Source organism: Erpetoichthys calabaricus, chromosome 3, assembly GCF_900747795.2.
Source record: "Erpetoichthys calabaricus chromosome 3, fErpCal1.3, whole genome shotgun sequence".
Taxonomy (NCBI): domain Eukaryota; kingdom Metazoa; phylum Chordata; class Cladistia; order Polypteriformes; family Polypteridae; genus Erpetoichthys; species Erpetoichthys calabaricus.
Window position 1 is genome coordinate 34606187 of NC_041396.2, and position 144179 is coordinate 34750365.

At 37.9% G+C, this 144179-nt stretch overlaps 1 long non-coding RNA gene across 1 annotated transcript; it reads right to left on the bottom strand.

Annotated features, from left to right (window-relative positions):
• Nucleotides 1-3753: 3753 nt before the first annotated feature.
• LOC127527158 (uncharacterized) lies at nucleotides 3754-112224 on the bottom strand. Its single transcript, XR_007934456.1, has 3 exons — nucleotides 111913-112224; nucleotides 100678-100827; nucleotides 3754-4516 (listed from the first exon to the last, which is right to left on the bottom strand). It is a non-coding gene; the product is annotated as an uncharacterized LOC127527158 (long non-coding RNA).
• Nucleotides 112225-144179: the final 31955 nt, after the last annotated feature.

Below are 144179 nucleotides of genomic sequence, written 5' to 3' on the forward strand. Positions count from 1 at the left end.
CATTATAAACATACTTCATTTGCTAACATACCCTTTTCTTCCTTTTTGTGAGATTATACTATGTACTTTATATTTTGGCTTTGTTTGGTATTTTATTGTTTGTTTATTAGCCTTTTTAGATGATTCACTGTATATAATTTCTCAATTTTCCTCTTTGTGGTTTGTTAAAAATATTCCTGATTTTTAGATGATACCTTCAAAACAAAGACGTTTTCTACTAGGCTAACTGCCAAGCTCATGTACTACAGTAGTAACAAGCACTATTCACACATCCAAGTGTGATTTCTTAAGTTTACAGTAGAGAGATCAAGAAACCGACCGATAGCCACCAACATGGCTAAAAAAAAAAGATGAGCAGTGACATCTGCTGAGTGTCAAGCATCACACAAGGCAGTTAAGTGATGAAGAATGACAAAGAATAAGAAGACAAGATACTGACACACACAGACAAGCAAGAAGTAGTCCCGAATATACATTTTTAGATAGTGCCAACCTGGTGGCCATCAAGGATATCAAACTGACCTGTGGTCATGTGTTTATGGCAAAGTGATAGAGGAACCAAGAGATAACCATTACAATAGCAGAAAGAAAAATAAGAAAAGGAACATCTGCTGAGCATCAAGCACACTGCACAAGATAATTAAATAATGAAGAATGAGAAAGATTAAGCAGACAAGATGCCAAATCACATAGACAAGCAAGGATTAATCCTAAATATAGCCTGATATGTTAGGGAAATTAAAGAAATGTTAGGCCACGGCAACCTGGTGACCAGAAAAGTTTATTGTAATAAAAATACTGTCCCCATAAGCCCATCTATTGATAATCCCCCAGGACACGGAACCTACATATTCAGGGTTCATGGGTGTAAGTATTGTGTTTATTGATCATCAAACTTGATTCAGCGTAAATAAAGGACAGCAAACTGACAATGAGAAACAATAAGACAAGCCACTGAACCATATAAAAAAGCAAATAATAATGCTGAATATACAGCAACTGAGTAGCAGACATATGTGATAGGCATGCAAAGTCCAGGATACAGAATGCAAGAGACAGAAATGCATGTTGCCAATTGAGAAAATTGACAAATAGGTCTAGAACTTACAACCTTATGAAAACACTGCTTTTACCTTCTTTCAATGGTGTATCTTTGAAGAAACCTACATAACAAAGTTATATCAGGTATGCGATCAATCTCAAGTTGTATTTTGTTCATGTTGAAAACAAAAGAATATGTTGAAACATTACACTTATTCTAGATGAGACATGTACTGAAGTAATAAAATACATCATCACTTCTAGGGGAACTGAAAGAAATAACTATTTTGAAAATAGAAGAAGTAACCAGATCCTTTTCTTTAACTTGGTTTTAGTTTGCATTTTATTTAAAGACCATAGGTGCATGTGTTTCACTAGTCCTGTATAAAAGACTGGGCTTATAATTAAGAAATATAAATTACAATAATAAATGGAATTTAATTGAAAAATACAGGGATGTTTTAGACAGATAGGTAGATACCAACTTTATTAATCCTGAATTAAATTTCAGGATTACAGCAGCACACATAAATAAACAAGACATATATACACATATTACAAAAATTATCTACAGTATAAGCCTGTTAATAAAGTGTGGGTATTTACTAAGGTTAAGTGATTAGAATTGCATTCACTTATCAGATACAGTTTCACAGTTAAGGATGTCAGTCATTGGTGTCCTTGTCTGTTAAGATGCCTGCCAGACCAGCTCAGAACCACTCAACACACAGAGGGCACACTACCTCCTTGGCCCTGGGGTGACCTATTATAGAGCCTTATGGCCGAGGGAAGGAATGACTTCACGTGGCACTCCTTGGTACAATGCAATTTTCTTAGTCTCCGTTTTATAATCTTTAAGTAGGTTTAAAATTAAAAAAGATATATTTTTGTTAATCTTGCTATTAAACAAATTAACATCAAAAGTCATTAAAATTGCATAATAATTTAAACATGTAGGAAATTTAGAAATATGATCAAAACTATGTTTTACATAGGTGATTTTTTTATAATGTTGGTAACATTTTATAGTGGAGAGGAATTTTCCATATTTCTCAAAGTGGCTTCTGTCAAGGTTATTTAAGGTAATGGCATAAACTACAAAAGTATATTTTAATTTGTGTGTAGACAATTTAGTGAAAATATACTTTAAGATTCTAGACAAGAAAAAGGTTCAAAGCACTGTGCAGATGTGTACACTGAAAACTTGGTAGACACTTTTAAGGAATGTCTAGCTCAACAAAAAGAAATGGTCTGATAGAAATGCAGTGCAGTAGTTAAAATTCAGTACTTTGGACAGCCCTACTTCATGTTAGAATGTCCTCAACTGATTTTTGAACTGTTTTGTCTGAACACTCTTTTGGCAGGGTTGCGCAGTGGTAGCGCTGCTGCCTTGCAGTTAGGAGACCTGGGTTCGCTTCCCGGGCCCTCCCTGCATGGAGTTTGCATGTTCTCCCCGTGTCTGCGTGGGTTTCCTCCCACGGTCCAAAGACATGCAGATTAGGTGCATTGGGGATCCTAAATTGTCCCTAGTGTGGGTGTGTGCCCTGTGGTGGGCTGGCGCCCTGCCCAGGATTTGTTCCTGCCTTGTACCCTGTGTTGGCTAGGATTGGCTCCAGCAGACCCCCGTTACCCTGTGTTAGGATATAGTGGGTTGGACAATGACTGACTGACTCTTTTGGCAAAGAAGGTCAGTTTACATGATCAAAAGGTTACATCAAAGACCCTTTAGAAGTCCGAAGGAGGAATACGTTGCTGTTTTTATAACTTAGTGGTTGTTCAATTCAACTTTTTTGTTGAAATCATTGCATTGTCATTTGGAGAAATGAAAAGTTTTAACATACAGATTTAGAAAAAAATGAAAGACGTATTTAACCATCATTTATAAAGTTTAAAATGAACACAGTTGAGGTGAGTTTCATAGTCCAGGAGATTCAGAAGAGCAAATCAAATGTAAAGAAGTAATTCGGGTACACCTGAGAGTGGCAGTGAAATAGAAATAACAAGAAAATTAGTTATCTCTGTTCAGCTTATACACAATGCAATTGAAATATAAACATTTATGAAAAATATCTACTACAAAATAAAAACTTTTTGATTAACTAAGACTACATCAAATAAATTTTAAAAAAAAAAGTAATTAAAATACTATCAACAAAATGACAAAGAGCAACAGAAACAGAAGAAAACAAATGCATTAATTATATAAAAACACACAAACAAAAATGGCAGGAATCGTATCCATAAATGCACCCCCTGACCAATACATACAGTAAACAAATAACATGTAAGGAAAAATACTATTTCTGTCACTTCTTAAATTAAACTACCCTTTTTTCTTTTTTTACAGTGTCCCCAAAACGTGCTATCCTACAAAAGACTGCTGTCAGCTCACCCAATCTAATCCCTGTTTACTGTCCCATCAGCTTCTGTCCTACAGCGTGTCAGCCTATGAAGTCTTTGTGTTGGCAACCTTCAAATTGAAAAAGGTTTTGACCTTTAAGTAAGGCAATCTCCTGTCTGTCAGTGGAGAGACTACGACTGTATTCTCCACCAAAAACATTGTCCTCAAGTTTCATTTGCTCTCTTGCCCTTTTGTGTGCTTTTTTAAATGTAAATTAGCGTCCATTTACCATGGCAACCTCCTGGAAATTACTGCAACAGAACATACCCCACAAAGGTCCTCCTTATGACCATGTACCCAATGTACCTGTATTTTTCCTTTACTTTATTATAGGTGCTTGGTTGGTGACAGGGTTCACAATGAGGGTGACACAGAGAGACAAAAGACAAACCAGAAAATACATTATGTGTCAGTGCTACAGTGTTAGTATAATATTACTTTACTTGGGTTTAGAAGTAATCTGCATTGAGGTATGCTGTGCTTCCTCCTACATTGTAACCGATTTCAAATGGTGCTAGAAACTAATAGTGACTCTGAACACCAAAAGAAATCAGTCAACCTTGGTAAGAGGGTTGTCCAACATTAGGTCTGTTAGTACTTGTTTACTGAATTGTGATCCTGGGGTTGGATATTAAATCTATCTGCATATATATGCTCTACTAAGATAATGGGGTATGTGTGTGTGTATATATACTGTATATATGAGCCTGACATTTTAGATGTGGTGTTCTTTTAGAGAGATTTATTAAAAAAGAGCATTCATTAATGGCATTCATTGAAAGATGAAAGAGCATTCATTAATCATTGCACTGACTGTAGCTGAAGAATTTATTGTCTTCTTGTTATTGCTAAAGTCCAATAGTGATCCTATGCCAGCGAGATGATTTCTCTCTCACTCCAAGAACACTGATTTCAAATGGTGCTAGATACATTTCATGAAGTAACTCTAAGCCACCATCTGAAACCAGCTTCCTGAAGGAGAATGAGCACTTGGAATCTTCTGTCTTTTGCATTCCAGGAGTCGTTTAGTGAATGACTGAATGTCAGTGAAGGAGTTTCACAGCTGGTCCCTTCCTAAAACACAAAATTAATAATCAGCTCTGGAATGAGGCAGATGTAATAAATAGCTTTAATAACCACATTAATGCAATTTTGTGGAAAACAAAGCTGCAAAAACAAAACACTTGAATTAGTCATCAGAAAATTTTTGTGATAACCGTAGTTATTGATTAACAAAATGGACTTATCCTGAGATATGAAAACAGAATGAAATGCCCAGAATCCAAAAAATAGACACAAATCTCTAAATCGGAACAATTCACAAGCCAGTAATTGACTTCGGCAGATGGTTTTCATTGTAACTTTATGTTTAATCAGAGACAAGATCATAATCAGGGCTGGTGCTTCAAATATGGCCACCTGAGGCAAGGTGCGATATTAATGGATACCCACTTTGCATATATCCAACCTAGGCATGAGACATTACAATTTATATACATAAAATATGTATACAATTAATATACATACCATAGAGTAATCGTACACTGCATAGGAATATCTGACAAAAAAATAATAAATTAATTCGTTAAAAATATTACTTTTGGAAAAAATGTAAAACAATGAGAAAAACTAGCTCTAAAACAATAAAATGGAAAATAGGCATAAAAAAACAATACAAATGTTTATTATGAAACTGAGCGTGAAACTAATCTTGGCAGTATTGCTACTCCTGCTTGCTTCTCTATTTACCTTGGCAGTTTGAAACTCCTTGCGCATCCTCCTCATGTCCAGGTACTAAAGTTTAAAAAAATGTGCAGAGGGATTTCAAAATGATGCAGTTTTGGTAAATGTGCCCCATGATGGACTGACCTCCCATCTTAATTTTATTTCTGCTATGTGCCTGACAATTCAATGATGGGCTACAGCTCCTTGTGAGTTCACAATGTAAAGCATGGGTCCTGCAAGCTAAAAGGCAGCTGCCCTTTTTAACTAAACGCATTGTGCAAATGTAAGAGACTTTTAATAGACATTGCACATGTGACTGTTAACATTAAAAAATTTTTTTACAAAATGACATAAGCAGTGTACTGTATATACAAGGCGATATGTAAATATGAGGAGAGTGCCGGTATCTCATACTGACCTGTAGCTTCTAAATGAATGTCATTTTGAATCTTGGACACATGCACTGTAAGTATCATTGATGTTTCTGTACAGTGTGCTGAGCTGGTGCGAACTACATTATGAGAAAATTGAAACTTTTAAAATGAAAATATTGCTCAGTTTTTACAGGTGATATACACAAGAAACAGTCACTAGATGTGTATGTTTCTTAGGGGTCACACTTTTTTTTACATTAATAAAATGAATACATAAAAAAGAAAGGTACAGTATATTAAAATTACCAAAATGCCACCCGAAGTAATCACATTATCACCTCTCCTAACCTGTCGGCCCTGCTTATTATTGTGTATGTATTCGGGTGAAGTGGATGCCCTGTCCTGGGTTTGTTTCTGCCTTGCACCCCGTGCTAGTTGAGATTGGCTCCAGCATACCCCAGAGAACAAAGTGGGTTAGAGAATGACCGACTGAGTGACTCCAGTGTTAGTCTAACGTCTTAGGAACATATTTCTATGCTTGATTTATGAATTTAGAACTAATCAACGCTGTGCAATCAGGGAAAACTGATATGAGCAATTGTTCACGTGGTTGAATTTACATAAGAAAGTTTTTTTAATAGGGCGGCACGGTGGCGCAGTGGGTAGCACTGCTGCCTCGCAGTTGGGAGACCTGGGGACCCGGGTTCACTTCCCGGGTCCTCCCTGCGTGGAGTTTGCATGTTCTCCCCGTGTCTGCGTGGGTTTCCTCCGGGCACTCCGGTTTCCTCCCACAGTCCAAAGACATACAGGTTAGGTGGATTGGCGATTCTAAATTGGCCCTAGTGTGTGCTTGGTGTGTGGGTGTGTTTGTGTGTGTCCTGCGGTGGGTTGGCACCCTGCCCAGGATTGGTTCCCTGCCTTGTGCCCTGTGTTGGCTGGGATTGGCTCCAGCAGACCCCCGTGGCCCTGTGTTCGGATTCAGCGGGTTGGAAAATGGATGGATGGATGAAGTTTTTTTAATATTAGTTATTCTTTAAACTGAATGCCCTTGCATCGAATAGACTCGGATCAGACTGACAGTACATTTGCTACTCCTTTGCAGACTCATGATATACTCTTACCATATAGTGTTACTGGAATTATACCGGCTTATTGTAAAATTGTTTAGACATATTAGACACAGAGTATACTGTATACATCAAAGCAGTTAAATACAGTTTCATGACTTTGAGTTTGTAGATAAACTCAGGTTTATTAAATTTCATGGAAAAACAAATCTCAAATAGTGAACTCAAAAATTAGGAAGCAAAAAGTCTAATTTTAATTAAGTATTTATTAAGTTGAATAAATCAGTTAGTTGTTCCCTAAGAGACAAACTTAGATGTTTTATTTATTTTTGACTTGTCAAATATGTTAAGAGTATAGATATCACGGGATTCATTTATTTACCTAAAGTCACTGGGCCCCTTCAAGGAAGATTAGAACTGGTCTTCGAGGGTATGAACAAACAGTTCTGCTCCATTGTATTTTTTTTTGTTTGAGCCCTGTTCAGTGTTTTGTACAGTACATCATTCATCTATCTGTTTTGTGAACCTTCCTTTTCCATTGTATAATTACAGGGGCATGGAACCTATATTCATAGCATCAACTTTGGATACAACCTTGAATTGAAAGCCAGTCTGTTACAGTGCATTGCACTGAGACAGTTTAGAGTTACCAGTTAATGTCACATGCTTGTCTTTAGGATGTGAGAGGAAATTGGAGCACCCTGAGAAACCCACATATACATGGACAGAATGTTATAACTGCTAGACATTGACCAACCTGAGAGCTGAATCTATGTTCCTGGAACTACTGTATGAGTCAGCAGTATTAATCATTGTACCACTTGATTGCCCTTTATAAACATAAATAACATGCAAGTTTATACAGTTATACAGATGATTCACTGGTAATTCTTCTGCAAACTGGATAATAAAGAACATGTGTAAAAGATGTATATTCCACACTCATTAAAGTAAAAACATATTGATTGTTTCTGAACATTCTGATATTTTGCATGTTTTTTTTATTCTTTGTATTTGTTAAACTGCAGGTCACTGTTTTGTTGTTGGTTGTAAGGGTTGGCTGCATCTCCTTGCCAAACTAGAACAAGCAGTCATTTTCACAGTGCTAAGCCATCCAAATACCAACATGGTTTATCTCGGCAAACCGCACACTGCTGCAGGCCTCACACTGCCTGATGCCAATCCTTTTATAATCAAGCCAAGAGTTGCATTTCCTGACATGGTATTTGGACATGTGAGTATAGTGTCAGAGATGTTTCTTTTAATAGCTCCTTGCAGGCAGCATAATGCTCCATCTTTGTAGTTTACCAAGATACATGACAGGATTGAGATTGTTACCTGTAAATTTTGTTACTTATACTTGTGGTTTGGATGGAGATGTACTAATAACATATTTCATAGCTTACTTTGTTTGATTGACGACCCCCACTCCTGGGTGTTGAACCATCTCATACCATGTGTTAGCATCACATGGTGCCAGAAGTCAACAAGTATATTGCCAGCTTCTGTTAATCACGCTGTCAAATATAACATAGTGTCTATTCTCACTTTTAGCTTGCAACATGGCATCTCTACACACACCAGGACAGTCTGTGATTGCTTTTTAACAAATGATCACATAAACAAATGTATTGACTATATAATCAGCATGGACCATAGTACACCCTACACATTATAACCACAGTGGAGTTTTTCTTCACACAGTATACTATACAGCACAACATAACTGTGTACATTGTCTAGATATGTATCATGACAAGTGTACTAGGAATATCAAGTCTTTCTTTCAAGTCATTCTTTCTAATCCTATGCTTAAACTTTGTTTATTTGCACTAACTCCCATTTGCCACTTATCTGTCCCATATTATTGTATTTTTTCACACACTTTGAGCTGTGAATTTGGTGACTTTGCAGTAGATTCAAGACAGGATGAAAACACTGCAGCATATGACATTGCTGAGCACGATCCATACTTGCTGATGTGATGCTTGTTAACCTAATGCTTCCATTTTTAAAATATTGATGGAAAGTCAGAATATTTGGAGAAAAAAAAAACACACACACAGACAGGATAAAAATTTCAGACTCAACACACAAATGCCCTAATGCTGGCACTCGAACACAAAATTCTACAGCTATGAGGCAACAGGCGAACCACTATGTCAGTATGCCGGCCTAAATATGTATAGCCAAAAGGTAGATGTTACGGTTTTAACTGTTTAACTGGGAGGCAGTGTGTGCTTGCTGCTGAGAAGTTGGAATGGGAAGCATAAACTTGCAAGCATAAACTTCCTAATTTACATTTGAAAAATATTTTTGTTTTAAAAATGAATTCAAATGCACTGGCCTGTTTAATCTGTTATGTCTTTTTATATTTACACTCAGCTTTTCATTGTCAACATCATCACCAAAGTTACTGACTTAATGTTGGTGAGTCCTTTGCTTGAACACCAAGCTCTCTTCCTGTCTCTTTTTGGGACACAACATGACAAACAGCAATGCTACAGTCATTTGGCTGCATCTTTCAGTGTTGATGTCTTGATTTGCTGCTTGTTAGGTTTCATTTTGATTCCATTCTCACCGTAAAAACCTTTGAAGACTGAATGTCACCAAGCCTAGAGGAGGTATTATACTAAAGAAAAAAGTTGATTGTCTTTTGCACTAATCAATATTTTAATGGATATATTTGCAATCTCCAGTTTCTGTAGGCCTTTGTTACATTACTGTTTTAATCACACAGGTTGCAGTTGTTTTTCAAGTGCTAACATGCTATGAAGACATTTATGATCCTTCCATCTTGTTGCCAAGTGTAAATTCCAAGCACTCTGACAGTAGGTTTATGGTCACTATACTGACAGGATCAAGGTGAATAAAATGTTCTTTTGTCTAAATTTGTAACTTGCACTCACTACCTTTTTTCATTTTAAGGAGCTCACCCCTTGCTATGAAATGAAACAGTTGTACTATGTGTTAGTAATTTTCATGTCGTAATGGGTAATCAAGTTTTATGTGAACTTGATTCATGTAATGCTTCTGTAGTTGATGTTAATGTTCCCTGCTGCTGGGTAAATGAGGTCTTGTATAGTGAGTGGATAAATGAGAGCCCAGAGGTGCAAAATTTGTCAGGTTGTCTCTGCAGAGGAATTTGTTGTTGGTGCTCACCCTTCCCATGCTGATTTGTGGTGGGCTTTGTGCATTGAACATAACGTCCATTTTCACTTCGCTTTGTGCACAACTGCCACTTGTACAGGTCATGTGTTCAACACTTTACAGCACATTTTGTAACTTTGTTACAACGTGTATAGTGAATGTTATTTTTAATCAAGTTATTCATGTTGCCTGGAGGTTTCATCAAAGGCCACTGGCCTTGTCCTTGTACAAGCTATTCACTGCTTTATCATTTGAAAAACATCATGCTGTACAAGTATGCCCTAAAGAGAATTAGCTCATTCATTGTCATGCACACTGGAGTCTTTTCGTTGTACACGGCGTGTTTTACAGGAAGACCTCAGTTTTAAACATTAAAACACCAGCTTAAAAACAAAAGCACTCCTTTGCAGTAAGTCACGATGACACACATTCATGGTAAATTTCAAGTGGTGGATTCTTTTTGAACAAAGGTAGAATATGCCAGAAAACAACTATCAGAATTAGAATACACAATTCAAGAATTAGTATCTAAGTGAGTGTTCGACTACAATAAAAATTTAAAGTCATAGTTCCCCTCCAGGGGTAAATGATGCTAGTACAGCTGAATAGGATTCAGCAAATGTTTTACATTTGTTTCTCAAATACTATACTTTGTCATGATTTATCGTGAAACTGCATGGGACTAATTGATCACAGTAGTCATGAGAAGTGGCGTCTCATACAGGAGAAGATGCGAGTCTATAACAGTGTAATCAGTTGTGACAAATTTGTGTTACAAATTAGCCTTGATAGGGAAATGTCGGACAATAACGGGATGATATGAAGATTTATGCCCACCTACATTATTTTCTATATAAATAGAATTATTAATCCCAAGGGGAAATTCACATACTCCAGCAGCAGCATACTGATAAAAAAACCAATATTAAATTAAAGAGTGATAAAAATGCAGGTATAACAGATAGTAACTTTGTATAATGTTAACGTTTACTCCCCCCAGGTGGAATTGAAGAGTCGCTTAGTGTGGGGGAGGAACGATCTCCTCAGTCTGTCAGTGGAGCAGGACAGTGACAGCAGTCTGTCACTGAAGCTGCTCCTCTGTCTGGAGATGATACTGTTCAGTGGATTCTCCATGATTGACAGGAACCTGCTCAGCGCCTGTCACTCTGCCACGGATGTCAAACTGTCCAGCTCCGTGCCTACAATACAGCCTGCTTTCCTTACCAGTTTGTCCAGGCGTGAGGCGTCCTTCTTCTTTATGCTGCCTCCCCAGCACACCACTGCGTAGAAGAGGGCACTCACCACAACCGTCTGATAGAACATCTGCAGTATCTTATTGCAGATGTTGAAGGACGCCAGCCTTCTAAGGAAGTATAATCGGCTCTGTCCTCTCTTGCACAGAGCATCAGTATTGTCCTTAACATCTAAAATGTTGGCTGCAATAAACAAAAGAAATTATATTGAGGATAATGGTTTTGCCCGTTTATTAGATTGCTTGAAAAATTAATCTGTGTCATGATGAGAAAAGATTTGAGGTGGTCTACGGTGGCACAGTGGTTACAACTTCTTTCTTGCAGCTACAGGGACCTATATTTGATTTATGGGCACTCTATGTAAGTAGTTTGCATATACTCCATATATTTTCTTGGGTTATTATTCCACATTTCTCTAATTTCTCAAAGAAGTGAACATTAGGCTTACTGGTGATTTTACATTAATGCCACTCTGAGTCTATGGACTGACATGAATTCCAGTCTTATTTATGGTATGGGTAACATTTTGTTCCTGATGCTGCAAGAATTGACACCCCCAGTGACCCTTATTGGATAAAGGTAGGCTAAGATAATTTCCAATTATTAATTCTTGCATATTTATAAACTTTTGGAAAACATAGTATATAATGAAATTACTAACAACCTGATTAGAAATTATCAATCAACCCTAGAAAATCTGTATTAGTACATGGCACTGGTTGTAGACCCAGAGGGGTTTGGGTGGGGGTTTTGGTGCTGACAAATAATCTTAGCAAATAATGCAAAAAAAAAAAAAATCTTTTTACCTCAAAAAAGGAATACATACACAGTTTAAATTGAATTACAAATAAAAACTTGGCCACAAAAAACCATACATTCAAATTTAAAATTAAATTACATTCAGTATTTCAGTAAAAATTGGAGGTAAGAATACTTATTTAATTTTCTTTATAAGTTGAAAGAAGGGGATTTATTACTGAAAGGCAGTGTCAGATTTACATCTTGAAACAACTTACAAGTTTTACACTGAAGGCACACTGCATTTATGGAGTTGCTTAAATTGAATCCTTCATCAGTCGCTGGAGCTATCACCACTGCGTCTTGTGTATAGTGCAATGTGAAAGTAATTTTGATGGCCATTTGATGTAACAAACTCAGAAATATGAATAGAAACATTTTACAAAAATAAACAAAACACAGTTGACAACTCGGCATTCAATATGTCCCCTTTGAATTTCACAACAATTTAATAATCCACAGTGGATGAGTCTATGGGTTACTGGGCGGTTGCCCAGTAATTATTATTGTAGGGATAACACTGCCTTATTTATAAAGCAAACAGAGCCCTCTCATAGTAGGAGCAGAACACTCGTTTCAGTTGCTCAGGTGGATTCTTGTGGAAGAGCTTTTTACGTTTTTAGCTTTTGCATCTTTGTTATAACTGGCTGTGGCCACTTTCCCATCAATTGTTAATATTTTATGTTAACTAGATAGCAATAACTGGAAGGTGGGAAAATGACTGCTTATGTTTTACTACTCTTTTGGCATATTGCATCTTTCATGTCCCTGTACTCTCTTCACGTCTATGATAGAAAAGTTTAAGATAACTTAAAATTAGGAAACATATATTATTGTCTATAAACTTTTCTCTGTAGTGGCTGGTGCACCTGAAAATAGCCCATAACTCTGTAATAAATTATTAATTCGCAGTTATAGGAGTTACTGATAGTCCACTTCAACACAATGCAAATGTATATAAAACAGGTTTATCTGTTAAGGTCTCTTGAGTAGCTGCCTAACACATTCATCTGTCACAAGGCCTGTTTCTCTATACTTTTTGCGACTGTGTTTACTTAGCCCACATGAGAGCCATCTTTGTATTTCATAGCTTTCAGTAAGTACACTATATGCTTTATGCTTATAGTGTCTTGACGTGGCCTGCAACCACATTTATTAGTGAGTGATGTAGCCTTCTTTTAGAGTTTATCAGTAAATTATGAATGTTCATTTTGTGTAGAAACATAAAAATTTGGAACACCAGCATTAAAATGTAGACTGCTGTTCTAAATTCTTCTTTGGTTTTGCCCTCTTGTGTGTGTGTATATATATACACTGGTCATAAAATTAGAATATCATGACAAAGTTGATTTATTTCAGTAATTCCATTCAAAAAGTGAAACTTGTATATTAGATTCATTCATTACACACAGACTGATGTATTTCAAATGTTTATTTCTTTTAATGTTGATGATTATAACTGACAACTAATGAAAGTCCCAAATTCAGTATCTCGGAAAATTAGAATATTGTGAAAAGGTTCAATATTGAAGACACCTGGTGCCACACTCTAATCAGCTAATTAACTCAAAACACCTGCAAAAGCCTTTAAATGGTCTCTCAGTCTAGTTCTGTAGGCTACACAATCATGGGGAAGACTGCTGACTTGACAGTTGTCCAAAAGACGACCATTGACACCTTGTACAGGGAGGGCAAGACACAAAAGGTAAAGAGGCTGGCTGTTTACAGAGCTCTGTGTCCAAGCACATTAATAGAGAGGCGAAGGGAAGGACAAGATGTGGTAGAAAAAAGTGTACAAGCAATAGGGATAACTGCACCCTGGAGAAGATTGTGAAACAAAACCCTTCAAAAATGTGGGGGAGATTCACAAAGAGTGGACTGCAGCTGAAGTCAGTGCTTCAAGAACCACCACGCACAGACGTATGCAAGACATGGGTTTCAGCTGTCGCATTCCTTGTGTCAAGCCACTCTTAAACAAGAGACAGCGTCAGAAGCGTCTCGCCTGGGCTAAAGACAAAAAGGACTGGACTGCTGCTGAGTGGTCCAAAGTTATGTTCTCTGATGAAAGTAAATTTTGCATTTCCTTTGGAAATCAAGGTCCCAGAGTCTGGAGAAAGAGAGGAGAGGCACAGAATCGTGAGGTCCAGCGTAAAGTTTCCACAGTCAGTGATGGTTTGGGGTGCCATTTCATCTGCTGGTGTTGGTCCATTGTGTTTTCTGAGGTCCAAGGTCAACGCAGCCATCTACCAGGAAGTTTTAGAGCACTTCATGCTTCCTGCAGCTGACGAACTTTATGGAGATGCAGATTTCATTTTCCAACAGGACCTGGCACCTGCACACAGTGCCAAAGCTACCAGTACCTGGTTTAACACTACAATTACCAGAGCCTACGAAAAAACTCGTATATCCGGCCCACCTTAAATCGCTTCTTAAAACCTTTCTCACCTCTCCGCCAGTGTCTTTTGTCATCTAAATGTACTGATAAAGACAAGCTGCCAGCAGCCGGCTATTCCATCCCCCCAACGACTTAGAACGTAAACAGGCTTTTCCCAGCTCATGCCTTGATTGATTACCTGGGAGTGACGTGGAGTTTTAGAGTAGAAATAATAAGATTGTTATTTGAAACACACGCATTTCATATGTGTTGCATTTCTACAGTAATCTGTGTAAACACATTGTTAAAACAGAAACGTGTTATATATTCTAGTAGCAATTGACAAAATGTAGGCATAAACTATATAATGTATGAAGCCTGAAGTCCAAATATCAAAGAAACACTTTCACAAAAGGTACAAAAAAAGCCACCGCCAAAAAAACCCGCCTTAGTGTGAGACATTGATATAACTTAACTATCACTGCTTCCGTGGCGTAACAGTATCAGTCGCTGACTGGGAATCAGAAGGTCATGAGTTCGATCCTGCACAACTCCCATTTGAGAAGTGTTCTTATTTTCACTATTTTAAAATAAAAAGATACATTTGATTTCAGTCTGTAACAGCTGGTGTAATTTATGATATTTGTAAAGGTTAGCTTTACTTTTTTAAAATTCACTTTTCATTGTCTCAGTCGCGTTCAGGATCCATCCCTACCGCCCCCCACCTGACACTGCTGTTTTTACATAAAGACGCGCTATAGTTCTGCAGTGTATCACGATACATACGACCGCGTGTTTTTTTCCCCCAATATTGCCAGTCCCCCACATGTTGCTGTATGCTGTTTCTTTTGTACTCCAGGACATGCAGAGGAAAGCATAGTAAAGAGCAGTAACTTCAGCGTTATATGCAATCATCAGACACTCCCCATCTGATGCTGTTTTCACATAAAGACGCGCTAAAGCCCTGCAGTGTACTTGTGACTGCATTGTTGTACCAATGCTTGCGAACTGAAGTGTCTGCATGCACTTTTCGTGGCATTATACGTGTATTTTTTGAGCATGCCCATGTAGCTCAAACACAGGAACATATGTTGATGTAAAAGTATAACAAAACAAGTGCACTTTTATTCAAGACTATAACCGAAGAAAAAAGAAAGCAAGTTACAGTAGGCGGTTGATATGACAGCTTGCATGGTGGAATGCTAAGAACTGCTGATTTCCATTCTGTGCTATATAACTTAACATTTGAATCTGATGATTGCATATAGCGCCGTCTTGTTTAGTGTGCGCAAGAACATGCAGGTGGCCAGTTGCTGAGTGCTACAACACACATTTTAAAAAAAGAAAGAGACAAATATATGTGACGTTTTGAAGAAATCATTTTATGACGCGAATAGTACCAATCAGAAAACATCGTCGAAGTAATGCAATATTATTTGAAAACGAACAGCGTCAGGTTGGGTGTGAAGTTATACTGGCGCTGTTTGAGTCAGATCAGAAGCTGAATAAGCTGAAAAAGCTCCTGTTCTGACTCTAAGTAAAAAAGTGTTTCTTTGATATTTGGACTTCAGGCTTCATACATTATATAGTTTATGCCTACATTTTGTCAATTGCTACTGGAATATATAACACGTTTCTGTTTTAACAATGTGTTTACACAGATTACTGTAGAAATGCAACACATATGAAATGCGTGTGTTTCAAATAACAATCTTATTATTTCTACTCTAAAACTCCACTTCACTCCCAGGTAATCAATCAAGGCAAGAGCTGGGAAAAGCCTGTTTACGTTCTAAGTCGTTGGGGGGATGGAATAGCCGGCTGCTGGCAGCTTGTCTTTATCAGTACATTTAGATGACAAAAGACGCTGGCGGAGAGGTGAGAAAGGTTTTAAGAAGCGATTTAAGGTGGGCCGGATATACGAGTTTTTTCGTAGGCTCTGGTAATTCTAGTGTTAAGGACCATGGTATCCCTGTTCTTGATTGGCCAGCAAACTCGCCTGACCTTAACCCCATAGAAAATCTATGGGGTATTGTGAAGAGGAAGATGCAATACGCCAGACCCAACAATTCAGAAGAGCTGAAGGCCACTATCAGAGCAACATGGGCTGTCATAACACCTGAGCAGTGCCACAGACTGATCGACTCCATGCCACGCCGCATTGCTGCAGTAATCCAGGCCAAAGGAGCCCCAACTAAATATTGAGTGCTGTACATGCTCATACTTTTCATGTTCATACCTTGCAGTTGGCCAACATTTCTAAAAATCCTTTTTTTGCATTGGTCTTAATTGATATTCTAATTTTCCGAGATACTGAATTTGGGACTTTCATTAGTTGTCAGTTATAATCATCAACATTAAAAGAAATAAACACTTGAAATACATCAGTCTGTGTGTAATGAATGAATCTAATATACAAGTTTCACTTTTTGAATGGAATTACTGAAATAAATCAACTTTGTCATGATATTCTAATTTTATGACCAGCACCTATATATGTCGAGAATAAAGTTGAAGACAGAAGTCAGTTTAAGAAGCATTTACTGAGTAACATGGGTCAGGGAACACTTAACACAAATTTAATGTGCTACATTACTTAGGGTTTGAGAAAATCCAGTAAATTAAACATTGATTTTAAAATGACGTTTACGACATTCTACTTTAATGACAAAATAAACTACGAACGAGAATAAAGTCAACATGTTGACTTTATTCTCGACATGCTTTTTTTTTTTTCTTCGCTGTGTCCGTATTTATTTTTTTCTTCTCCATGGCCCTAATACGCTTCCGTACTCAGGTAGGTTTAGGGTAGGGGATATTAGACAAAAAGTCCATATCGAACGCATTGGTACACACATCCCACACATTAAATTTTAATTTTTAAGGGTACGCCCATCCTATTAATTAAATTTCCATTGTTTTGTTTAATCCTTTTAATTAATTGATACTAGTAATTATTCTTTAGTTTTTTTCTCATTCTGTGATCATCTGTTTTCAAAAACTATCTTCAGCTGACTTAAGTATTTTCCCCTGCTGCATATAGAAGTCTTGCTTATCAAACAAAACTTCTGTGCCCCAGCTTATACTTGTGCTCCTTCTTGCAGTGAACATTCTGACATAGATAGAAGGTCAATGGACTTTTAGATTAAGCAGAATCTGAAGTGTAATGTTTACATATACAGTATGTGTAAAATTTATAGTTGATATGACAGACAAGTTGTTTATGGGGTGAAGTTTAAATATGCCTATCTATTAATAGTATTTTAGAACATTAGAACAATTGTGTCCAACAAATCCATCCTGTTAAATTAGACTCTCCAAAATAACAATTAAGATCTGATTGTCCCAATGGCTCTCCTCTCCACCACAATACTAGAAGATTTACATTATCTGTCTATGGTTATTTGGGAGAAAAATTACTTTTTAACATTTGTGCCAAATCTGCCCTTAATAGCTACCAATCAGGTCATGTGTCCTGTTGAAGAATTTTAAGTAACCACTGGCATCCACCGTACCAATTCCTTTGATAATTTAAACACTTTAATCACTGTCAACTGTTAATTTCCATTTGCTTAAACTGAAAAGTTTCAACTCCTTCAATTTTTCTCATATCTCTTACTTCTTAGTCTTGGACTCAACCTAGTCACTGGACTTGCTGTAGCATCACTACGTCTTTTATGTGATATGGGGACCAAAACTGAACACATTACTCTTGGTGAGGATTTGCTTGTGCATTAAATATATATATATATATATATACAGTATATAGCATATGCATAACCTCCTTTGACTTGTACTCCACACATCATGATATATAACCTAACATTTTATTATCCTTCCTGCTCACTTCTCTACACTGTCTTGGTGTACAGAATGATAAGTCCACTATGACTCCTAGGTCTTTTTCATAAGGAGTAATTTCAAGTTTCAGATCTCCTTTTCTGTATTCAAATCTAACATTTCTTCTTCCTACTGTATATGTAACACTTTACAATTACTTACATTAAATTTAATCTGCCAAAAATTTGCCCAAGCCTGTATGTTGTCAATCTGTAATAATTTAGCAGATTTTACATCATCTTCCCTTCCACCTAGTTTCATGGCATGTGCAAACTTAACGAGGTAATTGATTATATTCTTTTCCATATTGTTTACATATATTAAAAACAGTAGCTGCCCCAGCACTACCCATAAAAGACTTTGCTTTCAATACTACCTAATTCGAAAAAAGTTCCCCTCACCATAGCCTTTTGCTTCCTGTCTTTGAGTCAATTCTATACCCACCTGCAAACTGTGTCTTGAATTCCCTGTTGTTTTAGTTTGACCACTAACATTTCATGTGGCACCTTATCAGAAGACTTCTGAAAATCAAGATAAATAATATCTTATGCACCCTCTTACATAGAGTTCCAGCACATTATTGAAACCTTCTGCATCTGAACTCATACTGTTTCAAGTTCAGGTTGAAGTACTTTATTGTCATCGTATAACACAACAAAATAACTTTTATGACAACCCCAAACGTGCATTTAAAGAATAGGCCAGGAGTAACAATTTAAAAAAAACAGAATTCAAGTAAAAAAAGAGGAGAAAAAATGTGTTTATATATAGTGTTAAGTTGATCAAGTACCCACAGCCAATTATTGTTGCCCAATGTACAGCAGCATAAGTTATTATACTATTCATTAATAGGTGCATTGCATATTAAATATTGTTTTATATTAGAATATTGCACTTACCAATATAGCTTATTGCACATATTCAATTAAAAATTATCTCAGACTGAGGGGATATTTGCTAATTTACCTGCTCTAGAATGTTCTGCTCAATCTTTTCCTTAATCATGGCTCCCATTAACTTGCATGTGATGCATGTTAAGCTTACGGGGTATATGGTTATCTTGGATCAGCCCAATCACACTTTTTATACAATAGAATAATATTTGCTTGTCTCCATGCTCTAAGAATTTCAGACATTACAGAGATTTTTAAGCACACAAAAATAAATGACATCTGACAATCTGATTTCAACCTATTTGACAAAGACAGTACATCTCCCACTACAATTTCCAAATCACTAATTACGTCTTCAGTAGTCCCATTTACTTTTGGGAAGTTATCCATTTCTTCACATATATAAACTTCAATAAAATGCAAGTTTAAAGCATTTGCTATTTCACTGTCTGTATATTGTAGCTCACTGTTTAACATTCCTGATATTTTTCTCCTCCTTGATTGTTCTTTTACTATTAAAATATTGAGCTAATCTGTTTGGCTCCTCTTTTGCCTTTTCTGCAATATTTCTCTCCAGCTGCCTTTTAGATTTCTGAATATCCTTTTCACCTTTGCTCTCATATGCGTTACAGTTTGCCTTGGAGATTAGTCTTACAGTATACACCTTATACATTTTTTCGATTGTAACTTCTGTTCTAGATTTAGTTTTTGCACATCTTGAGTAGAAAGAATCAGAGCCTTTTGTGTGATTTTTGCTGTATGCTTATTTATGAGTGATATTATGACTTGCCCATTTTTCTTTTAAAGTGTAGAAGTAAAGTGTTTGGATTAAAAAAAACATATTAATTTCAGAAGCTGACTCCAAATATTATTATTATAACATTACATTGGGAAATATAATTCTTTGCATTTATATAGTGCTTTTCTCACTATTCAAAGTGCTTAGCAGTTGCAGGTAAGGGCCTTGCTCAAGGGCCCAACAGAGCAGAGTCTCTTTTGGCATTTACGGGATTTGAACTGGCAACCTTCCGATTGCCCGTGCAGATGCCTAGCCTCAGAGCTACCACTCCACCTATGCCATTGTGTTACAGAAGACTTCTGTATAGATTCTAGATGATGACTCCCTGTGTCACATTCAGTGACATCACCCCCCTTTTGGTCTCAGAATAGATTGTGACAATAGCAGTTTCCTAATCTAGATGAGACATCAGTTAACCATTAAATAATCATTTCCTTGTCCTTCGTCTGAAAGATGTGACATGTTAGATGAGATTCTGCAGCTTGATGAATTTTACCTTATAAAAATACTTGAAATGAGAGAAATACTGATTGATGTTGGTATAACTTTGGACTTACCAGCTGCTTGACAATAAACATAATTTTCCTGGAAATGCTTTTGAAACTGATAATACATTTTATTTATAAGTACCTTTCATGACACCCAAGAACACTGTATGTACATAGGTGTTTAAACAATAGAGAAAAATAAAATAGATAAACGAAAGTCAAAATTCCAATAAAATACAATCGGCACATAAAAGCTTGGTTAAAAAGATTGATCTTTCAATGACTTTTAACAGAAACAATTGTACAAGCTGAATGTAAAGAAGTAGGGAATTCCAGAAACTGGGAACTGCAGCACTAAAAGCTTGATCACCCAGTGACATACATTCAGTGTACGATACAAGTATTTTTTTTTTTTTTTGGATGACCCAAAATTTCAACAGGGTGTGTAATATTGTAACATGCTAGAAAGACCGATAGGACTGTTGCCATAAACTGCTTTGTATGTTAACAAAAGAAGCTTATAAGGTATACAGCAAAGAAATAAGTGACACAGTTACTGTATATGTTCTCAGGGTTTAGCATTTGGTAAACTTCTGGCAGCACAATTCTGTACATGCTGTAATCTGTTTTGTAGTTTGCCTGAAGCATCAAAGAGTATAGCTTTACAATAGTCAAGCCAATATATAACAAAAACAGTACTAAGCGTTTGGGTGACATTATCAGTGATAGGACATCTAATTTGAGAAATGTTCCTCAGCTGAAAGAAAGCAGACATGGTAACATTTAAACATGAGGCTCAAATGCCAAATTGCATTCTAAAATGATGCCCAAGTCCTTGGTCTTTTACAAGATCAAAGTATTGCAATAAATGCTTTGTATTATATTAAGTCTTCTAAAACTGTCTAGGAGCACGTTAGATGGCTGAACTTGAAATCTGTGATCATTAAATAAACCCTGTGATTGTAATGGCAAGATATGGATGGTTTATTAGATTAGACAAACTTTATTACTCCCATGGGGAAATTCAGCTGCATACAGTAGCAGAAACATAAAAAACAATAATGCCGAACTCACAAAACAGATAATACAGCCAATCAATCAATTGATAAGTAAATAAAAATAAATAAATGCATATTGTGCAAATATTTCAAAAAGGTATTTCAAAATTAACTTAACGAGTGCCCTGGGAGGAAGCACTGAATTTCCTGATAGCAGTGGGCAGAAAAGACCCCCAGAGGTGCTTCCTAGCACACAATGGTAGAATGAGCCTGTGTCTAAAAGTGCTCTAAGACAGCTGCTCCTTTGGGGGTTGATAGGATTTTTCATTATGACATCCAATTTTGCCACCATCCTCTTTTCTAGCACAACTTCCTCTGTGTCCAGGGTTCATTTGGTGGTGGAGCAGGACTTCCTGATAAGTTTGTTTATCTATACAATCTATATCTAAGTTGACAAGTAGACTGATAAGTGTTTTTGTGTTAAAGGTGATTCATGCAGTATTACTGACAAAAGGCATTCCTTATAACATCTAGAGAGGGGTATACTTTGACACATTTGCAGGAAATAATACTTAGTAGGGATATTGCATCATTTGCAATACAACTTTGAGCTTCAACACAGAACTCTCTCTTATGGACCCTTCCAGTTTCACAACATAAGTGAATTCTTAACATGCAAAAAAAGGAAAGCAAAAACAAAACAAATAAGATTAATAATTGCTAACTTTCATGTGAAAAATTCTTTGGTCCAGTGTACAATGTATAATTTTCTCCCAATTCTTTCATCATTTTGAATTAACATGCTTTGTGTTTGCTAGTATAGAATTCAGATGCTTTTATTTGGTTATTGACATTGTAAAACATAATTTGTGAGGTTGGAACAATATCTCTTACATCTTGACTTATGCTAATTTTTGTGTACATGTTAGGCAATGAAATGGTTCCAGCCTCACAAGGTAAGGTCACTCCATCCCTGATGCAAAAATCAAAAACCTGTACCAGAATGATGTCCGAGAAGACGGAAGTAAACTAAAACCATTTTGCTACTAAAGCACAAAGGGACCTCAGACACCACTAACCCATCCAAGCCTTATCTGGATATTTCAAAGAAATATGCTATCAACCTTGCCCATTTTGCTCACAGAATTTCCAAGCTGACAGTCTAACACTTTATTTTATATAGCACCATTCTATAGTAAACAAATTGAAAGGCATTGCAGAAATGCAGAGCACTTGACCAAGCATTTACTACTGTAAGCCAAGACAATTTGGTGTTCCAGAACAGTTTGACGATTAGTAAGCAGAGAGAAATGTATTTGATATTTATGCAAGTCATAAATTGCTACAGTTGCATTGTTTCATTTACAAAAAACAACAGCATTTATTCTTAACATATTTTTATACAAAGAATTTTGTGCTTTATAAGATATCAAACAAGATTCAAGAAAAGAAAAAACAATTAAAAATAAATAATAAGAATGAATAAATGACATACCAAAATTAGTAAATAAGAATAAATTAATATACACAAAATACAGATATACAAGACACAGAGTCCTTATTTATAGATTCACTTTCATCTGACAAGTCCAATGCTAAGGTGAAAAAAAAAAATCCAGGGGTGTGATGCCAATTAAAAAAATAATTACAATTTACATTTCTGACAATGCAATATATGAAATAAAAATGGCCATTATAGACCCATAACGAAGATCTGCTTGCACTACAGAATAATCTTGTTTTATTTAACAAAGTGACGCCTTGAAGACACCCACAGCATTTCTGAAATGCAATGTTCTGTATATGTTTGCGATGTGTAATGAAGGAAGAAGCAAGCTTAGTAATGCTGTCAGTAACACTGGGATACACATGGTCTTTCAAGAACTGCGGACTGCACAATTACATTTGGGTCTTTCTTAAAATTGTCTGTCTAGACCAAGGTAAGCAAAAAGTCTAATATCTATTAAGGTCTCTGCAACAGCTGTTTTTATAACAAGTGTCTTTTAGGAAACACTTTGGTCTCCAGATCATGACTACGTACTTAGAAAAACCCACAGAATAACGTTAATCTCCGTTTAATTTTTTTCAAAGTGAGGGTATAGGCAATTTGTGAGATGGGCCAGTAGATTAGTGCACGATAGCTAAGCACAATAAACACCTGGAGAGTATCCAGTATAGGCATCTTTAGGTTGCATCTTTGTTCTTTGGTATCTGCTTGGCTTTTTGTGATAGTGATTTCTAACATCAGATGGAGCAGTTTGCTCTAGTTCATGACCAGATGTGTTTGGAATGGATTGGCTTCCTTTTTGCCAACAAAGGTGGAATGCTGCCTCAAATGGAGAAGCTCAAGTACACCTAGCGATTTTGTTCACAAACAAGGGTAATGGTGGGACTGACCAAGAGGTCAGTGCATCAGGCACAGTTTTTTTAGCAGTCAAGAAGGAGGTTATTTCTAAAAATAAAACTTCCAATTTAGCCTTTAGTCTATGTCTAAATGAAAAGAATTTTGGATTAAAGTCGCTACCACTCCAAATCGACAAAAAAACAGTTTAAGTAATTTGGGAGTGCAGGACTGATGCTCTTGGACAGCTTGCCCTGGTAGATATTCCAGGCACCACTGACTGGGAAAAGGTTTGACCTAGATCCAAGACAAGGTGGAAATGAAGACTATTGCTGGGTATACAGAAGTCTTCTCTGACTATGTTTGTCTGACGCCATTATGATCTTCATCAAAAAAATAAATCACATAAAAATGGATAACTGGAAGTCCATTTGTGAATATCAAAATAATTGGGCAATGTGGTTAGAAAGTGGTAAGTACTACTGCCTTGTAGCATCAAAATATATTGTCTTTGTTGGGTTTGTATGTTCTTTTCACGTTTCTGTGGGTTTTGCTCCAGATGGTATACTGTACACGTCTCATTTTAAAGAGAAGCATCTGACCTATACCTACCATAAAACAGCACCTGTATAGTGTCCTAGAAATAAATGTTGATTACCCAACCCAAACCAACCAGCCCGAATCAACATGTTTATAATTAATATTAGTATTATGAAGTTTAGTATCAAAACAACCATTTTTAAAACAGTAATTAATTTACTAGTAAAATTACTATAATTTTAAGGTTAAGAGAATGCAGTGAAGTTAAAGATCATTCGTTATCCTTAAAATAGGAAGCTACAAAAATGTTGCACCTCTCTGTCTTTGCAACAGAATGGGAACAGAGGTGGCATACCAAGTATCATGAATCTTATACTTAACTGATGTATATAATATTATACATTATAATTTTTATCTTTTAGTAGTATTATATTACTATTACTACTAGTCCATGGGAGAAATGCAAGTTAAGATTTTCACTGAACAATGCACACATGGCAATGAGCTTGACATCAGATACACCTAAAAATGTTTACATGAACTACTCATACAAATACAGTACCATAAACATTTGCTTTGAAACTGAAATTTATATAATAATCTGTTATATTCTAATAATTTTAGCTCTTTAATAAAAATATTGCTATACGATTTAAACTTTTTGCTGTTGATAACCGAGTTATCAATACCTCAATAAATGTCCCCTTTCCCTCAGGTTTTGTTAAAACAAGCATCTTTTGACACACACTTAGAACCTATTATATCTCTGGGATTTATAACTTGGTTTCCTCAACTCTTTCGCAGCCCATGTTACTTTAACTCTAACTGGATAGTGTTGATATCCCTGCATGGCGTGGACACATTGTATGCTTTCCCATCTACTTTTTCTCTGAATTTTCCACATCCTTAGAACTCTCAGCATAGGTAATCAGTTTGCTCAAAATGACCAACCTCATTAATTTCCCTATGTTCCTATGTACCTGGTCTCTCTTCCTATCCTGAAATAGACGTTGCCCCTATATATTTAAGATTTCTTTATTTTCCTTGGTTTGAAATTTAAGTAAACATTGTAGACCTCTGCATTGATTTTTGCAGTGCAGTGTGTCCACCCAGTTAAAATGTCCTGTTACATACCATTTGGTACTAGAACTACAAAAATCGTGCTAATGTTTGTGATGCGCCATCTGTTGAATAGCAGAGACATAGCAAATGGATGGACACACAGACACTTGCTCTTTTTTTTAAGGAGGATAATGTGCAGAGATAATTGTGTTCTGTAATTTATTCTTCATGTTTTTATTGTGCATTTGCCTCAATGCTCCTATTTTAGATATGTTTTACTATTATTATTATTATATTAAATATAACTATATTGCATAGAATTTGCACATTTAGTTTGATGTTACTTTGGTCTATTGTATTAAATGAAGGCATCTGTGCTTTTAATTCTGTTTGTGCATTTAGTTTGGCATACTTTTGGGGTGTGGGGAGGTGATGCCAGGTGTGAACCATGCCTAGTGCATCACATGGGCCTCAACAGGCACTGGTTGGATGAGTCATGATAACACCACCTACTAATCTTCCACTGTTGGTGAGGAATTCATTGATCGAAAGGGTCAGAAAGCCAAGTAAACCATTGCAACCATGCTGCAGTGTGCGAAGTATTTCTCACTGATTTTCAGCTCTACACCTGACCTACCTCATGTAGATCAACTAACTTTAATTTTCTAGTTTGTGAATGAAGAAGGCAAGGTAGATGAACGTTTTTTGGGATTCAGACCTATATTTTGCCACACAGGATAATGTTTGGCCTATTCTGTGATAAAAAATAACTGCTGATCTCTGGCCTTGACCTCAGTAATTGCCATGGCAGGTCTTATGATAATACTTTAAATATTGTATTATGGCTTGCAAGCATACCTCTAGGCAAAGAATCCTTTCATTCATTTTATCCCTGGTGCAGTGCACTCGCTCAACTACTGGTGGGTGTAAATACCGTTGAAGACAGCTGTGAGGAGGTGATCCAAACCTTTTGATTTACTGTAGGCGATTTGGGTATTCTGTTTATTCTTTCACTCACCGAAGTAACAAAATATTAAAAAATGGTGCTGTCTGTCCGACCCTTAAATCTCTCTTAGGTATATGATGATGGGCATGTTGAGGCAAATCAACAAAAGTCCTGCGTGATAACTTTTGTGAAATAAATACTTTGGAGACAATGGTTTCAGACAATAAGGAGAAGCAAGATACCTGATGCGAGGCAGCTGCATGTTGTGCCCATATTCAAAAACTCAAGACTGCAGTGATGCAGCAATGACTGACTGTATGGTGGAATGCTGTGCTACTGTGGTTCAAGATGACTAGCTATGTCCTGCAGGGTACGAACATGAATCTGGTGTGTGTTCACTTGAATCGCTACAATCACACATTGTATCATTGTGAGAACAGATTTCAGAGTTTCAGTTGTTGGCCCTTGCTATGCCTGGAGTGAATTGGAACTATCAGCTCGAGTTTCAGTAGGCACAAAAAGGGAGAAAAGCTGTTGAGTGTTCTGAAAATGAAGTTGTGCTCACTGCTAGAGAGGGATTCAAGGTTGAGATGTTGACTGCTATTATAGATAACTTGCTCTTTGATCTTAGCAAATGTCTAAATATATTCAGTGACATAAATGATCACTTTGGTGTTGCTTATTTTTATGGGCTGTAATGAAACAATTGATCAACGTAAACAGGTACTCTCCTCTTCACATTCACAGAACCTGGATAAGGCCTTTGCAGATGAGCAACTCCAATGTAGGGCCTTTGTCACAATGAACAAGGAAAAGGCAAGTTATACCAAGAAATGGACTACAGACAACATTTCTTAATGTCTTTGTGGCTTTTTCTAATGTTATTGCTCTTCAGCTATGAAGAAAAAAAGTCATTTTTCTCACAACAAATGCATGAACAATGAACTGTGAATGACCATGGGTCACAAGCATCTTCCGAGCTAGTCAGAGCCGTTGACATTGAGGATCTGATATCCCAGTTTGCAAAAACAAAGTCAAAAAAGAAAAACTTCTAAAGGTAAGGAAAAAAAAACATGTTGTTTGACTAATAAATTACTAGTTGTTTAACATTAAGAAAAACATGAAATGTTCAATCAGCTAGGCCTAAATGTGTCTTTAAAATAGTTATGACAGTTAACAATTGCTAGCTAATGTTGTTTCTGTCACTTAGATGCTTGTTCTAGTTGAAATGTCTTCTGTACTAGTGCTTATCTGCTTTTACATCCTCTATGTTCTTAATTTCTCTCATGGACTTGCCTCTGACCTTTGACTTGCTGCAAATACGTAAACCTAAAAATGTTCTTTCTTGCCACACAATGCTGTAGACTTTTTAAAAATGTTTAATGTTTATGTTATCAAAAGAAAGCTGATTTCCTGCTGTTTGTTGAATTATCTGTAATACAAAAATAAAAATCAAGTTGACCCAAATAAAAGTTGTAAATTTTTTTCCTCAAAATTAATCTCTCTCCCTAATGTGTTATTGACAAGCATGATGTTCATGTGTATGCGTATTATATTATTTATATGCATGTGCTTAAGGAAGGTGCCTCTGGGGCATGTGTATGCACCGGGGGTTTGGGGTGTGTGGAGGGTTAGGCTTAATCTGGCCTTACATGCATTGCATTTTCTTTTATGCCATGTATTTTAAGGGAATTTTATTTATTTATAGTATTTTTATGATCGTTGAACAATAAGCCTGCAGAATTTAAGTTTGCTAATAAAAATAAACGGATAACGCTTGTGGTCTGTAGTTTAACTGTTAAAATGGTAAAACTAAGGTTAAGAAATACAATCTCTGTATCATACACTTACCTGAAACAAGGTAAAAATAAATTGGTGTGACACCATCTGGTTATATTTGCTTCACAGGGTCTTGATGCTCATCTTGGGTCTAGGCAGCAGTCTGGCTGTTGTTGTTAGATCTGAACTGAAAATTAAAAGAATACTCACTGAGTGTTTGCAGCTAAAACTGATAAACTAAATCTGGTCATTTACTATTCACCATTCCTTATAATCCTCCAAAATACATTCTTTAAAGTGATGGTTAACTCAGTTATGTTCTCTTTCTGCTACTGGTAATTTGGGTGATTTCATATCTGCATTAATATTCCTAAATATTAGTCTATACAGATTAGTTTATTTGTGTATGGCCGCTTTCTAGCATTTTATATTTTTATATTTTCCTGTGAATTGTTTCTTATTCTAATTCAGAAATCTGTCTTTCAGGTATTTAACTATTTTGGTGTTTAATTTTTGATATTACCTAGTAACTAATGGTATTTATTTGATCCTTTTTCTGTGCTTTTATTCCTTTTGTACCCTTTTGGATATTGGTGTAGCAATTTGCATTTTAAACATGGGAAAGGCATTATATAAATAAAATGCATTATTGTTATTATTCAAAGTTTTTTGTGGGATAGTCTCATTGTTGCCATCAACATTGCGCCTAGGCCAAGACATACAGTACAATAAGTCAGTCTTTGTGTGGTGTGTGTATATGTTTCAGGGGATTGTGTTTGTGTTAGGGAATTTCCTCACTATATGATATCTATTTAAAAATGCCGTTTTCTCTAGTTTAATGTCTGTGTAATATTTTATACAGAATGCTTATAGGACTTTGTGTAGCGTATGTGGGATGACACTAGTGGTGGATACAACAATTGGCACAATGATCACTTTGTCCATTCTTTACAAGTGGCGTATTTCTTCAGTCAGTTCTGTGTACTTCTGCAGTTTGTGTGTATATTTTGTAAGTTGTGTATGTTTGGTACTTTATGTAGTTGTATTTTGTCTGTCTACCAGGTTTATGTCGAGTTTATTATAGAGGATAGTTTCATCTGTCAGTGTAGTTCGGTTCCAGTAGAGTTTCTGTATGGTATTTTCTAGTACTGTGGTGGGGATGTACTTATGATCTGGTTTGTATGTGTCTACTAGTTTGTATTGTAGTGCCAATTCTTGATGTAGAATGTTTTCCATCTGATTGTGTCTGTGCATGTTGTCTGTCTGTGTCAGTCGTTTACACCCTGATGTGATGTGTTGGATTGTTTCTTGTTCCTTGTGGCAGTATTTGCATGTACTGCCTGTAATGTTAGCATCCTTAAGAATATACAGTATCTTCTGTTGCTTCTAGTGTTTATAGCCTGATCTTATATGGCAAGCATCTCCTCTGTCTCATCAAACATATCACCACAGCTTAGCCAGGTATTTGACAAAGTCTTATCCACACATAGCTGACTTGGTTGTAGATTGCCTCTTTCAGCCTAAATACAACAATGTCTATAACTAAATAGCTGATAAATTCTGACATACAATACACTATAGAAGTTATGTCTTGAAGTCTATCGCTGGTGGTAGTGTGTCTGATCAGGAATACTTGGAATCATTACAGAAGGGCTTTACATCCATATATTTTAATTAAGTAACTGCGTAGTCAAATTTGAATTACTGCTCATCTTTTAATATTTACTTATGCAAATCTAAAAAGAAGCCCTTTTCTAATTGTTGCTATGATCAATGGCACCACTCTTTGATACAAAGACATGTTACATTGTCATTTCATGTTTTTAGAGGTTAGAGAATGCTTCTAAAAGCAAATGTCTTCTACAGTTGTTTGTATAAAAAAGTATTCATTTTTATTTTCATAGTTAATGAACATTAACCAATTGTCATTTTTGGTCAAAGATGTGAAATTTTTTATTCATTATAAGTATCTATCTATCTATCTATCTATCTATCTATCTATCTATCTATCTATCTATCTATCTATCTATCTATCTATCTATCTATCTATCTATCTATCTATTTTTGCTAACTTGCAGTAAGTATTACTAAAATCATTTTACTCATGAAAAATAGCAATTGTAATTAACAGAACTTAATTCAGAAGCAAAGAGAAAACTGTGCAAGAAGACCAAAGCAGGAATAACAGTGTTCTCTGCCCTCCTCCAAGGCTGTTATGTAAAGACACCTACGCAAAGGAGTTCAATTTAGTTGGTTCACTTGCCTATTTATTTTTTTCTTTTACCGTTTTTTTCAAGAAGATGTAGACTATCAAAGGTGATATACATAACTGAAAACGAATTATGTTCATTTAGATGAACCTTCATTTTTTACTGTTGCTGCAGTTCTGGTTCCACAAACACAAAAAGTAAAAGACTGCATTATGATGATACAGCAGGCATAACTGGGGTGTGTTTCAGGTACTGGCCAATTCTGATTCAAAATTGTGCACAAAAACAAAAAAAACTGGCACAAATACTTTTTCATTACCCACAATGCTGTTCAGGGCCAAACTTGGCAGGTAAAAACCATTTTGCTACCTATGTTGCCCTCCAACCCATGAAAACAACATTGTTTGTTGTGTGAGAGATTAAACTATTTGTGAGAAAAGCACCATCTCTTGCCAAAATAAATTATTTTTCCTTTCATTTCTTAGACTAGACTGGTGGTGTAGGGGGAGTTGTTACAAAAAAACAAAACAAGTCAGTTGTCTTGTATAATTCTGTTGGCAACTATAAAGGTAGCTAGGCACGTTAGTTTTTAATTTTTTTTATTATTATGTAGTGACTTTTTTCCCGCCCGTTTTTCAGCATGGTTTATTTATGAAATGTTTATAAGTAGTTTAAAGGCAATATTTTTATGATTGTTAGCAGCATGTTGTCTAACTTTCTTTTGTAGAAGAACCAGGAAACGTATACTGTACCTATAAAAATTTAATAATCCCAATGGGTTTTATATTTTATTGTTATACCACACTGAATCAAAATGTATTTTAGTTGTTTTCTTTATAAGGATCAATAAAATGACTCTTTAACATAAAAGTGAAAGCAGATCCCTGCAAAGTGGTTTAAATCAATTACAAATATAAAACAAAATAGTTGACTGCATAAGTATTCACTTCCTTTAATATGAGACACTGCTAAATCATTACGTGTGCAGTCTATTGGTTTTAGAAGTCACAGAATTTATTCAGTGGAGGTCATCTATATGGGGTATCAATTGATTTTACTATAAATGCACCTGTAGGCATCTGTAAGGTCCAACTTGTAGCTAATCATTATTGCGGCCTAATCTACACAATAAAGACAAAACAACACTCTAAGCAAATTAATGAAAATGTAATTGAAAAGCACAAGTCAGGGGATGGAGACAACAAAATATTCAAGTCACCGCACATTCCTTGGATTTTAGGTAAATACATTTTTAAGAAATGTAAAGTATGGCACAACAGTAAATCTGCCTACAGCAGGCCATTCACAAAAACTGAGTGATGCTGTGCAAGACAAAGATGAGTGAGGGAGGCTACCAAGAGACCTTTGATAACTTCAGAGTTACAAGTACAGTGACTGAGATTGAAAAGGCAAACAACTGTTAACTGGGTGCTTCACTAACTTTATGGGACAACGGCAAACAGAAAAAATGTATAGGACATCTTAGCTGGAGTTTACAATGAGGATCCTGGGAGACTCTGAAGTCACCTGGAAGAAGGTTCTATGGACTGAAGAGACCAAAATTGAGTTTTCTGGTCAATTGGCTAAACACATGGCGGTGGCAGCATCTAGGTCAGGTCAGATTGGGGAGCACTGGTACAATGCGTTGCCGCACTCAACACACGATGAAACAGTTCAGAATCCTGGTTGGCAACCCCCTGGCAAATACGCTGTTCAGTCCTGCCCCCTGGAAATGACCCTCCATCTGCCTCACCCAAGTGTTATGTAGCCGTCCCATTGGCCTGGTCCAGCCGCTCAGGTCCTCAACATTGAGGATATCGGGAGAGCCACACTCCCTTTTCCAGCGACCTCATGACCCCCATGCTCTCCCAATCCGTCTGCTGACTTGATAGGAAGAGTCACCAGAGACATGAATATCGCTGCAAACATATGTAAACGTCTTGACAAAGTCGACACTCTCTCTGAAGACAGACACACTGCTGATGGCTGTGCCCAAGAGGTCATTAAAGGCCTGGATCTTGGTTTTTACCCAAGACACTTGCAAGCCCAGACACTGAGACTCCTCGCTAAGTCTCTCGGGAGCCATAATCAGAGCCTCCATTGAGTCTGTGAAGATCACGGCATCATTAGCAAATGCCCCACAGCCGCTGGGACCCACGACACTGTACAGCACCCAGTTCATGCAAGCACTGAACAGTCTGTCAAATTATATAAAAATTAGGGTTCAAATATATAAATATATATTAAAAAAGTAAATATTCAAATATATTTAAATGCAAGTTAAAAGTTCTAAGTGCTACTACATATACATTTGTAATTAACATTCCTTAGTATGCTTTACTATTATTAATATTTTAGCTTGTTGCTCGTTGGTGCATCTGTAAAACATTCAGTGTTTATGACTTGTGCACTGACACAGACATCAGTTGGAAACCATTGCCTTTCTCTAGAATAAATTTTTTTGTGCATAGAAAGAGACACAATCAAAAAAGAAATGTGTAACCAGGACACCTCACATGCCTGTCATGCATATATGAACCCCATACAAAATCGCTCATGTTTACTTAAACATATTAAATACACTTGTTACTTTAGTCCCCCACATCCCACCCCCTACTCCAGCCCTCCGCTCCTCCATTTGCCATTCTGGTCCTTGGATGGAAAAGACATGAAGTCAGTCCCCATCTATATTTTATACAACACTGAGGCACAATGACTATATATGTCTTACAAATGGAATTACAGTGGAACCTTGGTTTACGAGTGTTTTGCAAGACGAGCAAAAATTTGTAATAATTTTTGACTTGATAAACGAGCAAGGTCTTGCAGTACGAGTAGTATGTATATGCTTTGTCTGCTGAGCGTCATGTGATCACAACTGAGCTGATGGTGGTTCTCTCTCTCTCGCTGCAGGATTGTGGGCAATTGTCTCCTATTCTCCGTCTGAGTCGGCATGCCTCACTCATATAGTCAACATCCATACGAGCGTATACTGTTTACTGCAGCATTAGCATTGTGACTGTGTGTGCTGTGACGTGCAAGTCCCCGTCTTGCACCCTAAAACACGAAGCTGAGTCTCAGTACTTTAGCAACACCAGATTTATTCAGCTTGAAACAGCAACAGTGCGGTTATTTATTGTAGCAGGATCTGCTGCTCTCCTATACACAGACACAGCAGTCAGGCAAGGTCCTGCGCATTTATAATGTTCCTTGTTCCTTGTATCACCCATCGACGGCAGGCGCTTATAGCATGTCCACGATCTTTTCGGATTCGGTTTTACGGCGAACTGCTACAGCGCTGGGAGACTGCGATTGCTTTGGGACGCTCTTCTGCGTGTCGTCCCATTGGGTGCAATCCCACAAGAGTTTAGAAACTCACTCACACCAGCCATGATTCTTTTCAAAGGTAAAGTGCAGGTTAATTTGTTTTATGTATTTTTACTTTATATTTTGTATTAATCATTTTTATATGAATAGTTTTGGGTTGTGGAACAAATCATCTGAGTTTCCATTATTTCTTATGGGGAAATTCACTTTGATATACGAGTGCTTTGGACTACGAGCACGTTTCCGGAACGAATTATGCTTGCAAACCGAGGTTCCACTATACTGAATGTACTAAATGTTGCATTATAATGATATTTTAAAACTTTGTCCTTGTTATATATTTATTTGGCAAAGTTTAATTAAAAGCAACTTAAATATTGTACAGCTAAATGTAAAAAAAAAAAAAAATCAAAGAATAACACACAGGATTAAACGAAGATGGATTTTCCCGTCTTAACATGTGTCACCTTAATTTTTATTTTTCATTACACCTTTATTTTAGTAATTATGTGTCAAGCCAGGAGCTTCCGAAAGACATGCATTGGCTGAGATAGTTAAGTATGCTTCCCTGACACTGAAAATGCTGTTTAAAATGGTGATATTAAATCAGTAGGAAAATCAGACATGGCAGTTATTCTTCATTATGTTTAATGAGAAAGGAAAACAGCTTTTGTTTGCTGCGATGAATGCTTCATGGTTTAAATAAAAAACAACAGGAAATCATGGAGCTTAAACTCAAGAGGGAAATGGAATAGGATCATGAGGAATATGATACTTTTCAGGTGCTGGAGAAGTATTTAAAATCTCAACATTAAAACCACTGAGAGATAAGCGAATAACATTGATTATCTTGGTAGAATGGCACTTTTCAAGGGGTTGGATATATTAGGCAGAAAGTGAACAATCAATTCTTGAAGGTGATGTGCAAGAAAAATATGTAAGCGTAAGGATCTGAGTAACTCTGACAAGGGTACAATTGGCTAAACAACTGGGTTAGATTAAAATCAAAACAGTCTTGTTGGGTGTTCCTGGTAGGTAGAGATTAGCACCTACTAAAAGTGGTCCAAGGAAGGACAACCGGTGAACCAGTGACAGGGTTATGGGCACCCATGGCTCATTGATGCGTGTGCGTGTTCAACATATTATACTGAAGATACTTGTACAATGGAAGTCGCAGCAGAAAGCTCCTGGTGTTGCAATAGCAGTTACAATCTTTATTGAAAAAAAGAAATTGTATATCTCTGGTCACATTTTGAAAAACCATTCAGTTCTAAGGACATGAAATAAAACAACTTTGTCATAAGTTGTAAATGCTATACCCTAAAAACTGTGATCTGCATACGAGAACACTTTCTCGAATTTAAAAACCTCAAAGGTTATTTTTTAAATGAACGGGGTATTTAAAAATCATAGATGGTAATAAGGGAAAATCGTACAGCATGAACATACCATTAACAGAATGCCAGTATTAACAAGTAATGTTAAAACGTAATTAATGGTATCCATTTTTCTTTCCTATTTAGATGTCTTTACCAAAGTTGATTTGCTACAAAAATCAATATATACAATTTTAGTTTTTAGTAAGAAAGGATGAAGTTAATAGTATAGAAAAAAATAAATGTAATGTCACAAACAACTTATTGTTAAATTTTACTCATAGATCTAAACTAGTAATATAACAAAGGTGGACTGTTGATTGGATATGTTTAACTTGTTCTGAGTAAGATGAGAACACATGCTAGACACTTTAAGGTGCTTTGGATGTGGATTCTGCATCTGCAACCTGTTTGGCTGTACTTAAGGATTTATAAGAAGGTAATATACATAAAGCTCCTTCTAGAGTACACAGTAGTTTTGTTAAATCACGTATTAAGAGACATGTTAAAGTTGATACTGTGATAAGCGCTATATAGCGCCCGACCCGGCACAGACTGACGCAGAGGCACGTACTGAAACAAAGAGGTATTTTATTTTTTCTTCAGCCGTGGGGCAAGCCTTCCTCATGTCCCACAGGCCCAACACAGTCCCAAAACACTCACAGTAATCACAACAACCCTTCTTCTGGCACCACCACTCCTCCCAGGCAACCTCGTCCTCTTCCTTCCGATTCTGGCCCTCGAGTGGTGGTGGCTGGCCCTTTTTATAGCCCACCCGGTCCTAATTGCACTTCTGGGTGGTGCTGCAGATTCATCCAGCCGGGCTGTTGGGAGCAGACAGCCCCCCCTAGCGGCCACCCCGGGCCCCAACCAAGTTTTGGAGGACTCCATCTCCCATGGAGCCCTGCGGGAGGTTGGGGAATCACCGTCAGCCAGGGAGGCTGCCACCAAGTGTCCCGGGGGAGGTAATGAGCTGCCCATGGCTGCTCCCCCAGAACATAAGCTGCAGGGGCGTTCCGGCCGGGTTCGCCACAATATGTATTTTGCTTCTCTTTGTATCTGTGTGTATATCATTAGGAAACATAAAAAGCTCGCTTGAAAAATGATTGGCCAAATGGCAATTACTATTGATTAATATGTCTTACTCCTGGGGTTGCACCAATCTACTCTAGACACTTCTGTTTGCACAGCAACTGTAATGTCACGAGAGTTTATGTAGCATGATTTATCACTTTAAAGTGTTAATTACTTTACATACTACTTAAGATAACCTCATTATTCGTGTTGTATATGTTGTCTTGTTTAATCAGAATAACAAGAAAACAAAGATTCTATCCTACATTAAATTTTTACATTCAGCCCTTTTCATTAATTCGTGTTTGGTCACCACTTGTCCAGTGTTTAACAGTTTGATGTAAGAATCTGTGAAAAAGTTAGATGGAAAATAAGGTGGGATGAAAGGCCACCTGTTTTTCGTGGTTGTAATGGCTACAGATTGAGTTGATCAGACCAGACCTCACCTCGCTAAGCCTTGTAACATTATCCAACTCTATCTGGGGAATTTACAGTTTCTTCTAGTCTGAAAGAGAGGGTTGTGCCTGAGACGTTCATTGTAGAATTCAGCCAGGGTCATCCCCACTATATGCTCAAACTGCTTATTGTTTATACTGTTGCTCCAACACTGAGAAGTGAGCACAGGAGCACTGCATAGACACCTGAGTTTGATTTTGCTTTTAATTGTAAACTCATTCTTTGGTTGTAACCAAATGTCAGGTTGATGTTTAGTCTGAATTATAAAAATCTCAAGATTTGTCCAAGCATTGAGCTCTTGTTCATCACCATCATTGTGTTGAATACCCACGGTATTGTGGCTGACTAATCCATTGTTCAATCGTACCCCTACCATCACTGAAGACCTCAAAGTAACTAAACTCCTCTAGTTCAGGCAGCTGCACTCCAATCACATTTAAAGAGCACTGTTTTACCAGGATAGGAATGTGACCTTGGATTTGAAGGTATTGATCTTTATCCGAAACATGGCAGATTTGGTACTGAACTCTCCTCACTGTGTGTCATCACAATTAGATGTGGCCAAGAGGGTAAAAGAATCTGCAAAGATCAAAGATTCGTCCCACAGGTTCTCGGTACTGGGTATGGCTACTTGTACTCTTATCTTGATATTTGTGCTTGAAAATGACAAACAAAACAGGAAATGAGACATACCCTATGTGGTGTCTTTAACCGAGTGCCACTGATATCAAATTCAAGTTTTATAAATAACTAGTTCGTTAGAATGCTCTCAGCAGTAATACATCAAATTAGCTAAATTAAGTGAAATAAATAAATAATTGTATGTATGCAGTGTCTGGAAATGTATTCAGTTATCAAAAGTGTAAAAAACTCCATAACCATAACAGAGGATTTTTAACCAGTGACAATTAAGAGTCCTATCATGTGGAAATGCTTGACAATTTTGGAGACCTCTGCAAAATGCATTGAAGTTATTGGAAAACAAGAAGCTGAACTGGTTTTGAGTGGATTATAACGGTGCACTGGTCTTTTAAGTGACCCTTACGGCTAGAGAAGCTCCTGGCAACTATGCTGAAATGATTACTGTGGCCATAAATGTGTCATGAGCTACGAAGTAGCAGTGTTTACCACTGTGCCACCATGCCTCACTGAGATAAAATTATAATCCAAGTCTAGTTCTTTATCTCTGTCTCTCTCTCTCTGTGTCCGAGCTCCCTAAACTACGATTAACACCTACAGAACCTATGATGCAAAGGATCAGCAGTATGTACTCTGGAGGGGGCTGTCCCTGTCACTACTCAATCTGCATTACATAGTGAGGAGCATAACATGCTTAATCCAGCACTGAAAACTCCAGGAACAACAGATTTATGCAGAACAATAAAGTATTTCTATAATCACATTATGGGCATGTAATTTATCTCTCAAATGAACTACTGTGAGTCCTTATTTATTCATTTTTTTAAATGTGTGCAGGGTGCAAATCTGGCTGTAGTACTGATTGGATAGTGACATCACACATGAGTGTGTAAGACGTAAATTATTCACACATGCATGAAGCAGACTGGGCAGCACCATAAAGTGTAAAGTTCAGCAGTGATCACCACTGGGCCCCATTCTGTCAAAAAGTTTATGTCCATTCCCCATGGAAACAATTTTTTTTCGGCCATCACTACAAAGTACATGGGGCAAATATCAAATAAAAATGGCACTTTTGCTAGGAGTATTCCTTTAAAATGTAAAGATGGCAATACAAAATACTATGTAAGTATTAGATGCAAGAACATTTGGTGCAGGGTCCTAAAATGTACTTTATTTAAAAACTGTTGTGTTGTTTTTGAAGTCTTGCCTATAGCTCTGTAACTATAGAAAGTAATGAAGAAAAAGGTTGACTTAGCTGTCAAAGTCAGTACAAAGTATGTGCATCTGAAAAGAAAACATCATGGCGTGGAAGAAAAATCCATAGTACTGCGAGTAGAACTAGCCATCCATCCAGTGCTTAGTTATATAACTGTGGTAAATGTAGTACAGAAAAACAGGAAGGCTCATTAACAATTAATTTTTGTGCAAAAGGTTACTAGTAGCAAATTCAAATTAAAAACTTTTTATTATTAAGAGAGTGACTATTTAGGTGTATTTAATTAATTTATACATGTAATTCAGTGGCATGAACAGTATTTTGCCAAACTGAGCTAACCGTAATTTGAAAGGTTAGTGCCACCCTTACCAAACGTATTGAAGCTTACCATATCCTATCAAAGTATGCAAGTCATTAAAATGGTTTCTGAATAATTATAAATATTTAGCAATTGTGAAATATCACAATCATTTGTCTACTATATTAGCCTAAAGTCTCAGTTTACCTTAATATTTTGGATAGATGGCTAGAAGGACGGATGGACACATAGACATACTTTTATTTGTCCCTAGGAGGAATTCAGCATTTCAAGCTCAAAAAATATAATAGTAAACAATAACAATCTCTCAAATACACACAGAATTACAAAAAAAGAAGAAAATTTCAGACTTGGCTAAAGATAAGAGTGCTGTCACAGTGAGGCATTATGCAGGTGCATTGTGATAAGTTATAAAGGAGCCCTAGAAGCATTTCTTGAAACACCTTTGTTGAATAATTTGTTGGCTAAATTTTGTCACCCTATTAGAAATGAGTGTGAAACGGATATGGTTTGCGTTTAGCTAAAAACTAAAAGCTAATTTTCTAAAGCTCCATCATATATTGCTCATTTTATGAAGCAAAAATATGACTAGAGTAGACAAAAGGTAAACCTGCTTAAATTGTACTGCAGCTTAGAGTGATATTATCTATGTTTAATATTTATCAGTGTTCATCAAAGCAGCTCATACAGTATTAGCAAATGGAAAAAAAGATGTTTTGTACACTGTTCAAGCTTGCCAAGGCTTTTCTTTGTATTCCTGCTACATTACCACTATCACAGTGTCTCCTCTCCTCTGAAGAACATGTGCTCAAAAAAAGATGGCAAGTGTCACATGTAAGCATGTTGACATGTAGACTTTTTGTTATTTAAAAACTGGATTTTCTTTAATGCCCAGGGAGCATGTTTGATTTGAAAGCATTCATTTGTTTTTGGTCTGAATTCACAGGTGAATTTGAAGTTTGTTGAACTTTGTAGAATCCTGTTTTATATATTTTTATATGGAATGCTGGACATATTTTGTACTCAAATTTTATTTAAAGAAAGAAAGAAGAAACTTTCCACAAATTTAGACGTAAAATGCAATGCAGATGATTTTAACAAATTTAAGGTGTAACTTTTCAAACTTTAGTATTTCTCATTATTTTTTGAATATATGTATATGGGTGCTAAAAAAGGGCAAACATTACTTGTTATGACATTTCTTATTAGCAAGCCATAATGTTCAGCTAAGACAGTTACAATATTGACCTAAATAATTAGTTATCAAGATATTGGTTGCAGCCATACATCCTTCCTAGTATGAAGACTTTGGGATAGTGTGTGTTTTTTGTAGGCTTTGATGAACTTGGAGGTTAGTAGAGCTTGTTTTTCGGAGTGGTTATTTATTAGGCAGAATACCCTTAAGCAAATTGATCTATACAGTAGTAGGGTTATGATACAGAAAGACCACAGTTCACACAAAGCTAAGACATTCTTGTCAAAACAGTAATAAAAATACCAACCAGAAACTATACCTGCTGCTGGTAGTGATTTAGTCTATATGGGCTAAAATCAACTAATCTACATAGTTTCACATTGTGGGCTTACTACTTACTAGGCCTGTCAGAATTATTAAGTAATCACCTGATTGTGATTATTTGAGCTGACTGCGACTATTTTGCATAATTATTAGAACTGTTTCCATTCATCTGTATAAATATAGCTGGATAAAACAAGTATAATTTTTTTATCACATATTCCACCGTGTAATGTCTGACTGTTGCTTCTTTAATGACATCCACTGCTGGGAAACACTGCTTTTAAAAGTAACTTGGAAAACACAGAAACACAGCCAAATTTGGTAATTTTCCTGTGTTTAATAAACACTGCTGAAAAACTAGAGGGACATGCTTCATAGGTGGCCGAGAGCTGTCTGAGGGGTCAGAATACCTGGAGAAGCCAACAACGAAAAGGAGCCCCCTGAACAAGCAGAGTGGGACATGACCATAGCATTACAGAGCCCTGTGACCGTATCTCCTGGCCAGCTGTTAAAACATATCAGCTTCTTAGCTTTACATCTAGTGCTGCTGCGATGATCACCGGCACCCTGTGACCCCAAACTGAGTGGATTAAATTTACTTCTCGACTCATACAGGACAATATTTGTAGTTACAATTTTTGTTGTTAAATACTTTTAACTTGACATGGTCATAAGAGCTGCTTGGGGAAAATGGTGCCAGATGAGGGAACACAGCGCCATTCGCATGAGCTGGATTTTCCAAAGAGGTGAATTTGAGCAGAGGCTTGATACATGACAAATGAAGGGCTGAGTATGATGCAACTGGTCATCAGTGCATAAGATAGACATACAAAAATATTTGAAGTGTATGTCTTAATTATGTAGGTTGCTAGCTCATGGGAACATTGTTCTCGTCCTCCCTTTACTGCTTTTGGTTAATGTGTCTGTGCCTTCTGTTTTTCCACTGAAAGCCAGTAATAACTTCTTCCTTCAGTACAGTCTCATTTCCTCTGCTGTGATACTGTTAGCTAAGTAACTTGCAAGATTTTTAAGTAATGCAGGTGTTTTTACTTCAAGAAAATAAGTATTGTGTTACATTGTTATTTTAAAAGTAAACAAGTTTTGATTGTGACACCACTGAGATGCTGCCTTAAGCCAGATAAGGTACAGTTAATGTTCCTTGACCAGAATCTACCTTGCCAGTGACTGGCAGGATTGGCTATGGTTATGAATGACAAGGATATGGCCTTTTTGGCATTAGCACATTGTTCATTTTGATTATGGTACTTTAGTTACTTGTTATTTCTGTTATTAATGTTTTATCTGCCCTGTACAATTTTTGTTTACAAAGTATAAAAAGTAAACAGAAACGTAAGTTTTATTTATATTTTTAATGTAAAAGGGCAATAAATGGATCATCTTCATACGGTGTATGTGCATTATTCAGCTATTGTTAGGCTTTCTCTATAATAGTGATATAAAATAAACAATAAAAAAAATTGTTAATCGTTAAATAAAATTTCATGATCGTGACAGCCCTACTACTTACATGACAGAAGACAACAATGTATGGCACAAATGCCAGGTGTGCTGGTGTTAAGCAATGTAAACCTGGTTTTGAGAGTGTGAAGGGAACGATCCAATCACTTCTCATTTGTGTGAATGCTACTGTCAGCTCCAAGCGGAGTCAGAAATAAAAGACAAAAGAGTAGAAAACAAAGTAGAATGTCCTAAAGAGGTTCAAAAACGTTGGCGCGATAAACATACATAGCAGGTTTGAGATTATGAAAATAATAAAATTATAATGGCTGGGGACTTTAATTGTGTTTTAAATCCACTCTTAGATAGGACTCCCGTCACAGGGGGGACGACATCTAACACTGCAAAGACAATTACACAGTTTGTAACTGACCACAACTTATCAGACCCCTGGAGGTTTCTTAACCCAAACTCAAGAACATATTCGTTCTACTCACCAGTGCATCATAGCTACTCAAGAATTGATTATTTTGTTATAGATAATAATTTCTTGCCTATGATTAAATCATGCAAATACAACACAATTGTTATCTCCGACCATGCCCCTCTAGTCTTGGAGCTAAAATCATTAAGCCCCTGACACTCACCTCGTAGATGGCGTCTTAACCCTCTTCTATTAGCAGACGAGAACTACACAGAATTTATATCCAAACAAATCAGCTTCTTCATAGAGACAAACACACCCTCAGAGGTTTCTGCAGGAACACTCTGGGAAACTCTAAAGGCCTTCTTAAGAGGACATATTATTTCATATCTTTCCCACAGAAATAAATTAGAAACAAGAAAGCGTCAGAGCTAAGAAGTGAAATTACTAGAATAGATGAAGAACAAGCCGGGCGTCCAAGTGAGGCTCTTCATAGGAAAAGGCAGGCCCTGCATACAGAACTCAACGTCTTGACAACTAAAGAAACTGAACAACTTATTTATAAGTCAAGACATCATTACTATGAACACGGAGAGAAAGCTAATAAGCTTTTAGCTCAACAAATCCACAAGCAAGAAGTTCGCAATGCAATCCCAGTAATCACCAACACGAATGGAGAAGAAATCATTGACCATAAAAATATAATGCACACATTTAGAGATTACTATAAAATCTTATATTCTTCTGAGTTCAAAGAAGACAGCACGCAATCTAATGCATTTCTAGATACATTACAGACACCACAAATAGATACTTTAAGTGCTGAGGAACTGGATAAACCTCTGACCCTATCAGAATTACTAGATGCTATAAAGTCACTTCAGAGCGGGAAATCAGCAGGCCCTGATGGCTACTCTGTAGAATTTTATAAGAAATTCTCCACTCAGCTAGCTCCCCTCTTATTGGCAACATTTACAGAAGCTAGAGACAATCAAATTCTACCTCAAACTTTTCGTCAAGAATTAATCACCGTCTTTCCTAAACAAAATAAGGACTTGTTACAATGTGCATCATACAGACGAATTTCACTCCTGAATAATGATGTTAAGATACTCTCAAAAATTATAGCTAGAAGGATGGAGAAAGTGCTGCCTTCGGTAATATCAACTGGATTTATTAAAGGCCGACACTTATCTTCCAAACTCCGACACCTGTTTAATGTAATGTATTGACCAGCAAAGCCAAACACCCCAGAGATATTATTATCACTAGATGCAGAAAAAGCATTTGATATGATTGAATGGAACTACCTTTTCACTGCATTGGAGAAATCTGGGTTTGGCCCGAATATGTGTGCATGGATCAAACCACTGTATACCAATCCAGAAGCTTCAGTTTGTATTAACAACATTTGTTCAGACTACTTTAAGCTAGAGCGTGGCACCAGACAAGGATGCCCCTTGTCACCACTGCTGTTTACAATCGCCATTGAACCACTGGCGGTCCACTGTCGAAATTCTTATCAGATAAAGGGGATTATCAGAGAAGAACTGGAACAGAAAATTTCTCTATATGCAGATGATATAGTTTTATATATATCAGACCCAGAAAACACTGTGCCTGCAGTTTTAACAGCACTTACAGAATTTCAAAAGATATCCGGTCTCAGAATTAATCTGAATAAAAGTATACTCTTTCCAGTGAATTCACAAGCATATAATATTAGATTGGACACCCTACCTTTTACCATAGCAGATCAGTTTAAATACCTAGGGGTAAATATCACAAGTAAACATAAAGCTCTTTATCAACAACATTTTGCCGTCTGTATGGAAAAAATTAAGCAAGACTTGCATAGATGGTCAACCCTTCATCTCACTCTAGCCGGAAGAATTAACGCTGTTAAGATGAATATCCTTCCTAAACTTCTTTTTTTATTTCAAAACATTCCAATATATATCAATAAATCATTTTTTAAGCAATTAGATTCAACTATAACCTCATTTATTTGGAACTCAAAACACTCACATATCCGAAGAGCGACCCTACAAAGACCTCCGGCAGAAGGTGGCATGGCTCTACCTAATTTTCAGTTTTATTACTGGGCAGCAAACATACAAGCCATAAAAACCTGGACACAAATAAATGAACATACACAGGCTTGGTCCGCAATAGAAGTAAAATCCTGTAGTACTTCTTTATATTCCCTGCTCTGCGCTCCAATAAATGCAAGTTATCGCAAATATACTAATAACCCAATTGTGCTTTACTCACTCAGAATATAAAACCAATTTAGAAAGCAATTTAAGATGGAAAATCTTTTATCTGTGGCACCCCTGCAGGAGAACCACCTCTTTCAACCCTCGCAAACATATGCAGTTTTTAATACCTGGAAAAGATTTGGGATTAAATTGCTCAGAGATCTTTATATAGACAATATCTTTGCATCCTTTGAACAAATATGTTCCAAATTCAACCTCCCAGCTACACATTTCTTTCACTATATTCAAATTAGAAACTTTGTTAAACAGAACCTGCCCGATTTTCCTCATCTCGTACCCTCCACCATGCTGGAAAAAATACTACTCAATTTTGAGGAATTAGACACCATTTCCGCATTTTATAAAATTTTGTTAGAGTCCCTTCCTTTCAAAGATCCAAGAGGACAATGGGAAAAAGATCTCTTAATTAATATATCAGAAAAGGAGTGGAAGGTAGCAATGCAGAGAATTCACTCGAGCTCCATATGCGCAAAGCATAGAATTATTCAACTCAAAATTATACAGTGATCCCTCGCTATATCGCGCTTCGCCTTTCGCGGCTTCACTCCATCGCGGATTTTATATGTAAGCATATTTAAATATATATCGTGGATTTTTCGCTGCTTCGCGGGTTTCTGTGGACAATGGGTCTTTTAATTTCTGGTACATGCTTCCTCAGTTGGTTTGCCCAGTTGATTTCATACAAGGGACGCTATTGGCAGATGGCTGAGAAGCTACCCAACTTACTTTCTCTCTCTCTCTTGCGCTAACGTAGGGGGTGTGAGCAGGGGGGCTGTGTGCAGCTGCTTCCTGAAGGACATGCTGCACAGTGCTTCGCATACTTAAAAGCTCAAAGGGCACGTATTGATTTTTGACTTTGTTTTTCTGTGGCTCTCTCTCTCTCTTCCTGCTCCTGACAGAGGGGGTGTGAGCTGCCGCCTTCAACAGCTTTGTACCGGCGGTGCTTCGCATACTTAAAAGCCAAAAAGCCCTATTGATTTTTTTTTTGACTGCTTGCTTTGCACTCCTTTGAAAAGGAAGATATGTTTGCATTCTTTTAATTGTGAGACAGAACTGTCATCTCTGTCTTGTCATGGAGCACAGTTTAAACTTTTGAAAAAGAGACAAATGTTTGTTTGCAGTGTTTGAATAACGTTCCTGTCTCTCTACAACCTCCTGTGTTTCTGCGCAACTCTGTGACCCAAGCATGACATTCTAAAAATAACCATATAAACATATGGTTTCTACTTCGCGGATTTTCCTATTTCGCGGGTGGCTCTGGAACGCAACCCCCGCGATGGAGGAGGGATTACTGTATATCGAGCTCATCTGTCTCGCTTAAAACTGTCCAAAATGTTTCCAGGGCAAGACCCAACCTGCGAACGCTGCAGCCAAGCTCCTGCCTCACTGGGTCACATGTTTTGGGCATGCACCAAATTAACATCATTTTGGACCAAAATTTTTAAGTGCCTTTCAGACAGCCTTGGTATCACAATCCCTCCTAACCCATTAACAGCTGTGTTTGGTGCTCTTCCAGATGGACTTGAAGTGGAGAAGGACAAGGAAACTGTGATTGCATTCACTACACTTTTGGCACGCAGACTTATTTTGTTAAATTGGAAGAATCCTACCTCTCCTCTGATAAGTCAGTGAGAAACCGATGTTTTATATTATTTGAAATTGGAAAAAATCAAATTCTCAGTTAGAGGATCTGTACAGAATTTTTTCAAAACCTGGCAGGATCAAATCAATAATATTTTAGAATAAAAAGAAATAATTATTTCCGCATTTCTTTTCCTTCTCCATTTATTTATTTATATATATATATTTTTTCCTTGTTTATTTTTGCCCTATTAAAAAGCCCTTAGCAATTCTCCTTTGGCCATGCTCTCCTTCTCAAGGGTGGAGTTTGATTTGTCTTCAATCCTTTTTTGTATAAATTGATCTATTTGTATGGAATGATTACAATAAAATTAATAAATAAAAATAGAAAAAAAAAAAGAAAATAATAAAATTCGAAAGTCTCAAAAAACTGATAGTAAAGATTGCATTACCACTAACACACAGAAATTATTACTCTGTGAAATAACGGAACAGCGAAAAGAGATTGAATATATGGACATATGTGATATGATAGAAGAATGTATACATTGTTTGGCTTTAAACTTTAAGTCTTAGACTTGTAGATCTTCTAATTTGTGTTGCCATGAGGGAAAAGTAGTGTTTCTTCCCAATAAAGATGCGTATCTGTGAGAATTAAAAGATTTGTCGTTTGGTGAAAGTGAAATCCACATACGTGAGCAGCAGAGACGCGAAGTGGCTGGCATGAAGCACAGCCCGGGGGGGGTTGGCGAGCAAAGCCCCCTAGTTTATTTATATGCACTACATTGTTGCACCTGTTACTACTATTGTCTTTTATTATTAGATGCTGTTTTATTTATTACTGTCTGTTTCAAATTATTACTACCTATTCACTTACCTACTGTATTACTTAATATTTATTTATTTATCTGTTATAGAATATTATAGTTCTTTACCCATCTTGCAGTTGTCCTTGTTTATGTATATGTTGCACCACAGTTCTTGGGAATGTTATTTTGTGCTACTGTATGCTGGATGGTATGACAATAAAACAGCTTGACTTGAAATGCTCTTTCTTTGGTTTGTACCTGTGCCCCAAGTACTTAATTCACTGTTCAGCTTACAGAATTAAGTCATTTTTATTGGATCCATTTTATTGATGCCTTTGAGAATTTGAAAGATCTGGATTAGGCCCCCACATACCTTCTTTGCTCAAACCTAAAGAGGTTTAATTCCCATGTCCTATCCTTAGTAAGACATGCCCAATACTCCAAGGATGAATTTGGCAAAATACATAACCAAACATCCTTTGCTTTTTAGATCCCCTTCCCATGACAGGTACCATTCCAACCTTACAAGTACAGGTGCACAAAACAACCTTTTCTATGTATTTTTCATAGAGCAGAGGCAGGTTAAATGGTAATGGATTAGAAGCAGGATGTGAACTGACACATTGTCATCATGACTACCATTAAAGTCCAGATGGACACATTTTTAAATCTAGTGGCTATTTTTTTTTCTCCCTTGAGATGTTACATAATAAATTTTTCCATGGGTATTTGTAGGGTTCATCTTTGGTGTGGTTAATAATATTGCTTTAAACCTGTGGGTCACAACTGATTTGAAAAAATATTTTGTGTTGTGGGTGATCTGTCCTACACCTGAGATAGTAAAGTTAACAAATCATAGAGGTTGAAAATATAATCTTTATGCATTTTTAAATGAAAACGCGCAACACAGTACATTTGCCTACTGTGCCTATGTAAAATGCATACAATCAAATTCTCATGTGACTGTGATTGGCACTCTTTTCAGGTCAATATGTATTTAAATTGGAAAATTCAAAAATCTTGTGTTCAGCAACCAGTATATATGAAAAGCATCCAGCTGCCATTTAATATAAACCAAAGCAACATGACTAGTTAAGTATGGAATTATTTAGTTTGTTCTACAGTGGTTAATGCCTTAACTAACTTTTAAAGTATTCCCAAATGTAACCTAGTTGTAAGCTATAAATCACTAAATAGTAAGCTATGCCTGAGGCGCATCATGACAGCTGGGTTTCATCTTTTGCATGAAGTTCTTTCACAGTTGCCTGGAAGTAACCAATTGACTGTTGGCTAAATAAAAGTTGGCAGTGAAGGTATGCCAGCAACATAAACCAAGCTCATTAAGGTATAATAGCAGCAAATTTATGTAATGGTATATTATAAGTAAAAGTATAATTTTAATCTTCACTTTATTAATATTTGTAATATTTTATTTTTTATTTTACTTATGTATATTTTTTACTGATGCACTGTAGCATTGAGACCGCATCTCCTCTAGGTTGTGAAAAAATTGTTTCATCCTCCCTATGGTAAGGCAAAAATGAGGCCTTCACAGGTAATTTAACTAAAAGAAAATTTCTCCTTATAGAACAACTGACTGATTGCCAATTGATGACATCTGAATATTTCATAGCAGGGTCTACTTATTTGAGCCTTTGGCATTTCATCATCTGCAGGAAACAATCCTCTGGTACAGGTCTGTACAAATATGTTGAATCCAGATCACAGCACCATTCTGACAGGGCTGTTGTTTCAACGCGGCAAGCACGCTTGCCTTGAGAAAAACAATTCTTGTAGTAGAAACTCCTGTGCTATCCATGTAGTGTTTCAAAAATCAAGCTTTCAGGGAAAACTGAGTTAGTATGTGTGTGTAAGTGTGTGACAATGAGGGCTTTTATCACTAACATCGAAGAAGACTGTCAGTTGGATATTGATTATTTAGAATGAGCGCTGTTAACGTGTGAAAATTGTACTTAGGTAAGAGTTAATGTGTAAACACGAGTTATACTGCATGATTTAACCACATGTTTTGAAATAACAAGTAATCTTTTTCTTTATAGTAAATGCCGAGGTTGGACATCCTTTTTCTCGTGGCAATGGATTTTTTTCGTCTCTGGGTCCATTTTCTTCCCAGTGTTCAAAAACATACACAATGTTATTTTCAGGCAACTGTAAAAATGCCGTGGTGTTTGTCTGTGTGATTGAGCCCTCAGGTGGACTGACATTCAGTCTAAAATGATACGCTTTCTAGTGAAGAGACAAATTACAGTAGGCATTTTGATTTCTTTATTTTCTAACTTTAACAAAATATTCCTTTTAAACTCAGAAGCAGGGGAGCATCTTTAAAGATAACTGTAACAACTGCATTGAAATAACATTAAATGTAATCATAGTATGATTCAGTAATACAATTTTATATACTGTTGAGAAAAATATAATGTTCATGTGTTAAAGGCAGCAGAGTTATACTGCGTGCTAGCTGAATGTGTAATGTTTTATCTGCGTGCTTACAGAATGCATTAGGAATGGGCATATTTTTGAGAGATGCATTTCTGGGTAGCTATTAGCTTTCTAACTTAAAGGATATATTTGGAATTTTTCAAGTTGAAGTTATTTGTTCACAGTCGTGGTATATATTAATTTACCATACATATGCAGTTCTAAAGTTAAGCATTTTTTATAAAGTTTGCAAAATATCATGACTCTTCTTGCAGTTGTTTCACAGTGCATTAAAATATTTTATGAATCATGATTCATGCAATGCAATCGGTTCAGTTCAGAATTTGTCATGTGTACAAAGTACAATTGAACTCTTATGTTACACTGTGGTATGGTGTGTCAAGGGTCCATGTCAGATTAGAACAGGTGGAGAGTTTTGTTTTAAAACGGTATGTCTCAGACACGTGAATGTAGGTACAACCCCAATTCCAATGAAGTTGGGATGTTGTGTAAAACGTAAATAAAAATAGAATACAATGATTTGCAAATCCTTTTCAACCTACATTCAATTGAATACACTGCAAAGACAAGATATCGAATGTTCAAACTGATGAACTTTATTATTGTTTTGCAAATCTTCACTCATTTTGAATCTGATGCCTGCAACACGTTCCAAAAAAGCTGGGACAGGGGCAGCAAAAGAGGTTTACCACTTTGTGAACAACTGCGTGGGCAAATAGTCCAGCAGTTTAAGAACAATGTTTCTCAACGTACAATTGCAAGGATCTAGGGATTTCATCATCTACTGTCCATAATATCATCAAAAGATTCAGAGAATCTGTAGAAATCTCTGCACGTAAGCGGCAAGGCCGAATACCAACACTGGATGCCCGTGACCTTCAATCCCTCAGGCGACACTGCATTAAAAACCGACATCATTCTATAAAGGATATTACCACGTGGGCTCAGGAATATTTCAGAAAACCAGTGTCAGTTAACACAGTTCGTCGCTACATCTACAAGTGCAAGTTAAAACTCTACCATGCAAAGCGAAAGCCATATATGAACAACACCCAGAAGCCGCCGGCTTCTCTGGGCCCGAGCTCATCTGAGATGGACTGATGCAAAGTGGAAAAGTGTGCTGTGTTCTGACGAGTCCACGTTTCAAATTGTTTTTGGAAATCATGGACGTCGTGTCCTCCGGGCCAAAGAGGAAAAGGACCATCTGGATTGTTATCAGCGCAAAGTTCAAAAGCCAGCATCTGTGATGGTATGGGGGTGTGTTAGTGCCCATGGCATGGGTAACTTGCACATCTGTGAAGGCACCATTAATGCTGAAAGGTACATACAGGTTTTGGAGCAACATATGCTGCCATCCAAGCAATGTCTTTTTCAGGGACGTCCCTGCTTATTTCAGCAGGACAATACAATGCCACATTCTGCATGTGTTACAACAGCGTGGCTTCGTAGTAAAAGAGTGCAGGTACTAGACTGGCCTGCCTGCAGTCCAGACCTGTCTCCCATTGAAAATGTGTGGCGCATTATGAAGCGCAAAATACGACAATGGAGACCCCGGACTGTTGAGCAACTGAAGTTGTACATCAAGCAAGAATGGGAAAGAATTCCACCTACACAGCTTCAACAATTAGTGTCCTCAGTTCCCAAACGCTTATTGAGTGTTGTTAAAAGGAAAGGTGATATAACACAATGGTAAACATGCCCCTGTCCCAGCTTTTTTGGAATGTGTTACAGGCATCAAATTCAAAATGAGTGAAGATTTGCAAAACAACAATAAAGTTTATCAGTTTGAACATTCGATATCTTGTCTTCGTAGTGTATTCAATTGAATATAGGTTGAAAATGATTTGCAAATCATTGTATTCTGTTTTTATTTACGTTGTACACAACGTCCCAACTTCTTTGGAATTGGGGTTGTATATGCAAGAAAGACGTGGATGTGGAGCTCTAAGGGGGGAATAGATTAAGAATTATGCATGTGTAGGTGAGTCATCCCTTACTGACAATTCCATGGGTCATTAAGCACAGGGCCTGCAGGCTGGGGGGGGGTTATATAAAGGGTCTGAGTAGTCTGGAGTTGGGGGAAAAAGAGATCAATGATAAAACCAGGGAGATCGAGCAGGATCAAGCGGTGCTAAGGAGAGGGGGTGAGGCAATCTTGATACCCCATGGTGGAGCGTGGCAAATGGAGCTCCAGGGGTGGATTGTCCCCGTGAAGCTGAGGAGCAGGAGCAATCATGAGCTTGAAAAACTTGTGGACACAGAAGGAGGCGGCTGTAAGATCCCATAGGGTACCGACCAAAGTGGCTAGGACAGGTGAGCCAGAAGGTTGAACTCACTCTCCAGAATCTCATTGCTGCTGCTAGACCCATTGGGTGAGCAGGAGAGATGAGAGAGGGCACTATAGGAACAAAAGAGAGTATATGATTTTATTACTGGTTTTTAGCTATTTAATGGATTTATTTATTTAGTTATTAGCTTTATCCTCCATACTATTTTTTATGGATTATTTGTGGAATTTTAGAATTTGAACTGCACTGTGGACTTCTTTCCGTTTTTAATAAATGTAGTTTGCAACATACCGGTTTGTGTCCTGTATGACCCTAGTTCATCTTTATTACAATTATTGTTGTCCTGGGAAAAGGAATGAACCCATAGCTGTGGGCACCTGGTGTATCACATGCATGCTTGACGACCATTCACCATGCCACCACTGGGATATGAATTTTGCTGAATAGGTTACAAAAATATAGCAGTACACAATATAATAGGCAAAAGGTAGCCCCTGCCTCAATTACTATACCCTTAAGGTTACACACTTCATGATGCCAGTCAGGTAAAACCCTTGTATAAATTCATTGGGAATGGTAATACAATGTTTTTCACACACTTAGTAATTAGCACATTGTCTACATCAGTTCGTATGTGGAGAAAAGAGGAGACAATAAGCCACAGGTGACAATAAAAAATTGGTTTTCTTTGCTGGAAAGACTGATGCAGCATGCAATTTGACTTTATGTGAAGCGTCATTTAGAAAAAAAATTAGATCTGAGTATACATTTGCTATGAAACCACTGTGTCTCTACGAAATTCAGTATGAACACTAGTGTTTCATATACTGTAAAAGTTACATGATTTGAGAAAACGTGGCATTAAAAAAAACAGTACACGTGTGCTGCCGGTGCTGGCTGAGGCACATTTTAAATAACATACAGTCACAGTGGTTTGATGGAAGATGTGTACTCGAGTAAGATAATTTTAGAGCATAATGTCAGTGATGCTGCTATGTCAGAAATTCAACACATTTTGTGCAGAATATCATTTGTTACAAGTCACAGCAGAACATAATGTAGTGATCAGCTTTAATTTTTGGGGCTGTGCTCACTTCTAATTATAGCTAATATATTTTACCATAATCGAAACTACATTTTGGGTCTGGTGTTTGGGTCGCGTCCCAAGTTTCTAGGTGTGTGGCCAATGATGTCATGATCTCGGATAAAAGGTTAGCTAGGAGCTTGTTTCTTTATCATATCTGTGGACACTATACCCTTTAAACAAAAAAAAAAAAAAAAAAGCTTTAATCGGTACTGTTTTCTTCACATCTTTCTTGGCTTTGACTTCTTGCCTGGTTTTTGTCTTCAGTTTTACTTCTTGTTTAGGTTTGGTTACTATTTTTATTTGTCTTGTTTTGCTTTTACACATATCTTCTCTGGAAAAGTTCACCTTTTACTGAGACAGGACACATAAATGTTAAAGAAATAGAATTGAAGTGACAAAAGCAGGTAAAAATGCAGCCTGATGTTATAGCAAGGCTTAGGACAACTACTGACAAGTGCACTTTAAAATGTCCGAACTCCACCCATGATGGCTGTTCTGTGCAGACAAGCGAACAGAAAATGTATCTTTCAAGAAAAATAGTAGTAAAGTCTGTGATAAAATGTATTACTTCCAGTTTACTTTTGTTCTCACAAGCATACCCTGGAAATAAGAAGGCACATTTTCTTAAATCAAAACCGTTGCCACTTTACAGTGGGTGTATTGTGTACATTTTAAAGCGTTTGTTTTTTCGTTTAGGTTGATGCCCTTTGAGTTCCAATTTAAAATACAAGAACAGGCCAGGATTTTTTTTTCCATTTATAAAAAAAAAAATAGCTACATTTACCTGTCTGACAGGTAATAGAACACATTTAAAAATAGCATTCCTCCTGCACCTATCCTCTACAACTTCCCATGCCTCAACCTTTCTTGTTCTATTAGGGGTGTTCAATAATTTATCTGAGTATGAAAGAAAATAGCAAGCAGGTAGAAACAAGTCTAGGCATGTTGTGACATGTCTCAAGGTTACTCAAACACAGTTGTGGCTCAGTGCGAGTCTAACATTCCAAGAGACAGGATGTCAAGAGAGTCCTCATGTGAATCAAGTAAGCTTCTTTATGACAATGCGCCGGTTCACGTCGCAGCTGAACCATCCATCCTACAATCCTGATCTGGCTCCCTCGGATTATTTCCTGTTCCTAGTTTTGAAGAAATCTCTCTGTGGACAGTGGTTTTCAAGTGATGAAGATGTCAAGGTAGCTGGAATGTCCTGGTTTGAAGGTCAAACAAGAGTTTTTTTGAAAGGGGTTAAAGTCATTGCAGGAAAAGTGGATGAAGTGAATGGAGCTATCAGGGGACAATATTGAAAAATAAAAACAAAATTGTTTGAAAACTTTTCTTTCCTACTGAGGGAGATAAATTATTGAACGCCCCTCTGTCTATACCTGCAGCGTTTCTTAACACCTCTGCTCAGTATCCTCGCATTTCTCAACCTGAATGCCATATGCTTCTCAGACTCTCATTTTGACCAGTGGTAGACAGGCTCCCATTACTTACAGTAAAGACATAATTTGTATTCTTGAGAATAATTTGTGTCTTTAAAATCAAGTTGGGTTGCACCTCATTACTACTTAGCAACCCAATGCCGAGTTGTAAATTGATGTTATTCCTTTTTTTGGAAAAATAGTAAAAAATGTCACATTCAGGAAGCAAAGTTATTATGTCATCATCTCTACCACTGACCAACCAAAGCCAAACTAGCCAATCAGATTGCTCGGAGGAAGCAACCAAAGCCAAACTGACAAATCAGACCAAACCCAAACTAAGCTATTGGATTGCTTAGGGTCCTGGATACACAAACACACACACTAAAGTTTTATTACTGTCACTTCACTTTAGAACACAGCTTCATGTTGTAAACTAGTATGTAACATGATTGAGAGGACATAACTTTAACATGAAAAATAACCAACATATATTTAAGGGTCTTTTTTTATTTTTGATTTTATTTTCACCATGGTGAGTGAAGCACGAGCTGTGACCATTGGCCAGCAGAATTAGACTGGAGGCATACACATCCAGAATAAAGTTCCTCTTCAGAGTTGTAGTTCTTACACTCCATTATAGAGTGAGCAGCTTGTAAGAGATATAAAGCTGAGGTGGACTGTACAGAGCTGGTGATGGTGGTTTGGATATCAAGTGAAAATGCCCCCAGGACACCTTCTGTGTAAGGCCTAAGGACCTGATCTGTCTAAGTGCAGTATGAATGTGTGGCTAAAATAATAAACTTTAAACCATAAGGTTGTCATTTTAGTACTTGCCCTGTAACCTTAAACAAGTCATTTAGCCTATATTGTACAATGAAATGTACAATAAAATTTGTAGTGAGAAACATATACAATTTCAGAACCAGTAACCAATACCAAAATGCAAAATGAAAGTCAGCTGATGACAAAAATAAATTCAAAAGCAAAATCTGACACTAGAGTAGGAGGAGTGTGCGATATGTATCGTCCTTGATAATATCTTATTTGTTTTAACTATGTGCGAGCTGAAATTATCGAGTATACCACTCTCTTTGCAAAAACAATCAAAAACACACCTTGAGATTCACTGTCTCATGTAACCTAACAGAAAACTACTGAGCATGTGTGCACGGTCAGCGCACCACAAGTGAAGTGAGAGTAGCTGCCTAAAACTGAGTGGGCAAACAGCACCAGGGGATAAACAGCCTCATAATCTATGTTGTTATATTTAATTGCAGGATGTGGATCCTCCTCATTCTCGTGGAGGTGGTTTGGCTTTGTACGTTGCTTAAAAGACTGCAATCTGCAAACTATGTCGGAAATTGTTTGCTGCTAAAGACAGCTTGACAACTAACTTGTTTCACCATCTGCCAAATTTAAAGTGATCTAGTATGGAGCCCGGTACGTAGGTGTCGGGCAAAAAAAAAAAAAAATCAGTTCGAACATATTACATAATTCGATCAAACGGATTATTATTATTTCCGGAAGAAGCACATGCCTATTGGGTGCGTTTTATTTCACAAGCCGTCTTGGTTGGGGATCCTCAATTCCAAAGCACATATATTTTCTTTCATTGTTTAAATCACTCGTACAAATCCCCACCTCTTCGCCCCTCTGTGATGGCACAACGGAGGGAACAGAAAAGAAAAAAAAAAGTATTTTAGCAACTATTTAAAAAAAAAACATAGGAATTCATAGAAGGGGAGTCTCTGCACACTGCCACTGAAAGAGAGATCAGGAGCTACTTGTTGATACTTGAGATGGACAGTGATGTAAATCCACTTAAGTGGTGGGAAACACGAGAAGTACATTTGCCCAAACTGGGGAAACTTGCAAAAACTGTCTCAAGCAGCACTTCTGAGAGAGTTTTCAGCACTGGAGAAAATGTGACGTGTAACTGTGCTGCTCTGAAGCCAGATGTTATGGACGGACTGGTGTTTCTGTAACACAACTTGAAATGCTCGTTGGAGCTTCACAGCGTACAATAGTCGCTTTGTGAAATAATCTTTTTTATTTTATAAAGATCCTGTGTTTGCCCCATTTCTAGCCAGGTATTTGACAGTAATATTCCCCTGTTTGGGAATTATGTGCTTTAGGTCTCGTAGTTTATAACAGAATTCTTCCGGATTGATTTAACAAAGTGCTGGAAAACATCCTTGGGGATTCTGGTCCATTCTGAACTTCATAGTATCATACATTTCAGTCATAGTTTTGGGCAAAATGTTCATTTTGTGAACCTCCTGTAACACTTCATCTCCAGAAATCTGAAGACTCTCCAGGCTACTGAGGTAAACTAATGTTACTGTCACGTGTGGAACCACCTTGAAATTATGGGTGCTTTGTGACATGGTGCATTATCCTGCTGGTAGTGTTCATTTGAAAAGGCACAGTCTGTGACATTGGAGTGATGCACATGGATAGAACAATGCATTAAGCATGTTATAGGTTTCAAATGACTCTCACTTGATATGAAGGGGTTAATGTGCAACAAAAAATATACTCTACAGCATTACACCGCCATTCTATACTGTTGGCACGAGGCAGGATGGATCCATAGATTCATGCTGCTTAAGCCAGATTCTGATTCTAGAGTTTAAATTTGCACAATTTCTGGTGAGATTTTTCTAGTCTTCATCCATCTAGTTGAGATAATTCCATGTATACTGTAACCTCCACATTCTGTTCTTACTTTCTGTAATCCATTCCCTTCAAGGTCCAGTTTGTTGCACACTGGGGGATTCCCCTCTGCACACCACCATTAAAAGAGCAGCTATTTAAATAATTTTAGGCCTTTCTGTGTCTGACCAGTCTCCACTGACCTCTCCCATTAAGAAGGTGCTTTCATCCACAGAACTGATGCTCAATGGATGCTTTTTGTTTATCTCACCATTTTTAGTCATTTTGAAACAAAAATGTCAATAAGCTAATTTGTTTGAAGACAAACAACCTGTTAAAGGAATTTCAATAAAATTCTGTCCCTTTAGGACAGGGGTCCCCAACCCCCGGTCCATGGCCCACTACCAGGCCGCAGCCGTCTGACAGCCGGGCCACGAGAGAACTGCCGGCAACGGGGACTCACTCAGACTTTTCAGAACACTTTGCGGGCGGGGCTTTGCAGCGGCGCAGAGAGAGGAGAGAGACCGAGGTATTTTTATGGTCCTGACAGTTTCCTCATATGACACAAGTCTAGAGAAATCTCGTTACTACGAAGTATATTCAGCAGATACTTTCATTACAATGAAGTGACCTGGCTTGAATGAATCATCCACAGAGCAGTTAGATCTGTGGTCACAGCTCAGTTGTGCACATTTGCACAACGAACCCCAAACAGAAACATTGTAAAAAAAAATTTCTTACTTCGAACTTTCCTCATACTGTTTTTTTTTGCTGGTTTTGTTTTCTGTGGTTTTCAGTGATACCTTTTGCTTACTGCTTGTCAACATTTGAAAAACATCCATTGGAATTTAACTCCTTGTCACCCTCTTATAGAAACGGCAGACACGAAAATACGGTAACAGTGTTAATGTTTGTGATGTGCAATCTGTTGGAATGACAAATGCAATGCATATGTCTTTGTTATATGCAAAAAAAGAAGAAAAATCTCGGGTTGCAAACGTATGCGAACTGCTGCATTTGAAGACAGTTTTTATGTGGTTCAGTGATGCTCGTTCAAGAAACATTCCTATTAAGGCGGCACTCATTCAAGAAAATGTGAGGTTTCTAAACTCTCTTGGGACCTCCGTCAATGGGACAACATGCCAAAGAGCGTCCCGAGGTGCGATTACCTCGTCTGTTTAAGACTGTTTATCTGTTGCCTGGGCAACAGCAGGCTCACAGCTCTACTGTGAAGTAATCGCACTTCGGGACCTACTTCAGCGTGATGTTCCCGTTGGGTGGGGGATCCCAAAAGAGTTCAGAAACCTCACAATATGAACTGGCATTCAGGCACTAAGGGGCTCCCCCACCTTCACCCACTCTGCAGACTCAGTATCCAGCCAGGCTGGAGGAGTGCTGGAGGAGGAAAATCTGAGGCAACGGTGGAGCAGCATCACAAGGGGCAGAGGCAGAAGATACCCATTGTTCAAGTTGGCAGATAAAGTGGCTGCATTCAAAGCCAAACTTGATTTATAGGGCCAACAAGTGAACATTGGGATTTTTAATATGTTTCAAACGTTAGCAGAGGTTGTTAAAGATACCAGGCCAGGGTCTTCTTTCTCCCAGCTGGTGTATGATCACCTATCTCAGCTTTCAATAGAGTTTGAGCATTATTCCCAACTGCAAAATAGACCCCCAAAATGGGAAGGAATGGATCTATGACCCATTTGTGAATAAGCCAGGTGAATCAACTTTGTCTGTGCTTGAAGAGGATCAACTGCTTAAGGCTGCAAATGATGGTGGCCTTAAAAGTATGTTTGAGACAACTTTAAATCTCCATACGTTTTGAATTAGAGTCAAGGCGGAATATCCTGAGGTTGCCACAAATGCACTGAAAAGTCTACTTCCATTTCCAACATCCTATCTTTGTAAGGCAGTGTTTTCTGCAGTGACAGCAACCAAAACGAGATTATGGAGTAGACTGAACATAAGCAACACACTTTGTGTGTCACTGTCTTCCATCGTCCCCAAATGGGATCGTCTGGTTGCAGGAACACAAGCTCAGGGCTCCCACTGATTCTGCAATATGGTAAGTTGTATAATTTCTATTACGATATTATAACTTAATAATAATAGAAATGTAATGTAAATTGTGTATAAAACTGCCCTACGAACCCACCCTGAATCCTCAACCCCCCCAACCGGTCCCTGGAAAAATTTGCTTCTAGTAAAGTGGTCCTTGCTGTCAAAAAGGTTGGGGACCACTGCTTTAGGAGACATGGAGAGTTGTAAGTGAGGTATAAGTCTACTAAACGTAGTCAGAAACATTTCTTTACCAAAATCCAATAGATTAAATTAAATATGAAGTATAGGTTCAAACCAAGTAATTTCCCAACTAAACATTACTTTCTTTTTGTTTTAATTTTCTTCTTTTTGTTGCTTTAGCTCCTGCTATTGTGCCATTATTGATGATACAAAATTCAGATGTGTTGCATACCACACTGCTGCCAGCCTGCGGGTAATAAGAGGACAACACTCATTAAAATAAATTGCCAAATAAACTTAAAATTCTAAAAACAAAACAGCAAAAATCCAACAGTAAGATGCAGTGCATCAGGATATTCTAACACTGGGGTTTGATAAATATTAATGCAGGAATTTTAAAATATATAGAATACTAATGGGATCCTAACAGAGTCCCTCTCTTAAGGCTTGGGCTCCAAATATGCCTATCAGGTACGGTCAGAAAGAGCAAAACTGCTATAACAACCGAGGGGCCTAAATATCTCGGGCTTATACCCACGGACAGTCCTCTTGGCCACTATCCTTACATTGGACTAGGCAGTGTACAACTGACTCCATCTGATGCCTTGAATATTACATTCTGGTTCTCCATCCACTAGCACAGGAGGTGGAGAACTGTCATGTTGAGAATGCAGACTCTCCTGGACTATTTTCATGTAACGTTGGATGAATTTTTAAAAGTGCCATGCTGAACTTATACACAATAGAAGAATCCATTTAACTATTGTATATGGTCCAATATACAGTATCATGTGGAAAGTTTTTTTGAGAGGGCACCTTCAGGCAGAATTCTTGCATTAAGAGCCACACCTTCAGCCCTGTGTGGTAATTGACAGGTATTCTCCTCTTTTCTGAAAACTGCCTGACTCTGGAGCAAGAAGCATGAAGATCTTTTGATGGTCAGATTCATTTTCACCATAGATATTCTCTAACACTAAAGATCTGCAAAGTGGTAATACTAACTATTAACCAGGGGTAGTTTGAAATCACAGACTGGGTGAAACTGGTGGAAACATTCCTCTCCATGTTTGAAGTTATGTTAGTAATGGGCAGAATATCTCTCAATCAGAGTAGTGAGAAGTCAAGCAAAATGACACTTTTTATTGGCTAGCTAAAAAGATTACAATAGGCAAGACTTCAAGCTTCTTGCCTAAAGAAGGGGCCCAAGCTGCCTCGAAAGCTTGCAAATTGTAATCTTTTTAGTTAACCAATACAAGGTATCATTTTGCTTGACTTAAACTATATTCATAATGATTGACATGGTGCAACATCTCAGTCAGAGTGAAACTAGACCACAGCACACCTAAGATATTTATTTCTCTTGATGCACTTGTTCATTCTTGTTGTTGCTCTCAGCATGATGCCCAGAAGTTAAATTTACGTTTGTACCAATTTTTTCACATAAGTATTGCAAGAAGAATTAGAAAAAAACTGTGGACTCCTGATCAGTATTATTGTCTTTGAGTGAAAGAGCTCTTTAATAAACACATTATCAAGATCCTGAGTGGAGGGTTTCTTCTTCAGAGGTATAAAGCTGGTACTCTTAGACAGAATTTATCTGCTACTGCTATAATTATGTGACATGGGATAAATCAGTTGTAAAAATCCATTGAGATCTCTACCCGGGGTTCTATGTAGTGTAAAAGGCTGTAGTTGCCCTGAGGTTGAAGTGGTAATAGACTTGACTCAGCTGTGTATTTGACATTGCCTTAAATGTTCCTTAATACCTGAATTTCTGGACCGCTACCAAAAACAGTGATATCAGGTCCTTAATCTTAAGGTAACCAGTATGTTGTGGTCTAACTGAAGAACCTCCCTCATTTAAGAGTCTGGTACTATTCTGAATTGGAAGAGAAGTTAAGAAAAAATGAAAATGGGACTGCCCCGAGGGTGGATGAGATACGTCCGGAGTTCCTCAAGGCTCTGGATGTTGTAGGACTGTTTTGGTTGACATGCCTCTGCAACATTGCATGGACATCAGGGACAGTGCCTCTAGATTGGCAGCCCAAGGTGGTGGTCCCCCTCTTTAAGAAAGGGGACCGGAAGGTGTGTTCCAACTATAGAGGGTTCACACTCCTCAGCCTCCCTGGAAAAGTCTATTCGGGGGTCCTGGAGAGGAGGGTCCGTCGGATAGTCGAACCTCGGATTCAGGAGGAACAGGGTGGTTTTCGTCCTGGTCGTGGAACAGTGGACCAGCTCTACACCCTTAGCAGGGTCCTGAAGGGTGCATGGGAGTTTGTCCAACCAGTCTACATGTGTTTTGTGGACTTGGAAAAGGCATTCGACCGTGTCCCTCGGGGAATCCTGTGGGAGGGGTACTCCGAGAGTATGGGGTACCGGACCCCCTAATAAGGGCTGTTCGGTCCCTGTACGATCGGTGTCAGAGCTTGGTCCGCATTGCCGGCAGTAAGTCGAACCCGTTTCCAGTGAGAGTTGGACTCCAGGGCTGCCCTTTGTCACCGATTCTGTTCATAACTTTTATGGACAGAATTTCTAGGCGCAGCCAGGGCATTGAGGGGGTCTGGTTTGGTGGACTCAGGATTGGGTCACTGCTTTTTGCAGATGATGTTGTCCTGTTTGCTTCATCAGGCCGTGATCTTCAGCTCTCTCTGGATCAGTTCGCAGTTGAGTGTGAAGCGGCTGGGATGAAAATCAGCACCTCCAAATCCAAGACCATGGTCCTCAGCCGGAAAAGGGTGGAGTGCCCTTTCAGGGTTGGGAGCGAGATCCTGCCCCAAGTGGAGGAGTTCAAATATCTCTGGATCTTGTTCATGAATGAGGGAAGAATGGAGCGTGAGATCGACAGGCGGATCGGTGCAGCATCCGCAGTGATGCGGGCTCTGCATCGGTCTGTCGTGGTGAAAAAGGAGCTGAGCCGCAAGGCAAAGCTCTCAATTTATCAGTTGATCTATGTTCCTACCCTCACCTATGGTCATGAGCTATAGATAGTGACCGAAAGAACGAGATCGCGAATACAAGCAGCTGAAATGAGTTTCATCTGCAGGGTGTCTGGGCTTTCCCTTAAAGATAGGGTGAGAAGCTCAGTCATCCGGGAGGGTCTCAGAGTAGAGCCGCTGCTCCTCCGCATCGAGAGGAGTCAGATGAGGTGGCTCAGGCATCTGATCAGGATGCCTCTTGGACGCCTCCCTGGTGAGGTGTTCCAGGCACATCTAACCGGGAGGAGGCCCTGGGGAAGATCCAGGACACGCTGGAGGGACAAAGTCTCTCGGCTGGCCTGGGAACGCCTTGGGATTCTCCCGGAAGAGCTAGAAGAAGTGGCCGGGGAGAGGGAAGTCTGGGTATCTCTGCTCAAGCTGCTGCCCCCGCGACCCCACCTCGAATAAGTGGAAGAGGATGGATGGATGGATGGATGAAAATTACAGGGAGATTTGCATTAGTCAAAGAAACAAGCTGAGTTCAGAACCTTAAGTCAATGTGATATTTCATCAGAGAAAAATGGGAAAACTGAAATTTAGCAATCAGGAATCAGAGCAAGAAATCTGTTACCCGGTAGTCAAAAAGACTACTTGTAAATTGCAAAGGGAAAATTTTATCCACAAAACTCGGATAAGTAAATAGGTACTAAAGGTGATCTCCTTCAAAAAGACTGATGCCAGGCGTTGTGACCCTTGTGACCACATCTCTGGCCTCAGGATCCACATCCCAAGGATGAGATCATAAAATAGTGCTCATAGAAAATAAAGATGGTGTCATGACAAGATGTTAAAAATATTCAACTTAATCATACTTAAATGTAAAAATCTAGCATCAAATGCACAATCCCCAGGTCTTCAAACCCTTTTCAAACAAAGTGAATTAACAGATGCAGAGCAAGCTGCAAAATATGTTTAAGGCCAACTGATTATAACAGGTACAGACAATAATACATCCGGAGTACCAACTGAGATGGATAGTCCATCTTGCACTAAGCACTGATTCCTTAACATTTTTTGGATAGTCCATACCCACTATGAGTAAAAAATGTTCAAGAAGAATATAGTTTGGTATCTACTCAGTGTCTGAATTATTTAACTGGTCTGTTGGCATTCTTGTCTCCTATAACAGAGACAAAATTCAAGTGAAAAAAAATCAAAGTTTGTCTTCAGCTGAAGCATTTATTTGTTTTTAGAAATGGGCGATTTTTATGGTCCTTGTAGATTACAAATGTTTTTCACCTTTAAGCCACTGGCATCATTCCTGCAAAACTATCTGAATAGCTAGTAATTCATAATTTCCAATATCACTGTTTTTGTCCTTTTGGAATACGTTTTTTTGGAGAAGTAAACATAGTGATGTAACACACCAGTATTTGGGAACTATCATGATAGTACAGCCCTGATTCTAACATGAGATGTTCCTACCTCAAACTTGAATGGCATTGAGCTATGAGGATGGTACAAGATTGGTTCAATAATAAATTCTTCTTTAAGCTTTCCTGGCCTCCAGAGCATGATAGAATTGTTTAAAATATTTTCTTAGTCAGTTCATTGAGTGAATGGCTCTGTTATGATGGCAGTGAAGTCTTTGAGAAACCTTTTCTTAAAGTTAGCAACTTCCACAAACCACTGAATTTTTTTATAGGGGTTGTCGTAGGCTAGTCTTGAATTGTTTGAACGTTAAATTTATCCATGCTTAATCACTAGAGGGTGATATGGCACTCTAAAAATACAACTAAGCATTGATACAAGTCGCATGTAATTTTATGAAGAGTTTGCTTTTGTTGAAGGTACAACAACTTTTTTTCTTGAAATGACAAACATGAGAAATTAAATCTTTCAAGGAAATCAGGATGTTGTCTCTGTAAACTCTAAAACAACATTGTTCATGAGCAACTGAAAAAAAGTCCAGTGTGTTTGTCTGTCCATACGGCATCACAGGTAATCCTAGGATCTTTTTTATACATTACTCAAGTTGTACAGTACACTGTATTTGTTTAAGAAGGAGGTTGTTTTGATTGTTTTAATTATTATTCAGCATTTCAGCAGACAGGTACAGAAACTGACCTCAGTGTTACATAAAAAAAAAAAAAAAAAAAGCCTAGACCCAGTTTCTGAACCTGTGTTTTAACCTCTAATTGGCCACACAGACAGTTGCCATGGAAACATACTTGGTTCATTTTTACCTTGTTTATATCATATTAGTAAAAAATTATATTAACATTTATGAAACAAACAGAAAGAGCTTTGTTGGCACAAACTGAATGGTGCATATTTGACATAAAGAGGAACAGATATGGAAATAAAAACAAATACATGATGAGGAAAACATTCTAGAAAAGCAAATGTCATAGTTTTAAATTAGGCAAGAAGGTTACTGGCATGTTTTGTTTAACTGTGGTCGCTAGATGGCAGCTTAGAGTATCTTATTTCCTCCAAATTGCTCAGATGGCAAACTGCATGTTTTCATATTTAACTGCCTGCCTGCAGCTCGTCCTCCCATTCAAGACCTGTCAATGGCCTAAATCTGGCTTCCTTTATTTTCTCAAATGCTTATGACAGTGTCAGCCAGAGGAACCAATGTTTTTTCTCACCGGATATTTTATGTGTTAATACTGCAGGATTTTTTTTTACTTTTAAGGACTGGAGAGAGATTTGTAATTTCAGAAAAAGTGGTTTTTGATAGACTAAAAAAATGTTTATAATAATCCCCTGTGATGATGGTGTTTCTCCTGAGTTATAGACTGTGCCAGTAAATTCAAACACTTATTTTTGCATAAGCAGTTATTTCAGTTTGTGCTTGAAACTGTTCATTTGTGAACAGATAGCTATTTAGTTTGCTGTAAGACTTTCAGTCCATCATGTGACTTATCCATGTATTTAAACCACAAAGTTTGCCAGATCAGTTCCCTCACCTCTTACTCTTTGTGTGAATCTGTTGAAATAATCAAACTCACCAGGGGAAAAAAGTTAATTCTGTACTAATAAAGCAACATAGAATAGTATTAATTATTGAAGAACTCTACATACAATTTAGGTTTTTATTATAATCAAGGAAATGCTTAACCTGCACTACCAAATAGTGTGTTGTTCTTTAAGTCTTACTTGAAAAGTGACCTGTATATATTATAGGTACACAAAGATAATATCTAGTCTTGGCAATATGTTGGGTTCCATCGGTATTGTGCTTATGTAGCACTTCACTGTTTAATTATGTGAGACATTAGTGTTTGCATCTCTAACCACAACACAGCCAGCTGGAACCAAGGTGACCGCTAGTGTGAGAGACGGTGTATTAGTTCATGCGTCAGGAACCCTTTTCTTCTGTTTGTATGAGATGTACATTACTTTTAATAGTATGCTAATGTTAAAACATCAGATGGATAATTAAGAAAACAAACAATATTCTGCTTTATTACAAAATATAATCATGCTTTTTGTGATCTATGAGCTCTAGGTGTTATATTCATGTTAACAAGCTGACATCCAGGTTTTAAATAAGGGCCTAGAGAAAATTAAAAGATGTGAGTAATTAGTGAATATACATCTGCTACCACACAATCTCTGGTACCCTTTCATCGGAAAAACCATAAATGTTTTGTCAGCCCAGTGTTTGCATGTGTGTGTACATGTGCCTTATAGTGCATTGACACTCTTTCTAAGTCCCGCCCCATGTCTGTGCCTCTTGGTGTTGCCATATAATTCAGCAACCACAGTTCTGACCAGGTGAAATAGGGATGGATTAAAGTTATGTTTATGTGTCTATTTCACTTCTCTAAACTAAATGAGCAGTACTTAAAATCTCTTCAAGCAGCCTAAACAACAGACCTAAATCTGAATTATGAAAGTAAAAAAGAGAAAGTAAAATGACTCTCTGGATGCTTCCTGTTTGATTCCAGCACATACAACTTTTTGAGCCAATCAGATTGTACATTTATACATGACATCCTTCTTCTGGACCAATCAGAGTCTTCAATCCACCTGCTTTTTGCTCTTGAGCCAATAACAATAGCAGCACTCTCAACTATTGGCCCCTCCCACGGCCAATGAGAGGCCCAGCAAGGCACCTAACCGGTGATGTGCCTGCATTAGAAAGTCAATCACATGGGACTTGGTAGCCTGCCAACATGGAGTCACCAACAGAAGCCAGGTAAACAACTTTCCTAAGCCAGCTTTTCCATTTAGACCCACTGGTTTTGCATCCCTCCAGATTCCATTAATATATACTCTCTCACACCTGCTTCTCCCTAAAACACTCTTTAAAGATTTTGAAAGCTAGCATCCCATTAAGGCTCTCCCTCATAGTTCAACCAACAAAAAAAGATTACTGCGTCACCACTTGTTTCTACTAACTACGCAGCAACAAATCTCTGAGCTCGAACTCATTTAACCCCTCCACAGTAACAACAGCAGCAGAAGCAGTAGGCCAGCACCACAGCCTGCATGCTAGCTGACAGAAATCAAACATGGTTTTGATATAGTTAACGGCACAGATCACAGAATATTTGACAGTGGACGAAACTTTACCTTTGGCAGCCCATGCACTGGGAGATGGGCATGTTAGCATTCACGATTGGCAGGAGTTAATCACCAAGGCAAAAAAAAAAAAAAATGACGCAAGAGAATGTTCAGAGAAAATATTCACTTCTGGAGAAGAAAACTGACATTTTTTGTCTACTTACCTAGCAGTTTCTTAATTTTGTGGGGTAATAAAAGGTTGCTGTTAGTGATGGGACGCCAAATCTGTGTTATATTTCGTTTAAAGATGAAGGATGAGAAACTCCTTAAGCCAAGTCTTCATAAACAGTCTAATGTTGTTTTTTGGATTTATCAAATATTTGTTTAAAAAAAATAACATATATAAAAAGAATTCTTCGACTGATATGACATCATGGACGAAAGAATCTTCTAGAACCGGCAGTCCCAAGTTAACCCTTCACTGCTTCGCCCCGATTACCCCTTTTTCCCTGAATGCATCGAAATGATGGAAGAATATACGTCACCTCTTCAACATCCTTGTTCGAAGAGACCTATGCCATTCCCGATGTGGCTAGTACACAGGTAGTTGTTGACCAGTTATAAAAAAACTGATATAATTAAGAATCAGGAAAAACTGAGAGAAACGAAGGAAAATTTAGTTACATCCAGTCTGTTTCAGGTAGAACTGATTAAAATTCTAGTCTTCTAGTGTCTTAGATTCTGGCCTTTCCCATCTTTAATGTGAAAAAGTGACGTAGTGACTATTTCAAAATCTCTCCCTCTTCTCCCCCTCTCTGTCACTTATTTTTGTAGCTGCTGCAGCAGTGTTCCTCTTGCAGAACCATCAACAGAGCTAGTCCTCCCTTTCCCACTCTCCCTCCCTCCCTCCCTCTCTCTCTCTCTCCCAAGCTCACATGCACATGCACGCAAACACCGACACACACATATACACACTATCACTCTCTCTCTCTCTCCCTGTGACGCAGCACTTAATTCTCCAGCCTGCTCCCTCTGTTGTATCTGCAGAACTGCAGCTTCTCGAAAAGTCAAAGCTAGTGCTGGCTAATACAAACAGAGACACATAATCTTATGTGCTTCTACAAAATACGTAGTCAGACATCCTGGGAAGAATTCTTCACTTACCAGAGCTCTTGGCTGGCACTCACTGCCCTGTTCTCAACCTTCTTTTACTGGTACCGCTCTCAGACTGTGTCTGTCTCCCTCTCACACTCCCTCTCTCTCTCTCTCCCTCGCTCACTTGCTTCCCTTCAGTTTGTCTCAAGCTACAACAGTTCACTCTGCCTTTCTGAGTCACCTGACGAGCGACTATTTTTAAAGGCCCACTGTTCCCTTTTCAAAAGAGAAAACTGAAGCATTACCGGTGATTGCTTACAGTGCTCCCTGGGTTTTCAAGGATTTTTGCTGTTCTTTTCTTGCTGAACCAGTCAAGAGACGGCATCTTCTCGACACTTTCAGTTTTTTGTATATCTCAAAACCTGTATATATCAGGGCAGTGTCTGCCCAAAAATGCCTTGTCACGATTGGAACTATAATGTCTTCGTGTTCTAGCTTTTGTTTTGCACTCGAGTCTTTATACATTTCTTATTCAGGCTTGGTGCCTCCTGGTGGACCATTGCTGTAATTTCTTTCGTATTGCTTGTGGTCTTTTTTTTTTTGGCAATTGCTGCAACAGTCATTTTAAGCAGATGACACCTTCTGTAAGATCTTTCCAGAACATGGTACTCGGCTATACATATAAACAGTTGAAAGATTAAAGAATATATTATTCAGATTCAAAATGCTAACCATAAAAAATCTCACCAATACCTTTGGAAGTTTAAGTATAAAGAAAATCAACTGAGCTATTTTTATATTTGAATGTCAGAAGTGAAGTTGTTTTACTTCTGTGCAGTGACCACACCTCAGTTGACAATAGCACCCTATGATTAGTCATTTCCGATGTGGACAAAGATTGTACCCTGGCAACGATTGGTAGAGTGTTTACTTTCCCTGTACTCCTCTCTGTTCAATGCAAATCATCTCTTGCTGTGATTTTGTCTTGCTATATTTACTCCATTTTGGTCAGGGTAGGAGAATCACAGTATTTGCTGCCCTGCTACTCCAGGCATTAGGAACATATATTTCTATTGACAGTCCTTATAAAAATAGTGAACTGAAACTTACGGTACATCTTTGTAAGATTTGCATATGTCGTAGTGAGGCCTAATGGCTAATTTTGCCTCAGTACTTAATTTTGCCTCACTATTTAACCTTAAGTAATTTATTTTGTCTGCTGGTCTTCATACTATGGGAACATAGAAACAAATGAACCTTTCTTTTATGTGTTTATAGTGAGACATCTGCTAAGCATATAAATATTATTAAAGATACAGTATGTGCTCTTATGCAGTTTTTGGTTTATCCCATGTCTCTTTATAGTTTTTGCATAACTCTATAGCTTATTTCTGCTTACTGTTTTGGTCAACTAAACCTGGAAAGACTGAGATTTGTAATGGAGCCTATTTCTACACTGTCCTATAGGCAATAATGGGGAATGAACTTGCAACCTTCAGATTTAAAGTTCCAAGTCTTTGTCATAATGTGATATTGCCTGCCAAAATCCCAAATGTAAAATAGCCGAGAGTTAAATACATCCATCCATCCATCCATCCATTTTCCAACCCGCTGAATCCGAACACAGGGTCACGGGGGTCTGCTGGAGCCAATCCCAGCTAACACAGGGCACAAGGCAGGAAACAATCCTGGGCAGGGTGCCAACCCACCGCAGGACACACACAAACACACCAAGCACACACTAGGGCCAATTTAGAATCACCAATCCACCTATCCATCCATCCATTTTCCAACCCGCTGAATCCGAACACAGGGTCACGGGGGTCTGCTGGAGCCAATCCCAGCCAACACAGGGCACAAGGCAGGAACCAATCCCGGGCAGGGTGCCAACCCACCGCAGGACACACACAAACACACCCACACACCAAGCACACACTAGGGCCAATTTAGAATCGCCAATCCACCTAACCAGCATGTTTTTGGACTGTGGGAGGAAACCGGAGTGCCCGGAGGAAACCCACACAGACACGGGGAGAACATGCAAACTCCACGCAGGGAGAACCCGGGAATCGAACCCAGGTCCCCAGGTGTCCCAACTGCGAGGCAGCAGCGCTACCCACTGCGCCACCGTGCCGCCCTAGTTAAATACATGTCCTAAACAAAAGTAGGCAAGTGAGAAAAGCAGCTTGTCCCCTTGTTTTCCAATCTTCAGCACAGTGAATAAAAACATATCTTTTCATTATTTAGTAAGTAACCCTGGATTATTTCCAAGCAGCCCCTAGAAGTAAACTTCCAACAAACTGGCTGGGAAGGATATCTACCTTGAGTGGATAAAATAGATAAGTAGATACCTATTTTGTATACATGTGATAACATTAGAACCAACCTGATATAAAATGTCAAAACTGCTTCTTAGAATTCTTATAAACAATCAAAAAAGGACACTCCAGTTCTGCCAATGAGGCTGAAGTCATTTTTTCTGCCTTAGACTGCGTGAAAATTGATGAATCTAAAATATGCTGTATTATGGATTAAAGGTGTTGGGGGAGGGCCCAAAATGCACTCTCAAGAATACATTTTATTTATAGAGTGCTTTATCTGTGCTTAAAGAACAGTTTATATGTATATTGTCCCATTGTGGTTCTAACGTTTCATGACACAGTGCTGTAAAACACAGATTTGGAAAATGATTCAGTGGATTGCTTATGTTTGCAATTTCCTTATTTGTATGTTTCTCGTAAAGTTCTTTAAGCGCTTAATCAATCCAGCTATATTCATTTTGTACAGCTTCATTAACAGCATGCAGTATCAAAAGAATCTTTAAAAGGTACAGAGCTTATGATACATATCAAATAGTAAAATAAAATCATTACAGCAGAAATAAATAAAAAGGAAGCACTGACAGACACTAGGTTGAGTTTAAAAATGCACGACAGGTGTTCCAGCAGCAAGTATCTGAAGAAGCTATACAAATCAAGCACAGCTACAGTGTTGAAGTCTAATGCAGAATTCAATGCTACAGTCATAAAAATTACAGCAAGGTCCAAATTGTGCTATAATAATGAAACATGGCCACAGGGCCTAAAGTGTCAGCTGGTTGGAGATTTTAAGTCTAGCAGACCAAGGTATATATAATTTGGTAGTGGCAGTGTTAGCTCATTGCATAGCAGTTACCACTGAAACTCATAAATAAAAGAAAAGCAATTCATTCTGAATTTGAACATTGAGATTAATACAACCTAACATACAGTACCAGGAAGCAAGTTCTAAAAGCAGTTGTCACACAAATATTAATGGAGTTAGTGATTCTACTTTCTTCATCTCTCGCTGCTCTGGCTTCCTTTCTCATCAAATCTGCATTCTCTCTTTTTACCGCCATTTGTACTAAAGTATCTAGATTTTCTATATAAGTGCTGCCAATACAGAGCCCTATACAAAGAATTCCACCTGTCATGTTTCAGCTAGGATTTCTCCCCAGGCTTGGGTTCAAAGTCATGTTTCTTGTCTATTCAGTCCATTTTGTGCCATATACTTATGTTAATGTTTATTTTGCTTATTATGTGTATTATTCATTGTTTTTGTCTATGACTATAAGCTGCCTTTGTTACCTTCCATGTGTTTTATGGGTGGTTCCCCAAGAGGCAAGACCACCTGCCAATCACCGCAAGGAACTGCCCTCTGCCCTATAAATATGGAGGGTCACACATTGTTCCTGGCGGTTTATTTCAAGTATGCTAGGGAGTTGTTATTTGTGTTTACTGCCGTTTTTAGCTTTGTGATTTCTGGATTATTGAACCTGTGTTCTATTTTTGACTTTGTGTGGGATTCTATGTTGGAACTGGGTTTCTTTTGGATTGCCTTGCCTTCCCTTCTCAGGCAATTCTTTTTGTACTGTATGGAGCTTCTTGTGCTACAGAGCATTTTTTGTTAAAAATAAATCTTATTTTTACAAAGATTCTTCAAGGCTATTTTGTTTCTAGTTGAGGTTTTGACAGTCATTTCCCCTAATGGACAATTTAGGGATTATTTATGGGATTTATGTGCTTTTGGGACTCCCAGTTCATGACACCACCTAAAACTCAACACATCTGTTGGATTTACCAAATGCCAGAAAAGTATAAAAAGACTTGTTCTTCAATTTTCCAATAGGTTTACACTGTCCGACATGCATTTTCCTCTGAAGCAACAAGTTAAGCTAATAAATGGTGCCATCAAGGAAGCCATAAACCTATTGTAGAATATTTCACATTCCCCGATCATAGCCTCACTGATCTCTCTGTTAAACACTTTTCAAAAAAAAAAAAAAAAGGCTCAACATCATTCATTTCTCATGTTTCCTTTTTTATATGTTGTATGCAGTGTACATAGAATAATCTGAAACCTTGGAACAATTAGATATAGAGGTTGCTAGTAGAATTCTGAAGACAGAGAGGGCACCAGAGTATATCACCCAACTGAGTGGTAATCACAGATTTTTGTTTGAGTCAGAAATGTACAGTAAAAGAACTATAAACTTTAATATTAGACCTTGATTATAGGCGGAGTGGTGGCTATGAGGCTAGGGATCTGCACTGGCAATCGGAAGGTTGCTGGTTCGAATCCCGTAACATGCCAAAAGGGACTCTGCTCTGTTGGGCCCTTGAGCAAGGCCCTTAACCTGCAATAGCTCAGTGCTTTGCGTAGTGAGAAAAGTGCTATATAAATACAATAATAATGAGCGGCACGGTGGCGCAGTGGTAGCGCTGCTGCCTCGCAGTTAGGAGACCTGGGTTTGCTTCTCGGGTCCTCCCTGCGTGGAGTTTGCATGTTCTCCCCGTGTCTGCGTGGGTTTCCTCCGGGCACTCCGATTTCCTCCCACAGTCCAAACACATGACGGTTAGGTGGATTGGCGATTCTAAATTGGCCCTAGTGTGTGCTGGGTGTGTTTGTGTGTGTCCTGTGGTGGGTTGGCACCCTGCCCGGGATTGGTTCCAGCCTTGTGCCCTGTGTTGACTGGGATTGGCTCCAGCAGACCCCCGTGACCCTGTGTTCAGATTCAGCGGGTTGGAAAATGGATGGATGGATGGATGGAAGAATTATTATTATTAAAGTGTAAGTTTCTTATTCTATTTATACAATAGAATTCTAAGTTTAGGGTGTTATTATTGTCACACATTGTACAGAGTACAAAGGCATCATTCTGAAATTATTCTCTTGCTCTTGATTTTGAGTTATCAGATTCTCATTCGAGACATGATTTCAGCCTCATATGTTTGTTTCCACAAGGTGTTTTAGTTTGGTAATTCCAATGTCTTTTTTAGGGATTTATAATCAACTAGTTGAAGTACCTAGCCTTGCCTGGGGTAATCTGTATGAGGTTAAGATAAAAAGCAAATATTTGTATTTTTTAATTTTGAAATGTTGACCCTTTTGTCATTACTGTTCGAAATTAGTCCATAATTGCAGTAACTCCTTAATGGGTTGGAACCAAGAACGCTACTTCTTTGTATTTTGTGGTTTAGTGTGGTTTCTCAAATCAAGGTAAAATCCCACATTAATAAACTGGATGGTTTGTTAAATAATTGACATGGCATGAGTTTTGGGCAAAATTACTGTTTTTGTGGTGCTCCTGGGAACACTGAAAGCTTTAAAAATGGTTTGTCCAGAATGGCTTCACCAGAATTTGATCACAGAGGTCTACAGAGAGTTCCTTGGATTTCATGGCTTTATTTCTATCCTCACATGCACAGTGAATCATGGGACCTTATATACACAGGTGTCTGCCTTTTTAAACAATATCCAATCAAGTTCTAGACACATCTTAAGGGTAATAAACACACACAAGGATGTACCTGACCACAATTTGGAAATCCACAGAATGAGAGATTCCAGTTTTTGATTTTTAATACATTTGTAAACTTTTCTGAAAGCATGTTTTCAGTTTATATGTTTGGGTTATTAAGTGTAGATTGATATGCAAAAATGGCATATTTATACCTTTAAAATTAAATCTACAATACAATACAGTGTTCAGAAAGTGAAGGGGTATGATACTTTCCTAATACACTGAATATAATGACCTCAAGAAAGTATTTTTTTGTAATTCCTCAGTTTACAAATACCCAACAACCTGAGTATGGGCCCACAATTGAGAGTTCAAAGTCAAAAACTTCCCCTACCTTATGAGTACTTAGGAAAATTCTGAATGAATAAGAGAAAGTTCTGAATCCTTTGTTACTTTACCATACAAAACTGTCAACCACACAAACTGAAGAGAAAATCTATATGATTGACAACTGCACAAAGCATAACTGTATTTAACACATCAGTTGTAGTGATCTGTACCAAACACTGGCAAAATAAAGCATGTGATATAATAAAGAATATTGACCATCTTAGGCACAAATGATTATCATCTTTGTGATCAGCCAGACAATATCCTAACATCATAGCACAGAACTGCAGTAAAGTGCTATGTATTATGAAGAGCTGGGGCAACCTTTTTTCCCCACTTTTATCCTTTAATTCTAGAGCTGTAAAATATACATTTTGCATAACCTGTTGCACAGTTTTTGAAAACCACTATATATTGTAGTGCTTTTCTGTACTCTTTGCATGTATCATTTATTTATTTATTTTTTTGCTGTATGTTACATAGACAGCAAGTACACATAAGAAGCTCCAGAGATCTAAATTCTGTGTCATGGTTCTGTTAGTGTGTTGCTTGCATGTTCTTTCTACAGTATGTACTACTGGGTTTCTTCCAGGTGCACTAGTTTATTTGCATAATTATACATATTAGATTAATTAGAAACTGTATATGAAAGGGCAGAGCAGGCTCTTTCTCCTTAGCAGACTGTTCCATTAATGTGGGAAGTGACATCCTAACATCGTTTTATATTTTCTACAACTCTGTGATGGCCAGTGTGTTTTTTCTTCTCTGTGGTGTGCTTGGTTGGTAGCATCACTTCAAGAGAGACCCATCGAATTAACAACCAAATTAAAAATCACAGGCTCAGTTATGGGATGTACTCTGGACCCCCTGGAAGCAATAGAGGAGGAGGGAATGAAGACAAAACTGTGTGCCTTTCTGAACAATGCTGCACATCCTTGCACTGACTCACTAACAATGATGACTTTCAGCCAGTGAATTATTCAGCATGATACAATACACTATGGGGGCTCCTTTATACCAAAGGCAACACTTCTGCATAATGCCTCACTGTGACCAAGACTGCCAAGTCAGAAGTTTTTTCTGTTCTTTGTTTTTATACTGTATTTTTCTTCCTTTTTTGTTTTTTTTTCTGGTGTTTGTGTTTAGAGCACAGTGTGTGTGTTTATAAATATATTCGTTTATGTATTTATTTAAATTAAATAAATGCTAAATTATCGATTATATAGTGCCTTCCATATCTATCTATCTATCTATCTATCTATCTATCTATCTATCTATCTATCTATCTATCTATCTATCTATCTATCTATCTATCTATCTATCTATCTATCTATGTTACAGTGTTGAGTTGGTATACTCAGTGAGGAACTGGAGTCCCATCCATTGTTAGTTCTTGCCTAATTTCTGATACAGTTAATAAAATAACCAAATATTGTGGATGGATACACATAGAAAACAAAGTGTTAACTTAATAGGTGTTATAACAGTATCTACAACCAATATCAAACACACTGCTTCTGGACAGGATTATCTATGTGTTTAAACCAAACGTATTTGATAAATATAAGCCTTGTTCCCCACACCACTACTGATAGCAGGACATTATGTGCCTAAAATAACCACATCCCATATAAATTACAGCAAAATTAAAAATAAAATAAAAAAAACAGTCTGACATGGTGCTTCTCTTCTTGTACGAATGAGAAGAGCTGCCCATTAAATTAATTTGTTTAATAGACATACAAGGTTTACCTTTTCCTAATGATATGTCAGGCTGTTTGCTTGTTTTTGTTACATTTTCTTGAACTGTAGAACTCTCTTCTAAACAAAAAAAGCCTAAGCCCAGCTCAAATAAACAGAGCTGATTGAAAAACAGCTGAAATGCCCAGGATGAAGCAGCTGCTTTGCATTCTCCTACCTTTGAGGACCAAGTAAAAATAAACAGACGGACCAAGCGTTCACACAAGTTCTGCCTTTAAAAGACAACTTTTATGTTGTGTGGAATTAACTAATTAGAGGGTTTGAGTACTTCTGGATGTATTTTAAGAAACAAACTCATGTGCAGTCTGCAGCTAATATACCTATTTTGGTGCCTTTCAGTTTGCCACCTGGATAGAACACTTTTTCATATTCTGTCTTTTTGGATAGTTTGGAAGGTTGACAAATGACAGGAGACCATTCAATTAGTCAAGTTTTTTTGGTTAGCTAGTAGCTAAATTATCCTAATATCTCATTTAGATGTTTATAGCAGTTTTCCAAGTTTCCAATTCACTTTAATAATTTGGGTGCTTGTTCCTTAATCTCATGACCCCTTACTTGAAGATGTAAAATCTGTTTTGACTTAAGTGTCCCTTTATTGTAACCAATATCATGATGTATGTGGTTGAATTTTGTTCCATTGTCTTTAGTGATGGCTTTGAGAATTTTGAATTCCTGGATTACGAAACTCTTCATTTATACTCCAGTTCCTGTAATATAATCCCACATTTTATATGCCTTTTTAATTGCCCCTGCACATTGACTAAAAAAATGTGAAAATGACACCAGTGTAAATCCTAAAAATCTTTTTCAGAAGTTGCGTCCTGTGGGATATCACCCATCTTGTATTTGTAATTAATACTCTTCTGTAGATATGTAGCCTTTCTCTTCAATTTACTTAGGTGTTTGTCCAGGATTATTAGTCAAATGATCTAATTAATTATTTGTTGTAAAAGGAATTTATCTTTACTCATGTCTTCCTTGATTTAAACTGCAGATATTTTTGGTATAATTTTTTTACTGACTGCTGATATGTAAAAAACAGAGTGAGCATTTTTAAAACTTTGATTCCAAAAGGTGAGATGTAGGACACCTTACGTTGTTATCAGATACAATTGCGACTTTAAAACACAAGAGTGCTGGTTCAGTTCATGCCTTAGAACTCCATATGACCCCTCAGTAATTTATTTACCCTGCCTGTAGAACTGTATAAAAATGATAGATATATTTGTATTAAACTGTCTTTGTGTAGAGTCCCTTGGAATAGAAATATATTTTTAAAGCAAACTGTGGCATGACGATGTATTGATTAAGACTCTGTCGTAACAGTTCAAGGGAACTGGGTTGGATTTCTTATTCTGTGTGGAGTTTAAAATTTCTCTATATGTCAACGCAGATTTTCTCCTCGATTTTCTACTTAGAGTAGAAAGATGAGCTTGTGAATCAACAATTTTGAATCGGCTATTATAATTAAGTGTGGGTGTACATGTGCAAGTATGCCTTAGATGGACTGACATCTCATTCTGGGCTAGTTCCTGCCATGCACATGATGTTGCTAAAAATGCTCCCAGGTGACCCTCTATTGAAAGAAAAGTGGGTTCAGCAATTGGATTAATAGATGAATTAGGCTCATATCTAAAATAAATATTGTTTGTATTCACTATTTCACTATTTAATCAAGATATATTTAATGAAAACAAATAGAGCACTGATAAAGGGAGCTTGGTAATATTAATTTTCAGGTCTGTATTGTGCCTTGTTTGTTATCAATTATATTTGTAAGTATATTTTAAACATATTAGAGTCAAGTGAACAAACAGAAAACAGAGGTGTTTATTAACATTGCATTCTGTACAAGAGTTGGCATTGTGGTTTGAGCTATACAACAAAGTACAATTCATTGTATTTTTGCCTCCTTGAGAACTTGGATAAAACTTGAAATTAAGTAAAATGATCTTCTGTAATGGAAAACCCATGGGAATTAAGAAAAATGCAACATATCCTAGAAAATCCTTCAAAGTTATTGAATCTAAAAAAATCAAGCTAGCTGCATTTTTAAATGATGATCCTTTTGTCATTGCTGTCTGAAATACTAGTGTCCCACCCATCATCTACACTACCTCTCTGATAACTATCAATTTCTCCACTCTCAGTGAAGAGTTTGTTCTTTTTATGTATGATTGGATTCCATAATTGTTATAACTCCTGGTTCGGTTTGAACTATGAATGCTACTTATTTATATTCCCTGGTTTAGTGTGGTCTCACCAACAGATGTTTAATCCCACTTTAATACACTGGATGGCTTGTTAAATAATTAAATCCACAGACCATGGAAAGCATCTACAGTTTCGCGATGAATGGCTGGGAGGACAGTGGGGTCCACAAACAAACCTGCAGATTGAAGCATTCAATAATGTGATAAAAAGTATTTAAAGTCGGTTAATTTACTGTTGATTTAAAATTTCCACAAATCATAACACTGTATAGACATCAAAGCTTAAAACTATAACTACCTCATTAATAAAATGGATTTGAAGAAATGTCTACGTTCAAGATACAGTAAAATTTACTAATCCTGTTCTGTCTTTCTCTTTCTACCATATTCTGAACAGTGACTTGGAATGTGCTAAAAAAAATGTGTTTCTTTGTTTCATTGTGGCTTATCTCTGTCACACATAGTAAAAATACACCTGTGTACAGCAGAGTAGGCTTTTTCAAAAACGTAAGTGCCATGTGTTAATTTTAAAGTTACTGTCATGTGTAAACAGTACAATGAAATTTCTACTTGCATGTTTGACTAACATACACCAGACTGCCAGTTGCACAGTCCGATGACACCAGTCTCCTGCTGTAGATTATACAAAATATAACATCACAAAATATTATGTAGTGGTCAACGAAATATCCGGATTTGCTTTTGCATTACGTATCATAAAATTGTCACTAAACTTTGTTTTGCATGTGATTTTGCAACCTTGAAAGGGTGTTTTGTCGTTTTTAAAAGTTTGGTAGTGTGGGGGAAACAATGGAATATTGGCATGATACACCTCTTTTGTACCTGTACAGTTCTCATAAAAGGATACAGATGAATATAAACAGGAAAAAAATGACTGTATATTTTAGGAAATCAACATGGCTAAACAAAATAATGATGAGGTCTATACTATTAGACATAAGCCATAATCCAGTGAGGCAATGAAACTATTCTCCATATTAGCTAGGAAGAAAATGCTATACCAGAAGTGTTAGATGACATCCCAATTTGGCCTGTAGAAAACTTTGTGCTTGTTTAAAACAGCATCCTTCAATCAGCCCCAGTGCACCCCTGCTACCTGATGGGAATTATAGTCCCCATATATATTTCTCCCCATAAAATCCACTCCTGAAAACAACATATAGACTATTTTAAATTGAAACAGCGACAATGTACATGCAAAATTTCATGAAAAATGGTCAGGGCAATTTTTAAATGACTAGTGGACAAACAAACAGGAAAAAACAAAGACATTACGATTCGGTTTATATAGATTGTGAAAATAAATCAAAGACGCTACACTCTGTGGGTAGGGCTGCGACATAAGCTAGAGAAGCTTCTATTTGTTTCCTATGACCCCCAGACACTTTCCTTTCCAGTAATAAGGTTGGATGTTTGTCTTATTCATTGGCTACTTTACATCTGTTACAGTATAACTAATGCCCTGATCACTGATGTATTCTATTCTTCATATTCAAAATTAGGATGAAGCAAAATCATAGTGTTTGTAATATTTAATTCTGATATTTTGTTGACTGTGTCATTAAGTATTGTGTGAGAGATTTGTGAGATCAATTAACATGCAAAAGGAAGAACTTAATATGGTATATGATGATGAGTAATTACTTTTTGTTTTCTGTAGAGCACCTATGATACAGTATGTCTTTTATTGTGTGATAATACATAGTTCTTAATGAGGGCACATACATTAAAGTGTTATGTATACACTAAGTTAATTTGTTCTGATAAGTATACTTTAGAAATGTAGAAAGCATGCTTTATGAAATCAAAACCTTTGTTCTGTTTTGAAAGAGCCATAGTGCCATTATGAATAATGCCGCACATCCTCTCTCTGACACATTAACACTGAGGACATTTAGACATCAAACTATTGAACAGAAGTGTGTCAAGAAACGGTATGGGGGCTCATTTATTCAAACAGGAACACATCTGTATAATGCCTCACTGTGACTATGACAGCCAAGTCAGAAAATTCTTTTGAATTTTCTTTATAGTCATTTCACTGTGTGGTCAAACCATAGTGTGTATGCGTGTATATTTATTTACAGTGATCCCTTGCTATATCACGCTTCGACTTTCACGGCTTAACTCCATCGCGGATTTTAAATGTAAGCATATCTAAATATATATCACAGATTTTTTGCTGGTTCACGGATTTCTGTGGACAGTGGGTCTTTTAATTTATGGTACATGCTTCCTCAGTTGGTTTGCCCAGTTGATTTCATACAAGGGACGCTATTGGCAGATGGCTGAGAAGCTACCCAACCAGAGCACGTATTATGTATTAAATAAAACTCCTCAATGATATACAATATGCTTCCCACGCGGTGCTTTGCATACTTGAAAGCCCGAACAGCACGTATTGATTTTTGATTGTTTGCTTTTCTCTGTCTCTCTCACTCTCTCTGATATTCTCTGCTCCTGACGGAGGGGGTGTGAGCAGAGGGGCTGTTCACACACTGGCCTAGAGGATACGGACGCTCCTCTAAAAAATGCTGAAAGACTACCTTCACATTGCTCCCTTCCTTGCAGCTGCTTTGTCCGGCGGTGCTTCGCATACTTAAAAGCCCGAACAGCCCTATTGATTTTTGATTGTTTTCTTTTCTCTCTCTCCCTCTCTGACATTCTCTGCTCCTGATGCGCACTCCTTTGAAGAGGAAGATATGTTTGCATTCTTTTAATTGTGAGACGGAACTGTCATCTCTGTCTTGTCATAGAGCACAGTTTAAAGTTTTGACTAAAGAGTGTTATTTCATGTCTAGAGGGCTCTAATAATGTTAAAAAACATATTTAGAAGGCCGTAAACAGGTTTTCTATGCTCTAACTGCGAAAATATTCGATTTATAAATAATGAATCCTACTTCGCGGAAATTCATTTATCACGGTAGAGTCTGGAACAGATTAACCGTGATAAACGAGGGTTTACTGTACTTACTTATCTATCTATTTATGTATTTATTTATTTAAAGAGCTTCCCTGGGACAAATAAAGTTCTCTCTCTCTCTCTATTTGGTGTTTGTGCATTAATTTTATTTAGATAAAGACACTTCAGTAGCTATCATAATAACGCATTGGTCATTTGCAGAAATAAATATAGTGAGAAGTCAAGCAAAACGACACCTTTTATTGGCTAACTAAAAAGATTACAATATGCAAACTTTCGAGGCAACTCAGGCCCCTTCTTCGGGCAAGATGTAATCTTTTTAGTTAGCCAATAAAAGGTGCCATTTTGCTTGACTTCTCACTACATTCATAATGGCTAACACGGTACAACACCCTAGTACTACAGAAATAAATGGAAATATTAAAATCTTAGAGTTGTTTATCTCCACATTTTGATAATTAATATTAGCCACATTTATATAACAACAAGGGAAGTGCCAATTATTCTAAAACTAATGTTAAATTGACCATGTATGTACTTGTTAGGGAAGGTCTGTGTTCTTCCTGTCAGCTTGTGCTTTAAATCATTATTATACAAAAGTCATACTAATGTATAATAGCAGCATTTGGTTAAGGTGTTAGGACTCTGTGGAGTGTTTGCAAGAAAAGAGAAACAGCTTATAAGGCACCAGAGGAGTATGAGAAGGGAAAAGAAAAAGAAGATCTCAGTAGCACAGCAACAGTATTTAACAGTTCAAAACAGTTTCATACATACTGTTTTCAAAAATTAAAGTAAGAAGGAAAAACAAACTAACAATAGCACATTGAACTTGAAATTAAGATGAAAGGCTTTTGCAATTTGTGCTTTTCTCTTCAGAAACCTCTTGTTTAAAATACACACACTGATCTGCATATGTTTTACTCTTCCCATAATCCTCTGCAGGAGGCAATGGGATTTGATTCTCTCCAATTAACTAACAAAAATCCTGTTAACTAGTGGTGCCATTAGTATTATAAAATGCAATACATTTCATAAAACATTTAAACAGCTTGCATACACTAAAATGGAAAATGAATGTGTCTTTCTACTACTTGCATTACAAACTGTAGTCCAAATTATGGTGCAATTCAGATACTGACAGTTTGAGCCAAGGTTTTATCTACTGCTTTACTGAAATTCAGATATTTCAATTTAAAAGATATAACCAACAAAGTAGTAATTTACTTAAAGAGTTTATTTAAAGAATCATAACTTTCACAATTTTAATACTTTTTAAAAGGCTGAGTTGCTGTGTTACCCTCCACCCATTGAAATAAAGAGTGTAGTAAGAATGAAGAACAGGCTATTTTTTAAACATATGTTTTAAATCACTTTTGTTAAGCATGTTGAATTTGAAGAAAAATGTTTTGAAATTGTCAGTCTTAGCTGTAAAGGTGCTAAATTGTCCTGACTTAATTTGACATAAGTAGCCAGTTACTGATAGGTATTGAATTAGAGCAAAAGTTATTTAACTACTTGTCAAGATGTTAAATAAATTGTTTAAATGTTACAGTGGGGCAAAAAAGTATTTAGTCAGCTACCAATTGTGCAAGTTCTCCCACTTAAAAAGATGAGAGAGGCCTGTAATTTTCATCATAGGTATACCTCAACTATGAGAGACAACATGAGAAAAAAAATCCAGAAAATCACATTGTCTGATTTTAAAGAATTTATTTGCAAATTATGGTGGAAAATAAATATTTGGTCACCCACAAACAAGCAAGATTTCTGGCTCTCACAGACCTGTAACTTCTTCTGTAAGAGGCTCCTCTGTCCTCCACTCGTTACCTGTATTAATGGCACCTGTTTGAACTCGTTATCAATATAAAAGACACCTGTCCACAACCTCAAACAGTCACACTCCAAACTCCACTATGGCCAAGACCAAAGAGCTGTCAAAGGACACCAGAAACAAAATTGTAGACCTGCACCAGGCTGGGAAGACTGAATCTGCAATAGGTAAGCAGCTTGGTGTGAAGAAATCAACTGTGGGAGCAATTATTAGAAAATGGAAGACATACAAGACCACTGATAATCTCCCTCAATCTGGGGCTCCACGCAAGATCTCACCCTGTGGGGTCAAAATGATCACAAGAACGGTGAGCAAAAATCCCAGAACCACACGGGGGGACCTAGTGAATGACCTGCAGAGAGCTGGGACCAAAGTAACAAAGGCTACCATCAGTAACACACTACGCCGCCAGGGACTCAAATCCTGCAGTGCCAGACGTGGCCCCCTGCTTAAGCCAGTACATGTGCAGGCCCGTCTGAAGTTTGCTAGAGAGCATTTGGATGATCCAGAAGAGGATTGGGAGAATGTCATATGGTCGGATGAAACCAAAATAGAATTTTTTGGTAAAAACTCTACTCATCGTGTTTGGAGGAGAAAGAATGCTGAGTTGCATCCAAAGAACGCCATACCTACTGTAAAGCATAGGGGTAGAAACATCATGCTTTGGGGCTGTTTTTCTGCAAAGGGACCAGGATGACTGATCCGTGTAAAGGAAAGAATGAATGGGGCCGTGTATCGTCAGATTTTGAGTGAAAACCTCCTTCCATCTGCAAGGGCATTGAAGATGAAACGTGGCTGGGTCTTTCAGCATGACAATGATCCCAAACACACCGCCCGGGTAATGAAGGAGTGGCTTCGTAAGAAGCATTTCAAGGTCCTGGAGTGGCCTAGCCAGTCTCCAGATCTCAACCCCATAGAAAATCTTTGGAAGGAGTTGAAAGTCTGTGTTGCCCAGCGACAGCCCCAAAACATCACTGCTCTAGAGGAGATCTGAATGGAGGAATGGGCCAAAACACCAGCAACAGTGTGTGAAAACCTCGTGAAGACTTACAGAAAACGTTTGACCTCTGTCATTGCCAACAAAGGGTATATAACAAAGTATTGAGATGAACTTTTGTTATTGACCAAATACTTTTTTTCCACCATAATTTGCAAATAAATTCTTCAAAAATCAGACAATGTGATTTTATGGATTTTTTTTCTCATTTTGTCTCTCATAGTTGAGGTATACCTATGATGAAAATTACAGGCCTCTCTCATCTTTTTAAGTGGAAGAACTTGCACAATTGGTGGCTGACTAAATACTTTTTTGCCCCACTGTAAGTCTTCAATGTATTTATATTATTGGCTGTGATATGATATTTCTACACATTAACTGTTTGAAGAGGAATATAATCAAGTTACCTACAATAAAGGGAGAGGGGGAGTGAATGTAATGCATAGTACTAAAAGCTACATGTGAAACAGAAAAACTAAACACAATAGGTGTTTTCTTATTTTTAATACGTCCTGCTCTTTAATGAATCCTGGTCCATTTTTTTCCACCCCATATCACAGTACAACTTGGACAGTCAAAGAAAAATACAGCAAAAATTAAATATCAACATAATAGTAAAGAAGGCATAAATAATGATAACACACTAATAAATATTGGATATTGGAAATCAGAATACTATCAGACATCATTTGGTTCATAGTTTATCATTTAACCAATCCCAGTGTGCAATAGACTCTTAACATTGCAATATCATCAAATCAATACAAACAAATTATATACATACCCAAAGATTAAATGTATTATTTAACATACAACTGGTTATAATATAAGGTCAATTTAATTATTTATCCCTTTTTTCCAGCATTTTGGCCTATGAGTCCTGGTTGAGCTATAATTTGGTACAGTTTGATTTCATATTTTTAGACCTAGTATGTAGAATACTTATAGTCAATTTAAATATTTCCTTGTGGTCTCTAATACATCAACAACACCTAATTGTTGGCAAAATCAAGCTCTTGGAAAATCACTATATTATGACAGTAACTGGAAATGAGTCTTGGTATAATTCAGTTTAAATTGAAATAACTACTATGACATATTAAATGTTAGACAGGCCATGCCTGATGGAGTGAAACAGATACAGTAGAATTTGTTAAGATAGGAAACAGCATGTTGTACAATAGGTTTGCAGGTAGCAGTTGAGGTAAACACACTTACTTAGACAATTGTTTGCTTGAACATGTAATTTTATCAATGAGTATCTGCATCATTATAAGGAATCTGCTTGAACTTGCATCCTGTCTCTGTTACAGTGAGGTGCAGACTGTTAGCGGTTTCCTTTACAAGAACCCTACAGTTCACTTCATAGATGGTTGTTTGTAATGAACACTACTTTTAGGAGAAGTACAGTAAATGTTGCTTGCAACTATACTGTACCACAGTATCTTATTTTGCATCAGGGACAGATATAATTAAGAAGATTCACAGTAATTACTATACTTTGATACAAAGCAGTATTTCTTTACTTTATCTAGTCAATACTGAAAAACCAAGGTGCTCCTTAAGTAAAAATGTGTGGGTTAAAGAAATGGAAAGAAAATACTCAAACCTGGCAGAAAGTTAATTGAAGTTAATTATTTTGGTAAGCCGTTATCTGTAGACTGGATCTAGAAAAATGAGGAAGGTGAGGTGCATCATGTCAGTTAAACAGTGTACAATTTTTTTTGGACCTGTTTCCTTTGATTGTTTTTAAGTGTTTTCTGTTAAATTAACTATAGCCATTCTTTCAGACTGTAATAAGGATGGCTCATACAGTATATGTGCACTCGTGTATCATCACTTAGTTACAAGAATGTATCTTTGAGCTATCTGCTTGAGTGGACAATCCTATGCAATGTGTGAATCCCATGGCAAAACTGTGAAATGTTGTCAGAAAAATGAGGACAGGTCTGATTCAGATGCAAGGTCAAGTTTGCCTTACAGTATCAGGGGAGTTGAATCTGTGATGCAACCACTCCTAAGCCTCTTAGAGATTATAACTCCAAACTTAATGTTAAGCACGTGTTAGCAAGCATTGAAATGATTCAGGCAAAGGAGTTGGTTAATGTGGTCCTTCATCCATATAAGGAAAGGATAAATAAACAGAAGACCTCTGGTGCTGATGTAATATTGTACAGTGGTAAATAGAACATCTGAAATGGACAGTAAAAATACTCATAAAACATTAGGACTGATTTTTGAATAATCAGATATTGATATAGGTGTTCAGCTTAGTGAAACACCATCCAACCTCTGCTCCTTAGGGACAAGCTGACAGAGATGGGAGTAGATTCGTACCTGGTGGCATGGATCGTGAACTATCTTATAGACGGACCTCAGTATATGCGTCGCGGGAAATGCAGGTCTGACATTGTGGTCAGCAGCACAGGAGCACCGCAGGGGACTGTGCTCTCTCCGGTCCTGTTCAGCCTATATACATCAAACTTCCAATACAACTTGAAGTCCTGCCAAGTGCAAAAGTTCGCTGACAACACTGCTATCATGGGCTGCATCAGGAGTGGGCAGGAGGAGGAGTATAGGAACCTCATCAAGGACTTTGTTAAATGGTGCGACTCAAACCACCTACAACTGAACACCAGCAAAACCAAAGAGCTGGTGGTAGATTTTAGGAGGCCCAGGCCCCTCACGGACCCCGTGATTATCAGAGGTGACTGTGTGCAGAGGGTACAGACCTATAAATACCTGGGAGTGCAGCTGGATGATAAACTGGACTGGACTGCCAAAACTAATTCTCTGTGCAAGAGAGGACAGAGCCGACTATACTTCCTTAGAAGGCTGGCGTCCTTCAACATCTGCAATAAGATGCTGCAGATGTTCTATCAAACGGTTGTGGCGAGCGCCCTCTTCTACACAGTGGTGTGCTGGAGAGGCAGCATAAAAAAGAGGGATACCTCACACCTGGACAAACTGGTGAAGAAGGCAGGCTCTATTGTAGGCACGGAGCTGGACAGTTTGACATCCGTGGCAGAGCGATGGGCACTCAGTAGGCTCCTGTCAATCATGGAGAACTCTCCACCTTGCACTGTGTTTTTATGACTCTTTAATTAAAATTGTTTTTATCTGTATGCTGCTACTGGAGCATGTGAATTTCCCCTTGGGGATTAATAAAGTATCTATCTATCTATCTATCTATCTATCTATCTATCTATCTATCTATCTATCTATCTATCTATCTATCTATCTATCTATCTATCTATCTATCTATCGATCGATCGATCGATCGATCGATCGATCGAATCCAAACAAAATAGTTTTGGAACAGAAGCTAACACTTAAAGCATAAGTGATGTACAGTATATCGGGCGGAGTGGTGGCTCTGAGGCTAAGGATCTGCGATGGTATCCCGAAGGTTGCTGGTTCGAATCCCCGTCACTGCCAAAAGAGATCCTACTCTGCTGGGCTCTTGAGCAAGGCCCTTAAACCTACAATTGCTCCAGAGGCGCTGTACAATGGCTGACCCTGCGCTCTGACCCCAAGGGGTATGCAAAAACTAACAAATTCCTAATACAAGAAATTGTATAAGGTGAAATAAAGAACTGGTTGGGCAAACTCCCATGCACCCAGCTCTATACCCTTAGCAGGGTCCTGGAGGGTGCATGGGAGTTTGCCCAACCAGTCTACATGTGTTTTGTGGACTTGGAAAAGGCATTCGACCGTGTCCCTCGGGGAATCCTGTGGGGGGTACTCCGAGAGTATGGGGTACCGGCCCCCCTGATAAGGGCTGTTCGGTCCCTGTACGATCGGTGCCAGAGCTTGGTCCGCATTGCCGGCAGTAAGTCGAACCCGTTTCCAGTGAGAGTTGGACTCCGCCAGGGCTGCCCTTTGTCACCGATTCTGTTCATAACTTTTATGGACAGAATTTCTAGGCGCAGCCAGGGCGTTGAGGGGGTCCGGTTTGGTGGGCTCAGGATTGGGTCACTGCTTTTTGCAGATGATGTTGTCCTGTTTGCTTCATCAGGCCGTGATCTTCATCTCTCTCTGGATCGGTTCACAGCCGAGTGTGAAGCGGCTGGGGTGAGAATCAGCACCTCCAAATCCAAGACCATGGTCCTCAGCCGGAAAAGGGTGGAGTGCCCTCTCAGGGTTGGTAGCGAGATACTGCCCCAAGTGGAGGAGTTAAGTATCTCGGGGTCTTGTTCACGAGTGAGGGAAGAATGGAGCATGAGATCGACAGGCGGATCGGTGCGGCATCCGCAGTAATGCGGGCGCTGCATCGGTCTGTCGTGGTGAAAAAGGAGCTGACCCGGAAGGCGAAGCTCTCAATTTACCAGTCGATCTATGTTCCTACCCTCACCTATGGTCATGAACTATGGGTAGTGACCGAAAGAACGAGATCGTGAATACAAGCGGCTGAAATGAGTTTCCTCCGCAGGGTGTCTGGGCTTTCCCTTAAAGATAGGGTGAGAAGCTCAGTCATCCGGGAGGGGCTCAGAGTAGAGCCGCTGCTCCTCCGCATCGAGAGGAGTCAGATGAGGTGGCTTGGGCATCTGATCAGGATGCCTCCTGGATGCCTCCCTGGTGAGGTGTTCCGGGCACATCTAACCGGGAGGAGGCCCCGGGGAAGACCCAGGACACGCTGGAGGGACTATGTCTCTTGACTGGCCTGGGAACGCCTTGGGATTCTCCCGGAAGCGCTAGAAGAAGTGGCCGGGGAGAGGGAAGTCTGGGCATCTCTGCTCAAGCTGCTGCCCCCGCGACCCGACCTCGGATAAGCGGGAGACAATGGATGGAAGGATGGATGAAATAAAGACCAAAAAAATATATATACACTGTTCCTCTTGCACAAAACTCTCATTAAAGTGTGCATGTCAACTAAATCAGTTAGAGGTGGGAATACTGTTCTGAAGGGCCATAGAGGTTGCAGGTTTTCACTGCAGCCAACTTCATAATCAGTAAATTCACTAAGTCACTGATGCAATTTGTAATGTTGTTGTCACTAGTAATTGACTTATTCTGTTTCTGATAAACAGATGCCAGTGTACATCTTGGTCAAAAGTTAATATTATTTGGTCACTATCAATAATCATTTATACCAGTGTCTGCTCATCAGAAATACACATCTTTATAGAAATGTTTTAGAAGCAAACGGACTGATTGAAACTGCAAACACAAGAACAGAAGAGATAAAAAGGAAAAATACATGATTGATGGCAGAATCTTAACAATAAATTACACTAAAGAAATCCAAATTGGACCAGGGCATGTGTGCCTTGTGATAAACTAGTCCACTGTTCAGGGCCGACACCAGCTTTATGTCCAGTGATACTAGGACAGGTACCAGTAACTTGCCACCCTGAAAAGGTTAACTGGCTTAGAAAATGGCTTTGTCCATAAATGGCAAAATTACTGGTAAGAGGCCAGTTAAACAAGGCTTTGGCTTTAGTTAAATGATACATATCTTATTAGTGTAAAATTTGACTCACCGGCAGTAATTTGTTAATTTCAAAGATAAGCAGGGACCTAAAGGTTACACATGTAATGAACTTTGCAATGCCATATCCTGCAAGCTTTCCAAAGCTCTGAAAAATCTATTTAACAGATTTTCCAACTGATGAGTGGACCGTTTCTGTTCCTACATATACAGTGTTTTGGAAAAAAGGGTGGTGACTTTGTAGTTACCAAAGCAAAGAATATTAACAAAGAGTGATACTGAAGGTGGGTATTATTTCAAAGCTAAACTTAACTTCTGCATTTAGGACTCATTTTGGTTTTAAATGAAATGATAAAGGAGATTTGAAAAAATTAAGAGAGGCAATGTGCCGCATTGCTTCAAAAGGTAGCAATCAAATTCTCAAATGAGCAATTCACAGACATAACTCACACACAATCACCCTAATGCTTTCTCTCAGTTCACGTCCTCTGCTTCCTTACTGTCAAGACATCTCTTCCGCATCTGGGGCATTTATGACTCATTTTTACAAGAAGTTACAACTTGTGGCCTTTTATTTACTTATTTGTTATTTGTAGGCTACTGTTTCCAATGACATGTTTGTTTAAATATAATTTTTCACCATTTATTAAATAAAAAATTGGATTGTTTGCTTAAATGGAAAAAAGCAACAAAATAACATAATGCTGTCTATTCCATGGGCTACTGTTGCTAATGTCATTTGTACTGTTTTAAAAAAACTTATCCTGTTTGCTTAAATAAAAATGCATTAAACTATTTGTTTAAATGAAAAGAAATCTATATCGCCCCTAAAGTACAGGACAACATTGGTATAACTGTCTACCATCTGCATTTTATTTTTTTTACTCACTTGAATAAAATAAAAAGCTTACTGGCATTGCCTTAAATTAAACAAAGTTTTTATTTAGAGGTGTAAACCATCTTCTCATCTAAAGATTGTCTAAAATGACAATGCTACCACTCTCTAGTACTGAGTTCACATCTAAAGATTGTCTAAAATGACAATGCTACCACTCTCTAGTACTGAGTTCACCTACCCACAAATTAGTTGGCAAGAATAAATAGAATGGAATTATTTTGAATGCAAGTCAAAGTCATTTTTCTAGTGTTGGACGAGAAAGTGAAAGCAACAGGAATGCCTTGTATGTTTTATATGTATTTTTCACTTTCGATTCATTAACAATTTATAAAATGAACAATTAGAATGTTCTGGTGGAAAATACCTAAAATTTTTGTAAATGGTTTCCCTACTATTAGAACACTTGATTTCTTGAGTCTACTCTTTAGCAGTGTATGCAATTTCAGATATGTGCTCACTACTGAAAATTAAACTTTTTTTTTTTTTTTTTTTGCATTAGTATATGTCTTTGTAAACCTTCTAAATGTATTCATACCCTCCACTGCACTTTGTATAATGCATTTTCACAGACAAGAAACAGCTTCTAGGCCTAAAGAGAGGATCAAATTAAAGGTTATTTTCTGTGAAAGACCTTGACTATCCTGGATTCAGCCTTGACTGTAACACTTTTATTTAAATAGAGCAAAAATCTTTTGTTTGTAGATGCAGAAAGATGCCAGGTCATCACTTCAATAATAAAGTCATCTATGTAGCTCAATTGTTGATTATTCCATTTGAATAGGACCAAGAAACAGCTGATTCAAGCAGTCCCCTTTTTCACACAAAAGTGAGGCATACTGGTATGACTGAGTGGGAGTAAAGGAGCCTCTAAACTGCATTACATCCAAAAAGAGGATCAAGAAGTTAACCCTAAAGCATAAACAAGCTTCTTAATGAAAAACGAGCTGGTAATTGTAAGATGAACTTTACAAAATTTCATGTTTTTATTGTGATATTTGAATGGAATACACTTAAGCAGATGAAATGAAGGAATAGAAATGGTCAAAGTAATCTTAGTCCAGTTCTTTACTTTCTGGATTGGGAATATGTAGGAAAATTATGATTGGCTGTTCATAAAGAAACAGGAGAACACAGTATTAAATTTTTACTTTTGCTAGAATGTGGAATGCTGTCAGAAGTAAAGGAGAATGAACAGTGCATAGTACTGCAGAAACCTGTATCAGCCCTCACACGACTGAAGCTGTGGTGAAAATATACCTTTTAGCAGGGTGTCAGTACAAAGCATTGGGCCACTGCTATATTGGAGGGATTAAGAATAAAAATGTGAACACTGTTAAAGGAATACTCTACCCAAAAATAGTATTTTCTTTATATGTTAATTAGACCATTTAGTTTGTAGTGGTGAATGAGGAGAATTTTTAATTTCATGTGTCCAGGCAGAATGGAGAAAAATGGTTATAATTTAATACAAGCCAATAGTGATCAATGTATTATAATGGTAAATAATGTAAAAATGTCCATGTACATGTTAGTTATCCAGTAATATACTTAAAACTCACAAAGTGCATGCTTTTTTGTGAAAACAATGTTTCATGAATAATTAGCACATTAGTAAGATTATTCTGGAAGCGTTATTTTTAACATTATTTTAGCAAAAAAGTGAGAATTTTGCACCTTTCAACCATATGACTGGATAACAACCTGCTCCTGAATACAAGTAAGACCAAGGAGCTCGTTGTGCTCTTCAGGAAAAATTAAACGGACACCAAACCACTGTATATTGGAGGGGACTGTGTGGAGAGGGTGTCAGACTTCTGCTTCCTGGGAGTCCACATCATGGAAGACCTGTCCTGGGGTGTGAACACAGCTGAGCTGGCAAAGAAGGCTCAGCAGAGACTTTATTTCCTGAGAGTCCTCAGGAAAAATAACATCCCCCAAAAACTGCTGGTGTCCTTCTATCGCTGCTCTATTGAGAGTATCCTGTGCTACTGCCTCTGCGTTTGGTTTTCCAGCTGCAAAACAGCACAGAGGAAAACTCTTCAGCGGATCGTAAAGACTTCTCAGCAGATCATCGGCTGTTCTTAACCCTCTCTGGATGAACTGCACAGTTCTTGCTGCCTCAGGAAAGCGGAAAACATCTTAAAAGACTCCTCACACCCCGCTCATAATATGTTCCAACTGTTGCCATCAGGCAAAAGATATAGGAGCATCAAACAAAGGCTAATAGACTGAATAACAGTTTCTACCCTGTTGCTATTAGGGCACTGAAAGCCACCTAATCACCTCCAATGCAGCAGTGCAATAGATGACATCTCGTGCAATAGTGTTCATGTGCAATTAAGGTCTTATGTTGAATGTTTGTGTTCTACCTTATTTCTTCTTATCCTTTCTTATCATTTTTTTAATTATATTTTATTTATATTTTGACACCGCAGGGACTGCACCTAATTTTGTTGTATTTGTTACAGTAATGTGAGATTTTTTTTTCTTTTTACCATGGTCATTTTTAATATCATTTTACAGCATTGGTCACTGTTGGCTTCTATTGTTGCATACATTTTTCTCTGCATTTTGAAAGAAAACATGACATTCAAATGTTAACTTGGCCACCACTACAAACTACAAACATGGGGTAAATAACATTTTGGACTAAAGTATTTTGCAAGAGGTGGAATTCGAGAAAGACTGAAAAAACTGAGTTTAGTTTGGCCTGAATCACTGTCTCTCAACTCTCCGAATTTTATTTCGGGAGACTTTAATCAGTGTGCACTGAACAAAACACTTCGCAGCCCTTATTTGACCAGAATGATGTCAGAAAAGTCCTTAAACAAACAAAAATAAAAAGCTCGGGTCCAGACAGAATAACCGGCCATCTGCTTCACTACTGCACAGAAGAGCTCTCTCCAATATTCCAGTCCATATTTGAAATTTCCTTAGATTTACAACAAGTGCCCAGCCTATGGAAACCACTTGCAAAAATTGCACACCCCAAAGCACTAAGTGGCTTTTGACCAGTGGCATTAACTTCTCATATCATGAAATCCTTTGAGAAGTTAATTATGAAATTACTACTTAATAAAACTGTGACAAGTTGATTACGAAACTACTGCTTAACAAACTGAGGCTCTTCTGGACCCTTCTCAATTTGCATACAGAGCAAAGAGGGGCGTGGAGGACACCAAAGCAACAATTTTAAATTTATTGTATAAGGCACTTTGAAAGATCAAAAAACCATTCAAGATTGCTGTTTATAGACTTTTCATCAGCTTTTAATACAATCCAGACCCACATTTTAGTTGAGAAACTGATTGATCAATTATGTTTGGAGCCTAACTTGGTGGGGTAGATTCTGGACTTTTTAAACAAACAGAACAAAAAGAGTGAGCGTCAATGGCAAAGAAGTTGTTTATCTCCTGTTTTGTTTATCCCGCATACAAATGACTGCAGGAGTTTACACAAGGAAATCTGCAGATGACTATCATTGTTAGTCTTATACAAAATAAGTAAGAGAGCCACGGACCTATTGTCAAAGATTTTGTACAATGGTGTGATCACTCCAATTTACGACTAAATATTTCTAAGGCTGAAGTAGATTTCAGGTGCTGTCCACTATACACTGTCTCAACTTTAATTAAAGGGGAGACACTGGAGATGGTACAGCAATACAAATATCTGGGAACAATAATTGAAAAAAAAAACTAAACTTTGATATTAACACTGTAATTTTAACTTTGTAAAAAAAAAAAAGGGCAGTCATGACTTTTCTTTCTTAGGAAACCAGCTGTTTTAAAGTGGACAAAACCATAATGACACTGTTACAGTTGCTGTAATCTGTTGGTTTGGCAACCTCAGTAACAAGAATATAAATCATCTTAACAACATTATAAAAATTTGCAGTAAAATTATTGGTTCACATCAGACCTCTATCACTGAAATGTACTGCAAACAGGTTAGAAAGAAAGCCAACTCAATTCTGTCAGATGGGAGCCATCCTCTTTGCTCTAAATTCCAGCTGTTGCCATCAGGCTGCAGATTTAGGTTTCCAAAGTTAAAGAGCAACAGGTTTAAGAACTCTTTTATTCCTGGAGCTATAAGCATTTTAAATTCTGTTACTTTTAGGGATGCTACTAAATGTTAAATTCTGCATTATTATTTTGTATACAGTAATCCCTCGCTATATCGCGCTTCGCCTTTCGCGGCTTCACTCCATCGCGGATTTTATATGTAAGCATATTTAAATATATATTGCGGATTTTTCGCTGCTTTGCGGGTTTCTGCGGAAAATGGGTCTTTTAATTTCTGGTACATGCTTCCTCAGTTGGTTTGCCCAGTTGATTTCATACAAGGGACGCTATTGGCAGATGGCTGAGAAGCTAGATTGCTTACTTCACTCTCTCTCTTGCGCTGACTATCTGTGATCCTGACGTATGGGGATTGAGCAGGGGGGCTGTTCGCACACCTAGATGATACGGACGCTCGTCTAAAAATGCTGAAAGATTATCTTCACGTTGCTATCTTTTGTGCAGCTGCACAGTGCTTCGCATACTTAAAAGCTCGAAGGGCACGTATTGATTTTTGCTTGAAAAACAAACTCTGTCTCTCTCTCTCTCTCTCTTTGTCTGCTCCTGACGGAGGGGGTGTGAGCTGCCGCCTTCAACAGCTTTGTGCCGTGGTGCTTCGCATACTTAAGCCAAACAGCCCTATTGATTTGTTTGCCAGAGATTGTTTTCTCTATCTATGTGACATTCTGTGCTCCTGACACGCACTCCTTTGAAAAGGAAGATATGTTTGCATTCTTTTAATTGTGAGACGGAACTGTCATCTCTGTCTTGTCATGGAGCACAGTTTAAACTTTTGAAAAAAAGACAAATGTTTGTTTGCAGTGTTTGAATAACGTTCCTGTCTCTCTACAACCTCCTGTGTTTCTGCGCAAATCTGTGACCCAAGCATGACAATATAAAAATAACCATATAAACATATGGTTTCTACTTCGCGGATTTTCTTATTTCGCGGGTGGCTCTGGAACGCAACCCCCGCGATGGAGGAGGGATTACTGTACTACTGATAGTAATAATAATGCTTTGTATTGATCTTCAGTGTGTGTTTATGCTATAACATTGGTTGTCAAATGTTGTGTCTTTGTTTATCTATTGGATCTCTGTAACAATGTCTTCTGTTTTTTTTTTTTTTTTTTTACTTTCCTGTTGCAAAATGAACCTCCCTCTGATATAATAGTCTACCTAACTTAACCTAACCTAACCTAAAAACAAAACTAACCTCCATTACATTGAGATTTAATTTCCCTGTAAGCAATACACAATTCACTTGAGTGAGAAAGTTTGACCATAATCAATGGGTGAAATTCACATACAAACAAGGTGCCAAATTGTTGGGTATCTAAAAAATCTTGAACTTGTTATTTCTACAAATTACTGATGTGACAGCATCATTTTTCTTATTATATTTGCTATACATCTACATGTACCTGCAAAATAAATTAATTTGGTGAATGTGAATTTTTAGTATCAACATTTTTTTTCAAGAGATGGATCATGGTGATCTCTGTATTGTTGACACATTACATTATGAATACCTTAGTGACACTCTTGTCATTCATACACTAAGTGAGTTTGAGAGTATGACAGTTGGTTGTTGGTCTTCATATCTATGTGAATATGTTTGATTGAAGGCACAGATTACAGTAGATAACATCTTGCACCTTTTAGGAATGATCTTAGATACTTGGAAGAACAAAACTAAGGAGGACCAGAGGACTGTGTAACAGAATGCTACAGCCCATACAAAAATGTTTTCTATCATCTAGAGAGATATAGCATCCTTCATGAAATATTGGATAATGCCTTGGGCCGTGTACTTGTGACTCACACAGCTTGGGTGCAGTGGCAACCTTTTTTAATTTCTGTCACAGAACAACTGGCATTACTAATTGTATCTGTGCTCAGATTGGGTTTGAACAATAAATTTTTGTTTCCTCCTTGAGCTAGATGACCACTGAATTTGCACACAGACATTCTGGAAAACAGTGCACTCAGGACAGCATTCTTGAAAGGCAACTGTTAGAACAATGAGACACCTTTGCATACAATAGCTGGGAATTTTTCTACTTCTCAAAGCCAGTTAGAAAGTGTAACATGATAGTTTCCCACAGAAGGAATTTCTGGTGTTTCATTCAAGCAGGACAAATATGGAGCATACATGGCTGCCATGTCTGGGATATATTTGCATGATATCACAACCCTTCTCTGAACAGTCTTTTTCTTAAACGTGACTCTGATATGGTGGGGCCATCTCCTCCACACTCTTGATGGACCACTGCCTATTATGGGTTTCAATTTTGTCCCTTTATGACACCATACTATGATGCAGGACTAAAAAATTTCTTGACTCTAGGTTCTCGCAGTCTGGACATCGGGGTGAATTTTTTTTTGTTTTGTTATGGAACACTTGAAAGTTAGTAAAATCCTGTTGTAGTTCTTCAAATATAATTTTTATAGCATAAAAGAATAAAACCATTTTACTCAAAATTAATAATATAAACGACAGGGTTAAGATCCAAATATTGTAAGCAAAGCATAGTGAATTTCTTGCACACAGTACAAATGAAAGATTGGTAACACTTCAGTTTAGGTACTACAAAAATGCACCTATTAGTAATTTATACTTCTCTAAGAAGACCTTAACAAAGGCCTCTTTTGGTGTGAATTATGTTTACAAAGCATCAGTAAAGTGGTTATGCATCTCTTTGCAGTGTGGAAACATGCTGGTAAAATTACTTATTGTATAATACCAGTGAATCATATTAATATCAAGAGAACTAGGTCTCACTTAAGCCATTTAGGCAACATTGTAGAGATGAAAAACAACTTTATGATGCTTTGTAAGTGTTATTAAAATGAAAATAAGCCTTTGTTATTGTCTTGTTACTTCAAAGTAGTGTTGGAGTGGTGGCTCTGAGGCTAAGGATCTGTGCTGGTATCCTGAAGGTTGCTGGTTCGAATCCCCGTCACTGCCAAAAGAGATCCTACTCTGCTGGGCCCTTGAGCAAGACCCTTAACCTGTAATTGCTCCAGGGGCGCTGTACAATGGCTGACCCTGCGCTCTAACCCCAAGGGGTATGCGAAAACTAACAAATTTCTAATACGAGAAATCGTATAAAACGAAATAAAGTACAAAAAAAAAAAAAAGTAAATTAGCAATAGATGCATTTTTGCAGTACCTAAATAGAACTGTTATGAAAAGATTTTTTTTTTGTGAAAAAGTAAGTGTACCACTAGCAACCTTCTCAAAGGAAAAATCTCAATCAATAAAGTACTTATAACCAGGTGTTAAGATAGTGGTATACCACATTAACCAATTAAAAACCATTTATGGGTTAAAGTAGGATCCAATACCACTCACTGATCTAATGACACCTCAAACAGCCTAAGGAATACGAGGTGTGATCAAAAAATACGGTGACTGTTTTAAAAAAAAAACCAAAACGTTTATTGCACTAAAAGATTTACAACTACTAGTCACCCTCAAAATACTCTCCTCCACTTCGAATGCACTTATCCCAATGCTCCTGCCACTTTGCGAAGCAGTTCTGGAAGTTTTCTTTCGAGAGTGTCTTTAGTTGGGCTGTCGTGGCTGCCTGGATGTCCTCAATGGATTGAAATTGTTTGCTTTTCATGGTCATTTTCAATTTAGAGAACAGCCAGAAGTCACATGGTGCCAGATCCGGCGAATAAGGTGGATGCGGACACAGCGTAATTTTTTTATTCGACAGAAATTGTCGTACTAGAAGGGAGGTGTCACAAGAAGCGAAAGTCATGATGAAGAATGAAACCGTTTCAACATTTTCCTCGGTTATTGATGTTGAAGGACGTACTGATCTTTTGTCGTCTTCAGCCGAGTCAGATCCATTATGAAATCAATCAAACCACTTGTAAACAGTCTTAATTGTCGGTGCAGTGTCACCATAAACCGATTTTAACATCTGATGGGTTTCCTGAGCTTTGCGCAATTTGAAACAAAATTTCATGTTAATGCATTGCTCAATATCCATTATTAACGATAAACTTGAAAAACATACTTGAGCTCAACAGTGGCTCACAAACGACTGACAGTATCAAACAAGGTGAAACTTGGCACAAATCCGGCTCTAGGATGGACATGTCAGAACCTGCATTAAATTGTTTTGCTTTGCTCTTGGATGGTGCTCTGCATCAACATTCACCGTATTTTTTGATCACACCTTGTACTATTGAAGGTGTTCATAAATTTGAAGGTGGTTATAAAGCCATAGAAAATTGCGCTTTAATTCTTGCAGCAACTGTAAGACAAATAGTTTATAAATGGAGACAATTTAAGACCAAAGTGTTTCTATGTAGATGCAGCAGCTGCTATTATATTTCACCTATGCTAGTCCATCATCCTCATATACTCCTTTCTGAATTGTTTCTCCATTCAGCTTTTTAAACAGATATTAACAAATTCAAATTTTATTCTTCAATCCTCTATAAAATGAGACATATCAAAAGTGCGGACTGATTTGAAAATTGCTGCTGTAACATTTAAGTGTCCAGTCTTGGTGCTGACAACCTGAAAAATAGTCACTCTGTCTTTCACTTATCTTTTTTTATTTATAGTTCTCAAACATGCTGTGGCTTCTCAACTCACCACTTAACTTCTAATAATCTGGTTGAACTCTTTCAGTCTGACTTCAGAGAATAGCACAGCTGAAAACTGCTCTAATCTGAGAAACGAACAGTTAATACTTATTAGAAGAGACACAGGGTATGTCAGCGTATCAGTACTATTAGACATTAGTGCTGCATTTGAAGCTGCCAATCACAACTGTTCACTGTTCAGAATGGAGAGCATCCTAGATATTTCTGGCATTACACTCCAGTGGTTTATGTCCTTACCTTATTGACAAGAAGGAGAGGGGTACATCTTGGCAACAACAGGTTCAGCCTAGTGCCAGTCCCACAAGAAGTTCCTCTTATCTCTGTCCTTGGTCCTCTGCTTTTCTGTATTTTTCTGCTTCCCTTTCAGGTACAGTTTTTGTAGCTTTGGGCTGATATATCCTTTTTATGAGGATAAAGCTGCCATTTTAAAAATGGATATTCATCATAGATCTTTTGACTCACATTGAAACAGTTAAATGGTGGATTGGCCACAACTCTTTAAAATTAAACTGTAATAAAGCAAAACTTATGCTAGTTGGACTGAAACTTGGCCTAAGAAAAGAAACTCCTTTTCATTTTAAGTGATTATATTATTATAATCCTCTTTTAAATAAACTTTGGTTTGAATTTGTATTTTCTTTCTTATTTGTCTCACTTAAATAACATTAAAAAAGACTAAAAACTTTAATATTTATGCCTTTGCAAAATATCCTGTGTTTGCTCATTCCTGTTCTTTTGTAATAATGAGAAGCTTGTCCATGCTTTCATCACATCTCACATTGCCTTTTGTAACTCTCTATTGGCAGGTGTCCCTTCGAATCTATTATCATAGCCTCTGTTAGTTTGAAACTCTGCTCCAAAAGTCTTCATTCAGACTTAACAAAAGTCAGCACACAATGCCTGTTCTGTTCAATCTTTACTGTCTCCCTGTGTGTTGTAGGATTAAAAACAAAATCTTACTCTTAACCTATACAACTTATAATGGCTTTTCACCAGAGAGCACACCAGTTACCCCATGCAATCCCCACAATCTTGTCCATCTACTCAAGTCCATGACAATCTTGTCAGCCTCATGCCACAAACAAACCAATGTTCAGCTCTGCTGAACCTAGACTTTCTAATAACCTCCCTAAAGTAGTTAGGTCTGCCGAGTCAATCCATTCTTTAAAGTATGTCAGGACTCTACTGGAGCTTCTTTATACCAACAGCAATACTAATGTGTAAAACCTCACTGGGACTGTGATTGCCAAGTCAGAACTTTTCTTTTTCATTTTCTTGCCTTTTTAGTCATTCCAGTGTGTGCTCAGATAATAGTGTGTGTAAATACCCTGGGGACAAATTAATCTAATATTTATTTTTGTATATACTTATGTATTTCTTTATTTAAATACCCAACCACCCAATCTACCCACCCAATCAACCTACTTACCTACATATCTGGCAACTTAAACATGTTCATTCAGGAAGGCTTTTACTGTAACTAATGCTGCAATTTGCTCTTTTTGTGGGTCCTTGCGATAGCACTTTGTATTGCAAACTATTTTATTTGCTTAATGTCTTCCAATTCTTTGTATTTAATCTCTGTTTATTGGTTTCTTTTGCTTAATCATTGATATCAGTTTTTACCCAATATTACTTATTTATTGAGCTTTTTTACTACTTCTATTCCTTCGGTACCCTTTTGAATATAACTGAAATGATCTCAACATTGGAAAGGAGCTACATAAATATAACACATTCTTCTTACTGTTATTACTATTAATATATTGCATGAAGCTTACAAATATGCTAATAAACCCAGCTGTTGTCTCACAGTTTCATGGACTTTAGTTCAAATTGCAGGACTGTCATCTATGTGTTGTTTTTTAGTCATTCTGCTGTGTGTTCAGACCATAGTGTATGTGTATATATTTATACACACTCTGTATTTTTTTAATCTTAATACTCCAGTTTCCTTTTATTTAAAAAATGACCATATCAAATTGACTGGTGAACTTGTTCTATATACATGTACAGTCTGTGGGTATTTCTGTGAATGTGTCCTACTATAGAAGGCAATCCATCCAGGGTTCATTCTAGCATTGTGTTCAGTGCTTCCATAGCTGGCTTTAGCTCCTAGTGACCTTGTATTAGATAAAGTGGATTTGGAAGCTTGATGAATTGCTGGAATTTAAAAAGTTTCTAAATATTTTCTGTTGTGGATTAGTAGGCTGTGGATTTATATTATTCATTTGATTTGTTTCAAACAGTGGACAGTATTATTTTGGGTATTTCCCTGGTTTTTATCCCATATTTCCAAAGACATGCATATTAGTCTATTTGGAAAATACTTTGCAAATATTAATATTAGTGTGTGCATAAACAGGCCTTGTGATGGCCCGGTACCATTTTCAGGGTGGTTGCCGGCTGTTCCTGCTACTATTTACCCAGAAACTCTAAGACTGACAGTTCTAAATATACATAACATAAGGCTGTTAGCTATAGAATATATTTAAAAAATTACTTACAGTAGTAATCCATGCTGTGCACTTCAAACGTATTCATTAATGGATCAAACTGAAGAAAGGATATGACTAGTCTCTTCTTTGTCATTGCCCCATCTCTGCTGCTTGCATTGTATTGGTTTTCTCTTCTTTATGGTCAAAATCTACAGCTAACTATATATTACAAACAGAAAACAGTGAAAGAAATAGATATATTATTTCTATTTGCTGAGTTGTTTTCATTCAACAGTTTAGTCACGTTTACCTTTCTCTAAATAATAATCAGTCCTGTAAAGTGACTTAATTATTCAGAGATGTGGAAATTTCTTTGATTCTGTTGGGTCTTAAAAACTGCAAATAGTTTTTCACAATCATATAAACATACAGTAGTTTAAACTGAATTTTTATACCAATGGTATAATTTAAACTGCAAGAAACTACCATGTAACTGTACTCATTTCAGGTCATTGTTTCATTATTTTTGCTCTGTTCTTGCCCTAAATTCTCAGTTAAGAAACAGAACTATGAGGCATTAAAATAATAGCAGTACTTCAGATTTTAATTGATAACTATCATAGTTGTATAATGTGAAACAGGCTTTAGATAAATCAGACCTCTACCAAATAAAAGTAATTAAAGTTCAGAGGTTCCTCAAGGTTTAATGATACTGCTCCCCTTTTAAATTACAACGACAAATTGAGCAATTTGGAAAACAACAAAGATGGAGGAGATGTACGCCTTCATGGACAGAAAGTATTAAACCATCCATCTACAAATTACTAGGTGAAAACATTAACAGCTCTTGAGTTTTATTTGGAACAACAGCTATCTTAACAAATGACAAATCCAAACTGTCTAACACAGTACCATTAATTTTAGTAGCAATGACTTTATGGATTTCTTTAAAAATAAACTCAATAACATAAATGTTGTAAATAAAGCAGTCATGTTCTAGATCTAATTGTACAGGGTCACATGTACTCCTTTGTTCTTGCCACTTCAGTAAATTTAAAAAAAAAATTATAAAACAGTAATTTTCATGACTGATTCCTAAAATAAATCCTACTTCCTCTGTCATTTAAACCCAATGTCAACTAGTTTGTTGGAAAACTAATTTTTAATACTTATGCAGCCCAGTGCTGATCCCTCCATTGCTGTTGAAGTCTAACATGGTGATTAGTCTTAATGACTTACAGTATCATAGAGTATCATAGAGTGCTTATAGTATAGTAAAGGAATATAAGTTAATTGAATAAAATTTGAAAAACAATAACCATAGCACTATTAGGTCAAACTTGATAAGTCATTTATCTTAAGTCCAAGTCAAGTCACAGAAGTCCATGTTGAGTTGTTTTCTTAAATATCATCAAGCAAGTCACTAAAATTAAGACTCTAGTCTGACTAGAATCACCCACCCCTGCTGACTACATGTAAATTGTAATATAGAAATATTGTGTTAAAATTTCAAATTTCACATGTACTAATTTGATTAAACTATTTTTTCTTCTAGTCTTTTAATAAAAATATACTCTTTTGTTAGTTTTGTGTTACATTTAATGCTACTTAATGTTTGTAATGTCATTAATAAAAAGTATAAAAATCCAAAATGCCATCACTACAGCCTTTAAATTCAAACTTTATTACTTCAAAATGTAGCCTGCTGATTCATGTTGGCAGTCATGAAATGCTTTACGTCTTGTATGCTGTGTGATTTCAATCAACGCAGTAATTAGTACTGTAATTATAAACAGAGAAGTCAGAATTGAAGGTTTTGTGTACTGACTCCACAGCCCTGTAAATAAGAACTCAATCTGAATGTTCTCAAGAAAAATAAACCAATTTCAAATGTACCATTTTTTGCAAAGTTTTGCAAATTATGACCTGGATGTACTTGCAATGGCGGGGGGTTGTTGGGGAAGGTTATTACTTAGACTGCATTTTAATCTGATGTTATGGACACTGCCATTGTTGCTTGAAGCTCTTTAAAAGTTTTTTTGTGTTCTTGTTATCAAATTTTTGGCTTGTCCTTTTGATACCACTATATAGCATGCATTAAAATTTTAGCCGCACATGTTTTTAAACTTCCCTGTACTGATCCTGCCTTGTTGCCTGAGTAAGTTGTTTTTTTTTCATGTCATTGCCATTTTTAGCCCAATGCTCACAATGTGAATCTATTCTTAAAACTCAATCTATGTGAGATATTTCAGCTAACTTTTGCTCTGGTCACAACACAAGAACAACAAAATGCAGGAATACTGTACAACCATCAATATCTTTTTACAGTTAAATGTATCCCTTGACATTGTTAACCATAAAATTCTACTATAGCTTACTTTTGTCAGGCACCATTCTTAGATGGTTTACTTCATACTTATAAAATGATTTTCAAGCCTAGAAACAACACTCAGGTGCTATCCAGGCGAAAATACTTACTGCTCAATGAAATGTTCTGTCCTTGGAGCAAGCACACCAACTGGTGTTCCCCAAAGTCAAACTTTAGTTGTTAAGGAATAGCATATGGGTAGTAGCATAAATACAATTCCATAGCTCTGCAAAGGCATATAGAATGGAATTCATGCCAAGTGGTTTTAATTGGAAGCATTTAGAAAATATATTTTAGTAGTGAACTGTATAGTGCTTTTAATTTTTTCTTTCAGCATTGTCCTTGCAACAATCCTTGTTCTTTTTCTTTATTTTGTTTTAATTGACAGTGAGCGAAGACCTTATTGAAAAATTGTTGAATTGTTTGAAATTTGGAATGCACTGTTAGTTAAATTGTTTCTGATTGTTCAGTTAAGAAATTATTTTGCATTTCATTGCACCCTAGTGATGTGCTAAGAAATATCATATCACATCATAGCGTTTTGTGAAGAATTATTGTGTAAATTGTTATATTGGATTGTTTGATCAACTATCTATATTATATGGCATCATGATTGGGCTGGAGGTTTAAAAGCCTTATGTAGTGGTGGTGTTTAGCAGTAAAGGGTGGGGGCTGAGTGGGAGAGACCACATTCTGCTGGCAGTGTGTCATTGTGAAACCGGTATAGGAGTTCTACTATTAGCTCATGTTGTAAGGAGTGTCTTTTGAGGGCCTTTGTGATCTAAACATAAATCAGAAGCCAATCAATCAAAAGCAAAACCCTAAACTGACTTGTAGTAACCAAGCCACAGTAAAAAAAAAAAGATGGTGTTAGGAAAAGGCACAAATAGTAAAACAAAACAAAAACAAAAGTACTAATGCCAGAATTGGAGTCAGTGACCCCAAAGACAATAACAATCAATATTTTCTGTGACACAGACTTATTCAGAATTGAATGTAAAAATGTAATAACATGAAACATTTAAAAGAGACAAATATTTTTATTGTGTAGCTAAAACGAACAAAAAATTGTAAACTGAAATGTTTTCTTGAACCTTTTACAAGCCTCCATTTTGCAGTAATAAGAGTTTGCAGTTAGGAGACTCGGGTTCACTCTCCAGGTCCTCCCTGCCTGGAGTTTGCATGTTCTCCCCGTGTCTGCGTGGGTTTCCTCCAGTTGCTCCGGTTTCCTCCCACAGTCCAAAGACATGCAGGTTAGGTGCACTGGCGATTCTAAATTGTCCTTAGTGTGTGGTTAGTGTGTGTGTGTGTGCCCTGTGGTGGGCTGGCGCCCTGCCCGGGTTTGTTTCCTGCCTTGCGCCCTGTGTTGGCTGGGATTGGCTCCAGCAGACCCCCCGTGACCCTGTAGTTAGGGATATAGCGGGTTGGATAATGGATGGATGGATAAGAGTTTAAGTCTTAAAAGGTTATATTTGATTGTTAAAACTACTCCTTGTAGATCTGATCCAACCAATTTCTAGTTCCAACTCTTTAGAAGATACTGTGTCAATAAAAGAATAAAAGTCCAAATAAATGTGAAATAACACAAGTAAGGAACTATGAAGAGACATAGTCTTCCCAAGATTTATTTCAAATTTCCCTTGAGGACAAAGTGTCTGTCTGTCTGTTTGTCTTTTTATAGTCTTCATCATTGTATTTTATGAAATAATTGTAAGTTCTCATCAGTAGGGAATACAGTATCTGTCAGTGTATAACTGAACAGATAAAAGTATGACTTTTTATTTACTTTATAGATATAAATATGTCAAAAACACAAGATTACTAACGTTGTTGATTTTTATATTGGTAAAATACACATCTTCTGCTTCTGGGGCCATGCTAGCTGCAGTGCAGTCATTTCACCTTTCTTGTCAGGCCTAAAAGAATGAATAATTTGAGAGACAGCAAGTAAAACAGGCATGACACTGTAAAATTAAGATGGCTAAGTCATCTGTCTCCTTACATTTCATTGAAAAACTAAAGGTTAAGATCTTGTTAAAAACATTTTTTTAATTACATGCAATGTCAAATTATCTAGATCCAAACATGTATTATTATATCACCTGAAACTCTCTTTTAAAGCTTACTCCATGTTATAAGTTGTGTTACAAGCGCTTTGATAGATTAATTTATATTTGAAAAGAATAGTGGAATCCAATTAAAATGGTTTGAGTCTTGGAATTATATATAGGTAAATATTTTTTTTTGCTTTTGAGTAAATTTGATTTTATTTAACACCACAATGTTTAGATAGCTGTTTGACCTCAAAGCAGATGTTCCACTAGTACACTTTAACAATTGTGCATTGTTTGTGTAAACAAGGATATGCCATTAGAAATGTAAGGTATCTGCCTACACACACACACACACACACACACACACACACACACACACACACATGCATGTGTTATAAGCTCCCAACTTTACAACTAGCAGCACTCTTGGTTCGTTAATGTAATAGCTGAGAGCATCATGAAGGGAAACAATCTGTAAGAAAATATCATAACTGAACATTTCAGGGCTAAGAATTACACAAGGTTCTTGTGATTTGCAGTAGTAATATAAAATATTTGCTTCTCAGCTCTGATGTTAGCTTTGTGTTTCTTTTTCCTCAGGCATTTTTCTTGGGAAAAGGTGATTGTAACAATTTAAAGTACATTCATGCTTAAACATTTGTGAATCATTCAAGGTGATCATTATTTTAGACATTACAGAAATTACATGAACCTGATACAGTATATAGAATAATTGTTTTAATTAAATGACTTCTCAGACATTTGAATCTCTAGACTGTAAATATGCAAAAATAAATTAACCCTTTTTAGCCAACAGTTTGCATCACTACCTTGATCCTCAATGACTTCACACAGTTGCATCCTCAATTATCATACTCTGCCATGTTGTTGGAGGAATTTTTTTCTCAATCTTTTTTTACAAAACTTTGTCATCTGTAATATTTGAAGGATGTCTTGCATGAACAGCCGTCTTCCGGTCCTGCAAACAGCATTTCAAGTAGCAGTTATAGTGGTAGAAGTCAGAGCTGGAGATCGCTGTTTCAAATCGATGGAACCCGAGTGTTAATGTCAATCAAAGCTCATATGGAGCCCTAGGCAGGGGCAGAGTCACTTCAGTTACCAAAACAGTCCCCCCAGTGTTTGGAGCACCCACCATTTAACTTTCATACACAGCGCTCCTCAGGTGGTGCCACCCAAGGCAGCCGCCTGTGTTGCCTAATGGACTGACAGGTCCTGCTGAGTGTTATTGTTGACTTCAGATATCACTTCTAATAATACTGGTTGAGCATAGGTCAGGTTAATTTTTCACTGCTGAGCTGAGATTTAATTGCTTAGTTGTTTCCCATTCTCCTAATTGTTTCCCATGTTCCTAATTTTAATTCCTTAAACAAGTGGTTCTTAAACTTTTTTTTTGTTACTCAATCTTGCCCTTCTCAGTGTCTTTGAGGACAAGTCCTTGACTATTGTCAGATCAGGGAATCGAGAATTGCTGCCACAGTGAATGGGGGGTGGGGGTGTGGACCCCCTTGGAGAATCTCCATTGGCAGTCATAGTGGAGCAATGTCAACTGCTTAAACTGCCCGTGGTGACCCATTTGTGAAACACATTTCGCAAACTGTACGCAACCCTTTCCAATTAAATACAATGATGAGTCACAAACCTGTGTGACCCATTTTAGGTCATAACCCATAGTCTGACAAACTATACTGTACCTTAAATATTTTTCACCCAGCACCATACTCACGAATTTGTTTGCACTGAGGTCCATAGGCAAAAGCACACATAAAAATGGGAAAGGTGCTATATAAATAAATGTATTATTATTATTAAAAATGTATGTGAATGGAGTAAAATAGCAAATCAACTCAGGGGATACTAATTTAACATGGCCAAAATGTTGTCATCAAATCAGGTCAGGTTGGGGAGCATGCACTGGTACAACATGTTGCTGTACCCATCACATGATGAAACAGCTTGGGATCCTGGTTGGCAGACATGAGGTCCAGTCCCACCCTCCGGAAATGACCATCTGTCTGCTGTAGCCAGGTGTTACGTGGGCAAACCCCTTGGCCTGGTCCAGCCACTCGGATCCTCAACAATGAGGGTCCTGTGAGCCAGATCACCCTCAGGGAATTGCTCCTGATGGCCATAGTGCTGTAACTGATGGTTCCTCACAATGCAGGTAATGTGCCTCATTCAGGACTCTGTGAGCAACTGCTCATTCGACACAAAGTCAAACCAGTGGTACCCAAGGATTTTCCAAAGAGACTCAGTACCGAAGGAGTCCAGTCTTCGTCTCATGTCACTGGATAGCATCCATGTCTTGCAACCATATAGTAAAACAGGAAGGACCAGGACTCTAAAGACTTGGACCTTTGCCCTTTTGCATTGATATTGGCAACACTGAACAGAGTTGGAGCAAGAACACACTACTGATGAACCCCAGAATCAACTGGGAAAAACACTGAGATTCTGCCTCCACTCTGCTCAGCACTCACGGTACCAGTGTACAAGCCAGCCATGATATTCAGCAACTCTGAGGGGATCCCGCGAAGTCCCAGGGTGTCCCACAGAGTGGCTCGATCAATTGAGTCCCTTTACGAAAATCAACAAAGGCTGCAAAGAAACTCTGCCAATATTCACGTTTGTGCTCCATGAGAACCCTCAGTGCCAGTATGCAGCCTACGATAGACTTCTCAGGTGTAAAACCAGACTGCTCCAGTCGCTGGTAGGTGAGCAAGTGATCACAGATCCTAATGAGGATGACCTTAGCAAGGACTTTACTCTGTACCGAGAGCAGTTATCCCCCAATAGTTGCCACAATCCAGGCGATCACCCTTCCCTTTCCAGATAGGGACAAGTCCTGTTTTCCAGTCATTTGGGATAATGCCTGTCTCCCAAATGGAAGTAAAGATTGCTTGCAATGCCAGGAGAATAGCCTTACCACCAGCCTAGAGAAGTTTGCCCCAGTTATCACAGATCCCTGCAGCCTTCCGTACCATCAGACAGTTCACCACCTGTGTAATGTCAGTGAGATTGCGTGGTTCACAGCTAATTGGAGGATCAGCATCAAGAATCGTGCTGTTGTTCATCAGAAGTTTGGAAATCATTTGACATGGTGCAGAATAAAGACAAACCTGGGCTTATGCATTGTTGAAGTTTGGGCATTGTCAAAGCTTTAAAATGCTGCAGAATTATGAAATGAAAATAACAGGCAATCCAGTGCTGCACCAGGTATTTGATGTTTGTCAAACATGGGCCCTCTTGTTGCGTCTAGATAGTTACATTTTGGAGTCGTCTGTCTGGAGAACATACGTCCACTACTTTTCAAGCTTGCCCAAATGGTCTGTGGTCTTTTTCTGCAGATGAGACTTTTTTTTCCTGACAACTATTCCATAATTGGCATTTTTGTTTTATATGGGAAGGGGAATTTTTTTGTTGTTCGAGACAGAAAACCTCTGCAGTCGTGGTGCATAGATCGAGACTAAGAGAAAGTTTATGAGAAAGGACCAAGAGAATAAGATGTGGTCAGAATTTCATGCCAAGGTCGTAACCAGTAAAATTAAACTGATCTGTCATCAAACTCTAACTGAAAATCAAAGTTCTTAATAACAAAGCTGAGTAAACACCAAACAAAATAAGTAGCATGTATGGCTCTTTGCATCCAAACTCAGATGATTCAGAATTGCATGCAACAACCTAAATACCTATCCTGTTGATGATTTCAAGTGTCGTGCACTCCCGGTGATTCATGGGCTATATCACCATTGCAATGCTATAGGTCTGAAATGGTAGTGGCCATATACAAACAAAATGGCTCCACAGAAAAAAGTTGAAAAACATCTGGGCTTTTAAAACAGAATCTTGTTAAATTAAAAGAACATCAGAAATTAATTCTCTAATGTAAAACTCACAGAAAAGATGCACACATCTTTGCAAATGAGTACAAAACACTTAAAAGAAAACTGAAAGAAAATGCTAGTCATAACAAGAGGCAGCTTGTTAGATTTCTGGAAATTATTTTTGGATTACAGTTTACTTTTTTTATTGTTCTTCTTGTAGCTATGGCTGATTTGTTTTTAAGAGGAAGTCCACTTCTTGGAAAGACTGCCATTGTTTTAAATGCCCTTAACCTATTTTCCTAACAGTGGATTTTATGGAGTTTGAAATTTTTTTTGACCTTGTCCAGATGGACATGTACAGTTCTTTTCCTCTGTTCTGCTAAACTTTCTTTAGTTAGATGCATAGGAGGAGTAACTGTACTGCACTGTTGCAATTAACACATCATTTCAGATCTTTACTTTCATCGGTTAGTGCAGTTAAGTGGTTAACAATGTGTCATTGCTTTATTTTGATGCCAGTCATATAACTAAGGATGTACTGTATTTATTTTTGCACTTGCACAGTTTCTGTATGCTTTTTAGTATTTTGTTGCATGACTATTTCAATTCACAACAAATCAGTGAATATACAATATTTCAAATATATTAAAGTTTTCATAGTTTTATAGATAAAACTAAGCATTATTTAGTAATTTTTATGTGGAGTTTAAGAAATTAATCTGAAAAGTACCGGCCAACGTTTTGGTATGGGAATCTTTAGAACATAGGCCGAGTTTAAGGGCAGTCGGGGGGCATGCTCCCCCCAACAGATGCACATCTTACTAAAATAAAGTTCCATTAAAGAGTTTTTTTTTATTTTTTAAGGATAATGTAAATATGTTGAAAATCAATGAATATGATAATTAAACCCATCCTACCTAAGCAATTTTCACTTGCATATCACCTGTTCTTTAAACAGAGAATATTCTGCACTAAATGAATTATGAATTACTTTACTGTTTCCGATTTATCTTGAGCGAGGTTATTTCAGCTTGTATATTCTGAATACAGTATTTTCTTCTTTTACATGTTAGATAGCTGCTTCTGTCAACAAACAGACCCTTAAGTACCTAGTTAAATGACCATATAGTGCACACGTGTATGTGCGTGTGTTCATGTCTTATACCTGAAAGTGCTCCCTGTATAAACCTTTTAGCAAACCTCGATCACACGTCACACACACCACTGTGAGAAAATATTTAGTAAGTAAAAATATCTCTTTGATGAAGTAAATAAATAATTTAAAATGCTTCCACTTTCCATCAATCCATTTTCTTAACCCACTTATCCAAAGCAGGGAAGCTCATGAGGCACAAGGCAGGAACAATACCTGGACAGGATGCCAGCCCATCATGTGGTGAACACACACATCAAGGGCCAATTTACAGCAGCCAATCCACCTAACCTGGCCATCTATCAAAACAGTTAACCCAATCCCAGAATACCGGTTACTATTTTCTAACTTGTTTAAAAAAACAAGAATGTGTTTATTTTGACAGAAGTACAATAAGCAGAAAACAACAAGAAGAAAAAAATGTCACATCAATATCATTAATGGATATACTTCTTTGCTTTTTCAGAATTTTAAATGTGTTATTGTAAGTGAGATTTAAGTTATTTTCTAACTTTGTTACAAATAATTTTTGATGTGTGACTTGGGATGTGGTTTAAATATGTTGCAGTTTGGCCTTGGCTCTAAAGATATGTGATTATATTTTATGGTTTGTCCAATAACCATAAAATTTGTCCATGCTTTAGACTGTGGGTTCAGTCTCTCTTCTTCCACTAGGCAGATAACTTAATGTGCCAGTGCTTACGTTATGGAATTCTGGTGTGTGTGTGTTTCAGGGGAGCAGGTTGGGGATGAGTGTCACCCTGTTCACTCAGCAACAGACTGGCACCCCATCCAGGGGTTGCTTGTGCCTTGTGTCCGATGCTTGCTGGAATAGGCGCCAACTGTCATTGCCAGCTGCCATTCCAACCCTACCCTGAGAAAGAAATATGGTTAAGAAAATATATGGATAGATTGAAGAGACTATGCCTTTATGACAATGATAAAGATTTGGAAAAGTAAAATTTGAGTACTACTTTTATATCATCCATGTTATTAATTTTTCTTTGTTGTATGCAAATTTCATGGCACGGCACGTAACACAGTACTGTATGTGCATATTTAGTTTAAGTGGCATCTCTAAATTCGTTCACTATGAGTCAATGTGGGTGTGGTCTCACGTGTGGCCGGCCACAGACATCCAATAGTTCCTGATGTTATCGGGAAAACGGATAACTAGGAAGATCAGGTTCACAAAATATGTAGATGGACCGACTTCTTTTCACTATCTGCGTTGTAATAGCAACTTACGCTAAAAGGAAAGGGTATAAAGATGAATTGCTGCAATTGTCTTTTACTACTGGCGGCACCGGTCAGCGTCAATACGCTGAAGGTTTCTATCCATCCACCAAAGCCATATTCCTTCTCGGGCACATGATACCGCTGTAAAATTTCTAACTCGGTTTTCCTAATACTGACAGAATAATTCGTAACCTAGCTTCGAAATTTATGACACGAATTGTTAATGACGCATGTTTCTGGCATGTCACAAGCATGGAGTCTGGTCCTGTAACTAATCTCCAGCTGGGTAAGGATTTCCATTTGCTGTCCTCTCGTTGACTTCTCTACATAATGAGCCTTTCGCCTCCGCCCTCATACGCAGGTACAGTACAGTAAAAGGAGGGAGACCGAAACTGGATATTTCTGGTTTCCTGAGACTTCGGACGTACAGCAACTGCCTGCGCACTTTTTTTTCCATCGATCTCAGTCGCAGCCTGCGCCAAGTAGTATCGGCGTACAGTAAAGCACCAGAGTGCAGTAACCTTTCTTGTATTTTGTTTCTACCTGCATATTATTATTACAATTTGTTATAATATATATATATGTTCTGCACATTCAGCAATATGATAACCAATTATGTCGCATACGCAAATATGAAAGCTGCCTCACCTTGAAGGACGCAGACTGCCCCAAGCGACCAGTTCGGAGAGACACCTGCCCGCTAGCGACCCGCTGACATCCTTCAGCTCCGCTACTTAATTTTTCCTTTTTATTTATCGTCACAAACAGCCGTCGATTACCTCCACGGCATTGGACAATATCCTCCACCCTCCGTTACTGCCCACCCTTTTCAATTGGATGGACGAGTTGTTCGTTACTGTTTGTGACGTCACTTGGGAGAGTGACGCATGTTTACAAACATTAGGCCGAGTCACGTGGCACTGGGAACCTTTTACCGTAACTGACTCTGTCCGCGGCCTTTAAAAATCACGCCCCGCCCCCGCCCTGTATGATAACTGGGGAAATCGTCTGGAAGCTGGAAGTTGCGTCTGTAAGGTAGCAGCCCTCTACCCCTTTACCTTTATGTCTTACTGCTTAAAACGAAGCTTCGATTAACTTCGTTGCGGGGCGGTGTCCATCCGCAGTATGTAGGCACTGCAAACTTAAACGGCCTTTTTTGGAAAAATAACCAGTTTCGCATCTGATTTTCATAAATGAAACCGAAGTTTATATTAAAAAATAGTGAGTTTAGCAAAGGAAAAAAAAAGTTGTTTTACATTCGTGTTGGACAAAAGCTTCCCATTTAAATGAAGATTTTACTCATCTAGCTGATCCAATAGCTTTTTGGTAAATGATGTCATTTAACATTATTCTCTTTATGCTGTTCAATTCCCCGCCACCCTTCAAATAACAGCCTTCAATGAAAAAGAAGAGGACTGGCCAATTTATTCATTAGTTATCTTTCACAAAACAAAGAATAAGTCTGATCTTACTTCTAAAGCCACATCACAGGGATGTTCAGCACCCGTTTAGAAATAAATACAGTAGTGAACCAAGTTCACCCTTAAAGATAGGGTGAGAAGCTCAGTCATCCTGGAGGGGCTCAGAGTAGAGCCGCTGCTCCTCCGCATCGAGAGGAGTCAGATGAGGTGGCTCGGGCATCTGATCAGGATGCCTCCTCGACGCCTCCCTAGTCCCGGGGAAGACCCAGGACACGCTGGAGGGACTATGTCTCTCGGCTGGCCTGGGAACGCCTTGGGATTCTCCCGGAAGAGCTAGAAGAAGTGGCCGGGAAGAGGGAAGTCTGGGCATCTCTGCTCAAGCTGCTGCCCCCGCGACCCGACCTCGGATAAGCGGAAGAGGATGGATGGATGGATTAACCAAGGCTCGTCTTTGAGGTGAATTACTTTTTTATATGTGTACAGTTGCGGATTAAGATGGTTTGTTTGGTGTAGCACAGTGAGTTGAAGAGGTTAGGACTAAATTGGCAGTCTCAAATTTTACAGTCCAGTGATCTTCTAGAGGTGAACTTCCATCCCAGTCTGAAGTCACTTGCGCTCTGGAGCAGGCTTTCTTCAAGGACTTCTCTGTATTTGGCTGCATTCACCTTTCCCTCAATTCTGAATAGTCTCCCAGTCCCTCCTGCTGAGAATCACCTCCATACCAATATGCTTTACTCTGGGGATGGTATAACACAGATGATGAGCAGTGCCTGGACTTTGTCTAGCCATTTTACCATAAAAACCTAGTTAACTGAGAGCTGCTGAGATGGTGGTCATTGTTCCATCTCAGCAGAGAACTTCTGAAGCTCTGATAGAGTGACTATTGGGTTTTTGGCCAACTACCTCTCCAAGGCCCTTCTTGCCTGATACTCAGTTTGGCTAGATGTCCAACTCCAGAAAGAGCTTTTGTGGTTCCAAACTTCATATATTTCACAATTATTCAGGCCACCATGCTCCTGGGAACACTCAAAGCTTTAGAAATAATTTGATCCCCTTGCCCTGATCTACAGTGCATCCGGAAAGTATCCACAGCGCATCACCTTTTCCACATTTTGTTATGTTACAGCCTTATTCCAAAATGGATTAAATTCATGTTTTCCTCAAAATTCTACACACAACACCCCATAATGACAACGTGAAAAAAGTTTACTTGAAGTTTTTGCAAATTTATTAAAAATAAAAAAACTGAGAAATCACATGTACATAAGTATTCACAGCCTTTGCTCAATACTTTGTCGATGCACCTTTGGCAGCAATTAAAGCCTCAAGTCTTTTTGAATATGATGCCACAAGCTTGGCACACCTATCCTTGTCTAGTTTCGCCCATTCCTGTTTGCAGCACCTCTCAAGCTCCATCAGGTTGGATGGGAAGCGTCGGTGCACAGCCATTTTAAGATCTCTCCAGAGATGTTCAATCGGATTCAAGTCTGGGCTCCGGCTGGGCCACTCAAGGACATTCACAGAGTTGTCCCGAAGCCACTCCTTTGATATCTTGGCTGTGTGCTTAGGGTTGTTGTCCTGCTGAAAGATGAACCGTCACCCCAGTCTGAGGTCAAGAGCGCTCTGGAGCAGGTTTTCATCCAGGATGTCTCTGTACATTGCTGCAGTCATCTTTCCCTTTATCCTGACTAGTCTCCCAGTTCGTGCCGCTGAAAAACATCCCCACAGCATGATGCTGCCACCACCATGCTTCACTGTAGGGATGGTATTGGCCTGGTGATGAGCGGTGCCTAGTTTCCTCCAAACGTGATGCCTGGCATTCACACCGAAGAGTTCAATCTTTGTCTCATCAGACCACAGAATTTTCTTTCTCATGGTCTGAGAGTCCTTCAGGTGCCTTTTAGCAAACTCCAGGTGGGCTGCCATATGTCTTTTACTAAGGAGTGGCTTCCATCTGGCCACTGTACCATATAGGCCTGATTGGTGGATTGCTGCAGAGATGGTTGTCTTTCTGGAAGGTTCTTCTCTCTCCACAGAGGACCTCTGTAGCTCTGACAGAGTGACCATTGGGTTCTTGGTCACCTCCCTGACTAAGGCCCTTCTCCCCCTAATCGCTCAGTTTAGATGGCTGGCCAGCTCTAGGAAGAGTCCTGGTGGTTTCGAACTTCTTCCACTTACGGATGATGGAGGCCACTGTGCTCATTGGGACCTTCAAAGCAGCAGAAATTTTTCTGTAACCTTCCCCAAATTTGTGCCTTGAGACAATTCCTTTGACTTCATGCTTGGTTTGTGCTCTGACATGAACTGACAACTGTGGGACCTTATATAGACAGGTGTGTGCCTTTCCAAATCATGTCCAATCAACTGAATTTACCACAGGTGGACTCCAGTGAAGCTGCAGAAACATCTTAAGGATGATCAGGGGAAACAGGATGCACCTGAGCTCAATTTTGAGCTTCATGGCAAAGACTGTGAATACTTATGTACATGTGCTTTCTCAGTTTTTTTATTTTTAATAAATTTGCAAAAATCTCAAGTAAACTTTTTTCACATTGTCATTATGGGGTGTTGTGTGCAGAATTCTGAGGAAAAAAATGAATTTAATCCATTTTGGAATAAGGCTGTAACATAACAAAATGTGGAAAAAATGATGCGCTGTGAACACTTTCCGGATGCACTGTATGCCTGCCAACAGTTATAAATATCTACATAGAGTTGCTTGGACTTCATGGATTGTTTTTTGTCCTGACATGCTGTGTAATTTCTAAGACCTTATACTATATACACAGGAGTGTGCCTTTCTGAACAATGTTTAATTGATTCATTTTGCTACAGGTGGACTCCAATCAAATTCTAGACACATCTCAAGGAGAAATAAAGCAAACAGGTTGCACTTGGCCACAATTTAAAGTGCCACCGCAAAGAGTATAAATACCTCTATGAATGAGTGATTTCTGTTTTTGGTCTTCAATAAATTTTCAAACACAATTTCTCAAACACTAAAAACACGGTTTCACTTTATCATCATGGGTGTTTGAGTTTTAATTGATGGGCAAAAATGGCAAATTTATCCATTTAAAATGAAATCTACAATAGACTAAAGTTTGCAGAAAGTGAAGGGGGCTGAATATTTTATGAATTCACTGTATATACCAGCAAATTTTCAGTAGTATCTCCACCTGGGTTATGCATGAGGCAGTGTTACCTTATCTATGCACTTGAATTCACTTTTGATGCAATACCATAAGGGACGATAGATATGGATGGGGGAAGCTTAACATATTGGTGTACTCCAAGAGTTTTATTTCTGCTGTCTTAACATTTAATGTCTGGGTGACTTCATTGAACTGTCCACTGCATTTCTATATGACAAGCATGGCAAGTGATAAGCTTCCTTTATTTTTATGTGGCAAAATAGGCATGTACAATTGTTTTGAGATTGTATTTGTGCATTGTCTTATAGCAGTTTATCTGCTATCCTTGGGTTTGTTCAGTGTAGAAAGCATTCCTGAGAGATCCTCACAAAAGGCTATACCAAAATCTAAGTAGCTATAGTAGCTTAGTGGTAGAGAAAATTATATTCTATTGAAATTAAGAAATCATTTAAGTATAACTTTAACATTGATTTCTAAAATTGGCTCTTACATTTCCAGCCCCAAATTGTTTATACAGGATCAGAAACAATTACTATATTTCACAACAAAAAGAGCCACAAACTATTCTTATACTCTAAATATTGTTTTCAAATAACTAGCAAATAATGGCAAACATTTAAAATTCATTTCAGTTGTCAGCTGTTTCTTGTAGTAGGCAAATTTTATTCACAGGTCTGTCTAGTGTGCTGGTTTTGGTCTGCACACTCTCTTCTGACTGCACCTTTGCATCTGGCATTGTCTTAATGACTCGGCCCATTATTCAAAAGTTGCAGGGTGCAGCATCATCAGCTATTTAAACAATGTCTCCTGGTTCAAAATTTCATCTTGATGAAAGCCATTTTTGATATTGTTGAAGTATTGACAGATACTCCTTTGACCATCTTTTCCAAAACAAATCAGCCATATATTGAAATTGCTTTCAGCATCTTCGAGTATACTGCTAATTTTTAGAAAAAATTCCAGGGGGCATGTTGGGCTGTGTCTTCAGTAACAGTAAGTAATTGGGTGCCAGAGCTTCTAAATCCAACTTTGGACATTGCTGTTTGAATACTGTCATCATCAAGTGTTTGTTGGTTAAGTATTGAGTTTGGAATCTATCTTATGCTTCTGATTTGTGTTTCCTATACACCACCTTGGTGAAAGGATGATTCTGGATTGAAAATCCGTTTGATTTCTTTTTTCATCATGGCATTGCAAATTTTTTCTTAGTCAAGGTTTTTAATTGTTTCACATAGCTATCTTTCTTCTCCAACTTTCCATTATCTGAGCGCATGATTTGAACTTGTCCTCTTCTGCAAATGATTCAACGTATGGCATTGATGTAAGAATCAGTGTCCAAGCTGTGTGCAATATCAATGTGTACACTATTGACCATGAGATATTGCTGTTGCGTCTTGAACATCTTGTTGGGCTTAAAGGGGCTGCTCTTAACTGGTTCAGGTCATATCTAATTGGTAGACACTTTTCAGTGACTTTAAATTCCTCTTTTTTTGTCTACTGCTCATCTTAAATCTGGTGTTCCTCAGGGATCCATTTTGGGTCCTATTTTATTCTCTATATACCTTCACCCTATTGGAGCTATTTTTAGGAAATTTAACATTTCTTTTCACTGCTATGCTGATGATACACAGGTTTATATTCCCGTCTGCAGCTCTGCAATGAATCAACTGCACAACTGTCTTTTTAAACTAAGATCCTGGATGGCTAATTATTTTCTTGATCTGAATCAAAATAAAATGGAGTTGCTTATAGTGGGTCCAGCAGCTAAAGCCCAAATTGGTCTTGGACTTCTCGGTTCTTTCTCTTGTCTTTTGCAAACCTCAAGTCTGCAATCTTGGTGTTATCTTTGACAGTAACCTCTCTTTTGAGAAACAGATTAATTCTGTAGTCAAGAGTTGCTTTTTCCAACTTCGTCTTTTAGGTAAGATCAAGCCTTTTTTTATCTTCTAGGGATCTTGAGAAAGCTACTCATGCTTTTATCTTTTCTCGCCTTGATTACTTCAACTCGCTGTATTCTGGGATTAGCAAATCCCTGATACACAGGTTACAGTTGGTCCAGAATGCTGCTGCTCGCTTTCTGGTTGGGGCTAGACAGTCTGATTCTGTTTCTCCAATATTAGCTTCTTTACACTGGCTGCCTGTCAGTTTTCAAATTGATTTTAAAATCTTGCTGCTAGTTTTTAAAACTTTACATGGGCTTGCTCCTGCCTGTTTATCTGAATTGTGTGCTTTACACCAGCCATCTAGAGTGCTTAGATCTTCTGGTCAGTTGTCTGTTGTTGTCCCTCGTACCAAGTATAAAACTAAGGGGGACAGGGCTTTTGCAGAGCTTTTTTGCTCCTCGCCTGTGGAACTCTTTACTTCATCACATAAAGGAGTAGTCTACAATTGAACTGTTCAAAACAAGATTAAAGACTCATTTCTATTCACTTGCTTTCCATGACCTTCAGTAATACTGATGGTTTCCTCATTGTGATTATGTAATCTTACTTCTATTTATGTTTTTTTCTTCTTTTATTGCAAAGCACTTTGGCCACAGCATTCCTATGTTGTTTTAAATGTGCTATATAAATAAATTGAAATTGACATTGACATTGTACAGCTCTAGTTGTTAGACAAGTGAAATTTACTTAATACCTTTTGACTAGACTTCATCCTTTTTTTCACTTGAAAAGGACCAAAGTAATCAACTCCAACATCGGTGAAAGGTGATTGGTTAGGTATCAAATGGTCTCGGCAAATCTGCCATTTTTTGCTCACCTGCTTTTGCATTGTGGCTTCTGCATGTGCACACTTTAAAATGATTTTTCTGATAGTTCAGTTTGCTTCTGGTATCCAGAGGTGGGTAGTAACGAGTTACATTTACTCCGTTACATTTACTTGAGTAACTTTTTTTAAAAATTGTACTTCTAAGAGTAGTTTTACTGCACCATACGTTTTACTTTTACTTGAGTATATTTGTGAAGAAGAAACGCTACTTACTCCGCTACACTGGGCAACACTTGAATCGTTACTTTTTTTCCATTGTATATGCTGTATTCCAAACATGCACAGCGGAACCCGTGCGGCCGCTTGTACGTGCACAAGCCGCCTTGTTCTAATGTTATTTTCTATCAACTGTGCTATTTGGAGGGCAGGTGAATATGCAGTATTATACTAAGCAAAATGACACCTTTTATTGGCTAACTAGAAAGATTACAATATGCAAGCTTTCGAGGCAACTCAGGCCCCTTCTTCAGGCAAGATGCCTGAAGAAGGGGCCTGAGTTGCCTCGAAAGCTTGCATATTGTAATTTTTCTAGTTAGCCAATAAAAGGTGTCATTTTGCTTGGCTTTTCTCTACATTCATAATGGCTAACACGGTACAACACCCTAGTACTACAGTATTATACTGTAAGTGTAGAGTCAGTATATCTTTTCACTGTAAGTAGTTTGCACTGTTCAAACATACATGTTACCTACTGTAGGTTTTGGCTTCAAAAGCTTTGTTGTGAAAAACTGAGATTTGGAACTTTGTGTTATTTTTGCATCTTTATTTTGTAAAGATGTTATTTATTTTTACTCATTTTTTATTTTATTATTTGGAAATAGCAGAATTTGCACATTATTTTATATTTTTGTCTGCCTTATTACAACATTTCTAAAAAATAAATCATTTATTATGTTCAAACAGTTACTCAGTACTTGAGTAGTCTTTTCACCAAATACTTTTTTACTCTTACTTGAGTAATTTTTTGGATGACTACTTTTTACTTCTACTTGAGTAATATTATTTTGAAGTAACGCTACTCTTACTTGCGTACAGTTATTGGCTACTCTACCCACCTCTGGTGGTATCTAATATTTCTGTCGTAACTTTGAAAGCAAATTATTGCACCCACAATGTCTAATTTCTTTGTGAATGTGCTACAATATAAGACAGGCAACATTTGAACGCTTGTGGACAATTACAGGATGTTTCTCATCTCCTGGCATGGCAGCTTTTTTGCATCTTCCTTTGACTCTCAGTATTCCATGTGTATGATTGGGTCCAGTTTAAACATTTGGCTGTTCTTTTTTACGCAGGCATTTTTCTTTAAAGTTCTTATTTTTTCTGGATATTCTTGTAGATGAGTGAGTTAGATAAGGTCTCATTCAGCTTTAGCCAAGTCTTCTGAAGAAATTGCCAATAGAGTTAATAATAGCATAGCACGTCATCACAATTAATCACATAAATTAAATAACAATGTAAGAGACCAAAATTAAACTAACACATTACCAACCTATTGTTTTTTTTTTTTGCCATAGTGAAGATTTTGCTGCTGTATGCATTTTTTTTATTCACTTCAGTTTTATTTTTGGAGGTTATTTCTTATGTTTTGCCATGTATTTTATATTGTACTTTGATTCACGTTCTTATTTGCTGTGTGAAATACACTGCATTAAAAAAAAGACAAACAGAAATCAATACCCATTTCAAATTTGTGTTATGGCATTGTGAGAGCCGATTACAGAGCTGGTTTCCTTTGCTTTACTTTCTGCTTAAATGGAAGACATCACAACTATGGCTAATGAAAACTCTCAGACTTCAACGGTACATGGAAGATTATCTAAGCATCTATTTTAACATGGTATTCAGATTTATCTAGTAAGTAATAAGGACAATACCTTCCCTGGGCCACGAAAGGGCAGCCGCCCTGGACTGCATGTGGGCCACGGGACCAGAGCATAGAAGCTCAACCCTGTTGGGGACTTTGGCCACTGCCAGGGGGCGCCCAGAGGATCATGAAGCCTTGAAATGCAGCACTTCCACCACATTCGGAAGTGCTGCCAGAGAGGATTCCAGGCATGCCCGGAGTACTTCCGGGTGCTCATGTGACACTTCCACCACACCAGGAAGTGCCGCCGGAAGGTAATTACTGCATGATAAAAGGGGCCGCCTCACTCCATTGGACAAGCCGAAGTCGGGAGGATGGAGACAGTGCTTGTGTGTGGAGGAGTAAAGGCAGTAGAAAGAGTAGAAGAGTGAAGAAAGAAAGGACTAAGTTTGGGCTGATTAGACAATTGTGAGGTGTTGTCAACAAGAAAAGGCAATAAACGTGTGTGCTTTGGACACTTGGTGTCGTGTCTGCTATGTACGGGGGACTGCATTACCACATTACCTACATTAATTTAGCATTCATTTCTTGTAAGAGAACTACTCATAAACAGTAAAGCCCAGTTCAATCAATACAGTAATAAAAACATTATGGTCCTACAAAGGTTCATCAAACTGATCACTCAACCCCCCTTCCATATTTGGCACACAGGGCTACAATATATCAGTGGTCCCTAGTGTATATTAAGACAACAAAAAACATTTAGCAGAGGTCCACCTGTTCCATCACACAGACCCAGTACTGGAGGCAAGGCAGGATACAACATCGCAAAGGATGCCCACTCCACTGAAGTATATATAGACTCCTGCACACACTAATATAGAGAGCAATTTACTTCAGATAGCTATCTTTGGGATGACTGAAAAAACCAGACCACTCAGAAAAAGCCCAGGGAGAAATGAGGTGTAAACTCAATATAAATCATTTTACCAAATGTCAAACATGGTAAAAAAATTTTACTAGATTATTTCAGCATGCATGTAAGTGACTGTTCAGATTCTAAAGCAATGGTATTTATAGACTTTATTGCGAGTTTAGACTTAACCCAACATGTGAAGGATGCGTCTCACAACCATGGAAACACACTGGACCTTATCGTCACAAAGGGTATTGATATTAATGTTTCATCAGTTTTGCAGGTTCAATTTTCTGATCATTCCTGTGTCTTTGTCAATGTATCTCTCTCTGTACTCCAGTTAAGTGTCCCAAGCCTGACACATATACTTATCGCGGAATTGACAGTGATACGAAGTCTACACTGAATGAGCATCTACCAGATACACTTGACGTATGTAGTACACATTGTGATTCTCTTGATAATTTCACAGATAATCAGAATAGTGCATTGCTTAAATAGTTGGATTCTGTTGCTCTTATAACAAGAAAACGTACCTGGATGAAATCTGCACCATGGTTTTCAGATGACATCTGTGCACTCAAGCAGACTTGTAGAAAACTGGAGGGCAGGTGGCGTATGACAAAGCAGAAGGGTTTTCATCTTGTCAGGTTAGAAAGTTTTAAAAACTACAAGTACACTTTCAGCTGCTAGGACAGCATACTGTTTTTCTCTAATTGGATTAACAGCAACATAAATAATCCACTGTTTTTGTTTGATACAGTTATCAAACTCACACGGAATGCTCCTGCAAATAGCTTTCCATTGAAAGCTGATGAATTTTTTGAGATTTTACATAAATAACTTTGACTTGATTAGAGATTAAATCAATGGTCTACATTCCTCTCAGAATGGTGGCTATGATCTCTCCAGTACAGGGAGTCCTTGGGTTACAACGTCTCGACATACAACGTTTCGGGTTTACAAAGCTCACTCCCATAAAAACTTTAAAAAAAAAAATGAGACGTGAGAAGGAATAAAGTAAGGTTTTTTTTACACTAATTTTTTCTGTTACTACAGTACAGTATATTTATGTCCTTTTCCTTTTTCTGTGGCTTAGTTGTGTTTTTATGTTCTAGGTTATGATTTTGCAAATGTGTTAGGATAGGTAAGTGACTTAGGCTTGGGTGTGTTTCGACTTACACCAAAATTCGGGTTACATCACTGTTGTAGGAACGGAACTGTGTCATAACCCGAGGACCCCCTGTACTTTCATGAACACAGGCACTGTGATTTGGAGCTCTTGCAACTTTTCACAATTTGAATTAGTTTCCCTAGAGGCTTTGTCCAGTCTGTTAACTGCTTACAAACATCCATCCATCCATCCATTTTCCAACCCGCTGAATCCGAACATACAACCTGCATATTAGACCTTATACTGTGTTATCTTTTTAAGGAACTGTCTCCTGTTGTAATTGGTCCTAGTCTGAATATTATCAGTAAGTCACTTTCAATTGTCTCTGTGCGTTCAGCTTTTAAAACTGCAATTATTAAGCCTTGGCTTAAAAAAAACTGACTTGGATCCAAAGATTTTGAATAATTACCAACCAATTTCAAATCTTTCTTTTATGTCTAAATTACCTGAAAAGACTGTTGCTGATCAACTTTATGCCTGCTTATCTGGCAGTAATCTTTTTGAAAAATTTCAATCTGGCTTTTGATCCTATCATTCTACAGAAACTGCTTTGACCAGAATAATCAATGATCTATTGATCACTGTTGATTCAAATTTGATGTCTGTGTTTCTGTTTCTTGACTTGAGTTGACACTGTAGATCACGGCATCCAGGGGAACTTCATGGTTTCACTCTTATTTATCAAATAGAACTCAACGTGTAAATTTTCTCTAAATTTTCTGAAGTAAATTTTGGTGTACCCCAGTGATCAGTATTTGACCCTATGCTTTTTTTCAACTATATGCTTCCCTTTGGTGATATCATTTGTAAATATGGTATTAATTTTCACTGTTCTGCTGACAATATGCACTCTATATACCCAACTGCTAAATTTAGAGGCATGCCAGAAATTAAAAAAAGAATGAGTATGAACATCCATCCATCCATTTTCCAACCCGCTGAATCCGAACACAGGGTCACGGGGGTCCGCTGGAGCCAATCCCAGCCAACACAGGGCACAAGGCAGGGAACCAATCCCGGGCAGGGTGCCAACCCACCGCAGGACACACACAAACACGCCAATTTAGAAGCACCAATCCACCTAACCTGCATGTCTCTGGACCGTAGGAGGAAACCGGAGTGCCCGGAGGAAACCCACGCAGACACGGGGAGAACATGCAAACTCCACGCAGGGTGGACCCAGGAAGTGAACCTGGGTCTCCTAACTGCGAGGCAGCAGCGCTACCACTGCGCCACCGTGCCTCCCATGAGTATGAACATTCTGCTCTTAAATGCATATTGAACAGAATAATTAGATGTTAGACTATCCAAATATGGACATTTGTGTGAGTGCTTGAGTGTTAATATTGATGGCTGTTCTCTCTGTGAAAGTTCAATCATTTGGAGTAACTTTTGATAATCGTCTCACACTCCTGTCTAATATCATGGCTATTAACAAGATAGCATCTTAGTAATATTGCAACAAGACTATCTATTCTATCACTGCGCGATGCCAAAACATTAATACATGCATTTGTTTTATCTAGACTTGATTATTATAATGCCCTTTTCTCCGGTCTTCTTAGTTGTGCAACTAGAAGTCTTCAGTTTGTTCAGAATGCTGCAGCTAGATTCTTGACAAAAAAAAAAAAAAAAAATGAGTGCATAACACCCATTCTAGCTTATCTTCACTGGTTACCAGTATAAACAAGAGCTGATTTTAAAGTTCTTCTTTTAGATAGATAGATAGATAGATAGATAGATAGATAGATAGATAGATAGATAGATAGATAGATAGATAGATAGATAGATAGATAGATAGATAGATCTTTATTGTCATTGTCACTTTTACAAAGGAACAACGAAATTGAAGGTGCAATCGACTCAGTGTGAGGAATAAGAGTTAAAAAGACAAGAAGACAGAATATAATAACAAACCGAATAGTAATAAATATACAAATTGCACTTGTTGACTTACGATCTATATTGCACATTGGAAGAATAATATGGAGCAGTTTTATTTTGAGTTCAGGGCCATGATTGCTTTCGGATAAAAGCTGTTTTTAAGGCGGTTCGTCCTAGTTTTCATAGCTCTGTATCTCTTGCCCGATGGCAAAAGCTGGAAGAGGCAATGACCGGGATGTGATGAGTCCTGTGAAATGTCTATTGCTTTTTTGCGGCTTTGGGAGGTGTAGATTTGTTCCAGAGTGGGGAGGGTACAACCAATTGTTCTCTCCGCTATCCTGACGACCCTGTGGAGCGCTTTCTTTTCTGAGGAAGTGCAGCTGCCGTACCACACACACAGTCCGTACGTGAGCACACTCTCGATGGAACAATGATAAAAAGCAAGGAGCAGATTTTTTGGGAGGTGGTTCTTTCTGAGAATTCTCAGAAAATACAGTCTCTGCTGCGCCTTCTTTAGCAGCTCCTTGGTGTTGGCACTCCAGGTCAGGTCATCCTCCAGCTCCATACCCAGAAACCTGAACACTGGGACCCTCTCCACACATGCCCCGCCAATGATGAGTGGCTGGATGTCAGTTTTGTTTTTCCTAAAGTCAATAACAAGCTCCTTTGTTTTTTTGTTGTTGAGGAGCAGGTTATTGACTGTGCACCACTCTGACAGTCGCTCCACCTCGTCCCTGTATGCTAGCTCACCCTCCTTGCCCAAGATGAGTCCGACCACCGTCATGTCATCCGCAAACTTTATAATCTTGTTGCTATGGTGAGTGGGGACACAGTCATATGTGTAGAGGGTGTAGAGGAGCGGGCTGAGCACACAACCCTGCGGCGTCCCAGTGTTGAGGCTGAGAGCAGTGGATGTGTGGAGACCCAGCCTGACCTTCTGGGAGCGACCCGACAGGAAGTCCAGTATCCAACTGCAGGTGAGTAATGGAAGTCCCAGATCTGCCAGTTTGGACACCAGTTGTTGTGGGAGGATGGTGTTAAACGCCGAGCTGAAGTCTACAAAGAGTAGTCTGGCGTAACTCCCCTGCTGCTCCAGGTGGGTCAGGGCAGCATGAAGGGCTGTGACCACAGCATCCTCCATGGATCTCTTTGCTTTGTAAGCAAACTGAAATGGGTCCAGGTCTGCTGGCAGGCAGGCGATGATATGACTCCGCACCAGTTTCTCAAAGCACTTCATGATGACAGATGTGAGTGCCACTGGGCGGAAATCATTCAGACTGTTTGTGTTGGATTTTTTCGCCAGCGGAACAATGATTGAGGACTTGAGGCAGGATGGGACAGTGGCCTGGGACAGGGACTGGTTGAAAATCCTGGTGAAGATTCTGGCCAGTTGATCTGTTGTACTTGAAAGTTTGTGAACCCTTTAGAATTTTCTATATTTCTGCATAAATATGACCTAAAACATCATCAGATTTTCACGCAAGTCCTAAAAGTAGATAAAGAGAACCCAGTTAAACAAATGAGACAAAAATATTATACTTGATCATTTATTTATTGAGGAAAATGATCGAATATTACATATTTGTGAGTGGCAAAAGTATGTGAACCTCTAGGATTAGCAGTTAGTTTGAAGGTGAAATTAGAGTCAGGTGTTTTCAATCAATGGGATGACAATCAGGTGTGAGTGGGCACCCTGTGTTATTTAAAGAACAGGGATCTATCAAAGTCTGCTCTTCACAACACATGTTTGTGGAAGTGTATCATGGCACGAACAAAAGAGATTTCTGAGGACCTCAGAAAAAAAGTTGTTGATGCTCATCAGGCTGGAAAAGGTTACAAAACCATCTCTAAAGAGTTTGGACTCCACCAATCCACATTCAGACAGATTGTGTACAAATGGAGGAAATTCAAGACCATTGTTACCCCTCCCCAGGAGTGGTCAACCAACAAAGATCACTCCAAGAGCAAGGCGTGTAATAGTCGGCAAGGTCACAAAGGACCCCAGGGTAACTTCTAAGCAACTGAAGGCCTCTCTCACATTGGCTTATGTTCATGTTCATGAGTCCACCATCAGGAGAACACTGAACAACAATGGTGTGCATGGCAGGGTTACAAGGAGAAAGCCACTGCTCTCCAAAAAAATATATTGCTGCTTGTCTGCAGTTTGCTAAAGATCACGTGGACAAACCAGAAGGCTATTGAAAGAATGTTTTGTGAACGGATGAGACCAAAATAGAACTTTTTGGTTTAAATGAAAAGCGTTATGTTTGGAGAAAGGAAAACACTGCATTCCAGCATAAGAACCTTATCCCATCTGTGAAACATGGTGGTGGTAGTATCATGGTTTGGGCCAGTTTTGCTGCATCTGGGCCAGGACGGCTTGCCTTCATTGATGGAACAATGAATTCTGAATTACAGTATATCAGAGAATTCTAAAGGAAAATGTTAGGACATCTGTCCATGAACTGAATCTCAAGAGAAGGTGGGTCATGCAGCAAGACAACGACCCTAAGCACACAAGTTGTTCTACCAAAGAATGGTTAAAGAAGAATAAAGTTAATGTTTTGGAATGACCAAGTCAAAGTCCTGACCATAATCCAATCGAAATGTTGTGGAAGGACCTGAAGCGAGCAGTTAATGTGAGGAAACCCACCAACATCCCAGACTTGAAGCTGTTCTGTACAGAGGAATGGACTAAAATTACTGATCAACAGTTACCGGAAACGTTTAGATGCAGTTATTGCTGCAAAGGGGTGTCACACCAGATACTGAAAGCAAAGGTTCACATACTTTTACCACTCACAAATATCTAAAATCTGATCATTTTCCTTATTAAATAAATGACCAAGTATAATATTTTTGTTTCATTTGTTTAAATGGTTTCTCTTTTAGGACTTGAGTGAAAATTTGATGATGTTTTAGGTCAAACTTATGCAGAAATATAGAAAATTCTAAAGGGTTCACAAACTTTCAAGCACAACAGTATAAAGCCTTGCATGGAATTGCACCTCCTTACATAGCTGAGCTAATTACACCATACACTCCGGTACATCCTCTTCTCTTTCTTAATGCTGGTCTTTTGGTCATTCCATCATTTCTGAAAAAAATAGTTGGTCAAACAGCATTACTTCTGTCAACTACAACAGTACAGTGGTACCTCAGTTAATGAACTTAATCCATTCCGCGACTCCGCTAACCAAAACTTTTGCTAACCAAAGCAATTTTTCTCATTGAAGTTAATGTAAATACAATTAATCCGTTCCAGCCTCAGAAATGTTGTAATTTTATTTTTTAAGGGTTTTTCTGTGTTGAAAAATATAGAAAAAAATGTATATATCATTAGTACAAACAAATAAACTAAATTAAATAAAACAGCACTGTATTTCCTTGTTTGTTGTAGTTGGTGGCATAGGTGGATGGAGGAGGAGGAGGAGAAGGAAGCTACTGTTTTGAAGGGGAATCCCCCTCCATAAAAACATTGGGTAACACTGATTCAGGGTTTTTTTCACGTCGCGATTCCTTTTCTTTGAGCACAAGAAAGCGACTTAATAAAATTTGTCTTTTTCTTTGCTGCAGAATTTTTCTAAAATGTGATATTGCATTGTCATTCATTATGTTAATTGCCCTATTAACCACAACTTTGTTAGGGTGGTGCTTCTCAATAAAATCTTGGACATCATTTCCACTTATTGCAAATTTCTTTTATCTGAGCACTGGTAATTTCCTCCCTAACCTCCTCTTCCTCTGACAAATGCTGTTCCTGTAAGGCTTTCACCTGTTCTTCCTGCAAGGCAACCAGCTCTTCTGTAGTTAGTTCATCTCGACGGTCCTCCATCAACTCCTCCACATCAGCATCATTGACCTCTAATCCCATACTCTTGCCAATGGAAACGATTTCAATCACTACTTTGGCAGAGCTCTCTGCTTCAAATCCCTCAAAGTCTCTGACACAACTTGGCCAAAGTTTCCTCCAGGCAGATTGCAATGTGTGGGAAGAGACCTCTCTCCAGGCTTTGTTAATGAGGTTGATGCAGTGGAGGATGTTAAAGTGCTCCTTCCAAAAAACTCCAAGGGTCAAATCAGTGTCATTAGTGACCTGGAAACACCTAGAAAACAGTGGCTTGGTGTATAGCTTCTTGAAATTGGAAATGACCTGCTGATCCATCGGTTGCAGTAATGGAGTAGTATTGGGTGGAAGATATTTGACGTTGATGAAGTCATACTCGATATCTAGGTCTTCCTCCAAACCAGGTGGATGCGCAGGAGCATTATCCATTAAGAGAAGACATCTAACAGGAAGATCCTTTTCCTGAAGATAATTTTTGACAGTTGGGGCAAACACTTCTGTCAGCCAATCCATAAATAAGGTCCGAGTTACCCATGCCTTGCTCTTTGCCTTCCATTGTACAGGCAGTTTAGACTTTATCACATTTTTGCGCTTAAAGACGCAAGGATTTTCAGTGTGGTAGACTAAAAGTGGCTTGACCTTAAAGTCACCCCTTGCATTAGCGCAAAATAAAAGTGTAAGCCTGTCTTTCATAGGCTTGTGTCCAGGTAGTGCCTTCTTCTCTTGGGTGATGTAGGTTCTTCTGGGCATTTTTTTTTCCAGAATAACTCTGTCTCGTCGCAATTAAACACTTGATGTGAGACTTAGCCTTCACTTTCAACAAACTCTGCGAATTCATCCACAAAGGCTTTTGCTGCTGTTTCATTTGAACTTGCAGCCTTCCCCGTGCCTTATAACACTATGAATTCCACTTCGCCGGCGAAAATGATCAAACCAGTCTCTACTCGCTTTAAAGTCTCGCTCGTCGGCACTTGCACTGGGTGTTTTGGTCGACATATCACTGTGTAACTGCTTAGCCTTTTCACAAATTATTGCTTCGCTAATACTATCCCCAGCCAGTTGCTTTTCATTTATCCAAAATAGCAGCAGTTTTTCCACTTCATCTAGCACTTTAGACCTTTGTTTCATTAACACAGTCACTCCTTTAACTACTTCAGCCACCTTAAATGCCTTTGTTCTTTAGAATTGTAGAGACAGTCTATTTCGCCATATTGTATTACTTTGCGATGTCGGAAACACGAAAGCCATTCTCGTGTTTTGGTATAATTTCTTTCTTTACTGATACGCTGACATGTTTCCTACTGCCACTATCACTAACACTTTTCTCTTTCTTATGTGACATAATGAGTAAATATGTAAATAAAAAAATAACATCGAAACTGAAAAAATAACAAAAAAGTAGCGTTAGTGAACACAACACTCCGAAAAGCAATGTTTACAGCAAGCACACCAAAGCACAAATGAGCAAGAACGCACAAAAACTGGTCTGTGCTTGCATTTGTTATCCAAATTTCGGTCGTTAACCTTGACAAAAATTGTTCAAAATGAAAGTTTGTTAACCAATTTGTTTGTTAAGTAGGGCGTTCGTTAACCAAGGTTCCACTGTATTACAAATTACTCTAGAGATTCATGTTCTGATGCATAAAGCCAGCCTTGTTTAAATTCAGTCTCAAAAGTTTTGGTTTCAGTATTACAAGAGTAATTTATACATTTCAATAAATAGATAATCTCAATTTTGCAATGCCTAGAGACACCAGAACCTCTAGAGATTCACATACTGTAGGGGAATATATTAAATTAAATAACCATGAAACACTTGAAACTCAATGACTCAATAAATCTGGTTTTATCTTAAGATATTATAGACTGGAGCACTTTCTTGATTATTTTAGGTTAAATCTTAGCCTGGATCTTAATCATGTTATTCAGAATAGGGAGAGATTAGCTAGTATGATGTATACTGAAGCAGGTCTTTGTTTTTCTTTTGAAAGATAATGATTAATGCATGATATCATATTTTTGGTGTAATGTTGCATAATGTTCCCTAGCTTCCACAAAATGTACCAGCATTACTGATGAGAATTAAGTTTAAAACCTTTTAAAGAATTTCACTGAATATCTATCTGCACCTGTAATTTTAACATTTTGAATTTCAGATGGCATCAATGCTTTGTCCATCACCTCTGCGAAGGTTTTGTATAGTAATGGCATTTGTATTTATTAAAAAAAAACCTGAGCCTTTACACTGTGATGTGTGTATATAAAAACTTTTAATATTCCTTAAAAATGCTAGCCATTTTTTTTTATCTTCTCCTCTGATTTTAGCTCTAACTGCATAAGTTCATTGTCCTGCACTCAATACAATAAGACTCTAAAGTACTTGAATGTCTCAAAACAGCTGAAAAAAATACAATCAATAAATAAAGTTACATAGCATGCAATAAATATATTGTGGATGATTCGAAGGACTCTTGTCACGACTAGAAAGTGTTGGGGTGCCAGCCAGATCACCTCTTTTAATCCAAATGTAAATAAAATAAAATGAAAAGAACTCTCAATGGTATATAAAGCAGCACAAAATGTGATTAAACGCAAGAAAGAACACAAGAAATCAATTGGGTTGTCTTATGGAGCTCTGTGCCGTTTGCAATGCAGGTCCGATCTGAGATCCCATTCTTCAGGGTGTCTGTTCTTTTTGTAGTTCTCCAGTGATTAGGGTCAGAATCAGTTGCCCTCTGTGGGCATCTTCTTGCTGCCATGGGTGACAGAAGTGACAAGAATGTTAGCGACTGCTCCCGCTCTTGCCCTGGGGTGTATTGCTTAACTCTGACAAACCTGAAAGGTGGTCCTCTGACATACATGAATATGTATGTATGTATGTACAGTGGTGTGAAAAACTATTTGCCCCCTTCCTGATTTCTTATTCTTTTGCATGTTTGTCACACAAAATGTTTCTGATCATCAAACACATTTAACCATTAGTCAAATATAACACAAGTAAACACAAAATGCAGTTTTTTAAATGATGATGTTTATTATTTAGGGAGAAAAAAATCCAAACCTACATGGCCCTGTGTGAAAAAGTAATTGCCCCCTTGTTAAAAAATAACCTAACTGTGGTGTATCACACCTGAGTTCAATTTCCGTAGCCACCCCCAGGCCTGATTACTGCCACACCTGTTTCAATCAAGAAATCACTTAAATAGGAGCTGCCTGACACAGAGAAGTAGACCAAAAGCACCTCAAAAGCTAGACATCATGCCAAGATCCAAAGAAATTCAGGATCAAATGAGAACAGAAGTAATTGAGATCTATCAGTCTGGTAAAGGTTATAAAGCCATTTCTAAAGCTTTGGGACTCCAGCGAACCACAGTGAGAGCCATTATCCACAAATGGCAAAAACATGGAACAGTGGTGAACCTTCCCAGGAGTGGCCGGCCGACCAAAATTACCCCAAGAGCGCAGAGACGACTCATCCGAGAGGTCACAAAAGACCCCAGGACAACGTCTAAAGAACTGCAGGCCTCACTTGCCTCAATTAAGGTCAGTGTTCACGACTCCACCATAAGAAAGAGATTGGGCAAAAACGGCCTGCATGGCAGATTTCCAAGACGCAAACCACTGTTAAGCAAAAAGAACATTAGGGCTCGTCTCAACTTTGCTAAGAAACATCTCAATGATTGCCAAGACTTTTGGGAAAATACCTTGTGGACTGATGAGTCAAAAGTTGAACTTTTTGGAAGGCAAATGTCCCGTTACATCTGCCGTAAAAGGAACACAGCATTTCAGAAAAAGAACATCATACCAACAGTAAAATATGGTGGTGGTAGTGTGATGGTCTGGGGTTGTTTTGCTGCTTCAGGACCTGGAAGGCTTGCTGTGATAGATGGAACCATGAATTCTACTGTCTACCAAAAAATCCTGAAGGAGAATGTCCGGCCATCTGTTCGTCAACTCAAGCTGAAGCGATCTTGGGTGCTGCAACAGGACAATGACCCAAAACACACCAGCAAATCCACCTCTGAATGGCTGAAGAAAAACAAAATGAAGACTTTGGAGTGGCCTAGTCAAAGTCCTGACCTGAATCCAATTGAGATGCAATGGCATGACCTTAAAAAGGCGGTTCATGCTAGAAAACCCTCAAATAAAGCTGAATTACAACAATTTTGCAAAGATGAGTGGGCCAAAATTCCTCCAGAGCGCTGTAAAAGACTCATTGCAAGTTATCGCAAACGCTTGATTGCAGTTATTGCTGCTAAGGGTGGCCCAACAAGTTATTAGGTTCAGGGGGCAATTACTTTTTCACACAGGGCCATGTAGGTTTGGATTTTTTTTTCTCCCTAAATAATAAAAACCACCATTTACAAACTGCATTTTGTGTTTACTTGTGTTATATTTGACTAATGGTTAAATGTGTTTGATGATCAGAAACATTTTGTGTGACAAACATGCAAAAGAATAAGAAATCAGGAAGGGGGCAAATAGTTTTTCACACCACTGTATATATATATATATATATATATATATATATATATATATATATATATATATATATATATACAATTTATTCATTCTTATGACTGAATGTTCAGCAACCTAGTGACTTGTGGGCAGAAACAGTCCTTGTATCTGCTAATGTGAGTGCCATACTGTATGTAAAACATATGAGATTATTTGTCCCTTTAGAAATGCCTTTGGGTTTGCACTTTTGTTTTCCAAAGTGTACTCTAGTGGATACACTAGTCTCTAAAAACAGATTGATTTGTGTAATGATTATTAATTCCTTGTCTTCTAGCATTAATGGGTTAAGTCACTGTTGGGAAGTTGTGCTAGTGGAGTATAATGACTTGAGCTCTGTAATAGCAGGAGTGCAGTCAGATAGAGCAAAAGTATCATATTTATCAGATTCAAGCAAGTGTAGAAACCTATTATCATTAAAACAAGTAATCAGCTTGTGAAACAATATAATCTATAGGTGAAAATAAACAATGCTGTCTTGTGTATTGTAGTAATAATCTCCATGGGTCAGAGAGAATAAAATTTCAATGTGGGAGCAGGAGAATTTCACATCACATGGCTAGACACGGAGAAGCATAGGGAAACTGTGGTCTTATCTGTTTTGGAGTTAGTGGGCATTGCCCATTTTGCTAGGCTTTTAGTGGCACACAAGGTAGAAGATTTAAAAGGAATACAGAAATTCAGCTGCACTCCCCAAACTGCATTCCTTAGTGAATGGCTGAACTGCAGCTTGAACCAACACTTTGGTCAGCTCTGTACTTTGTATTATAACAAAGGAATAAATCAGAGTTGAGATAACACCTCTGCAGAGAATCCGTCAGACAAAAGGAGTTTTTGGTCTGTTAGTGAAGCTAAAAGCTGACCATCTGTTTTGTTTGTGAGGTGAAAGCTGTCAAGTCACCCTTTGTGGATTTAGAAACCAGCTACTCTGTTTGGAGGAAACAGCTCACAAACTTTTTTTGACTCTGAAAATGCTCTCCATAGAGCTTTGGAGCTGGGCACCCTGATCTAGCTCTGTGATTGTCTCTGCCAAAGCAAGCTCCACGCCAGTAAATGAAAAGCAGCATTATTTCAAGTAGGGAACTTAAGAAGTTACTCTCTTCTGCCAGAAAGAACACAGTGAACCAAGGAAGGCAGCATCATACCAAGGACATAGGACCATGTGCCCAAGACAAAGAGATCTCTCCAGCATAAGCAGAGTCCTCCACTTGAACAAGCTCAGCAACTGCAACCACTCCACACAATGTTGAACATCATTCTTAAAGACTTGGTATAGTAAAACAGTTTATCTTTGTCAAAATAAATCAGAACATTAAATAGCCAGTTAACGGCCAACCTCTTCTGTGTTATATGTTTCTCTGTCTCATCTGTCTTGTGTCCTGTCTTCTATGTCAATATATATATGCAGTGATCTTCTTTCTGTAATCATTGTGTTTGTCAGTATATTATTCTGTTTCTTAAAACTAGTGTAGTTCAGTTATTTTTATATAAGTCTAACAGCCTGAGACACCCTCCCACAGAAAAAGGTAAGGAGAAAGTGGAAGCCTTACTGAATTATTTAATTAATTACTGGAATTGCCAAATGCAAATCTGATTTTCATCAATCAATCAATCAATTTTTCCTCACATCCATACATCATTTCCATATTTATTTGTTGTCTCTGGGTGGGTGAAAAAATATCACTTAATTATCCTGATTCTGAGCTAAAATTATATTTGAAGACACCCTCTTGGTTTGCAGTAAATTGGTGCAATATTGATTTTATGAGAAAAGCTTTCTTGAGGCACTTCTAGAGTGGCCAGTCCCTCAACACCATCCCTACTCCATCAGCAATTCCTACCACTTCACCTAGTATGTCCAGTGATGAGTCGACCCCATCCAGGAGTATGGGCTGTCCACAATTGTTGACAAAGTGAGGAGACAGCTGAGGAGGCTACAAACAGGAAAAAACATGTGAATGAATGAATGAAGTCAGTTGTCAAGTCTTAAAGGCCTGTCCTCACCAAGTTTGTGGCATCCTTTATTACTGAGGCTCCAGAAATTGCCGCTGCTGTGGAAAACATCCTGTATTTTTCCAGTTTCAAAAAGGCAGAGCCTCTTTAACTAATGAGTTAAAAACAGTGCAACCCACATCATGAAGACCTATGAGAGGCAAGTCCTGGACTATATGAGTCCTCTTCTGAAAGACAACTTAGACTCATAGAAGTTATCCTGTTGGTCAAAGACCGAAGAGGAAAATACAATTATCTTTTCCACAAAACTCATTCTCATCTTGATAAAATGGCAAAACTGGAAATACTGTGAGGATTGTTTTTTTTATTTCTCCTGTACTTACAGCATTATCCAGCCATCCTTGTTGAGGGGTAAGCTCAGAAATATGCAGGTGATGAGCCTTTGGTGTCTGAGATAAAGAGCTCTCTGTCAGGTAGACCACAGATTGTGAGGCTCAGGTACTTGGTCTCTAATGTGGATGTGAACAAATATGGAGCACCACTAAGAAATGTTCCATATCCTTTTCTCTTCACCTTGTACACATCTAGGTCATACCACTTGCATAAATTGAGGTGAGATGAGCCTGCACTAATAGAGTGTATTGATAAGGGGTTGAGACAGGGTATAGGAATCTGGGACAGAAGTTTGTTTCTTGATGCAAAGGGAATTGTCTCCAACTAAATACCAGTAAATTCAAAGAAGTAGTTTTGACTTTCGTCATACCAGAGAAACCTCTATGTCACTTTTCAGGGAGTAGATGTGGAGGTGGTGCACTGCTAGAAATCTACTTGAGGGTACACATACAGTAAATGAAAGGCTGCACTGGTCTCATTGCTTAGAAGAACTATATAAGAAAGGGCAAAGCAGAATCTGTATTTTATCAGTAGACTGTGTTTCTTTGCATCTTCTATAACTCAGTGATGGCCAGCATGATTTTCTATACTGTGGTTTGTTTGTCCAGTAATATCGCTTTGAGAGAGGCCCACTAAATTATCAAGCTGATTGATTAAGTAGGCAAGCTCAATTATGGGACATGTTCTCGACCCGCTGGAGGTAGCAGTAAAGGAGAGAATGAAGTCAAAACTGAGTGCCATTTTGAACAATGCTGCACATCTTTGCTAGATCTTTTTTTTCCCTACAGTCAAAAAAATTATCTATCTATCTATCTATCTATCTATCTATCTATCTATCTATCTATCTATCTATCTATCTATCTATCTATCTATCCATCTATTGTGGCAGGCGGCTGGGGGTGGTACCCAGCCGGGACGCCCAGAAGGACAGGAGGAGGGCTCATGCCTCCTCCGGACCTAGGGTTGCCACCCGTCCTTTAAAATACGGAATCGTCCCATATTTGAGAATGAAATTGCGCGTCCCGTTTTGAATCAATACGGGACGGGTTTTGTCCCGTATTTTTTTTTATCATTTTTTTTTTAAAGCAGCGTCTCATGCAAATCATCCCACACGCATTTTATGAAGATGCCTCCTTTCCTACTTTTGATTGGGTAATACGGGATGTGGCCCCTGCTGCAGTATGCGTCCCTTATTTTTTTGTATTAAAAGTGGTAACCCTATCCGGACCATGCCTGGAGGACTCGGGACCCCAGCACTTCCGCTTGTTTTTATAATGTCTACATTTCTTTATGCATTGTAGCTGCCTCCCACATTTCCCACAGTATAGCTACTGTACACTGATTAAAGGCTTTTAATCTGCCACTTCAACAGTAAAGTAGGAGTGTGTGTGTGTGTGTGTATGAGTGGGCCTGTTTGCATTTAGTCTCCACCAAGTTGTAACTGGTAGATTCAGAAAATAAATACTTCAAAGTAATTCAGAGCACAGTACCACAATATTTGATACTGCTTATTTATGGTTTCAGAGACAGAGGTTGCTTGTGTGGCATTTGCACATTGTCCCATCTGCTCATTTCAGGTGCTCTGGCTTCATCCAATAATACAGTTTAGGTAAATTTACAACTCTAAGTTGGCATGTATTTTAAATCTGTAAAAGTGTGTCTTATTATTGACTCATAATCCATACTCTGCTGTTCTTAGATAGGTGTTGATTCTAAATTGGCATATTACTCTATGTATTTTGGTGTGTGAAGCTTACAGACTGGAATCTCATTCAGGGTTAGTTTCTTCATTGTGTCATGTGTTTCATGGTAAGGCCCTGGCTTCCAGTGAATTTGTAATGAAAACGGCAAGCAGATTTTTTTTAAACTGCCGTTTAATAGACAAAGCCGGCTTAGAAAGTAGGTGGATAGACGTGTGTACATTAACACAGTTGTCATGAGTCTGGAAATGGGTGATGTAGACTTAAAGCATCACTGTGTTGCACTGTCATACAGATCTTCTGCCTACATATTTATCAATTGTTTGGTCAGAATTTTAAAATTCATATGCAACAACAGCAGCATTTATTTCTATAGCACATTTTTATACAAACAATGTAGCTCAAAGTACTTTACAAGATGTCAAAAAAGTAGTTACAAAGAAAACAAATAGAAATTAGATAAAAATAATAATGCATAAATAGTATACAAAAATAAATAACGCACACTTTCATTAGATAGATACTGTATATAGTTAAGAGAAATACAGTCCTTAAGTCTCTAAATTACAGTCTGATGATAGATTTAGTAGACCAGGGTAGACAGAGAAAGCTGGACTCCAGTAAAGCTGGAGAAAAAAAAACCTAAATCTGTAGGGGGTTCCAGGCCAGAAAACCACCCAGCCCCAACTGGGCATTTTACCCAACCTATATTTTCTTAAGGTATACTTTATTACTTTTAAAATAAACATCACAGGCATCTTGCGTGGGACTTTGATCAGGTGGTGGTGATGGTGAAGAACACCACCACTGAATAAGTGGAAAAGAAAACAGAAAAGTAAACATCAATTAAGATTGCAGGTTCATTGAATAATATGCTAATTATGTGCATATTTAGTTTTTTAAGTATGTAGGTTTTTTTAAAATGATCCACGGTATTAGCCAGGCATTTACAGTAAGAGGCTATGTCAGTCAGTCAGTCATTGTCCAACCTGCTATATTCTAACACAGGGTCATGGGGATCTGCTGGAGCCAATCCCAGGAAACACAGGACGCAAGGGAGGAACAAATCCCGGTCAGGGCGCCAGCCCACCGCAGGGCACAAACACACACGCACACCCACACACCAAGCACACTCTAGGGACAATTTAGAATCGCCAATGCACCTAACTGGCATGTCTTTGGACTGTGGGAGGAAAACGGAGCACCCAGAGGAAACCCACACAGACACGGGGAGAACATGTAAACTCCATGCAGGGAGGACCCGGGAAGCAAACCCAGGTCTCCTTACTGCGAGGCAGCAGCGCTACCACTGTGCCACCATGCCGCCTGAAGCTATGTCATAAAAATATATTTTATTACATCAGCTAAAGCATTAATTGTAAGAAAGGAATATATGCTCAGATACAATGGGCTACGCCAAAAGTCTGTCTTGATATTATGAACTGTTTGTCAAACAATGTGCCATCACAAAGCTCCTTAAAAGTGTAGAAGCACAAACACAAATTTTGCATGTACAATATCTACAAGCCCCATTTCTACTTTAGTCTTCTCATTTTGACACTGACTAATCTGTTCTGGTGTCATAGTCTGATATAAATTGGGTTGCCACACTAACTGCTTAAATTGGACTAATTCCAGATTTGATGAGAGATAAGGGAGTAGAAAAGTTCACATTGCAGTGTCTAGTATTTTGCTTAGAAATGTTAACTCAATTGGTTAGCTCCTGTTGCATAGTAAATTAACACTGACCAAAATCCTATGTGCTTTACACTGTAAACAAGAATAAAACGAAAGCAACACCATAACATACAATAAGTCAATTCTAGGTAAGTCAAAGGTAATATTGGGGCTCTGAGTAAGAACTGCAGCTACATCAAATGATAATCAAATACAAAACACAAAGCGCACACTGAGACTTATTGAACGCACAGCAGAGCTGGGATGAGTATGTTAGATACAAGACTCGGTTTTTAAACATAATGAATATCAAGAACAAATCTAAATTAAAGACTTTGTAGGTTTTCCAGCACAATGTAACCCTCTTTGAACCCCTTATGTCTTATACATTCAACAATATGTTCTGCTTTACTGTGCAATGGCAGAATTTTGTTTAAACTGTTTTCTGCCTTAGGATATGCTTCAATCCTTCCACAACCTTGATTTGGCTTAAGTGGATTTGAGTATGTAATATGTGCTGTATTTACCTATGCTTACCTCTGTATCTATTTGTGGATTTTAAGCACTTCTAAATTAACTTTATGGCTAATCACTGACTTTCTGAAAGTCTCCATTTTTCTTTTTCAGCCATTCTGATGTAGACTTGCTTATGTGTTTCAGATCACTGCTTTACTTCATGACCCAGCTGTGCTTCTGGTCCCAAAAGAAGAATGAACTGACATTCCCCTGAAGAATCCTTAGACATAAGGCAGAATCCTTTTTCCTTCATTGACTACACTTTAAACTGGCCCTGGGCTGCTATATTTTCCTATTTATGGTGTAATGAGAAACAATAACAAGCATAAAGGTTTGGAGAAACCTTCCCCTTATACTTGAAAATGCAAACGTGATTAATGACGGTCTTTACAGACTGGAGTCCAAAACAGAACTGAACATGTTAGTAAAAATGGCAGATTTATAGTCAAGGAGCAGGAAGAGGAGGGATCTTGGGGCTGGAACTGGAAATTATGTCATCAGCCTGCGACTTCTTGGAAGGTGTAAATTACATCACATGGAGGTGTGTTCTTCTGATGGACTGCAGAGGGAGAAAACGAAGAAGCATCAGAGGACAGCTCCAACCCCTGGCTCGGAGGAGCAACACTTATATTTGAGCCTGTAATCCAACTCCTACGTGCTTGTGTATGACAATGGCAATGTCACATCCACACTTGTCTGTTGAGGTAAGGTTCTTAAAATGTGATACAGTGTTAACGGTTCAAGAAGCATTTGCACTTTTGACTCATCTATCCATAGCATATTGTTGAATAACTCTTGAGGATCATCCTGGCCCTTTTGGACAAGTGTGAGGCAAGCAGCATTGTTCATTGCTAGAGAGCATTCCTTCTCTGTTATTGATTGCATTTTTCTCACAGAGAGAGGGAGAGAGAGGCCTTCAGGGCCCAAAAAATGATGTTCTAAGGGTCTTAGTGAGATCATTGATGGTAGTCAGGCGGTTAAAGATTTTGGCAAATTCTTTGAAAACATTTGACTGCTTTGTCAGACATTGTGCATTTGAACAATGTGAAAACACAGACATTTGGAAATGGCTGTGTCTGTAGTGAATGTTTCCACCATGGAACACATAAAATGGAGGTGTAGGCCTCAAAACCACCAGCCAGAACAGAACTTCACCTTGGTCTGGCACTACAGAGTAGGCCTTACCCCTGGCAGCCTAGCTCCAAAGTCTACATCTAGGCATAAGAAATGGGGTAAAGACTTTAAAATATTCAAAGTCCAAAATGTCTGGAGAAGTGAAGAGGAAAATCATCAAAAGAAAAAACCTGACCAGAAAACAAAGCAAAAAGTGCCTTTAATATTGAAATATTTATTGAGATGGTTCAAAAAAGATTACAAAAACAAGGGCAGGAACAAAAAGGGTACAAAAATAGGTTTGCCAAAAGCAAACAGTTCCAATAAGTCATTAACCAGAAAACCGGAAAAGGCAATGCAGAGTCAAAGCCAGCATATTCAAACAAGAACAACAAAATCTCAACCTTAAAGCTGAAGCAGTTAAGCCTTCTTCAACTTCGGCTTGCTGCTAACTAATTAGATGGCCCCATATCTTTAGGCTCCACATACATTAAGCTGTGCAGACAATAAGGAACACTAAGACATTGAAACTTAATACTAAATTTAAAAAAAAACAACTATATATTAAATAAAAATACAAAAGACAAAACATACTTAATAACAGAATATGATAAATAATATTTAAACAATAAAAGGATTAAATCAACAAGGCATATATTTGAGACAGGACAGCAAGCTTGACTGTACCCAAACATAGCTTTTCTAGACAGATTGTGGTCAACGTTTTACAGAGGTGTTTGTATTTTTATAGTTATGGCATGATGTGCACTGTAGAACTTGTGTGCTGATACGTTCACTGTGTTAGTAAAAGAGAGACTTAGCTTGATGTTACACATGGCTGGATAAAATCAGACCTGATTGTAAACCAATGTATTTAATCAACTGACCTTAATTATCATGTTAATTTAATTTAATTCACTAAAGGGGCAATAACTCTCTCAAACCTGAAAGCTACATGTTTTATTACTTTGAACAGTGATTGAAACTCTAAACTTTGCTGCCATCTTTTTTGTTTCTCACACCCTCCTCTGTAATTGATTGTCTTTTACCACAAAACTAAGACCAAATTGAATCAGAAAGTTACATACTTAGGAAATACTTTTTAATGCATATGTAAATTGCTTTAAAGGATCATAATTCTACAGTTTGGACTGGTAAACTTCAACATAAAAAAAACATACAATAGGGCATGCTCTGTACATTGTATCATTTTTGGTCAGCAATTTTTAGAGACTCTCCTCTTTGGTTAGTTGATGCCTGATGCTTTGATTATTTAGTGTTAGTAGTTTTTCAGTGTGTTTCATTAGTGTATTTTGATGGCACCTCATCTGAGCCTTCCCTCTTTTGGCAGCTGCCTCAGTGCCTTTGGAACAGGGTGTGTTCATGTGCGTGTTATGTAAAGAGAAGAGCACTACAATGCTTAATTGCATTCTGTATGTGGGTGTTTCTGATGAGCCAATGTAGTAATTGAAAGAAGAGCAGAAGAAAATGTAACAATCCTGTTTTTGGCTCTTAACCTAGTGAAGAATCATTTTTAAGTTCTACTCGTTTACAATTTAGGCTCGCAGTCATAGCTAGCTCTGTTTTTGTCTAATTATTGTACTCCTGAATAAAGGTTAACAGAATATCAGCCAGTATCTTATTTATGTATTTTCACAGAAACTTAAATAATAAATTGTATATGGTGTAATTCATTATAAACACCATTCTAAAGGTACTGGGTGTATAAAATATTTGAAGAACTTGAATGCAGGAGTGTTAAATCAGTGGTGGAGACTGTAGCGGTCGCCTTTTCATTTTATAGGGTTAGCCAGAAAAATCTTGATCTTTGTAGAGCAAAATCTACTGTATATGTCCTTGTGAGCTTAAATTAATGTTTTTTCTCTTATATGACATAACATCTTAAATGTTTTTGTTAGTAAAATGTCCAGCGTGTATACTACACAAACAACATTTTTCTGTATGACACCTTTTTCTATTGCACAGCAGCTTTACTGTCATGAAACATAAGGAATGGAGTGCTTGCCTGTGTTGCATATACTGTATAGTGCCTTTACTTGCTGCAGACAGTCTATGACTTGCACTTACTAATTCAAACTTAGCCTTCAGTTCAAACTTCATGTATATTATACCTTCACTGAATCAGTGATTGCACATTTTACATATATACAGTATAGTGGCTTTATGAGCACTGTGAAATCCATGAAATGCACTGATTTTTTTTTTTGGTAAAGTAAATGCACTCATTTGTCAGAGTACCAGAGAGGATTCCGCATTTAGTAATTTACAAAATCTATACTTGAATTTTACCTGAGAACTTGTCACAGTGCTCTGCGTCTGCATTCAGTGAAGAGCACTACAAATAATAAAACTGAATTAAATTGAAAATAAACAGGTTTAGAAAACGGTCAGGGTGTCATATTTGGCTAGTAAGGCAAGACTCTTTAAATAATAAAGTGTGGTTTGTACTGAATATCCTTGCAGATTCATTGTCCTGGCTCTTAATCCTTCTCCCTTTCCTTGCCAATGTAGAGTTTGCACTCTTTCTGTAACTACGTGAATTTTTCTCCCAGTGCACATGTTTTTCAGCCACATCCCCCAAGATGTGTGGGTAAATTGGAGATTTCAGATTGTCTGTTAGTTTAAGTGACCAATTTGGTATGGACTGGCAAACTGATTTGTAAAATGTGCCCAATACTTCCAGGATAAACTTTGGCTCCCCACAATCCTGAACTGGATTAAATATATTGAAAAATGATGTGGTTAATTTAAGGCTTCATTAATAGTTTTAAATTATTCATCTATCCATTAATTTTGAAAAACTCTTTTCAGAATCACGCTGAGTCATTTATAGATATGGTAGAGCAGGCAGGAAACAACACTGCCAGTCTCATGGATATGTTCGGCACCTCACACCTGCTCTTTAACAGAGGGGCCTGCACCCACAGAGAAAGGCATTTTGATTTCTTTGTGATCAATGCACACAGGCCAATCTGCTGGATAAAGAAATGAAGTTCCTAAGTTGGACTCTGCCATTGTCACTGGCACTGTTCACTCAGACTGTGGTCTGAGATTTTTCAGGTAAGGAAGACAGAAGTTTGGAGTTAAGGTTGTTGCATTCTCTAATTATTGCACTGGAGAAGTGCTGCATGTTTTGTGTTAATTAGCACATACTCGTAAGAATTTCACTGTACACGTACTCTGTCATGACAGTAAAACACATACACCTATAAGCATCATCCCAAGATACATCATATATTTATAAGCATAGTAAATTATTTCTTTTCTTGTATACTGGTTCTAAGTTGACCCTGTGTGAATTAGAGTGCTGGTGCGTGCGTGAGTGGGCAATGCAATGGACTAGTGACCTGCCCTGGGTGTTTTTCCAGTCTTGCATTCAGTGTTGTCATAATAAGCTCGAACCCCTTGTAACCCTGAATTGTATTAAATAGATTTGAGAATATTACCTTAAAACATGGTTCTGGTCCTTGTCCTGCATCAGTCCATATGGATTTGAGTGCACATGCCCGGTGGAGCTCGGACTTGTGCAGGATTTGTTACTGCCTAAAGCAGCTACAATACACTATGGCCTCTCTCTAGACAGTTTAATATAAATACTGGGGTTCAGAATATGCTTTGATAAAAGAAAACATTTTTTTTTGAGCAAAACAGTTGTACTAAAAGCTAGTTGCAGTTGTTTTTCAAGATAGTGGAAAATTGCACTTTTCTGAATTTCAAATCTCAAACATTATTCTGGCTGCATTTGATGAAGAAAAATTGATGAGCTGTGTCTAGCAGGGTATGCTAGCTCCTTGGCTGGACCAGGCTCAATGCTGGGAATTGCACTGTGGAAAGGTTGTTCCACTTACAGTGCTGATTCACAGCCACAATGGTGACAAATTCACTACATCAATAACACAAATCAGTTGTAGCACAAATGATATGTTTATACTTGAAGCTTGTTTTAAACAGTCTTTGAGTATACAGATCCATAAATAGGCCCTACTGGGAGACCCCAAGGTAAAAGTCAACAGAGGTGAATGTAGCAGTCAGCTGAGTTGCAGGCAGTGTA